Source organism: Tursiops truncatus, chromosome 4, assembly GCF_011762595.2.
Source record: "Tursiops truncatus isolate mTurTru1 chromosome 4, mTurTru1.mat.Y, whole genome shotgun sequence".
NCBI lineage: Eukaryota > Metazoa > Chordata > Mammalia > Artiodactyla > Delphinidae > Tursiops > Tursiops truncatus.
This window is the reverse complement of record NC_047037.1, coordinates 25,927,562-26,029,616: the sequence shown is the minus strand read 5'-3', so window position 1 is coordinate 26,029,616 and position 102,055 is coordinate 25,927,562. Positions and strand designations below refer to the sequence as shown.

At 48.1% G+C, this 102,055-nt stretch overlaps 1 protein-coding gene and 1 long non-coding RNA gene across 14 annotated transcripts; one reads left to right on the top strand and one right to left on the bottom strand.

The window, feature by feature from the left end:
- Positions 1 to 11,101: 11,101 nt before the first annotated feature.
- LOC109549834 (uncharacterized) lies at positions 11,102 to 20,712 on the bottom strand. 2 transcript variants are annotated; one of them, XR_012331327.1, is made up of 3 exons: positions 20,357 to 20,712; positions 14,730 to 19,730; positions 11,102 to 12,056 (listed from the first exon to the last, which is right to left on the bottom strand). It is a non-coding gene; the product is annotated as an uncharacterized lncRNA (long non-coding RNA). The 2 variants fall into 2 exon arrangements; XR_002176193.3 differs by lacking the exon at positions 20,357 to 20,712 and adding an exon at positions 19,904 to 20,057.
- A 73-nt stretch (positions 20,713 to 20,785) lies between these two features.
- On the top strand, positions 20,786 to 88,460 carry PXYLP1 (2-phosphoxylose phosphatase 1). Of its 12 annotated transcripts, none has more exons than XM_073803762.1 (8): positions 20,786 to 20,926; positions 21,499 to 21,749; positions 29,906 to 30,222; positions 56,717 to 56,848; positions 71,933 to 72,091; positions 73,449 to 73,575; positions 81,249 to 81,388; positions 86,082 to 88,460. In XM_073803762.1, exons 4-8 carry the CDS (start codon positions 56,770 to 56,772, stop codon positions 87,017 to 87,019), a joined length of 1,443 nt encoding a protein of 480 aa, XP_073659863.1. In that variant the 5' UTR covers positions 20,786 to 20,926; positions 21,499 to 21,749; positions 29,906 to 30,222; positions 56,717 to 56,769; the 3' UTR covers positions 87,020 to 88,460. The 12 variants fall into 12 exon arrangements, with proteins under 12 accessions (XP_073659863.1, XP_019789825.1, XP_019789824.1 ...); XM_073803767.1 differs by lacking the exons at positions 20,786 to 20,926; positions 21,499 to 21,749; positions 29,906 to 30,222; positions 56,717 to 56,848 and adding exons at positions 59,210 to 67,767; positions 68,476 to 68,575; positions 69,205 to 69,403; positions 71,072 to 71,331; XM_019934266.3 differs by lacking the exon at positions 29,906 to 30,222 and having other exon boundaries at positions 21,499 to 21,647.
- Positions 88,461 to 102,055: the final 13,595 nt, after the last annotated feature.

The window sequence follows — 102,055 nt, the reverse complement described above, 5'->3', positions numbered from 1 at the left end:
TTTGTTTTCCTCTCCCATAAAAGAAGTCCCGGTGGGCATGCAGGGCAGGTGTCGAGGCTCTACCAAGTTATCCAGACTGCTCCCGTCTTTTTAATCTACCACTTGGGGCTGCCATCCTTAAAATCGCCTCATGATCCAAGAAGGCAGTGGAGTCAGGCATGACATCTCCTTCCAGTCTGTGAAAAGGAGGAAGTGGGAAAGGTAGGCGGGGGGTGACCCCGCGTGAAGTGAGCTTTTCTGAAGTAGTCTTCTTAGAAATCCCGCATAACACGTTCGCATCAGCTGGACCGAGTCACATGGCCACAACCTCAGGCAGGGGAGGCTGGGAAATGCCGTCTTTATTGCGGACCACCACGTACCCAGGTAAATATCGGGGATCCGTTACTAGGTAAAAAGGGGAGAATAGATGCAACCCGCAGTCCTGCTATAGTCATCATCCCCAAGATGCCAGCACTTTCCAGGGAGAGGCGTGGTGTGACAAATGATGGTTATGACATCAGCCTTGCTCAGCGAGAGCACCCAGAGTGGGAAGGTGCCTGAAGACGAAGCCGGGCAGAACTACCCTTTCAGGGGCGGGCGGGGGGAGGTGGGGGAAGGACCACGTGGAGGGGCAGCCGGAGCTGAGACGCAGGAGGGAAGCCCCCGGGGCGAGGGTAAGGTCCCAGAGCCCGAGGACCCGGGTCTGGAGCGCAGGGCATGTTCCCAGCATGGAACGCAGCGGAGAGAGAGGAGCGGGGCTGCGGGGTGGGCACTGGATTTCGCAGCAGAGAAGTTGCCCGTGGTGTAAACGGAGCAGGTTTCTGTGGAGTGGAGAGAGCGGCACCCTGATGGGAGACCTGGGACTGGGGATGGCTGGACCGTGAGCAGAGACGACTTTTCCAGATCTTGGCTGAGAACTAGGGCAGCAGCTGGAGATGGAAGACGAGATTTAAAGAGGGTTCGGGTGGGCTTGGGGCTTACCTGGTGGCGCAGTGGTTGAGAGTCCGCCTGCCGATGCAGGGGACACGGGTTCGTGCCCCGGTCCGGGAAGATCCCACATGCCACGGACTGGCTGGGCCCGTGAGCCATGGCTGCTAAGCCTGCGCGTCCGGAGCCTGTGCTCTGCAATGGGAGAGGCCACAACAGTGAGAGGCTCGCGTACCGCAAAAAAAAAAAAAAAAAAAAAAAAAAAGGAGAAAAAGGGTTTGGGTTTTTTCTTTTTTTTTCCTCCCCCAAAGACTGAAAGAGAATTGAGAGTCTTTAAATCCACATGGAAAGAAGCCAATGGAGATAGTAGTTCAAACGCAGACAAAGAGGAGAAAATAGATGAGGGAGGAGGGAGCAGGCAGGAGGGGTGAGAACAGAAGACTCAGGCGGTTTGATTCTAGGGAGATGAGCATCTCTTCCATTAAGGGGGACTGACTGGGGGAAGGGGCGGGCGTGTTGGGGGAGTGGGACATGGGAGACCTGTGTCCCAGGGAAAAGAGTGGTTTTCTAAAATCAAAACTGGAGACTGCCACACTGCCAGATGGAGAACCCCCACACTTAGTCTTGGAGGATGGTTGAACTAGTATAGAATTCCTTCAGCTCTTTGAAGATGTCATGTCAGTTTTTCCTAGCACTTATTTTTTGCTAATGAAAATTCTTCTGCAAGTGCAAGTCTCTGACTATCTCCAGGTGGTGTCAGTGGCTCCTGGAAGCTGTAGAATAAGCTGGTCTTCAAATAATATGATCTCACAGAAAGAGAGAAAAACATCTCTTCTTCAGCAGCCTTATCCATCCCTGAGAAAGATTCAAATTGGCTTTGTCGAGCCATGTGGCTGACAGGGTCTTGGTGCTCCCGCCTGGTGACAGGCCTGAGCCTCTGAGGTGGGAGAGCCAAGTTCAGGACATTGGACCACCAGAGACCTCTCGGCCCCATGTAACATCAATCAGCGAGAGCTCTCCCAGAGATCGCTGTCTCAACGCTAAGTCCCAGCTCCACCCAATGGCTGGCAAGCTCCAGTGCTGGATGCCCCATGCCAGTCAACTAGCAAGACAGGAACACAACCCCACCCGTTAGCAGAGAGGCTGCCTAAAATCATATTAAGTTCACAGACACCCCCAAACAAACCACCGGACGTGGTCCTGCTCACCAGAAAGACAAGATCCAGCCTCATCCACCAGAACACAGGCACTAGTCCCCTCCACCAGGAAGCCTATACAACCCACTGAACCAACCTCACCCACTGGGGGCAGATACCAAAAACAACGGGAACTACGAACCTGCAGCCTGCAAAAGGAGACCCCAAACACAGTAAGTTAAGCAAAATGAGAAGACAGAGAAATAAACAGCAGATGAAGGAGCAAGGTAAAAACACACCAGACCAAACAAGTGAAGAGGAAATAGGCAGTCTACCTGAAAAAGAATTCAGAGTAATGATAGTAAATATTTTGATCCAAAATCTTGGAAATAGAATGGAGAAAATACAAGAAACATTTAATAAGGACCTAGAAGAACTAAAGAGCAAACAAACAATGATAAACAACACAATAAATGGAATTTAAAATTCTCTAGAAGGAATCAATAGCAGAATAACTGAGGCAGAATAACGGATAAGTGACCTGGAAGATAAAATAGTGGAAATAACTACCACAGAGCAGAATAAAGAAAAAAGAATGAAAAGAATTAAGGACAGTCTCAGAGACCTCTGGGACAACATTAAACGCACCAACATTCAAATTATAGGAGTACCAGAAGAAGAAGAGAAAAAGAAAGGGTCTGAGAAAATATTTGAAGAGATTATAGTTGAAAACTTCCCTAACATGGGAAAGGAAATAGCAATCAATTCCAAGAAGCACAGAGAGTCCCATACAGGATAAACCCAAGGAGAAACACTCCAAGACACATATTAATCAAACTATCAAAAATTAAATACAAAGAAAAAATATTAAAAGCAGCAAGGGAAAAACAACAAATAACATACAAGGGAATCCCCATAAGGTTAACAGCTGATCTTTCAGTAGAAACTCTGCAAGCCAGAAGGGAGTGGCAGGACATATTTAAAGTGATGAAATGGAAAAACCTACAAACAAGATTACTCTACCTAGCAAGGATCTCATTCAGATTTGATGGAGAAATTAAAACCTTTACAGACAAGCAAAAGTTAAGAGAATTCAGCACCACCAAACCAGCTTTACAACAAATGCTAAAGGTATTTCTCTAGGCAGGAAACACAAGCGAAGGATAAGACCTGCAATAACAAACCCAAAACAATTAAGAAAATGGTAAGAGGAACATACATATCGATAACTACCTTAAATGTAAATGGAGTAAATGCTCCAACCAAAAGACATAGACTGGCTGAATGGTTACAAAAACAAGACCCGAATATTTGCTGTCTACAAGAGACCCACTTCAGACGTAGGGACACATACAGACTGAAAGTGAGGGGATGGAAAAAGATATTCCATGCAAATGGAAATCAAAAGAAAGTTGTCATATCAGACAAAATAGACTTTAAAATAGACTATTTCAAGAGACAAAGAAGGACACTACATAATGATCAAGGGATCGATCCAAGAAGAAGCTATAACAATTGTAAATATTTATGCACCCAACATAGGAACACCTCGATACATAAGGCAAATGCTAACAGCCATAAAAGGGGAAGTTGACAGTAACACAATAATATTAGGGGACTTCAACACCCCACTTTCACCAATGGACAGATCATCCAGAATGAAAATAAATAAGGAAACACAAGCTTTAAATGACACATTAAACAAGATGGACTTAATTGATATTTATATGACATTCCAACCAAAACCAACAAAATACACTTTCTTCTCAAGCTCTCATGGAACATTCTCCAGGATAGATCATATCTTGGGTCAAAAATCAAGCCTTGGTAAATTTAAGAAAATTGAAATCATATCAAGTATCTTTCCTGACAACAACACTAGGAGACTTAAAAAAAAAACCTGTAAAAAATACAAACACATTAAGGTTAAACAATACACTACTAAATAACCAAGAGATTACTGAAGAAATCAAAGAGGAAATCAAAAAATACTTAGAAACAAATGACAATGAAAACATGACGACCCAAAACCTATGGGATGCAGCAAAAGTAGTTCTAAGAGGGAAGTTTATAGCAATACAATCCTACCTCAAGAAACAAGAAAAATCTCAAATAAACAACCTAACCTTACACCTAAAGCAATTAGAAAAAGAGAACAAAAAACCCCTAAAAGTTAGCAGAAGGAAAGAAATCATAAAGATCAGATCAGAAATCAGTGAAAAAGAAATGAAGGAAACAATAGCAAAGATCAATAAAAGTAAAAGCTGGTTCTTTGAGAAGATAAACAAAATTGATAAACCATTAGCCAGATTCATCAAGAAAAAAAGGAGAAGATTCAAATCAACAGAATTAGAAATGAAAATGGAGAAGGAACAAGTGACACTGCAGAAATACAAAGGATCATGAGGGATTACTACAGACAGCTATATGCCAATAAAATGGACAACCTGGAAGAAATGGACAAATTCTTAGAAAAGCACAACTTTCCGAGAGTGAACCAGGAAGAAATAGAAAATAAAAACAGACTAATCACAAGCACTGAAATTGAAACTGTGATGAAAAATCTTCCATGAAACTAGGCTTCCCTGGTGGTGTAGTGGTTGAGAGTCCGCCTGCCAATGCAGGGGACACGGGTTCATGCCCCAGTCCAGGAACATCCCACATGCCGCAGAGCGGCTGGGCCCGTGAGCTGTGGCCACTGAGCCTGTGAGTCCGGAGCCTGTGCTCCACAATGGGAAAGGCCACAACAGTGAGAGGCCCGTGTACCGCAAAAAAAAAAAAAAAAAAAAAAAAAAAATATTCCAAGAAACAAAAGCTCAGGACCAGATGGCTTCACGGGTGAATTCTATCAAACATTTAGAGAAGAGCTAACACCTATCCTTCTCAAACTCTTGCAAAATATAGCAGAGAGAGGAAAACTCCTAAACTCATTCTACGAGGCCACCATCACCCTGATACCAAAACCAGACAAAGATGTCACAAAAAAAGAAAACTACAGGCCAATATCACTGATGAACATAGATGCAAAAATCCTCAACAAAATACTAGCAAACAGAATCCAACAGCCCATTAAAAGGATCAAACATCATGTTCAAGTGGCATTTATCCCAGGAATGTAAGGATTCTTCAATATATGCTAATCAATCAATGTGATACACCATATTAACAAATTGAAGGATAAAAACCATATGATAATCTCCATAGATGCAGAAAAAGCTTTTGACAAAATTCAACACCCATTTATGATAAAAACTCTCCAGAAGGTTGGTATAGAAGGAACTTACCTCAACATAATAAAGGTCATATATGACAAACCCACAGCCAGCATCATTCTCAATGGTGAAAAACTGAAACCATTTCCTCTAAGATCAGGAACAAGACACGGTTGCCTATTCTCACCGCTATTATTCAACATAGTTTTGGAAGCTTTAGCCATGGCAATCAGAGAAGAAAAAGAAATAAAGGGAATCTAAATAGGAAAAGAAGAAGTAAAACTGTCACTGTTTGCAGATGACAGACTATACATAAAGAATCCTAAAGATGCTACCAGAAAACTACTAGGGCTAATCAATGAATTTGGTAAAGTAGCAGGATACAAAATTAATGCACAGAAATCTCTTGCACTCCTATACACTAATGATGAAAAAGCTGAAAGAGAAATAAAGGAAACACTCACATTTACCACTGCAACATAAAGAATAAAATACCTAGGAATAAACCTACTTAAGGGGACAAAAGACCTGTATGCAGAAACCTAAAAGACACTGATGAAAGAAATTAAAAACAATACAAACAGATGGAGAGATATACCATGTTCTTGGATTGGAAGAGTCAACATTGTGAAAATGACTATACTACCCAAACCAATCTACAGATTCAATGCAATCCCTATCAAACTACCAGTGGCATTTTTCACAGAACTAGAACAAAAAATTTCACAATCTGTATGGAAACACAAAAGACCCCGAATAGCCAAAGCAATCTTGAGAAAGAAAAACGGAGCTGGAGGAATCAGGCTCCCTAACTTCAGACTATACTACAAAGCTACAGTAATCAAGACAGTATGGTACTGGCATAAAAACAGAAATATAGCTCAATGCAACAGGATAAAAATCCCAGATATAAACCCACACACATATGGTCACCTTATCTTTGGTAAAGGAGGCAAGAATATACAATGAAGAAACGACAGCCTCTTCGGTAAGTTGTGCTGGGAAAACTCGACAACTACATGTAAAAGGATGAAACTAGAATACTCCCTAACACCATACACAAAAATAAACTCAAAATGGATTAAAGACCTAAATGTAAGCCCAGACACTATAAAACTCTTAGAGGAAAACATAGGCAGAACACTCTATGACATACATCACAGCAAGATCCTTTTTGACCCACCTCCTAGAGAAATGGAAATAAAAACAAAAATAAACAAATGGGACCTAATGAAACTTAAAAGCTTTTGCACAGCAAAGGAAATCATAAACAGATGAAGAAACAGCCCACAGAATGAGAGAAAATATTTGTAAACAAAGCAACTGGTAAGGGATTAATCTCCAAAATATACAAGCAGCTCATGCAGCTCAATATCAAAAAAACAAACAACCCAATCCAAAAATAAGCAGAAGACCTAAATAGACATTTCTTCAAAGAAGATATACAGATTGCTAACAAACTAATGAAAGGATGCACAACATCACTAATCATCAGAGAAATGCAAATCAAAACTACAATAAGGTATCACCTCATACTGGTCAGAATGGCCACCATCAAAAAATCTAGAAACAATAAATGCTGGAGAGGGTGGGGAGAAAAGGGAACCCTCTTGCACTGTTGGCGGGAATGTAAATTGATACAGCCACTATGGAGAACACTATGGAGGTTCCTTAAAAAACTAAAAATAGAACTACCATATGACCCAGCGATCCCACTACTGGGCATATACCCTGAGAAAACCATAATTCAAAAAGAGACATGTACCACAATGTTCACTGCAACACTATTTACAATAGCCAGGACATGGAAGCAACCTAAGTGTCCATCAACAGACTAATGGATAAAGAAGATATAGTACATATATACAATGGAATATTACTCAGCCATAAAAAGAAATGAAATTGAGTTGTTTGTAGTGAGGTGGATGGACCTAGAGTCTGTCATACAGAGTGAAGTGAGTCAGAAAGAGAAAACCAAATACTGTATGCTAACACATATACAAATAAAAAAAAGAAATGGTCCTGATGAACCTAGGAGCAGGACAGGAATAAAAACGCAGTTGTAGAGAGTGGACCTGAGGACGCAGAGAGGGGGAAGGGTAAGCTGGGACGAAGTGAGAGAGTGGCACTGACATATATACACCACCAAATGTAAAATAGATAGCTAGTGGGAAGCAGCTGCATAGCACAGGGAGATCAGCTCGGTGCTTTGTGACCACCTAGAGGGGTGGAATAGGGAGAGTGGGAGGGAGATGCAAGAGGGAGGGGAAATGGGGATATATGTTTATGTATAGCTGATTCACTTCGTTATACAGCAGCAACTAACACACCATTGTAAAGCAATTATACTCCAATAAAGATGTTAACAAATAAATAAATAAATAATAAATAAAGTCAAAACTGGCTGTGGCTTCTTCCCCACCACCACTCTCTTATACCAGAGGGTCAGAGGGGGAAGGAATTTCTCTCCTTCTCCTGAGCCTGGCAGAGACTGGGGTACTGCAGAGACTCACAGGAGGTGCCCATTGCTTGGCTGAATATGTGGTCTTTGGCCACGTAAAAGGAGGTCTGGGGTGATTTAAGTGTAGAGGCTGGGGAGGGCGACAGTGCTCTGAAAAAGAAGTGGGGGAGGAGTGTTGCCATTGCTGGGCTGTGAACAAAAGCGAAGCAGAGGGCAAGGGAGAGTGGCGCCCCGAAGACGTACTCGAATTGGCACAAGTCAGTTAGACTGAGGGAATTTTACAAACAGGAAATTCTAACGTTCAATTTTAGGTTGTTCGTACTTCTATGATCTAAACTCCATTGGTGGCCAAAATGATCAGTAAAATCTACCATACCCATGATGCTTTGTATGAGCGGTATGACTTCCCTCTCAGATCCCCAGAGTTGGTATAAAGATTATTTTAAATTGAAAGCATTTGAGCAACAGAAGATGTGGAAGGAAACCTTATCTGACTAAAGTAGAGCCTCCCCAAAACACAGCTGCTGAATCCCCTCCCAGGGAGTTTCTTGCGAATATACAGCTGCCTAGAAGACCAACTGCCCATTCCCCATAGCATCAAAAAGCCCGGTAGAAGGACTTCCATGGAGGTCCAATGGTTAAGATGCTGTGCTTCCACTGCAAGGGGCACAGTTTCGATCCCTGGTCAGGGAATTAAGATCCTGCATGCTGCCTGGCACGGCAAAAAAAAAAAAAAAAAGCCCAGTAGAATTTCCCACCATACTTTCCCACTGAAGCACTAACTCCCACTTTTGTTAAGTATATATATATTTTAGTTTGAACTATTTTGTGAGTTTTTCCTTTACTAGGATCTCCTGCTTTCACGTGTGAAAATAAACCTTGTCTTTTCTCCTGTTGGTCTGGCTTTTCTCAGTTAATTTGCAGGCCCCCAATCATAGGACACAAGTTGGAAGAGGAAAAGTCTTCTTCCCAACAGCGGTTTTATGTGGGCATTAAAAAAGGGGAGGTATGGAGTAGGGAGGAGGGGGCAGTCAGCCGGAGGGATGGGAGTAAGGCTGAGGGGTCCACTGAGGCAGGCACTCAGGACCAGAAGGGATGGGGGGATATGAGCCCCCAGGTATATGCAGACAATTTTTGGGTGAATGTGGGAAGGGGGTTAACATTTGATGGTGTGCCGGCAGGATGCTGAAAGACCACCCCTCCTTAGAAGTGGGGGCAAAGTCACCTGCTGAGAGTGTGAGGGGAGGGGCGGGGCTGGAGCTTGGAGAGGTTTACAAAGACCTGCTGTGGCACTTTGGGGGCAGAATTCCTGCGGCATTGAGGACCCAGCTGAGTTGCATCCATGGGGTTATATGCTGCCAGCCAGAGATTGTGGGACGTTCCCCCAGAAACTCTCAGCCACGGGGAGGTGGGCACAGTGGAGCAGACACTTGGATTCCTTCAGAACTGGGGATTTGGGGGGTTGAATAAGATTACAGAGGGGCAAGGAGGTGGAGGATACCGTGAGAGGGAGGAAAGCTTGCGTGAAGAGCTGTGAAGCCTGGCGGGAGTCTACTAAATGCTTGCAGATCTCACGGAGATGAGGGGCAGGTAGGGGGGAGGAGGGAGGGAGAGCTGAAGATGGGCTGGGTTTAGAACGTGTAACGGGGATTCAGGGTGCTCATCGTGGAGAGCAGCTAAGGCTACGTGACGGGAGGTCTGCAGTGTGGCTATGGGAATGGGTGGCTCAGGTAGGAGAAGGTGAAGGTCCTGGGAAACATAGCCGTCTAGGACCTGAGAGGCTAAGATATTGGGAGGGTCAGCCCTGTAGGCACTGGAGCCCCCGGGCTAGTGACAGTACCTGAAAGAAGGCATCCCGGAGGGTAACACAAGTCAGCCCTAAGCAGGGGTAGAGGGCGATGTGGTTGTACGGCAGAACCCCAAGGAGAGAGGATTTCATGCCAGCTGGTTTGGGAGTGCCAGGAGGAGTAGGAAGACTGGGATTATGAGGCACGAAGGAGGCAAGTTACCTGCAGCGAGGAAACCTGCAGGGGAGCAGTGGCCCAGGGGCTAGACAGTGAAGGGAGATGCTGGAGGAGGACTTGGGTTAGAGGGAAAGGACGAAGAGGGGTTGTTTTCTGTGAAGCAAGGGTTCCCGGGGGCTCAGTTTGAGGAACTGGCTGGTCCCCACTGCCACGTGATTGCCTGACTGCTCTGTCGTTTTGGGGTTTTTTTAACTTATTTATTTATTTATTTTCGGTACACGGGCCTCTCACTACTGTGGCCTCTCCCGTCGCGGAGCACAGGCTCCGGACGCGCAGGCTCAGCGGCCATGGCTCACAGGCCCAGCCGCTCCGCGGCATGTGGGATCTTCCCGGACCGGGGCACGAACCCGTGTCCCCTGCATCGGCAGGCGGACCCTCAACCACTGCGCCACCAGGGAAGCCCTTTAATTTATTTTTTAAATTTTAATTTTGTTGGAGTATAGTTGATTTACAATGTTTGTTAAGTTTCAGGCATACAGCAAAGTGATTCAGTTATACATACATATATATATATATTCATTCTTTTGACAGACATGACTAATGGATCATTGCACTCTTCTCTGGTGAATCCTGAAGGGGTCTCAACCTAGTTTTCCCAGAAAGTCACCACCAATGGACTGGATCAAGGGTCAGCAAACTACAGTCTGCAGACAAACCTGACCCACTGCCTGTTTCTGTAAATAAAGTTTTATTGGCACACAACCACACCAGCTCATTTATTTATTGTCTGTGACTGCTTTCCTGGGGCAAGGGCAAGGGTGAGTCATTGTGACAGAGCTGGTATAGCCCAGAAAGCCGAAAATATTTACTATTTGCCTCTTAAGAAAAATGTAGCTTGATTACAGCCTGAATGAGAGATTAAATACACTTGTTCTTCCTGGATTCGAGGAATACCCTGCTCAGGACTAACTGCATTCTTTAACATTTTCCCTATTTTTCCCTATCTTGTTTTCTTTTGTGACGTTGAAAAAGGGTGACTTGAAGTAAATTGCCAAGAGTGCACTATTTTTCAATGTACGGCCAATGAATTTTCACATATGAATACATTCATGTCGCCACCAGCCAGATCATGATAAAGTATATGTCCAGCCCCCAGAAGGTTTTTCTGTGCCCTTTCTCAGTCAGTATCTGCCACCCTGAGGTCACCTCTACTCGGACCTTTCCTTTTCTTCATGGCAATAATTTCCTAATTTACTTATTAATAACTTATTAATTTACTTTACTTATTTACAACTGGAAGGGAATGTCCATGAAGACAGCAAACTCTCTGCCTTGTCTACCAGTGTGTCCATGTCACTTAGAACATCGGTAGGGGCTTGTATGAGTTATCTACTACTGTGCAACAACTCGTCACAAAGCTAGTGGCTTAAAACAACACGTATTTATTGTCTCTGTGTTTGTGTGGGTCGAGAATCCAGGCATGGCTTAGCTGAGTCTTCTGCTCCAGGATATCTCATGAGGCTGCAGTCAAGGGGTTGGCCAGGGCTGGAGTCTCATTTGAAGGCATGATTGGGAAAGGATCTACTTCCAAGCTCACGTGGTTGTTGGCTGGATTCAGTTCCTTCCGGGTTGTTGGAATGAGGGCCTCAGTTCCTTTCTGGATGTTGGTCAGAGTCTGCCCTCAGTTGCTTGCCAGAGGGGGGTCTCTCCATAGTGTAGTTCACTATATGGCATCTTGCTTCATCAAAGCCAGTGAGGGAGAGAGTCAGCTAACAAGACAGAAGTTACATCTTAGGTAACATAATTGCAGAAGTGTCATCTCATCCCCTTTGCCCTATTCTATTGTTTAGAAGCAAGTCACAGGTCCTGCCATCACTCAAGGTGAGGGGGTGACACAAGGGTGTGAATCTCAGGAGGTGGGCATCACTGGGGGACATTTTAGGGTCTGTCTGCCACATTACTTGCTCAATAAATGCCAAATATTACTAAATCCAATGTTAAACGATGGCACTGGGCAGGAGAGCTGTAAGAGTCAATATTCTTGCAGTTCCTCTCTTGCACAATGTAGAACTTCTGTGAAATGTACTTGTTTTTCTCCCCCCAACTTCCTTCTGATACTTTGTCACCGGCCTGGTCTGCTAGCCTGTGTGGGCTGCCCCAGGTTTTGAGGATTCACTCAAGGGAAGTGACCGACACACAACCCAGGCCCTTCAAGAATCTACAACCCGAAGATCACCATTCACAGAGCTTATTCTTTATACGCCAGGATCTCTGGAATTAATGAGTTGTATCTTATTTATTCTGTGCTGGAAGCGGCGTTCTTGAATGGGCACTTTGCATTTATGAGGTCTTGTTGCTAGCCAAGTTAATAATGCATCTAATAAAAAAAAGAAAGAAAGAAACATCGTTCAGTTGGGTAGATCTTATTAATATGATTCAATTTTAAAAGGGCCATTGCTTCAGAGTCTTGATGTCTGGGATGCCGTTAAAGAAAAAAAAATTTTCAGAGTCACCATGACAACAGAGAGACCCCCCCCCTCCACATCCCTTTGAATCAATTACAGATTTGTCCATGTAAGAGACTGGAACACATCCAGCTTATTGGAAATTCTTTTCTGCCTCCTTTGGCCAAAGCCCTGGCTTGTTGTCCAGAGTGAGCAGGAGCCTCAAATCCATCAATATTTACTGATGAAGTGGTTGCCATTCATGAACAGGAACAGGAACATGAACAGGAACTTGATCAGCAGACGTTTATTGATCACGAGAAACTCTGGGGGATTCAGCACCATGACCATCTGAGAAGCTTACAGGCCTACTGCAGTGACGAGGCACAGCCACGCGAGGCATCAGGAGCTGCATGGGGCCCGCCTCTGGGTTGTACAGACCCTGCTGAAGGACCTGGGACCTGCACAAAGGACCCTGGTGAAGAACCATGATGTCATGACATGCGTGCTGGACAGTTCTGCCCTGCGAGGCGCATCTTGATCTGTGGGGGAGGGCTGCAGTGATGCGAGGGTTGGGGAAACCTACCCTGGGCCTTGATGTTATACAAACTCAACCACCAGATTGCTGGGTCACCCAGGCATGCCCTTTAACCTCTCTAGCCATTACTTTTATCCCTTACATAAAACGGGATTACATTTTTTCCTGCTGAACCCACAGTGATCACATGGCGATCTGTTGCTTGTTTGGCCAGGTGTCTCCCCAGACAAGCCTTGGAGGCTGTCCTGGCAGTGACGATTCACTGTTGTCTTCGAGGCCCCCAGCACAGTACTGGGCATGTCCTAGGCACTCAATAAATGAATGAATGGGGAGTGAAGGCTTCTTGTAACCTCTCCATTCTTTGCCCACCCCTCCACACTGCCCTTATGCTGGCCTCTCACTCTTCCAAAGGGACTTGGGTCCATCCCCCCTTTGGTTCCCCAGAACAGCAGGGAGCACCCCAGTTGTCCCAGGCCTGCTTTCCACTCCACCCCAGATATGGTTCAACTCAGCTTCTCTGCTTTGGACCATTTTGCAACCCAGGGAGGCTCCAGGGGCGTGGGATAGGGTGTTGGAGGCAGGTAGGATGGATAGAGAGAAGGGGCAGAGGAGGGAGGGTGAGGGCTGTGTAGCTCCTTGCTCCCTGTAAGATGTATGAGAATATACTGGGTGCTCTGGTATTGAGGGAGCAGCTAGATCTAATAAGTGCTTTAGTTTCTTGGGAAACTAAAGAGTGGAAGGACTCTTTTGAGCCCTCATCAAAGTCAGGTGGAGAGGTTTTTCACTAAGCCCCAAGCAGGAGAAATGAAAGGAAAACTACATCAAAGCAAATCATCATCTAATTGCTTAAAAGCAGTGATAGAATGAAAATTATAAAAGCAAGCAGGAGCAAAAAAGACACATTACATAAAGAGGAGGAGAGAGAAGAATGACAGTAGATTCTTGTCGGAAACAATACAGATCAGAAGACAGTGGTGCAACATCTTTAAAGGACTGAAAGAAACAGACGGTCAACCTAGGATTCTATACCCAGAGAAAATATCTTTCAGAAACAAAGGTGAAGTCAAGATATTATTCAAACATAGAAAAGCTGGAAGAATTTATCACCATAAGACGTATAGTACAAGAAATGTTAAAGAGAGTCCTTTAGGCAAAAGGAAAATGATATTAGATGGAAATGTGGGTGTACACAAAGAAATGGAGAGCGCCGGAAACGGTGAATACGTATGTAAGCATAAAATGCCTCTTTCTTATTTTAAAAACCACCTTAAAAGATTGTTGATGTTTTAAAGCAAGAATGATAACAATGTATTATGGAGTTTGTAACAAATGTAGATGTAAAATGTATGAAAACAGTATTGCAAAGAGCAGGAGGGGGAAACCGAAGCATATTTTAATAGGTTTCTGATACTGACCATCAAGTGGTACAACGAAACTAGCATGACTGTGATAAGCTAAAAATGTATAGTATAACCCTAATACAACCATTGGAAATAAAAAAACAAAGAGATATAACAAATAAGCAGAGAAGGTAAAAAGAAATAATAAAAAATACTCAACAAAAAAGAAGCAAAAAAATATAGAATGGGACAAACAGAAAACAAATAGTAAAGTGATACCATTAAACCCAACCAAATTATTAATCTCATTAAATAAAAATAGTTTAAACACCTCAAATAAAAGGCAGAGATTGTCGGATTGAATAAGAAAGCAATGTACAACTTTTTGATGCTTACCAAAAAACTACTTTAAATATAAAGACACAAATAGATCAAAGGGAAGAGGGAAGGAAAAGGATGTACCATACTAACTAAAACAAAATTAGAGTGGCTATGTTAACATCAGATGAAGATTTCACATCAAAGAATATTAAAAGGGATAAAGAGATAAAGGGGCAATTCATCAAGTGTACATAAAAATCCAAAACATTTCTGCACCTAATAAAAGCTTAAAAACACATGAAGCAAAACTTAATAGGTCTGAAAGGAGAAATAAATCAGTTATAGTAATTATAGTAGACATCAACTACTCACTCAATAATTTTTAAAAATTAATTAATTAATTTTACTTTTGGCTGCATTGGATCTTCGTTGCTGCATGTGGGCTTCCTCTAGTTGCAGAGAGCGGGGGCTACTCTTCGTTGCAGTGCACAGGCTTCTCATTGCGGTGGCTTCTCTTGTTGCGGAGCACGGGCTCTAGGCACGTGGGCTTCAGTAGTTGTGGCTCGCGGGCTCTAGAACGCAGGCTCAGTAGTTGTGGTGCACGGGCTCAGTTGCTCCGCGGTGTGTGGGATCTTCCCGGACCAGAGCTCGAACCCGTGTCCCCTGCATTGGCAGGGGGATTGTTAACCACTGTACCACCAGGGAAGTCTCTCACTCAATAACTGATAGAAAAAAAAATTAGTGAGGATCTGGAAGAGTTGAAAAACACTACTGAATTAATTTGCCTTTGTATGACATTCCACCCAATAATAGCAGAATGTACATCCTTTTCCATTACTGTGATTGATTTGGGGCAAATCGATTACCCTCTGTCTCTCGTTTTCTCTGAACATAGAATTCGACATTGGCAATGACTTCCTTTCAGCATTCTAAGGCTGTTTCCTAGCTTCCATCTTTTCTGTTTTGGGTCCTAACAGGAAGTCTGGGGTGTCAGCTGGCCCTCACTTCTCTCATGGACACTGACCTCCCGTTTTTGGTCTCCCAAGCGGCCATGAGATCGCAGAAGGCTCCACCAGATTCCCACTCTCCTCCTGTCTCCTTTCTGCTTGGCTTCTAATTGTAAAATGAGAGGGATGGGCTCCTGGCCCATTCATCCATGCATCCAATTTTTATACGTCAGTTTTTGGCACTTTGGGCACTGTTGTAGATGAAATAGACAGTCGAAATCCTTGTTGTCCTTTTATGATTCCTAAATAAGATCTGTGTGAGTTCATCTAGTGCTTGTTTGTTTCTTTTTTCCTTAGAAACATCTTTTGGTTGGGCTCAGAGGTGAGAGGACAAAAATGAATATTTAGACCTATTAATCAGCAGATGACTTCAGTTCTTTGTGATTTTTAAATTTTATTTTTTTTTTTATTTTTGCTGTGTTCGGTCTCCGTTTCTGTGCGAGGGCTTTCTCTAGTTGTGGCAAGCGGGGGCCACTCTTCAACGCAGTGCGCGGGCCTCTCACTATCGCGGCCTCTCCTGTTGCGGAGCACAGGCTCCAGACGCGCAGGCTCAGTAGTTGTGGCTCACGGGTCTAGTTGCTCCGCGGCACGTGGGATCCTCCCAGACCAGGGCTCGAACCTGTGTCCCCTGCATTAGCAGGCAGATTCTCAACCACTGCGCCACCAGGGAAGCCCCTCTTTGTGAATTTTTTGGCTCAAGGTCAGGTTTGAAGCCATCTCTTATTTTTATTTAATGTGGTTATTTTGTGTTCTGTTCTTCCAGATTTGCCTTTCTAATTAGATTTCACCCAGATAGATGGTAAAAGGAGTTTGCGCTCCCTGGCTGCTCTTAGGAGGGGCAGGGGCTTGTATAATAAGCCTGCTGGGGTGGGGGAAAGAGGTTGCAGCTGGTAGCAAGTACAATGAATCATGCACACATAAATAATAGAGCACAGACCACCCTGGAGCTGGGAGGCCAGGACTGCAGTTTTGAAAAGTGTACGTGTGGTAGGGAGAGTGCAGGATTTTTGAAAGAACCTAAGAAATGACCCCTAACCTTTTGCAGGATATTTATATCCCTGAGGCCCTGGGGTCGCCAGTGGTGAAATGGAAACATGTATGGATTAGTCTTCTCACTTTAAATCTTAGTTTGATGTTTACTATATTATTTGACATCAATTTATTGCAGATAATTAAAATTTTCATCTTTATGTGTACTTAGTCTTTTCCCAAGTTTTCACAATGAATGCGAACTTTTATAATCAGAGAAACAAAACCCATGGTACCTGGAACTTAAGAATAACATTTGTCATCTAGATATTGCGGTGGTCACAAAAGAAATGCTTTGTACAGATGTATAACTCTGTCGGAAGGCAGGGCTGTGGGCAGCACAGACCTTTGGAACTTAGAACCTGGTGCTAATAAACCAGTTCACCTGGGCCCCTAGGGGCCTCCCTGGTATTGTTAAGTGACCTCAGACTCTGTCAGAGACTAACTGTCTTCCCCCAGTCAACCCTTTCAGGGTGGGAGCAGTAGCCCATTGTTCCTCTAAGTCTACAGTGCAGGACAAAGGAGGCTGTACAAATATTTGTTCAGCTCTTTTTTGCTCAACGGGTTGAAACTGAATTGAAGATGGCATCTGCTCCCAGCAGCTCAGGCAGGGACTGCTTGCATCAAATGACAGCAAGTGCTGCCTGCCAGAATATTCATGACTTGGCTGAGTCTGGGACTTTTTTTTTTTTTTTTTTTTGCGGTACGCGGGCCTCTCACTGTTGTGGCCTCTCCCGTTGCGGAGCACAGGCTCCGGACGCGCAGGCTCAGCGGCCATGGCTCACGGGCCCAGCCGCTCCGCGGCATGTGGGATCTTCCCGGACTGGGGCACGAACCCGCGTCCCCTGCATCGGCAGGCGGACCCTCAACCACTGCGCCACCAGGGAAGCCCCTGGGACTATTTTTATAAGATGGGAGGGTTCGACTTTGAACAAATTTTGAGTTTCCCTGGGGGGCCAAGATGTGTGTGTGGCAAGGACAAATGCTGGGAATAGAAGGGGAGACTAAGGTTTGGAACCAACGGCACTGCGCCTTTTCCTTTCTACTCTGTTTTATCGTCATCGATGGGCATAGCTTGCTCCTGTATCCGATGAACAAAGATGCTGATGGTTACTCTTTGGCAGGGACCAACGTGCCAGGAGCTGTGCTATGGGTTTGTGCTACTCAGGACTCTTGGGTGCAAGTGATAGTAGAACCAATTCCAGTTTGCTTGGGGAGAAGCAGGGATACATGTACTTGAAAAATCCACGTCCTGGTTTTAGGAGCAACAGAAAGCTGCCTGTCTCTGGACTCTGTTTTCCTGTGTCGGCTCTGGCATGGCATCCCCTGGTGCTGGTCAGAAGGCCACCAGCTGCTTCAGGCCCCATCTTACCTCAACAACAACAGAGGAAAGAGGTTTAATGGGGGGAACGGTTTTGAGATGCTGCCCAATATATATTTTCCCTGTGGAAATCTTTTTCTTTCCTGTAGCCCCTTCCTCCTTTAAGTTTCACCCAAGAAGTGTTACTGCCCCAGGGGCAGGGAAGGGTGGGTACCGCTCCGAACCCAAAATCCACAGGGAGGAGGGGGAGGACACCTCCTTCAGAACGGAAGGGGGGATTAAGCCATCAGAGAATAGGGAAAGTGAGGAAAGAGATTGAGAGGGTGAGTCTAGGAAGAATATGACGTCTGGTTCCCCGAGGGGCCTGAGGCCATCTCCGTACCAAGTCTTGGCTTACGGAGGGGGTATGATACAAAGACAGAAATCCCAGATAGGCTGAGGAGGAAGTTGTAAAGAGAGAGGGCCTGTGCCCCACTTCTTGTTTGGAACAAAACACCCCGTGCCAACACAGGAGGGCTGCAGCTAGGTGAAGCGTATTGTGGTATACTTTGTGGGGAAATGGTTAGCAATGGTGTCCCGTGTCACCTTCAGTCCCACTGTGACAGAGAAGGGATCCAGGAGCAGGCACTGGTTCCCTGTGGAGGATGAGAAGGTAGCAGAGAGGGGGCGCTCACAGTGGCTGGGAGAACAGGATGGACAGGTGACCCAGTCGTGCCAAGCAGAGTCGGGACACAGGCCTGCGGGAAGGGTGGGCAAAGAGAAGCCGTTTTTCTGCTGGCCTTGCTGCTGCGAGGTTGTGAGCCTGGATCTGCTGGGGTCTCGCATGGAGCCCGAGAGTATAGCTCACATGGAAGGAAGCAAAGCTGGGAGATGGAGAGTCCTTGAAGGCTTTGGTTTCCAGGGCCTGAAGCAGACAGTGCCCTGAGCTTTTAATTTACGTAAGTCAATCAATTCCTTTCTGTTTAAGCGAGTGTGAATTGGGTTGCCTGTCATTTAGAGCAGGAAGTGCCCTAACTCATGTAGGGAAGAGGGAGGCAGCACCGGGGAAGGGGTAGAGCCTGGAATTAGTGAGAGGACAGCCAGCGGGATCGTGGAGGGAAGGAGGAGAGGTGTTGGGTGGGGGTGGGGTGCGGTGGACTGAGAAACAGGTGGGAGAGTCTGGGGCAATGCTGAGGTGGACAGTGAAAAGATTTTGTGCTGGGAGGTGCGGTTCATGACTGGGAAGGGGTTGTGTCAGTGGTCAGGGCAGGAAGGAGCTGAGCACAGTGTGGCATCCCAGAAATGGGGAGAGAAAAGCAGGTTATCAGGATTTAGAAGCAAAGCCTCCCTGGACATTGAGCCTTCAGCTGAGGAAGGCAAACCAGGGGGCTGCATAAACGGTGAGACCATAGAGCAGATGCAATTGGGAGCTGGCAAGAGATAGAATTTGGTGCTGGGAGTGCTGAACTGAGATGGAAAGTTCTAAGCAGAAAACCAGAGAGTAGGTAGAAATATGGGTAAAGCATCTCCGTGTCGAGTGTCGATTAGGGAGCCATCAATACAGGAGTGAAAGCAGAGGGCAAGTGAGAAACTCCTCCAGAAAGTGCGCCCGGGAGGTCAATAGTAAATATACTTAGGAGCCTGTTTTCCGCAAGACCAGTTGCTCTAGGGCACGTAGGGGTCACTGCAGTTCCTGAACTGACACCAAAGTCCCGTCTGACAGTCGCAGTTGGTCAGATCATCTCACGCAGAGAAATCAGGTAGGAATCACCACCAGCTGGGACCCAACATTTGAAAGAAATGACCCCCAATACGGTATCATATCAAGTTCAACTGCACGTCTCTCGGGTGTCTTAACAGGGAGTTACAGAAATCAGTCAAGTGCTCTGTGGCTCTCCAGTAGCTCCGAGAACGCTGAGAACCACGGGACGGGGAAGGGGTGGGGAGAGACGTTGCCCGGGCCGCGACCTCGCCAGGGCGCCTGCAGGCCATCCAGAGACAGCAGGGTGACGGTCTAGAGTTGACACACAGGGCCGGATGTGGTGGGAGCCGGAAGGGAAACGTGGAGTAGCCTGCGGGGGGGGGGGGGGGCAAGGTGGCGAGAATCGTGACAGTTTGGATCAGTCACCGGCAATGGTGGACCCCAAACACTCGCGTCCAGCTCAGCACCGGCCCCCGGGTGGCGCCGGGTCAGGCACACGGTCCACAGGCACCCACACTAGGGCCCCGGGCCGTTACTGTGTACCCGGCCTAGGCGTGCGTCCATGCATCCCTGATCCCGAGTCCCGCGTTGTTACGCGCGCAGAGGCCCTGCGCTCAGGTGGCCGCGGTCCCCGCGCACTCAGGGTGCCCGTGACCGTGACTTTCGCACGCTGGGATCTCTGAAGACTGGCCCGTCTCTGGGGCCTGTGTTTGACCTCCTCCCATCAAGTGTCCTCTCCGCAGTCCCTCTGCTCCCTTCCGGCCGGCCGGGCCGCACCGCATCGCCGCCTCCGGGGCGGAGCTCGAGGGCGGCGAGGCCACTAGGGGACGCTGCGCACCGTCGCGCTGCCCCGAAGTCGTTGCGCGCCGCCCTCGCCTCCCCCTGCGCCGGGCGGAGCGGGCGGCGAGCGCGGAGCCGGGCGCGCTGTGGCGGAGCCGGGGCCGGGCCGGGACCATGGGCGGTGAGCGCGGCGCGGGCCGCGGTCGGGGTGGTTACCTTTGAGGCTGAGCGGAGCCTCCCGCGGAGGCTCGAGGCGGGCGGGTGTCCCGGGGTGCCGGTCTCGGAGGCCGAAGGGGTCCTCTGGACGCGCCAAGGCCGGGAAGACCGGGCGGTGACTCCGGTGGGAGAGGGGTGGGGGGTCGGGGGCGCGCTTGTGAGCTCCGGGTCTGAACCCCCGTTACTGAGCTCCCTCCTCCATCCCCGCCCCTTCTCCAAACCCCAGCCCCCGACTCGCTTCCACTCCCCCACGCCCACGCGCCCGGATCCCAGTCCCCGCCTTCTCATCCACCGCCCCCTCTCCTAGCCCCAGCGCCCCCTAACCCGGCCTACGATTCCGCCGCCCTTTCCCCAGGCCTTTGCCCCGCAGCCTCCGGTGGGTGCCTCCCTTCACCCGCGCTGCGTCCTGCTTCTCCACCTCCAGCCCCGCACCTCGCCTGCCTCCATCCGCGGTCCCGCCCCTCCAACCCGCTCCTGCCCGGCCCCCGCACGCCTGCCGCCTGATTCCTGCCGGAACTGGAGCTCGCAGGATCCCCCTTCCACGGCCGTGGCGAGCCAGCTGGTCTCCAGGTAAGGAGGCTGCGGTGACGGCAAGTTCTCTGCCGTCTTCCTCGGGGGTGGGGCCGGCTCCTGCCGGCAGCTACCTGCGCCCGGTAGTCCCGGGGCCCAGCGGAGGGGGCCGCTGCGTGCGCAGGTTAACATTCCAGGATGCTCAGGTTAGGACTGCGTGGTTTACACCCCCGGCGTTGTTTTTGCTCGTGAAATTGCTTAGGTCGCAGTCTTTTAAAGAAGCCGGCTTTGTTACACACACGAAATTGGTTGTGCTTCGAGCTGGTGGCCTTCTTGGCGGCTGCAGCCGTCTTTCAAGGTGTTAAGTGTGGGTGGTTTAAAGGATTAGCAGTGCCGGAGGATGTGGAGCCATATATTCCCGCTTCGGCGGGGCGTTTCGAGGGGAGGGAGGACATCCCCGCCTGGGTGGCCAGTGCCTTCGTGGGAACACAAGGATGCTTTGTAAGCATTCGAAAAGTAAAATCAGGAGAGATGTGGAATCAGATCGCGTGCGAATGGGCAAGTGTGGGGTGGACGGCCAAGGGAGCCTCAAGAAGGCTCCACAACTTGGGAACATCTGTTGCTGTTTGCAGAAGGCCCGCGGGTGAACCCGAGTGTGGAGCAGGCAGTGCCCAGCCAGCCTCACAGACGTGACGTGACTGCGGACGGAGCTTGGCAACAACTCCTCCTCGGAGGTGTTGGTGCCCCGTCAGGACATCTGTGCGAAGAGGATCTAAAGCAGGTGGTTTGAAAAGCCTCGTGTTCCCTGGAGAGAGGTGGAGATGCAGGGTGACAGCCAGAAAGCCAGTGCATGAACCTGCCCCATCCCTTCTCCTGGCTTTCAGTAAGTCTTGGATTAAGTTAATTGCCTATTTTAGAGAAAGGGCTTGTAGGAGTTGTGTCTCTTCTACAGATTAGCTCCTGGCCAGCCCACCCTCACTGATGATGCTTGGGATGCTACTTTTGGGCACCAGGGCCTAGATGGGCCACCTGACCTTTGGAGCACTGCATTTGGAGCATTTGCGGAACTGCGATATCTGCAACTCTTCCTTTTTAGTGATTGGCTCGAAGAGTAATTAGCTCAATATTCGTTCACTGTTGAGTAGTGAATTAGTAAGTAATTAGCCCAAGGTCACACTGGGGCTGGGTAGGCTCCCTCTGAGTGCCTACACACTCCTGTGGGTATCCCCTCAACCCCCGCCAGGTTGCTGTGTGATGAGTTGTTGAATGTCAGATGCCCCACTGCCCAGGATGACCTTCAGCTGTGGGGTGGAACCATCTTTGTGGCCCCAGACCCAGCCTGGCACCCTCTAAGTGACAGGTACTCAGTGTTTGTCTAGTAAAGAAGTGGGTGTCTTTCCTGAATCCGGGCTGAGTCCATTACCCATGGTTCTGCATTGTGCTGCACTGTTTCCAAAACATCATCCTTTGATTTATCAGATTTTAAAGAAATACCTTATCTCAACAGAGACATTCATTTCTGTGTATATTGGGGGCAGAGAGCTCAATTTATGGGTCAGGCTTTGACAGCTGGGTCTCTGACCTCAGAGGGCACTCCAGAATTTCCGTGAAGCAAAGCAGTTGTCCTCATGCCACAGCTAGGGTGAGGTGAGGGGCACTGTGGGCAGCTAAGGCTTCCTGCTGAGGGGTGCGTCCTCCACAGCTTAGCCTCTAGGGCCCTGAGCTGTGGCCGCGGCCCCCTTCAGCGTCCCTCATCCCTGCGCATGGTGGGGGAAGCCACGTGCGGAGCCCTGCTGGCTGCTTCAGACCACAGCATCTTCACTCCAGTGGCTGCTGCCCACACCAGGGAGAGCTGGGAGCGCCTCTTCTTGCACTTTTTGGGCAATCTGATTTGCTGCTGTTGCGGGGGAGGGAGGCTGGTGTTTGGGCAAGATGTTTCTGTCCGTGGGAAGTGGCCGTGACCCACTGGCAGGTAGATCAAAGTCTAGCTCTTCGGCCTCTGTCAAAGGCCAGCTCTGGAGAGAACGGCCAGAGGCTAAAGGGGTGGGAGCAACCTGTGTCCCCTTTTCTCAGGAGTATGGAAAGGGCTGGAATTCAGAATGTCCCTTTGATGTGGGAACCTGCACTGCCCACAGGTTCACAGCTGTCATGGGCTTATCTTCCTCACCTGGACTGTCTGTGTCTCCAGGTCTGGCTCATACCCAGGATAACTGCAGCTGGTGAAAATCTGTTTTCTAGAAGACATTTCATTAATGCCTGCAGTTTGTGAGTGAGAAAGAAAGGGGGGGAGCGAGAGAGGAAGAGAGAGAGAGAACTTCCTCTGTGGAGGGGGGTAGGAAAAAGGGTAGCAGAATAGCCAAGGTCCTGAAAACTCACGGAGGTAGACTTCAGCCCCGGGACGAGGCTCTGGGCTGGTGGATGAGGACATGGGCCCACATTCAGGTGGAGGGGTTGCCATTCTGAGCAAAGTCACTGTGATTGGAAAAACGGCCCCACAGTTACCTGGAATAAGGTGTGCTGGGCCCACTGTTCTGCTTCCTAGAAAGCCTTGAAAGCCAGGTGAGGGCTGGGAGAGCACTGAGCCATTTGAAGGTTTGGATGAGGGTTGTGCCCCTTTGGAAAAGGTGGCTTGAGTGATGCCATTGGTCTGGGATCTGGTCTGGGGGAGGCAGCTCACACCTGAGATGCTGAGGGGAGCGTTCAGGCCGGTGGCCAAAAGAGATGCGGCTGGGAGGGTCTGTGCCCCTGCACTTAGGGGGTGGAGAAGAGGTAACAGCTGCCTTCTGGTAGGATGGTGGGCCTGTTGGCAGAAGCAGCCTCCCGCACACTCTTCTTGAGCCTGCTGGGCAGCCTTGCGCATGGTGTAGGGCCTGCTAAGGCCCCTCAACCTGGAGATCCTGCAAGGCAGCCACGAGGAGGCACCCGTGAACCGGGAATGACCTGTAGGTCTGCTCTGAGTCCAAAAGGCAGGAGGGCCAGGGTGGCCTGAGCCGCAGACTCCAGGATAGTAAGTAGCCTTCATCCCTAGAACCAGGAGGCTGCTCTGAATCTTCTTGGGCCTTGGTTAGGGAGGCCACTGGCTTTGGAAAAGAAACAGGGCTATCAGTAACGAAGAGAGGAGACATTGCAGGAGCATGGAGGATGTTAATGATTAAAAAGGCATTGAGGGCTTCCCTGCTGGCGCAGTAGTTAAGAATCCTCCTGCCAATGCAGGGGACACGAGTTCGAGCGCTGTTCCGGGAAGATCCCACATGCCGCGGAGCAACTGATCCTGTGCACCACAACTACTGAGCCTGTGCTCTAGAGCTTGCGAGCCACAACTACTGAGCCCGTGCGCCACAACTACTGAGCCTGCGCTCTAGAGCCCACAAGCTACAACTACTGAGCCCTCGTGCCACAACTACTGAAGCCCACGTGCCCTAGAGCCTGTGCTCCACAAGAGAAGCCACCGCAATGAGAAGCCCACGCACTGCAATGAAGAGTAGTCCCCGCTCACCGCAACTAGAGAAAGCCCGCGCGCAGCAGTGAAGACCTGACACAGCCAAAAATAAATAAGTAAATAAATAAAATTTATTAAGGAAAAAATAAAGGCATTGAGAAAGGACTTGGAGGAGCCTAGTTATGTGGTTCCTGCAGCCAGGAGGCAGCCTTCACCCATATCCTCTACTCCGCAAGGAGTATCTGGGATTCATCCCTGCATTCCGGGCCCGCCCTCCCTCCCTCCTGGTCCCTCTGCCCCACCCTCCTGCACTGCATACATTGATCGAGCCACCTCTGTACTGGTACTAGGGTGGAGGAGAGGTTGGGCAACTCAAATATCTAGTGGTAGCAACTTAGGAACTTGTAAATTCTGTGTGTATTTGCGTAGTCACTTCCCCAACGTATGTGTTCATGTTTCTGTATTATGAGGCATCCTTTTGTCATCTGCTTACCACTCTCTCTGTCTCTGTGTATAACCAACTTCCTCAGAGCCACAATCAACAGCATAGAAACCAGAGCTTTAAAGAACAGACTAAGATGAAAATTATTGCACCGGGTCCTGATACCGCCTGCCCCCTCCTGTCCTCTCCTCTCCTGTTTGTGGTCAGACTCCTCATTTACACCCAATTTACAAATAGTTGGAATACTATTTGAGCTACCCCTCAATTACATGGAGACATGTGTCTTGCCAGCTAACAGAAACCACAGCTTACTTTCCTAGACCCACCTCATTCTTGGACCTAACACCAAACTTCAGGCCTTCAGAGATAGAGCAGTATCATGTTGAGCTTTTTAGCTATAAAGCTCAGATGAAGCTCTGTTTGCTAGTTGTGTCGGCTGCTAATATAGGAGAATTTGAAGTTAGAATAAGACATTTACTGCCTTGTTAACTATGCTTCTAAAATGAAAGGAGCAGTTGGATTAAGGTAGGGGATGTAGAAATGTCTGGAAACTCAGAAGTGATAACAGAGGGACACAGTCTTACAGAAATAAATTAAGCTGTAAACGTTGTTACTGAAATGTGGAGAGATAGAAATAGGAACTACGGTAGAAGTATATGCAAATACAGAACTCTGACAAGTATAGATTGATAGGTAATAGAAATTCTGGTCTGTCATTTTATTGAAATATATTAATTTTATGGTCATATATTATGCTTATGTAGTAGCTTACCATTTAAATAGGCAACTATGTCCATGATCTTGTTCAGTCCTTCTAGCAAGTCTGGGATCTTCTTAGAGATGGGGACATTGGACCACAGAGTCTTTATAAGAGCTCCCCTAGAATTCAGGTCTCTTGAGTGGAGAAATACTATGTACGTGGATTTCCTGCTACAGTTGCTTGATAACTCAATGTGGTTACATAGTTATTTGAAAATTACAGAACATCTTTACAATGTTCTGTAAGCCGAACAAACACAAACAGTGTATGCTTAGCGCCATCAGAAACTGTCTGGAAGGATTTTTCAGGGTTTGTGGATGTCAGAGTTTCTCTTTTTTGATTTTAATTTAATTTTTTTTAATGGAAGTATAATTGATTTACAATGTTGTATAGAGGTTCTCTTTTGATGACTTCCTAATACAAAAGTTCCTGTGATTGTGTCCTCATCACAGTGTAGTGGTTCAGCGGGTAGGCTCTGAAGCCAGATTGGCTTTAAATCCTGGATTTATCATGATTAAACTTGTACCCTTGGATAAGTTACTTAACCTCTCTATGCCTTGGCTTCTTCTCTTTTGTGAAATGGAGGTGATGATAAAACTTACTTCATGGTATTGTTGTGAAGCTGAAATGAGATAGTGCATGACAAGGACTTAGAACACAGAGTGCATGCTTAAATGTTAGCTGTTTTTTGTTTGTTTGTTTTTGTTTTTGTTTTTTACTATTCATTCATTCCTTAACATATTCATCCAAAAAACATTTTTGGTACCAACCAACTGCACTGAGATGGTGGGTGTAGGATGACGGGTAAGATACACATAGCCTCTGTCCTCATGGAACGGAGGATATCACACTTAAGTTCACAGCGAAGGACAGGAATAATAGCGCAGGCATTTCCCAGGCACTCACCTGGCTCCAGGCAACCTTTTATGGCCATGAGAGGCTAGGGTGTAGCCTATGAAGGGTTCACCGTGACTGGGGGTGGTGGCAGGGGGCTGGCAGATGGTCTTCAGCGGGTACACAGTGGTGACGTGGCCTTGCCAACTGTTGAAGACAGGCACTCATTTGACTGGTCTGTGTCTGACACACGCTGGTTGTTCACGTTTTAACTATCACTCTTGGCCTCAGGTTGTTAGTGGGAAGCGTGATACGAGACTGTAAACCCCGTGTTTACTCACCTGGTTTGCCAGCGCTGTTCTTGGTCCTGGTCGACAGCACCAGATGCCCTGACCACTGTTCTGGGCTGGCTCTCTAGCAGCCCTGGAAGCCCACGATTCTATCAGAGACCCAGTTCTCTGAGTGAGGAATGGCACAGCTGCTCCCGAGGGCGGGTAGGGGACTAACCTGAGGCAGAGGCCAGACTACCGCTCGCACACAAAATCCAACCGAGTAAATGTGAAGATCTAATTGGCTTTATTCAACGAGTCGTGAATTGGGCAGCATCCCATCTTGTAAACAGAAGCCCCCTCTGAGGGGCTGCACTAAATAGAAGGGAGGGAGGGGCAAGGAGGCTATTAGTAAAAGAAAGTCAAGGGTTGCTTCAGGCCAGGTCACCTTCTGGGTGAGGGGCAAGGGTCTATCATGTCGTTTACCTCTACTTCCTTTGGGGGATGCGGGGGGATAGAGAGGACCCATGTGACAGATTATTTCATTGGTGCTGGCCAGAAAATTCCAGACTGGCCAATTAAGATTACATTTCTGGGGAAGGCTGAAGCTGCAATTAGGTTAGGTAATAAAACTAGGTTTGGTATCATGGGTTTTAACACAAGTGATGCCACTTGGGGCCTGTGGTTTTCTCTTTAACACTATCATGTGTCCTGTGTCTGCCATAGCTGGAATCTTCTTCATCTGAAGGTCTCTGGGAAACTGTTGATAGGCTTGGGTTTAATAACAGGTCCTGGAAAGGGAGGTCCTTCCACCTCAGACCTCACCCTTCCTTGCTCCACGTGTCCTACAAAGAAACTCCAGTGTGGCAGCCTGCCCAGCCAAGCCCTTGCCATCCTGCGGTGGCCCCCAGCGGCGGGCTGAGGACTAGAGAAACCTGTGACTGCTGCCTCAGAACTCGAGCGCTCCTCTGCCTTGCGTGATTAGCACACCCGCTGCTCTGCACTGGAGTTCTTTGTACTCATGAAACAGCAGTCAGACTGGAAGCCTGATAATAAGTTCTCTTATTGGAGAGCCTGCTTATTTTATTCATTTTTAAACTTCTGGAGTCTGAAGTCAATGAGGCTTTGTCTTTTTTTCTTAAAACGCTTTCCCCATTCTTGGAAAGTAAAGAAATGGCAAGTAATGCCATTCATTAAAAAAAAAAAAAAACATTTGTGCGTAGGCAGCATTGAGTTAAAAGGAGGAAAACCTTTTCTCTAGTTTCCGGTTTGTTCCCTAGCTGCTCTGACTTCTCTGGTTTGGTTGCCTCTTGATTTCCCAGATGGGGTTGACTTCTGTCACCAGTTTGTCTCCATCACGGTTCTTAATGGAAGCACAGACCTGAGAGTCGGAGCTTGGACATTTATGGTTGAAGGTCATGGCTTAGACGTTTGATTCTTTGGGCTCTGTCTTCAAGGTGAAACATGACTCTGTCTTTGAGAAAGAGAGTATATTTTAGGAGATCCGAATATCAATAGGCAGGACGATCTAGGCCAGCCTGCCTCATCCTCGGTTCACGTAATTTCCAGCGTTTCTGAGTCAGCGGCGTATGTGTTTTTATGTTCTCCTCTTGTGCATCTTGCTCTAATGACTGCTGACTATCTTGAAACAGTTGCGTCAATTGATGGTGTTTAGGGACTCAACATGCGGCAAGTATTTGCAGTTGCCTGGCTCGGCCGAGCATAGCACGTTCTCGCTACTCGCTTTTTTATAGCTTGAGGGGTGTTTGCTGTGTGTGCCCAGTGCCAGAAAGGGAGTGGGGAACTCCTTGCCTCAGTGCACACCCACCCACCTCGCCCCCCTGCCCCCACCCCCAGGACATAGTGTGTCACTGCAGCATCCGTTCCCCCTGCACGCAGATTGTCTGCTCAGAGGCCTTCTCCCCAGCTTGACTGGGAGCTTCTGGAGGGCAGGGGCTACACCCAGCTCAACCCTGAATCTTCATCCTTAGCCCAAGAACTGGCATGAAATAGGCCTCAATAAAGGTTGGGTGAATGAATGGTTGCAAAGCGGTTAGGATTGTGTTTGGCTGCAAAGCAACAGAAAACCCTACCTTAGTGGCTTAAGTTGACAGTGGTTTATTTTTCTCATGTAACAAGATGTTTGAAGGTAGTGGTTGCTGGCATTGGTCTCAACAGCTGATGTCTGTCTGGACTGACACTCTGTTATTTTCTTGGCCTTTTCTTCATGATGGCAAAATGGCTGCTGCAGGAAGGAGACACCAGCCACATGGGTACCTTTTATTAGGAAAGCAGACATCTTCCCCCAAACATCCAGCAGACCTCCTCTGACGTGCCATGGCCAGAACTGTGTCACACGGTCACTCCCAGTTAAAATGGCCATGTGAGCATTTAGCAGGGCACATTGCTGCTTAGAACAGTTAGGGAGGCTCCCCGCTGAAACAAACAAACCGAATACAGCTGACCCTTCAACAACGCGTGGGTTTGGGGCACTGACCTCCCCCAACCCCCAAGTAAAAAATCTGCCTGTAACTTTATAGGTGGCCCTCCATAGCCACAGTTCCGCATCTGTGAGTTCAGCCAGCCTCAGATCACGTAGTACTGTATTTACTATTGAAAAAGATTTGCCTATAAGTGGACCCATGTTGTTCAAGGGTCAGCGGTGCATTTAATGACTCCAATATGGTGGACACTTACATTTTGCTCACACAAAGTCCAAAATGGCTGTTCCTGATTAGGGAGGTAGGGCCTCTTTTCCAAAAGGCCATTCAGGGACCCAGGCTCTTAAGGCTGCCATGCTCATTTGCATCAATCAGTGGAAGAGGAAGGGACATGGAGGATGGAGTATGGGAAGATTTTATGGGCCAGACTTGAAGATGGAGAATTACTTCCACTGACATTCCATTGGCCAGGGCTCAGTCAGATGACCACACTTCCTGCAAGGGAGGCTGGGAAATGTGGTCCAGCCCTGTGCCTAGGAGGAAGAGGAGATGGGTCTCATGGTGAGCTGGCCATCTCTGCCACACTTTCCCTCCCCCGCCCCCCACCAAATCAAGATTCTGTTGGCAAGGAAGGAATGAATATTGAGGGGCAACTGGAGGTGTCTGTCCTGGAAAGAAATGCTGTGCTAAGAAAGCTCCAGCCAAAAATAGTCTCTATTCCCAGATCATGTGTCTTAAATCCTGGCCTCTGTTCCCGTCTTTGGGACCCGGACTAACAGGACAATGGAAAGTCCTCATTATCCCTCTTTCTTGACTCAGGCCATGTTCTTTTTTTTTTTTTTTTTTTTTTGCAGTACGCGGGCCTCTCACTGTTGTGGCCTCTCCTGTTGCGGAGTACAGGCTCCGGACGCGCAGGCTCAGCGGCCATGGCTCACGGGCCCAGCCGCTCTGCGGCATGTGGGATCTTCCCGGACCGGGGCACGAACCCGTGTCCCCTGCATCGGCAGGCGGACTCTCAACCACTGCGCCACCCGGGAAGCCCTCAGGCCATGTTCTTAACGGCTTTGAGGGAGTGAGTCCTAGTGGATTCCCTTCAGCAGTTGGAGGTTACCTCGGAAGAAATGGCCTTCAGCCTCCTCGAGACCAGAGGAGCCTCCGAGAACTCGAGCCCGTGAGAACTGCTTGCTCGTGAGCCTTCCAAGTGCCCCCACTCACCCATCCTCCCAACGTTTCTCCTGCTCTCCATCCACCACCCAGCCCCCCTCCAGAGAGGAGGAGAGGCCACAGCAGAGTGACCTCAGCTTCCCACTTAAACTCACTGAGAAGTATTTCGCTACCACTTCCTGCTGTCTTTTCCCGGTTACCTTGTTGGTCAATGGTTCATTGATCTATTGGGTTTCAGTGCTTTGTTCTTGTTCAGTTTGCCGTAGGTTTCAGTGACAGGTGCTTCTCCATCCACAGCATCCTTCTTGGTGTCCTTTCTTCCCCCCGTCCCTTCCTTCTTCCCACACACATCTAATGACTACCTGTTGCTTTCTCAGCTCCGCATACACCGAGCCCTGGGGGGAGGTAGGCGAGGAAGCTGACACAAGCCTGTGGCGTTGGGGAGTATTGTGGGAGGGCTGTGGTTGCCCCGTGTGGGAGGACCTCACCCAGCCTTGGGTTCAGAGGAGCCTTCTGGGGGGAGGTGGGATTTGAGCCGAGTTTAAGGATGAGCGAGTTAACAAGGTCAAGAAGGCGTCTGGGCCGAGAGAGTGAGATGGCACAGACGCTGAGTCAGCGGAAGGGGCTCTTGGGGTTGGGGGGACCGGTGAGTGCAGTGCGCTGGAGTGGATGCACCGGGACGTGCACCGTTCACTCGTCACACACTCCTGTGCTCCAGGCCCTGGGGTTAGAGCAGTGGACGAGGCAGATAAAGTCCCAGCCCCAAGGGAGCTCGAGGTCTGGGCTGTAATGGGGGATGAAGCTGCAGAGGAGGGTGGGCTTGGCTGCTGTCCTAGACTCTGCTCAGAAGGGTTTGTTGTTGGAGTCCGAGTAGGATGTGGGCCCCGTTGCCTGTGCCCTCGCCTCTTGTGCCCTGTCCCTCTGTCTCCAACTCCCGTCTGGTCCTTTGCATGACACAGGCTATAAAAATAGACGCTGGCATCAGAACACCAGCATGTAGTTGGTGAGGAAAGCTGGAAACTGTCGCTACGTATCAAGATACGCGCCAGCTAGATTTTTGGTGGAGCTCGTTCTTGGAGCCCCAAGGATAACGTCCTAAAGTTTGCTTACAATTTTTGTTTTCTCCTTTCAACTCATACCAACACTTCTGGCCACTTGGCTGAGAATGAATATGTACTGGTTGTGCCGATTCCCCACCTATGCGCTCGTTGAAATGAACGTTTAATGCTGAAATCCACCAAGTGAGGACTGGCCTTGCCCTGGGCCAGCCTGATCGGAGGGGCTGAGTCATCTCCACAGGGCAGTCCATCCAGGGTTCGCATCCAGGTGAAGACTCTGGTCAGCACTACCTGAGAAGGGACCAGCTCTCACCAGCCTGAAAGGTTTTGCTCATCTCCCCAAGGAAATGAGGGCTGAGCCAGGGTTTGGAAGAGCTGTCAGCTGCCTTTTCTGTGACGCATGGGGGCAAGCGTGGTTTCTTTCTTTCTCCCTTCCCAGCCCTGTTTATTAAGGTGGAATTGACAGTGCTGGAGGCCGGGGGCGGCGTGCAGAGAGAGGAAGCTTCATGCTAGTCTGAGCTCAGGGCTGAATGAAGGACACTTTGTTTCCAGATAGAGGGATCTCAATCCGTAGGCCAGTCCTATGGTGTTTATTGGGTACCTTTTTGGAGCCAAGTGCTATAGGGAACGTGCATAATAATAAAATGAGGAGAAGGACATCACATTACAACCTGGGATGTTGTGATTTATAAAAAGAAGTATATATTTGTTCTTCGTCACTGTTTGTGGCACGGAGCTCCTACAAATCTTGATGTTTCCTAGAGGAGACTGGAAAGGTGTCTTTTATTATGTTAATGAGGTGACTTTTGGAAAGACCCTAGGGAACCTAAGGATGGGGGCTGGTTGCCAGGAGAACCAACCTTGTGATTAGAGGATTGGAACTTTCAGTCCCACTCCTGACCTCTGGGCAGGGGTGGGGGGCTGGAAGTTGAATCCGTTGCCATTGGTCAATGATTTAATCAGTTATGCCTATGTAACGATGACCTTGGTTCTTGTCTTCTTTGAAAAAAAAATTTGGAAAGAGATGTAGGTTGTAAAGCAGGTAAAGTGTTTATTAGAAGCAGAGTACGTGTGAAAAGGACACACGGGTGGACTCGGAGGGAGAGTTGCCCTTTTCGGGTGACTTCAATTGCTCATATGGGGCATTGTTCCAGGTTTCCCCGGGCCAATCATCTTGCTAGTTGTCCGTATCTGATCTGATTTTAGGGCCCTGCCCAATGTGTGTGCGCATCTTTTAGCCAAGATGGATTCCAGTGTGAGGGTTTCTGGGAGGCTGGCAGGACATATTATGGGCTGGCACTTCCTCCCTTCCCTGACCCCTGGGCAACCTTTCAGTGCACATGTAGTTTGGGAGGTCTCCTTGACCCCAGGAATGAGAAATACGTGGCTTCCTTTTTCACCCAAGCAGGGATCAGCTCCTGCAGAGAATTATCTTTATCTTGAAGTATCTGTCCTCAAGAGACAAATTCCAGCTGCTCAGCTGGAGCCCATCTATCTCCTCCCTCAATGATGCCTCCATAAAAACCCAAAGGACACAGATTGGAGAGCCTCCAGGTTGGTGAACGCGTGGAGTTGTAGGGAGAGTGGGAGAGAGTGGGAAAGCTGTAACACCTTTCCCACATACCTTGCCATGTGCATCTCTTCCATCTGGCCGCTCCTGAGTCAGATCCTTTTGTAATACACTGGTAATCTAGTAAGTAAATTGTTTCTCTGAGTTCTGTGAGCCCCTCTAGCAAATTAATTGAACCCAAAGGGAGGGGGGTCGTTGGAACCTTCAGTCTGTAGCCAGTTAGAAGCACAGGTGACAACCTGGATTTGCGGTTGGCATCTGAAGTGGTAAGGGGACAGTCTTGTGGGATTAAGCCCATAACTTGCGAGATCTGAGGCTATTTCCAGGTAGACGGTGTCAGAGTTGAGTTTCTCGACTGAAAAAAATGCATAACCTAAAATTTGAGAATTATGTTTTATTTGGCAGACGAAGCTGAGGACTTAAGTCCAGGACACAGCATCTCAGATGCTCTGAGAGACTGCTTCTGCAGAGGTAAGGGAGGAGCTGGGATATGTAGGAAGTTTTGCTACAAAGATCATGCAGTCAGAACATCAAAAGATTACTGTTAATTAAAGAAAACCAGACATCACAAGTTAAAGAATTTAGCGCTTTTCTACGTGTGGGAAGATGCAAAGGTCAGGGCTCGTTGAAATCATTCCTTTGAAACGCACCTCAGCTCTCTAGGGCCAGTATCTTGTGCTCTCTCATCCTAGTCTCCTCAGGGTGCACCTTGGGGGGTGGGGCGAACAGCCAGCTGGTGTTGGAGAAACGCTTGGTGCTGTGGGGAAGAAAACCCCACACACACTGGAATTAGATGAAGAATCATTAATACCCTAAGTGCTTTCCAGGAAATATCTAATCCCTTCGACAAACCCAGGAATGGGGAATTTTACATTCCCCTAGAATGTAAGCTCTGCGCGGGTAGGAGTTTGGACTGATCTGGTCACTACTCATCCCCAGTTTCTATGACTGTACTTGGCATACAGCAGATGCTCAGTAGCTATTTGTTGGATAAATAATTGAATCACCATTTACAGGTGAGGAATCTGCAGCTCAGAGAGGTAAGGCAACTTGCCTGAGGTGCCACAGCCTGGATCTCAACCCCAGGGGAGGTATCATGAGCTGCGGCTTGGGGTTCCCAGCCCTGTTGCCCTTGGAATACGGATTACTTCTAGGATAGCGCTGCCCAAGTGCAGCACAACCGTGACAAAACCTTGAGCTGAGTGGCCCAGAAGGTGGTCTGTCTTCCTTCTGCCAGTGCCTTGTAACTCGAGGGTAGGCTGAATATGCAGGAGTGTACCCATCAGCAGATGGATGCGTTCGGGAACCTCCCGTGGCTCTCTTCTCCTACGGGAACCTAGTCTGGTCCCAACCGTTCTCCACCTGTTCACCGATGAGTCGCTGCGTAAAGCCTGTCATCAGTCGACGGTTCAGGGAGGACTTGGCTGCCCTGCCGCCGGCTCTGTACCACCGCCCACAACCTTCGCCCTCCTCCAAATGCCTGCTCACATCAGGAGCGCCCGCTGATGTCCTCCTTGCCCTTTTAGTTTTGACACAGTTTCTGCCGCCTTCCTGAGGCCTTCTCTGGCCATTCTAGCACAAGCCACCACCATCCCCCTGCAGCCCCAGTCTGTTTGTACAGTGCATTTCCTAATGGTGTTCCTGGAACCCTGAATTCTGCAGTGTGATGGGGCTTCTGCTGAGTGGGGCATGAGGCCCCTCCTAGCATACTCTGCCTTTATCTTTCTAACACATCAAGTTCCATGTTGCATTGTGTTTTCAAAGGGGGTACTCTTTCAAAACCACTGGTCTCTTTATGATTTATCCTGTACCCACCTTGTGACTTCTTGCTTAACTGCATGGTAAATAAATTTTACAGCTTGCTTTCTTTTCTGATTTTAAAAGTAAGACATGTCTACTTAAGAAAATTTGGAAAATGCAGAAAATTACCAAGGAGGAAAGAAATCTTCTAAGATCCCACCACCTGCTTAAAGAAATGTAAGCCAGTCTTCTGTCTTGACATTTGTTTGTTTTAATTAATTAATTTATTTATTTTGGCTGCATCAGGTCTTAGTTGCAGGATGTGGGATCTTTCACTGGGGCGCGGGCTCTTCATTGTGGTGCGCCGGCTTCTCTCTAGTTGTGACCTGTGGGTTTTCTCTCTCTAGTTGTGGCACACGGGCTCCAGAGCGTGTGGGCTCTGTAGTTTGTGGCATGCGGGTTCTCTCGTTGAGGCGCGTGAGCTCAGTAGTTGCGGCGCACGGGCTTAGTTGCCCCGCGGTGCGTGGGATCTTAGTTCCCCAACCAGGGATCAAACCCGGATCCCCTGCAATGGAAGGTGGATTCTTTACCACTGGACCACCAGGGAAATCCCAAGATTTGTTTGTTTTAAAGAAAATTAAGATTACTTGTAATCCCAGCTATAAGCACTCGTAACATTAAGGGCATTTTTTTCCTCTTTCCATTTTTTTTTTTTAATTGTTACTTGTGTTATTTTTTAAAAATAGTAATAGGTTCAAAGTTCTGAAGAGGAAACAATAAAAAGTCCCACTCCCGTCCCTGCTTCAAACCACTCAGTCCAGTTTGGTAACATATCTTCTTTATAACATAATTGAGTTCAAACATAATTGTATTAGAGCTTGCTTTTTTCATTTAGCAGTATAACATTTTCTTCTATCATTACTAATCTTATAAAATTTGTACACAACATGTTGTAAAAAGAAAGCATTAAATATGTAAGTAGGTATCGAAAAGTACAAAATAGAGGTTAAAAGTCCACCCCTGTTAATTTAGGGGGCTGTCTCCTTCCAAACCTTTTTCTAGAAGTTTACATGTTGTCTTAAAATTTCCATATGTCTGTTGAGATATGCAAATGTACATTCTACCTACATGAGATGCTCCTGTATCTGTTATGCTGCTGCCAGCACCGGCTCATCTGTCTTTCTCTGGGCAGTGTCTCCTGGAGGTTTGTCCACCTCCACACATAAATCTACCTCTTCCTTTTAAGGCTGAATCATGTTCCACTGTATGGACAAACTAATTTTCCAGCCATTTCTGTACACGTGAACATTTCAGTTGTTTTCAGATTTTCGTAGTTATTCCTATTGCTGCTTTGTACACACAAGTGAGCAATTTTGGGAACTAGATACCCAGAATACGAATTCTTAGGGCAAAGGGCATGTGTGTTTATTGTTTTAATAAGACCACTGGTTCTCTACAGATTCCAGTCCAGTTAACCCTCTCACCAACAGTATGTGAAAGAACTCATCCCTTTCGAGACTAGCATTCACTGGAGATGAACAATCTTTTATTTTTTTGCCTATCCGAAGGGTGAGAAATGCCATGTCATTTTTTAAAAAATATTATTTATTTATTTATTTTTGGCTGTGTTGGGTCTTCGTTTCTGTGCGAGGGCTTTTCTCTAGTTGCAGCGAGCGGGGGCCACTCTTCATCGCGGTGCACGGGCCTCTCACTGTCGTGGCCTCTCTTGTTGTGGAGCACAGGCTCTGGACGCGCAGGCTCAGCGGCCGTGGCTCATGGGCCTAGCCGCTTCGCGGCATGTGGGATCTTCCCAGACCAGGGCTCAAACCTGTGTCCCCTGCATCGGCAGGCAGATTCTCAACCGCTGCGCCACCAGGGAAGCCCGCCATGTCATTTTAAAGTTTGTATATCTTTCCATCCTAGTTTTCCAAGCATATACATATATATTAGCGTCATGCAGTACATGGTTCTGTGTGCTTTTTTTCTTTTTCACATTAAGTCACATTAGAATTTTCATATTTTCTTTTCCCAGTCATTGCGTTGTCCTCAAAAGCTCAGTTGTTCGGGGGTGGTGTCTTAACTGAACTATTGCAGATCACCTGGAGTTTATTTCTGTCCTCGATCTCCAAAGACCCTGGGAATGACAAGGAAGAGAAAAGAAACCCTCTGTAGAGAACTGACACAGGTCTGTCCAGTAAACTGGAGCCAAATTGAAATCTGAATTCGATGTTTGCTCAGGGGCTCACCCTGTAGGCGTTTGGCAGGGAGGTGCCTAAGGAATCAACATGAGCTCTTGTTTCATGTAGGTATCGAATACCATGTGTCCAGTGGTAAGACGCCTCACCGGTTTCATGTGTTCCATTATAAAAAGCGCCCAGCTTTGTTTGTTGTTACAGCGCGTTTAACATCCGTGAAAATATCCAGGAGGCAGTGTAGTGTAATGGGAATAGCATTGAACTGGTGAGGCAGAGAGCTGGTTCCAGGTTCCAGCTCTTCCCCTGACTGCTGTGTAGACCTGGAGAAGACACTCAACCTCTTGGGTCTCCCGGGATCTGTGTGGTGAGGATGACCAGGGTGTGAGTAGATTTGGAAAGCCTGGTGGCGGATAGGCTAGTAGTTATAGGCCAATTCTAACTCAGTATTAATGAGAATTCTAAGAATTCTCAGCTTCTAGTAATGGGATTGGCTGTTGTGGTATCATAAAAAACTTAATAGTTGGTCTTCGTCCCAGGTTCCTGGCACACAGCTCCTAAAACCCTTGGAATCTGGAGTGCCAAGAGTGTCTCTATGCTAATGAGATGACAGGTTGTGGTGGGGAGGCTACATAGCTTCAGGCTGAGGGCCTGTGTCTAAAAGACCAAGAAATGACTAAAGGGTTGTAATGATTAGCCCCACCCCGGATTTCCCGGTCGGTCGGGAAGAGAAGAGAGCTGGAGGTTGAATTCAGTCCTTCAGGGGCCAGTGATTTAATCACTCTCGCCTACATGAAGCCTCGATAGAAAACTCTAAACAGCGGGGTTCAGAGAACTTCCAGGTTGACAAACAGAAAGGTGCGGGGAGGGTGGCAAGCCTGGAGAGAGCGTGGAGGTCCTGTGCCCTTGCCCCATACCTTGCCCTTTGCAGTTCTTCTCTTTGGCCGCTCCTGAGTTGTATCCTCCATAATAAATCAATAGTAAGTAACAGAGTTACTTATTCTGTTTCCAGATTTGTGAGCTGTCCTAACAAATGATCAAACCCGAAGTAGGGGGTTGTAGGAACCCCCCTGGCTTTGGAGCCATAGCAGGACAGAAGCGGGCAGCCTGGGGACCACGACTTGTGACTGGCCTCTGAAGTGGGGCAGTCTTTGGGACTGAGCCCTTCAACCTGTGGAGTCTGAAGCTAACTCTGGGCGGTCAGTGTCAGAAGCGAATTGAATTGTGGGACAGCCAGAGCTGGTGTCCGGAGAACTGGAAAATTGGTTGGTGTGAGAAAAAAGCCCCACATGTTTGGTGTCGCAACTATTGTGAGTAAAAACAGCTGAGCTGAATATCGTCCTTCTCCAGAAATGTTCTGACGTGCCGTCAGCCGGCTCTGTGCCAGGCTTTGTCCAGTTCCGGAGACACACTTGTGAACAGACAGACCCCGTCCCTGCTGTCGGGTGGCTTACGGTCAATCGCAGGTGACAGCGGGCCAGCCAGGGATTTCAGCGTGCTTGGTTATGTAATGACAGTGCTGAGAAGTGTCATGAAGGAGAAGCACAGGGTGACTTGACAGTGTCAGACAGGATGCTGATCTAGATAGGGGAGTTCAAGGACAGCTGCCCTGAGAAAGTGATCCAAGGGCTGACTGGGAGTCAGCAAGGTAGGAAAGAGGGAGGGACAGGAGAGGCAGCGTGCCGGCCGGAGGAAGGCAGGGAGGATAGATTGCTGGTGGCTGGAGTGAGCCTATTCTCTGTTCATTCATTCGTTCATGAATCTGACAGATATTGACTGAGGACCTGCTCTGGACCAGGCATCGTTCCTAGCACTGGGGATACAAGAGCAGGGAGCAGGGCTAAAGTTCCTAGCCTCATGCCGCTCACTGTTGCTGCAAAGCAAATCATCCTCAAACTGGATGCTTAAAACAACCCTCCTTTTACTCTCATTCTCATGGTTTGGAGGTGAACCAGGCCCAGACAGTGATTCTCACTCAGATCTCTCACACAGTCCTTCAGGCAATGGCTGGTCTGGAATCATCTGAATGTTCCCCCACTCACATGTCTGCTGTTAGGCATCCCCACCCCCGGGTGCCCTCTCATGTGGTCTCTCCTGCGTCGTGGCCTCAGAGCTCTGAAGCAAGTGACCCAGGAGAGAGAGAGCTAGGTAGGATCTGCATAGACTTTTCTGACCTGGTGTTGGAGCTCACACAGCTCACATCATTTCTATGCCTTTCTACTCCTCAAGGCAGTCCAACGCCTGTTGCCAAGACCTAGAACCTCCTCCTGGTGGGAGATGTAACGGAGAATTTGTGGACGTGCATTAAAACCACCACGCTCTCGTGCTCTGCTCTCCCAAGCGTTTCAGCCTTGGCTTCAAGCTTACCTCCCTGCCATGGCTCACTCACCAGAGTCTTCCCGAAAGAAGGCAGCCTAATGGCCCCTGGGGGTTCCACCTCCCTCCTCTGCCCGAGCAGCTTCAGAACGGTACAGTTTTCTCCACCTCAGGTTCTTTCCTGTGAGGGGTTGTGCCCCTTCTGGGACTAGCACCCCAGGCAGGCATCTGCCCAGCTGCCCCACCTCCTAATGGGTTGTCAGAGGACAGGCATGGACACAGGTCCCAAGTCTCCAAGGAGCAGGGCTCTTCTGTGGGGCTGAGACATGGCCAGGATGGCTGGAGGGCTCTCGTGTATGGGCTTGAGGTGAGGCTTGGCCTGCAGACCACGGGCAGGGTTTGGTCATCATCCCAAGAGCATTATGGGAAACCACTAAAGCGCCAGTGTTCTAATGACCACCTGCTGGGAAAATGAGAGAAGACTGTCCTTCTGGGGACAACAGGAGTTTGGTTGAACATGGTTTTAAATGAATCTGTTAGAATGGTTCGTTTTTCTTACAAAGGAAGATATCAGGTATGTTCCTAACTTGAGGAAAAGGAACAGATCTCCATCCTGATTGGATCAGTCATAACAAGACTAGTGATAGGGCAGTCTGCAGTTAGTTATCACAAGGTTGGTGGGCAAAGCCAGTCTTCCATAACCAACAGTTCACAGCACTGTTACTGAACACGATCCGCAGCAAACACTCCCACCACCGTGATGTCCTGTGATACACACAATAGTGCCCCACGAATAACGCCACAGATTTTGGAAGATGACTGTTAAGGCTCTAAATATTACAGGATAGCTCTTTGCCCTGTTTAGGAGACATACTTAGAAACTCAATTTAGAAACTCAATTTTATGGTGAGAATACAGAATAGGTATTTGCTCATGTAGCCTGAGTTTGTGGAAACTGGTGAGTAAACAGGGTTCATGACTGTCCCTGTGCTCGGCATTCTCAAAAGCTCTTGCATCGACAGCTTCTCCCTTCATGTTTCTCATTAAGCATCGCTGACTTTTCTTTTTAGAACCCCTAGTAAAGTACAAGTAAGTATGACTTACTTTGGAAAACTTGAAAGGACCTGCCATCCACTGAGTGAGACGGCTGTCTTTGTTCCAAGGTCTCTCCCTCTCTCAGCTCCAAGTTAGGGTTCAAGGCAAATGTCATATTCCAGATGACAGAGTGATTTAAAGATGTAAATAGTCAGAACTCTCCAGAAAATGTTGCCTGATAATAAGCTTAGGGGGTTAGCCCTAATCTGTACATTTAAATATTCCTAGAAAATGCTTGCTCCAAAGCAAAAAAAAAAAAAAAAAAAAAATTTATTGGTATATTTTCCAGTGGGTAGCAGACCCATGAGCAGAAAGGAACTAACCGTTACTGAGTTACTGTGACTCAGGTGTTTTGTGAATATTTTGCTTAATCTTTATCAAAAGCCTACGTGTATGGGAGTTCCCTGGTGGCACAGTGGATAAGACTACAAACTCCCAATGCGGGGGGCCTGGGTTCAATCCCTGGTCAGGGAACTAGGTCCCACGTGCGTGCTGCAACTAAGAGTTCGCATGCCACAAGTAAGGAGCCCGCATGTCGCAACTAAGACCCGGCAACTAAGACCAAATAATAAATAAATATTTTTTTAAAAAGCCTATGTATGTGGACAAGTAACTGTTAGGGTTAGTGTTAAGCTGCTATAACAAATAAACCCCTGAATTTCTGTGGCTTAACACAATAGATTATTTTTCCCTTACAAAAATGGTCCAGTTTGGTTCCAGGACAATGGTATCAAGGTTGGTGGTGTGTGAAAGTGGTGGGAGCTCTGTTGCACACAGATTTGGGGCCCCAAGCTTGTGGAAGCTCTGCTTCTGTAGCATGTGACTTTCAAGTTTGCCTTTTTCTCTTTTCTTTTGGTTATTTTATTTTATTATTTTTTAACACTGTCCATTCATATTTACTGAACATCAATTTATATTCTATCTTCTTTTTTCCTCCAGTTTTATTGATATAATTGACCTACAACATTGTGTTAGTTTAAGGTGTACAACATAATGGTTTGATACATGTGTATATTGCTAAATAGTCACCACAGTAAGTCTAGTTAATATCCATCACCTCACAGAGTTATAAAAAATGTTTTTCTTGTGATGAAAGCTCTGAAGATCTACTCTCTTAGAAACTTTGAAATATACAGTAGAGTATTGCTAGCCATAGTCACCATGCTGTACATAACATCCCTATAACTTATTTATCTTATAGCTGGAAGTGTGTACCTTTTTACCACCTTCACCCATTTCGTCTAATGCCCACCCTCCACCTCTGGCAACCACCAATCTGTTCTCTGTTTCTGTGAGTTCAGTTTTTTGTTTTTTTTTAAGATTTCACATATAAGTGAGATCATACAATATTTGTCTTTTTCTGTCTGACTTATTTCACTAAGCTTAATGCCCCCAAGATCCATGCATGTTGTCACAAATGGTAGAATTTCCTTCCTTTTCATGGCTGAATAACATCCCATTGTGTATGTGTGTGTGTATGTATAAAGAACCTAAGTGTCCATCAACAGATGAATGGATAAAGAAAATGTAATATATGTATATAGATATAGATATATATCTTGGTTATTATAAGTAATGCCGCAGTGAACATGAGATGTAGATATCTCTTTGAGGTAGTGATTTTGTTTCCTTCAGACATACACCCAGAAGTGGAATTACTGGATCATATAGTTATAGTAGTTCTATTTTTAATTTTTTGCAGATCCTCCATGCTATTTTCTATAGTGGCTGCACCAATTTACATTCCTACCAGTAGTGCATATGGGTTCCCTTTTCTCCACACCCTTGCCAACACTTGTCATCTCTTGTCTTTTTGATAATAGCCATTCTAATAGGTGTGAGGTGATGTCTCATTATGGTTTTGATTTGCATTTCCCTGATTATTGGTGGTATTGAACATCTTTTCAGGTACCTGTATGTCTTCTTTGGAAAAATGTCTATTCAGTTCCTCTCCCTTTTTTAAATCAGATTTTTTTTTTTTGCAGCTGAGTTGTATGAGTTCTTTATATATAGTTTAGATATGAATCCCTTATTTGATATGTGATTTGCAAATATTTTATCTCATCACATAGGTTGCCTTTTCATTTTGTTGATGATTTCCTTTGCTGTACAGAAGATTTTTAGTTTGATATAGTCCCACTTGTTTATTTTTGCTTTTGTTACCTTTGCTTATGGTGTCCACAGGAGCCAAAGGAGTTTACCCTCTATGTTTTCTTCTGGGAGTTTTATGGTTTCAGGTCTTATGTTCAAGTCTGATCCATTTTGAGTCAATTTTTGTGTATGGTATGAGACAGGGATTCAGTTTCATTCTTTCACATGTGGCTGTACAGTTTTCCAATACCATTTATCGAAGAGGCTATCCTTTACCCGTTGTATGTTCTTGGCTCCTTTGTTGTAAATTAATTAATCATATATGCATGGGTTTATTTCTGGGCTCTCTGTTCTATTGATCTATGTATCTTTTTATGCCAGTAGTATACTGTTTTGATTACTACAGTTTTATAATACAGCTTGAAATCAGGAAGTGTGATGCCTCCAGCTTTGTTCTTTCTCAAGATTGCTTTGGCTAATTGGGGTCTTTTGTGGTTCCTTACAAATTTTAGGGTTGTTTTTCTATTTCTGTGAAAAATGCCATTGGAATTTGGATAGAATGTGTAGATTGCTTTGGTTAGGGTGGACATTTTAAGTTCTTCTAATCCATGAACATGGAATATCTTTCCATTTATTTTCCCTTCCGTTTCTTTCATCAATGTCTTATAGTTTTCAGTGTACAGATCTTTCACCTCCTTAGCTAAATTTATTCCTGGTATTTTATTCTTTTTGATGCAATTGTAAATGGGATTATTTTCCTAATTTCTTTTTCTGGTAGTTCATTTTTAGTGTATAGAAAGGCAACTGATTTTTGCATATTGATTTTGTAGCCTGTAACTTTACTGAAATTGTTTATTAGTTCCAAGTTTTTGGGTGGAGTCTTTAGGGTTTTTTTGTATATAATATTACATCATCTGCAAATAGAGACAGTTTTACTTCTTCCATTCTGATTTGGATGCCTTTTAATTCTTTTTCTTGCCTAATTGCTCTGGCTAGGACTTCTAGTACTGTGTCGAATAAAAGTGGCAAGAATGGACATCCTCATCTTGTTTCTGATCTTAGAGGAAAAGTTTTTAGCTTTTCACCATTATATATATGAGTATCATTGACCTTGAGGCTTGTGTTTCATTACAACTTTAAGCTGAATCAGTCTAAATGGAGCTTATTACAGTGTTATTCCCTACTTTATGGGAAGGGAGCTGGGACTAATAACAGTTCAAATTCCTTCCAAGATAAGTGTCTGTGGTTCTATGTGACCGTGTTCTTAGCTCTGTTTTTGCTCTACCTGTCTCTGTATACATGCAAAGAAACCAAAAAAACCAAAAAAAGGAAACAAAAAAAAACAGTTTTGAGAGTTTCTCAAAACATCTGAATCAGAGAATCCTTGGATCTCAGCACATGGCTGCTCCTACAGGTCACCCATGCCAGTCCCTCCACAGCACCTCCAGCAGGTAACTGCCCATTTGACCACCTCCTTGGGCAGGAGGGCTCATTCTGTATTGACACTGATGCTGCCAGCCTCCCACTGACTCGCCCAGCAGTTTTCCGAAAGTTTTTTTAGAGGCATGGAGTTCCTGCCCACCAGCACTGGCAGTGATGTTGACACACAGAGGACCTGGGGCCCCACGCCTCATCGTGACCGAGTCACGGGATGGGCCGGCAGTGAGCACAGGTTTTGTCAAAGCTCTGTAGGTGAGTGTGCTCCCAGCCTGAACAAGGCCTCCCTGGGAGAAAAGCCTTGATCCGTTGCGTGGATGAGCGCCCCATTCATGTATCCACCCAGAGAAAAATTCTATTTCCACGTAGTACTGTTAACATAGAAAAAAGGCAGCTTTCAGAAAGCATAAGTGGCCTTGGCAACCTGCACTTTCAGGCGTGCCTGGTTCACTTTGGACAGCTGAGATTCTCAGGACAGTGTGAGCTTTTTGGTTTTTTTTTCCTTGAAAATTTTGACTTTCTCACTGAAATCTTCAATTGTACATCACTTATAGTTCCAGTTTTACAGCCCTGCCTATTTAATCCTTTTGTGCTTTCCTTGACATTTTAAGAAACTTTTAATTGACACAGTTTGCTTGCAAAATAAAAAGAATCAGTTTTTAAGTGGCTTTGTGGTGCGTAAGGCATGCCAGCTGCGTGTTCTCCCTTTTTTGTTGAGGTACTTATCGTTGCTCTTGACATTCTAAAATAAGAATGCCAGTTTCAGATGTGACGCTTCTAAAACTTAAGAAAGAGCAAAGCAGCCAAGTTGGCTGGCACCCAGACTTCTCGCCAAATGTCAAGAAAAAAATCACTGAAGAGTACATAAAAGTGCAAATCCTGGCTTGCTGAATTATTTATTTCAGTCTCTTCTGGTCCTGAGAAACGATCAGTAGCCCTGACAAGTTTATCCTTTGTCGAGCTGGAAAAAACCTCAAAGGGAAGAGTGGTGGGCATGTGTAGCTCACAAATGCAGGGCAAAAAAAACCCTTCATTATTTCAGGGATTTAAAAATACTAAGTCTGCAGATTTATCTGCCTCAAAATCCTTTTTGGAAAGAAACGATAGTTAAATATTTCATGCTGCATATTTCAGCACGTGTGAAATACGGAAAAAAAGTCTTGTCAGTAGAACATGTAGTCAGTAGTCTGAGGGATGCTGCTGTGCTGGTTGTACCCAAGCAAACTGATGCTCGTTAAACATATAATTATAACGACATGTGCTTTGATTGCTAGATCTGAAAAGGGCTGGTACTGTCATCAGATGACTGGGTTTGAGAATAATTTTTTAGAGTCATTGTGTGTGTGTGTGTGTGTGTGTGTGTGTGTGTGTGTGTGTGTTGTCAAATCTTCTCCAGCTGTGGGTTGTTACAGGCATCCCCTCCCTCCCTCAGTCCTAATAGAACTCCGATTCTGTTCACCATCTCCCTCCCTGCATGGGCCTCCACCAGGAGGTGAATCCTGATTGGTTTCACCCAGTCTCAGCGGTCCATTCGTGGTGCTGGTGATCAGTTTGGGGCATGGGCATGTGACACAGTTCTGGCTGTTAGACGTTTGGGGAAGTCCGCTGGAGGGTTTCTGGGAAAGGCATCCTGGCGTCCAGTAGAAATGTGCAGGATCATCCCTTCTGCCTCTGCCTGTTGCCAAGGGTGATGCCTAGAGAGTGGTCACCATCTGTGATCCTTGGGTGGAGCCATCCTAGGGACACGACAAACACAGAGGATGGCAGAGAGCCCGGAGATGGAAAGATCCTGACTTCCTGATGATGCCTTTGAGTTGCTGAATTAAGCAACCCTGCTGCAGCAGTTCCTAGCACTGTGACTCATGTGAGAATGTCGATGGGTCCCTTTGCGTTAGCAGGGTTTTCTGTTACCTGCAGCCAAGCCATCTTCATAGATATATGAATTGTTTGGGATAAAACAAAAAACATAACTCAAAAAGAACAAAGGGGGGCTTCCCTGGTGGCGCAGTGGTTGAGAGTCCGCCTGCCGATGCAGGGGACACGGGTTCGTGCCCCGGTCCGGGAAGATCCCACATGCCACGGAGCGGCTGAGCCCGTGAGCCATGGCCGCTGAGCCTGCGCGTCCGGAGCCTGTGCTCCGCAACGGGAGAGGCCACAACAGTGAGAGGCCCTCGTACCGCAAAAAAAAAAAAAAAAAGAACAAAGGTTACCCCGGCCACGTCTCATTTATATCACATCTAAGAGTGATGTTCATCCTGGTCAGTGATGAGCCTAATGCCATTAATCAGGAGTGTGTGTGCTTGTTCATCACAGCCCCCAGAGGGAGCCCGCATGGAGAGGACCCATGTTCTTTAGAGCTAGTGGTGAGTTCTAGTTAGGGGATTGCTCTGGCTGCTTTAGCAGAAATGACAATGACTTTTTTTTTTCTTTTTAATTTTTATTTTATATTGGAGTATAGTTGATTTACAATGTTGTGTTTGTCTTGGGTGGACAGCAGCCTGGTTCAGTTATACATATCCACGTATCCATTCTTTTTCACATTCTTTCCCATATAGGTTATTACAGAAATAACAATGACTTTAAAAGATTGTGAGATTGATTTTTCTTTCCCAAAACAGTTTGACCTGGTAGGCAGTTAAGGAGATGGATGACCCATGGGGTCATCCAGGGTTCTTCTCTGTCATCTACAAGGATGTTGTCTCCATGGGCATCGAGAAAGCTGGCTCACCACCATGCCAGGGTGGGGGGTGGGGGGAGGGAGGAAGGGCAGAGCCGGGTAGTGTAGGCAGCCTCCTTTTGACCCAGCCTTGCACATATTACCTCCAGTCACAACTCATTGACCAGAACCTGGTCACATGATGACAGCTAATTGCAAGGGAGTCTGGGAAATAGCTATCTCTAGCTGGGTGGCCACATGTCCAGCTAAAACCTAGAGGATTCTGCCAGTAAGAAGGCGAGAATAGACACTGGGCGACAGTTAGGAGTGTCTGCCACATACGTGCCCTCTACGGTGAAGAGGAAGGAAGTGACCGAGGCAGAGTGCTGGCGGCCACTCTCTGGTTGTGAAGCAGGGGTGCGTGCCGGGAGGGCCAGGCTCCCTGAGCAGCCTGGAGCCTTGTGCTGGTCGTGACCTGCCCTTGGCCTGTCTTCCGGTCAGACAGGGGACTTGAACCAGGTGGTGTTTAAAACCTCTTCAAACTGACTTGGTCTGTTTGCCGCAGTGCAGGCATTTATCTCTAGGGTGGGCACGGAGACAAGGCGGCAGCGGGGTGAGGACCCCACGTGTGGGTGGTGGGTATTAAAGCCATGAGAGAAGTCACTGCTGACACTTACTGAGAGCTTATTAGGAGCCCGAAACTGGGCTGTGTCCCTTACAAGGATTAACCCCGTGAGCCTTACACACCCTGTGAGATGGATCGTTCCCATTTCATAGATGGGGCAGCTGTGGCTCAGGAAGTGTCAGAGCAGGGCTCTAGACCTGGCCAGCTGACCCCGGAGCCCACATACTTAACTCCACGTCGTGGGAAGGAGGACTGGGGCCTGCAGTGGGATTTGTGGGGTGTGGCCAGGTCATAGTGAGCCCGGAAAGCAGGGCCAGAGAGCGCTGGGCCTGATGCTGCCCTTATCCAGGGCCAGCTTCGGGCGTGATCTGCAGCGTTGATTGCTCCCCGCCCCCGACTGGTGACCCCGTAGCCAAGGAGGTGGGTGTTGCCACTCCGTGTCGCATCTGGGCATGATGCTGTCTTCGGTTACACCATCCCTCCCCAGCCCAAGGTAGAAGACAGGCTGTCCTTCAGGAGGAGAGCAAGGTGGGTGAGAGAGGCGTCCGGGAGGGTTGGTGTGAGGCACAGCGCAGAATGTTCCAGGGGCGGCACGTTGCGTGGCTCTCAGGCATCCTTTCAAGTGTCACCCCTGCTGAGAGGGGCAGGGAGGCCTCAGGGCCTGCTCCTGTCCTGTATTCCCAGCAGAGGCTGGTGCTGGGAAGAGAGAGAGAATCCCAGCCCTAGAAAATGAGGGTCAGTCCACGAAGTAGGCCTGTCCCTCAAGCTGGCACTGATTGGTGGCCTGGCTCCTGAGATCAGACCCCTCCCCTTGCTCCAACCTGGAGGTCAGTGGCTTTGGGCCCTGAGGGGACTCCGGGAAGGGAGTGGGCATCAGTGGGTGAGCAGTCCAGTCCCTTGGTGGTGGGATTCCTTGGGGTCCATTGATAGGTTGGCCTAGGTGGGGGGAGTGAAGCCCTTGTAGCCACCTGCCTGTTGGCGCTGGGTCACAGGCAAGCTCCCCGTGGAGGAGCAGACCCAGGTGAGGTGAGGGCTCCCTAACCCAGCCCTGGTGGGGCCTCTGGGCAGCCGGCTGTCCCCGGGTGCGGCAGACTCACTGCAGGTGCAGCTGTGGGGTGGTGCCCGGACTAATCCGCCTCCCCGCTCTGGCTCCTCTCACACACAGAGATACAAACCCTCCTAGAGTCAGGACAGTCTTCCATAGTGCAGTTTCTTTGGTTCGTTCCTAAAACGCACATGTTTTCCTAAAATGCAGTTGTGAACCCGTCAGCTCCAATCCGCTCTTGAAGATTGAGCTCAGCTCGGGCCCAGCTTTCTCCACAGGAAACAGTACCACCACCCGCTCTGGGTCTAGGTGGGTCCCCTCCCCTCCCCCGCTCTGCTCCCCCATCATGGTACTGGTTTCACAGGCCAGATGTTCTATTTACTCATTTCTCCACTGACCAGACCGTGAGCTTCCTTTTTTTTTTTTTAACACTTAAATTTTTTTTTAACCTCAAACATACACAAAAGCACGGAGGATCATATGATGTGCCCTTAGGATTCATCACCCAGCTTCAGCAATTGTCAGCAGTTTGCCAATCTTGTTTGAGTAATTCCTCCTTGACTTTCCCCCGCCGCTCCCCCTTCCAGAATATTTTAAAGCAATTCCTAGATCTCATATCCTTTCTCTCATAAGTACATTTCAGCTGTGAGCTTCAAGATGGCAGAAACTGTGTCCTGTATCCTGTGTCCTCAGCACTTTCGATGGTGCTCAACACATATTGGCTTTGGGGAAATATGTTGTTTTGAATCAACGGATTGACTGGATGGGTGAATCGGTTTCGGCCTTCAGAACCCAGCCTGCAGGTTAGCTGGAATTTGAATAACTGGAATGTGAATGACTGCCGGGAGCTCACAGCCCCCTTGGTGCTGTCCAGGAGGTCTGGAATCTATCAGGCTCTCACTCATCAGACTTTAAGGTTGGTTTATTCTTAGCCGAGCGTCTTTGATTTTGCAATTCGACTCCACTTTGAGGGGACCTTGGAGAGGGAGGATTATGAAGATGTAGCTTTTACCTTTGCTTGGTTCATATTTCGTTCACAATTATAGACTCGAGGGCTTTTCTGTTCATTATAATGCTGGATTTACTTAGGCCAAAATGATTAAGACCGAAAAAAAATATACCAAAGTATAGAATACATCTAAAGCATTTTCTTTCATACCGTCTTTCTATTCCTGGTAATGGTATTTTAACTACACATATGAGATAATTGAATGCATATTTTTCTTTCAAATGGTCATGCTCACGTTTCAAACCCCAAATTCTGTACACTTTGAAGGGGACTCTGAGACCAGAGTCACCAGACGTGGCATTTCCAGCTTTTACAAGGTGAAAATCAGGCCAGGGCTTGGGCTTTGGCAGTCTCTGGTGGTAGAATGGTAGCTTGTAAAAATGCCTTTGATATATTCCTTTTTCCTCTTAATTCAGAAATGGTATTTCCCATAATACAATAATGGGAACTGCCTATTTACTGGTGCTTTTTTTTCAGAATTACATTCTAAAATATCTTCTTTAACTATTCAAATCTGTTGTAAAGTTGAATTAAGTTAACTGAGTTTTCTGTTTGCATATTTGTTTTCTTTCTCACTGCTTCATCAGGGATTCAGAGTAATAATTCTATTTCTGGATATCAGAGATTTTCACCATGTGGGTTTAGCAGTGGGAACTAAGGCTGGGCCCAGTAGACATTTGATGAATGGTAACTGTTAATGTGTTCAGCCTGCAACATGAAACAGTGGTTTCCACGGAAGTATTTACAGGGATTGGATTTGCTCATGATGTCATATTGAGTCAAGAGCATCTTGCATGGAAGGTGATGGGACCTGAGAGATGTTTGACAGTTAGGAGAGGTGGGAGCTGTACTGAAGTAGGTCGCCATCCCGCAGCATCTCACCCTGCCGATGTGGCAGTGACTCTTCCTGTGGACTTTGCTTTCTGGGCTGTGAGCAGGCTGTGGGGTTTCTGCTGTGGGCCCGGTCCTGGCTGTCTCTTGGCATGACTTGGACAAGTTCAATGGGTTATCTGGGGGAGCTGCAGTAGATCCCAGGGGTGTGCGTGCTCCGAACTCCTGTGGAGGGAAAATGCAGGAATATGACCGGAAGGAGACCCAAGGAATGCTTGATGTCTTGAGTGGCTGAGAGCCTCCTCGCTAGGGATGGGAAAGGAGAAAGGGTCTCTGGAGAATGGGGCTGGAGCTTGGGCCAGAGAGACGGAGAGAGCCCGTTGGCTGGTAATCCTGTCTTCTTAGGATGTGGCCCAACAGAAGCTGAGACAGATGTTCCAGGCTGGAAAACCTGTGGCAGGGCGGGACACCACAGCTGAGTCAGCCCCAAGGAAGACGGGCATGGTGGGGCGGGCCAGGAACGGGCTGCAAACGTGGCCGCCCGCCCTGACGGATGGGGCTGGGCTCGTGAATAAGGCAGTGGCCCGTGGCCAGGGTTTGGAAGGGGAGCCGCAGCATGGGGCAGAACAGCAGCTCCGGGAAAGGTTGACTGTTTGTGTTTAGTTGGTGGGCAGAGGTCTGTGTGACTCCTCCAGAGCTGGGGGTCACACACAGCACATCCCTGCTGTGTGCCAGGTGCTCTGCGTATTATATTTACTCCTGCTCTTTATTTTATTTTATTTTTTTAATAAATTTATTTGTTTATTTATTTTTGGCTGCATTGGGTCTTCGTTGCTGCGCGTGGGCTTTCTCTAGTTGCGGCGAGTGGGAGCTACTCTTCGTTGCGGTGCGCGGGCTTCTCATTGCGGTGGCTTCTCTTATTGTGGAGCACGGGCTCTAGGCGCACGGGCTTCAGTAGTTGTGGCTCACGGGCTCAGTAGTTGTGGCTCACGGGCTCAGTAGTTGTGGCTCATGGGCTTAGTTGCTCCACGGCATGTGGGATCTTCCCAGACCAGGGCCCGAACCCGTATCCCCTGCTTTGGCAGGTGGATTCTTAACCACTGCGCCACCAGGGAAGTCCTACTCCTGCTCTTTTACGCTCTTATCCCTAATCTTATTTAAAGATCAGGATCCTGAAACTCGGCAAAGTGAAGTTGTCAGGAGGACACAGAAGAAAATAGCGGCAGAGCAGGGAATTGACACAGATATGCTGGTCTCTGAAGCCTCATGTTTTCCACTATATCAGGGCTCCCCGGATCTCTTCCACTGAAGAAGTGAAGAAACACCCCAGGGCGGAGCCATGCACCGGGTTCTCACATTGGGGTCCTAGCTCCAGCTGCAAATGCAAACTTCAAAGCCATGTAATTATATCGTTATTCTTTAGCCGTTTAAAAAAAAAAAGAACAGAGCGTGACCTTCCTTTCCAAGTATTCTAGGAAAATTAGCTCCAGGAGAAGGCATGTATGTGTTTATCCCAGGTTCGGTGTTAATGTGCTGCCCCCTTCCCCCTCCCCCCGGCCCCTAGGCTTTGTGCCACCAGGCTGGTCCTAGCACAGTGGCAGTAATGAGATTCTGACCATTATTTGCCATTTGCAGTCTGCCAAGGGAGAGTCAGAAGGTAGGGGCACCAGAAACCCAGAACATATCAAGGGGAAACGGTGCGTGTCCTTTGATGGAGGCCTGTGTCATCAAATGAAAAGCCACAGATAACGTGGAGACGTCAGTAGCCCAAAAACTAAAAGCACTACGGCAGTCATGTGATCCCAGCCATCTGGTTAACCCAACATATCCTCGGTATTTTAAATCTGGAACTAAATATAGCTCCTTTCGCCAAAAGCCCTCAGCATGTTGAAGAATGTAGATGAGATGAAGCTTTTGTCTAAGATGAGGATATAGGGATCTGGCCCCTGGCTTAGAGTTTCCTGGTAGAAACCCAAGGTATTTTCTCTTTATTGGATCAGTTAGCTTTTGCTTTACAGGTCTCCAGCTCCCCAAACTTAGTGGCTTAAAACCTTTACATATTTGCTGTGATCTGGGGGTTGGCTGTGCAGTTCTTTTAGTCTGGGCTGACTCTCCCGATCTGCATCTACAGGGGGTAAGGCTGGGCTGGAGGGTCTCGGATGGCCTTGCTCACGTGTGTGGTGATTGGCAGAGAGCCTCAGCCAGGACTGCTTGCCTTGGCCCCATGTGGTCTCACATCGTCCAACAGTTCGCGTCTTCACACGGTGGTCTTGGTGTTCTAAAAGCAGCCAAGGAGGACAAGCCCTAATGCATAAGTACTTTGCATGCCTCTGTCTGCAGCTCATTTGCTGTCGTCCCATTGGCCGAAGCATATATACCTTGTCCAAGCTTAGAGTCGGTTTGGGAGGCATCTACACAAGGCCGTGGGCACAGAAAGGCATGAACAGACTGGGGGCCGTCACCGCAACAAATCAAACCTGTCTATGAGCCTGAGATTTAACTTAGCAAAAACAGTTGTTTCCACCTGATGCCCACCTGAAGACGACTCTGAACCAGGCTGTGACTCACCCTCCTGTAAAGAGGCAGTTCTAGTGGCCTCATCTGTCAGTAAGTGTGGTGGAAAATCTCTCGAGAGCCTGGAGGCAGGAAGTGCTTAAAGGTCAGACCCAGCCCAGCACCAGAAGAAAGTTCTCACCACCCACACCCAAATGCAGGGCAACCAAGAGGCAAGTCTGGTTCCCCAGCTGCTAAAGCAAGAGACACCACCAGGCTCAGAAATCAGTGGTGGGTGGTTTCCCCCGGGCAGCAAGGCTGCATCCCAGGCCCACAGTGAGAGGCTGAAGATGGCATCTGAGCCAGAGTGACAGAGGGACGGGTGGGGATGAGAACAGGTGACCATTTTAGCACTCACATAGCTGGAGGAACCAGCAAACAGGTTGAGAAACTCTTCCTCTTTCCCAGGAGGAGGGAGGAAGCAGCAGAGTGAACTGACAGAAAATGAGTAGGTAATGAAGCCATTTTCATTTTTTTAAAAATTTATTTATTTTATTTATTTATTTTTGGCTGCTTTGTTGCTGTGTGCGGGCTTTCTCTAGTTGTGGCGAGCGGGGGCTACTCTTCCTTGCGGTGCGCAGGCTTCTCATTGCGGTGGCTTCTCTTGTTGCAGAGCACAGGCTCTAGGCGCGCGGGCTTCAGTAGTTGTGGCTTGCAGGCTCAGTAGTTGTGGTGCATGGGCTTAGTTGCTCCGTGGCATGTGGGATCTTCCCAGACCAGGGCTCGAACCCATGTCCCCTGCATTGGCAGGCAGATTCTTAACCACTGTGCCACCAAGGAAGCCCACATTTTCTTTTAATATTTATTTTATTTATTTATTTATTTTCCTTATGTTTTTTGGCTGCGTTGGGTCTTAGTTGTGGCACACGGGATCTTTGTTGAGGCAGGAGGGATCTTTTCGTTACGGTGCGCGGTCTGCTCAGGTTTCTCTCTAGCTGTGTCGTGCGTGTTTTTCTCTCTCTAGTCATGGCCACGGGCTCCAGAGCGCGTGGGCTCTGTAGTTGGTGGCACGCGGGCTCTTTCGTTGAGGTGCGCGAGCTCAGTAGTTGCGGCGCACAGGCTTAGTTGCCCTGCGGCATGTGGGATCCTAGTTCCCCAACCAGGGATCGAACCCGCAACCCCTGCATTGCAAGGAGGATTCTCTACCACTGGACCACCAGGGAAGTTCCTGACAATCATTTTCTTTTGAGCGTCTACCATACGCTGAGGATTGTACTTAGCCTCACAACATCCCCAGGTAAATTAGTCCCAGTTTACAGATGAGGAAACTGAGTCTCAGAGAGATTAAGTAACTTGGCCCATGGTCGCCGAGCTCGAGGTTCTGACCCGGCTCTGTCTGCCTCCAGAGTGCCGTGTGCCCTTTCTCTGCACGTGCTGCCAATGTGGTCCCACAGAGAAGCATCTTCAGGCAGCAAGAAAAGCAGAACCCTCCTCACAGAACTCTGAAAGGCCCCAAAGGCCACCTGGCGGGCAGGAGCACTTGAAGATGTTCGTGTAAAGGCAATGGAGCCCTTCCAAAGGTGGTATTAGCCTCAAAAGAAGGTGGTAGCATAACAGAAGGGACAGGAAGGCATGAAGGAAAGCCCCAGGATATTTATTTTGGGGGGAACAGGGACACCCAAAAGGAGACATTGCTCTGAACCTTCTCCACATTCTGTGATCTCATCTCCATCCACACACCCCACTCACCTTCCCCAAATTAAAAGGATCCCCTCATAAGAAGGTCATTGTAAAGTAGAATAAATCCAATCGGGAACGACTGCGTTAGTGAGAGGGTTCTGAAATCCACAGGCTGGTGAGCCAGAAGCAGCCAGCCGTCCTCAGGTAGCAAAGAAGCTGGCACACGCCAAGAGTTAACTTGTTCTGCGTAGATACACGGGTTGCAACTAGAATCAGTATGTGGACACGTGGGGATGACACTGTAAGGCATAAGAAAGAGCTTTAGAGGCACAGATCTCATTTCGTATCTTGTCATCACCACTTAATAACCTCGTGCCCTTGAGCTTCGATTTTCTGCTTGCATGTTAGAAATTACCAAGCCTGTCCTCAGGGCATGTCACGGGAATCCTAAGGGAATGGATGGTTTTGAGAAGTTAGAAGTTCCTGGTTCCCAGAGGAGTGGAGCAAAGGTTGGAAGCTGCCCAGGGGAGGCTGCTCCGGGGGAACACTGACATTCCACCCGGGTGGGGTATATTTTGGAAATACTGGCCAGTGTTTGCAGCTGAATGTCGGTGCCTTCCATGCTCATCCCTGCGGAGCTTGGCCAGGCAGCAGAACCTGTCCAGGGTGAGGGGTAGAGAGACTGTGACTTGGATTTGACTTAGGTTGTTTTCCTTTGGTCGGGGAGGGGGACGGTTGCTGTTGAACCATCAGATGAGCATTGCCAAGGACACCCCCAAGGTCAAGGATGTGAGAGAGTAGACTGTGACGCCTCCCAGACACCCCAGGCAAGGAACTCGCCAGCCTGGATCAGCGGCCCAGAGCCACCCAGCCTTGATGCTTTACATCTGGGATTGGGGTTTGTCGACATGAAGGCTTCACCGTCTTTGTTGCCTCAAGAGGGAACAGCTACAGAGCCACAGTCAGATGGACCCACATCCTGTCTCTCACTGTGACCTCAGCCACCTTGGGGGTTCAGTGCAGAAGTCCTAGCCTTGGCCTCTCACCAAGTGTAGATTCTGGTGAGCTGCTTTCAGGGTCTGTGGGTGTCCTTGCAAACACCCCCAGGGGGAGGCCATGGGGAGTTTGAGTTTTGGAAACAGAAAACATTTATTTGGGGTCCTAACTATATTAAATCCTGGGTGGGATCAACCAGGGTTGTGTGTTGTTTTAGCCAGAAACACCAGAGAGCTTGTGGGGCTGGTGAGTCCCCACCAGGGCAGGGAGGTGAGTGTCCCCAGGAGGATAGATCACCTTGGGACATGAAGTACTGGCCCCTGGATAGGAGCGGTGACTAAAGGGACAGAAGCAGTGCTCATTTGAAGGTATAAATTGGGATCCATTTGTTAACAGAGTTGCCGGACGCTGGACGTACAGGCTCAACTGTGAGGTGCAAGTGTATTTTCGTCAGTCTTTTAGCCGCTGTTCTCTTGTGATAGAAAGTCTGACAGGTCTTTTAAAGGAGTGGTTTCTCAGACTCCCTTGTAGGGCTCTGGGTGTGGAGGTGGGTGAGTTGGGGGAGGGCAGCTGGGAAGCAAGAGACCCCAGGGCTCTGGCTCCTGCGTCGTTCCCTGCACATGTGCTCTCTTTTTTTTTTTTTTTAACAGCTTTGTTGAGGTATAATTCACATACCAAACAACTCACCTGAAGGGTATAATTCAGTAGCTTTTAATATATTCATAGAGTTGTGCAGCCCTCACCGCATTAGCAGGTGAGCTTTTATCTGATTGCTTTTCTATTGTATTTGAAGGAGAAAAAGATTCTGCCACTAAAATCAGGTTTGAAGTAACTGTTATAATCTTGCTGTGGTTAAGAACCTTTTGTGAAGAGGCTGTGCTTTTCAAGTTCTATTTTAAACCCCAATGAGAATCAGGAAATAAATTTGGTATCTAAGACTGATGGGGTGAAACCCATAGCAACCATTCACGTTTTTCACAGGAGGGACATTTAGAGCCTCGTTCAGCGTTTTTTTAAAGTCCTTTTGCACAGTTCTAACATGGTCAGAGAAAATTAGAATGGTGAGTGGGGCTGCAGGAAGACCCATGGGTGCAGCTGAAATAGGCCCAGTGGTCCAGGATCGGGGGAGGTCTCTAATTAGCAGATGTTCCTACTTGGCGAAGGAACAGATCATCGACACAGCCCAGCTGTCCCTAAAGGCATTAAAGTGGGGCATGAGGTAGTGATTGACATTCAGGGTAACGATCGAAGTTAAAGAAGCAGGGTCATTGTAGCGAAGTGTTCATCAGAAACGGTTGAAGATTTAGAAGTCGGGGGTCAGAATGGGGTGAGCATTTGCTGGTCCTTGTAAAGACTTCCTGAGTCTGGCGCACTGTAAGTGCTCAATAAACATCCTGTCCGTTTTTCTTTGGAAAGGCCATGCTGTAAAATCTCCTTCTCTCTTGAGGTCAGATAAACGAAGCATTCACAGACTGTTCCCACTTGTTAATTTGAAGGGCACCTTCTCAGCTGGGCTAGTTTGGGGGCGAAGACAACGGCGCAGGAATGTTCTCCGAAGGGGATTCACGCTTCCCTGCCGGAGGATGGGGCTAATTAGATTATTTCCGGTTGACAAACTTGGTTTTCCACCTTGGAACACATGTTTCTTGCCTCTCCTCTCTTCACAGGATGTGTTCCTGATTCGAGGTGAAACCATGAAGAGAAGATAAAACGAATAATAATGCTTTTCCGCAATCGCTTCGTGCTGCTGCTGGCCCTGGCTGCGCTGCTGGCCTTCGTGAGCCTCAGCCTTCAGTTCTGTGAGTGTGGCTGGGCTGGCGGGCCCGGCTGGGGGAGTGCTTCTCTCTGAAATAGAAGGCCCCATGGGGAGGAAGCACGTAGGTCCCAAAGCCTTTGTTCTTTCAGTGAACAGTGAGGTTTCAAACAACCCAGTCTTTTTATCGTTGGCCCTAGTGGTGGGAGGCTGTGATTCTGTGCCTGTGAGGAACAAGAGCAATCACTAAGCCTCGTGACGCGTTTTTGGCTTCTCCCTGGATTCCTAAACTTCCTGGTTATTCCTGGATCTTTAGTTCAGGTTCCCAAGGCGAAGACAGTGAGTGGTCAGCTCGTGTCCTCGTGCCAGGTCGCGCAGCAGAGGTGCCTGGCCCACCAGTTGGTTCTTTGGGGGTTGGGTGTCCGTTACTAGGGAGGGTAGGGGGATTAGGTCCCAGTACCAAATGCAGCCCCTGGGCAGCAGGGACCGTGCATGGGAAACCCCACATGGCAAGCACAGCTGAGGAAGCCAGTCCATGGGCCTCACCGCCTGCACTCTGCCCTTCACTGGGAGCCTGTGCTCAGGCTGGGCCCCAAATCTATGTGCCCCACTGCTCCCTGAGGGAGTTTGTCCTCAAATAACAGATCTGGTCTGGTACCTTGTTGGTTGTAACCCTTCAGTGGTGGGTCCCCGGGAGGCCGCTTGCCTTCCTGGGGCCCCTCTCTCACCTTGAACTTTACGCCATAGGCTTGTCGAGTGGCTTGGCGTTCTCTGCACATCCAGGTTGTGCTCTGTGCCCAGATCCTGCCGGCCCCTCCGCCTGGACTGTCCTCCTCACCTCCCTTCCATCTTCTCCTCCACATGGTTCACTCAGCCCTTTCTTTTTCAGGAACGTTCCGTGACTCCCTAACTGGGTCTGGGCTTCTTGGCTCTACTTCTGGGGTGCCCCGAACCTGCTCCCCTCCTGCACTAGCCTTGCGGCATCATACTTTTCAGTTCTTGTGTCTTTTCCATCTACAAGACTGTCTGCTCTTTGAGAGCAGGACCCACATCTGTTTCCCTCTTTATCACGGGAACCAGCATTGCCAACCACACAGGAGGTGTCTCAGGAATGTTTACGTGAATGAATGAACCTACACCTGCTCTGGAAAGCAGGCTGACCCTAATTCCCTGTCCTTCTGGTGCTGTGTACTTGAAGCCGAGAAAATATCTGGGCAATGCCGGCAATTGTGTTTTTGCTGCCACCTACCTGCCCTCCACTTCCCCCCTCACCCCGATGGGTGGGAAACAAGGGCTTGGCCTCCATCACCGCCTGGGGCATCTCTGTGAGGAGGTGGCGTTGCCGTCACTGTCTGCCTGATGGAAGGAAGGGCAGGTGGCTGCGAGAGCAGGATGTTCTGAGTGTGCTGGGGTACGTGGGAAAGACTTGGCATTTGGAATAAGTGGTTTGAAGGCAAGAGGCTTTGAGCAAGTTTCTCCGTTTCACCTCCAATCTGTGACATATTCCATGCACACATCTAGTGCATATGATAGGCACTTCTAACAGTAAAGAGAATTAAAAATACTCACTTTGTCCTTCCAGAATAGGGAAAGAGGTCAAGAGAAGATACTTGTGTAAAGTTTAAAGGTTCTCCAGATGGTTAATAAACTGTTTTTAAAAAAAAAAAAAGAATCTTTTCCAGAAAGTTAGGACTGTCATTCATTTAGTTGTTTATAACTTTTCATTAAAAACTTTCCATCCTGTCACTGGAGAGGTAGGATGTCACCATCAACCTTGATTGTTATTCTGAGACCCTGACAGGTTCTGAGACGTGAACGTGGGTTACTTGTGTTTGCTGGCTTTCTCTTGCATGAGGTGGTTTCCGCATCACTCAATTGGCCTGTGTGTTTCGCTTATATAACTCTTCTGAAAGTACCTTCTGTTTTAGGAGAGCCGCTTTTCAGCCGTACTGTTTTTCGGGAAAATTTTGCAGGGTAAATTGGCCTGCCTGGGTCTGAGGTCTTTATTCTTGAATACATTGGAGTTCGGGAAGACGTTAAGATATGAACATTCTTTCTGCTCTTCTGCTTCTAGGTAAACTGTAACTTTGGAATTTATTTCCGTGTGAAAATTGAGTTACATTGCTTTATTTTTTAGTTGCTTTATTGGTTGCTAATTATTATGGTGTAAGAAACTGGACTAATTCGTAATACAAAGGTGTCTGCTTAAGTAACGCTTATATTTTCATCCTTACCCTGAAATATATGGACTTCTTTCTTTACCGTTTCTTTTGACTTATTTTTGAATACCGGATTAGCTCATATAATTGTCTTAGGTGATATATTTGAGACAATCAAATAGAACTTGGTTTTCTCATGTTTTAAATGAACAATATTGTTTTATTTGTTTTCTGAAATGATTGTATATTTTATTTTGTCTTGTTGATAGTTTTCTTTTTCTGATGTTTTGAATATGAGAAAGTTATGACCCAGGTTACAATGAAAAAAATCAGGTTGTTTAAAAAAAAGCATTTCTTCCTCTCGGTACAGAAAGTGTGTATGTGAACCCACATATATTTATTAAGTGCTTATGTGTGTTAGATATTTTTCTACACTGTCGGGGTAGAGGTGGTAGGGAAAGGATACAAAAGAGATTAAAATACAGTTCATAGTTTCTCAAACTACATTTATTTTAAATGGTAGTGATGACTCCTTGTATGGTAGTAGACACTGATGAAAATCATTCATTTTGTGTTTTCAAGTCCTTGATGTTTTTGACTTTGGAAATAGAGGGATTCTGAAATTCCTGATATTCAAATCAAAGACGGGAACAAGTAAGGTATATACATCATTAGTTATTCTAGTTAAAATGTGTGCAAGTGGAAAAATATCTTCTCAAATTGAGGGACTCCTTCAGTGCGACAGGAAAAGACCACTGGGTTATGAAAACCTGTGGATGATTCGTTATTTTGCTGCTTTTTCTGCTCGTCTGTAATCGTCCATTTTCCTGCCGCGACCCACCCTTTCCTTCATGCTTATCCTGTGCTCATTTCACCACGTTCCAACCACCATTCCCCAAATGGCAGCGTGGCAGGAGCTCAGCTCGCAGACCCTGGAACCACAGCCTTGGGTTTGAATGCTGCTCTGCCACTTAGCAGCTGTGTGCCCTCGGCAGGTGTGGCCTCCTGGAGCCTCTGTTCCTTCTTCTGTAAAATGGAGTTCATTGTTGCTACTTTGAAACCTTGGCGTGAGAACGGAGATTTTGTGGGAAAACCCTTGGCTCGGGGAAGCACAGTCAGTGTAAACAGTAGAGTCCTGTCATGATATATCATCACCAGAATCCAGGGCTCTTGGTGTCCCAAAGGCTGCTTCAGCCACTTGTGGAGAGAGCTTTTGAAACAGTATCATGCATTTCTTTCTTTTTGATCAGAGTTCATTGGCCGTGATAGGAGTCAGTCTACACTGGGCACGTGTATCTTGGGCAGGGCCCTGGTTGACCAGAGCACGTTTCTAAGGGAGATGTCCAAGGTGGACTGGAAACGCAGATCCCCAGGTAGAAGAGGGGAGGGTTCACCTGCCAAAGTGAAAGCCAGAGTGAAGGCTGTCTTCAGTCTCTGAAGAGCCCCGTCTCTATCTAGTATCTGCAAGAGGAGTGAGACCAGCTCTGTGTGGCCTGGTGGCCAGGGAGACACATTTTAGTTAAGCATCAAGCGAAGCTTCCTGAATGTCATCGTCCGGGGGAGGTGGAGCGGGCTGTGTGCATACCCTGGAGCATCGCTCTATGAAGAATAGGACAGTAGCCAGGTCACTGGACCTGATCCCACTGAAAACCTCTTCAGACTCCGAGGTTTTGGGAATTTTATCTTTCCTTGTTGATCCAGTGCCATGAGTTTGCATAGCTTTGTCCTTCAGCAAACATTCCACTGTGTGCTGGGCCAGGGCTGGGCGTTTCATCTCCTAGGAGCCACAGGAGCTCTCTGTCTGGTGGAGGAGAATCCTGAGCAGATACTTGGAACACAGTGTACAATATGCTAGGACAGGAAAGAGGCAGCCCCACGAGGAAGTGGGAAAGAACGTGGACTCCAGAGCCAGACTGCCTGGGTCGAGTCCCTGTCCTGCCACCTACCAGCTATGTGAGGTCAGGCACATTACCTACCCTCTCCGTGCCTCGGTTTCCTCATCTGTAAAATGGGGATAATGAGAGTTCCTATTTCATTGGGTTGGTAAAGGATATTTATAACACACCTAGAACAGTTCCTGGCACGTAATAATCCCTCTATGCACGTTTGTTAAATAACATGAAGGAGAGATGACTCGTGACAGGGTGACACGGGCGGAGGAGGGACAAGAAGCCGATCCAGCGTAGGAGGGCAGGGAAGACTCATTCCCGGAGGAGGTGACATCCGAGCTTCAGCCTTGAGGGATGAGTTGGAGTCGTCCAAAAAGGAAGCTGGGAAGGGCATTCCTGGCAGATGGAGGTGGGTGTGCAAAGGCAGGGCAGGAGAGAGCAGGACCAGGTTAGTCACCGGTGGGTAGCTGTGAAGGTGGACAAAGGCCTAGGCCGCCTCCATCACCGTGTTATATCCTGAAAGTATGGGGAGCCACTGAAGCAGGGGAGACAGCGTATCATTAGATCTGTCTGGGAAAGACCACAGTCTGGTACAGTGTTTGCAGAAGGGCTGTCTCCTGAGCCCCTTGATTACAGTAGCCCCGGGCGTCTGTTAAAACGCGTGTTCCAACACCAGAAAGAGAGCACATCTGTGCCCCTCCCCAGAGAATCAGAACTGTGGGAAGAGAACTCCCTGGGGCTTCTAATGTACACAGAATTTGGGTGCTGCCCGTTCAGAGGCCGGTGGGAGGCTGATACTGAGATCCAACTCGGGGCCACTTTCCTCCTCCAGTTAAAGGCGGGGAGTGGCTCCGATGAAGGTGTTGGCCCCGAAAGGAAGGAGCAAAGCTGAGAGCATCAGGTGATTCTGTGGACTTGGAGCTAAACGGTCGGGCGGTGCAGCGGGCCCAGGGTGAAGAAAGAGAAGGGAGGGCCCTGCCACGCTGTGTAGGGCTCAGGTGGTGCAGCGGGCGCTGCCTTCATTCGCGCATCCACGCAGCCGCTCACACAGACGGCCCCTCCACCTGGCTTAAGTGTGCCGAAGGCCGAAGGCGGTACCCAGCGCACATTCTGGGAGGTCGCCCGTGGGGAGCTGTTGGCGGTGGGTGAGGAGGCCCGGGGAGAGCAGTCTGAGCAAGCGGAGAAGCAGGGCAAGCCCAGGCAGCCGGGTGGGAGCGGAGCAGGGCGAAGAGCTGGGGCCTCCGCCTGCTGCCCTTCGAGCTCGGCTGCTGGCATTTGCGGCTCCAGCTCTTCGTGGGCCCCCCCGAAGGTCCGTGGCGTGTGGTGGCGGGGATCTTGCTGAGGCACAAATGCACATAATCACAGCTGTGAGTGGGCACCTTGGGCTGTGTCCCACCCTGCAGAGCTGCGGGGCCTTGTCATTCTCTCTTCTCTGTCCCGTGTACATTTTATGGAGGAAAGCATGTGTCCGGGTGACGTGTGTAAATTTGGGGATCCGTGAAGATCTTGATATGTTTTGGTGGCAAAGGTTTGGGGATGCAACCCTTAGGATGCCAAGGCTCTAATGTACTGTGTATTTAAAAAACACAATAAGGTTCCTGCTGGGTTTTTATTTTGGTGAGTCGAAGTCCAAAAAACGAGAAATTTAAAATGAGGGCTTGCATTTTTAACCTAAGGGTTCATAGGATCTAAATAAATTCTTTATTTAGTATTTTTTTAATTAATCTTGATCCTTTTCTTGGAGATTTATTTTCTTTGATTTCTGAGAGTTTTAATGTTGCTTTTTCTTTGAATGTTTCATGGCCAGCTACCACATAGAGTTAAATATCTTTGGGTAGGAAGAATTCTGTAGGTAAATGACAAAATTAAGTCTGACAAATCAGCTTTTATCATAACATCTTAAGCTCATGTCATGGTTATTACTGGAGGAGGTGAGAGTATCGTGTACCACGCAGGCCCTTCCACGAACTAAAAATGGGACACGTTTATGTCCGTGGGTTCTTTCTAGTTTTCTTCCGGGGTGGGAACATTGTTTCTGTCTCTGTCTCTCTCTCTCTCTTTTTCTTTCTCCCCCACTGCTTCCCCCTCTCTCCCTCCCTTCCTTTCTTCCTTCTTTCCTTCCCTCCTTCCTTGTTTCTCATCTTAGAGAATTTCTCCTAAGAATAGACAGAGGACAGAGATGTATGCTCAAAGATGTTTATTGCATCACTGCTTATAATAGGAAAAAGGGGTAGACAACCAAAGTGTCCAACAGGAAATACTGCTGCATCCATTATACCATGTTTACATAGACCTGTCTATATTGACTTGGAAGGTTGTCCATAATATATCTACTAAAAGGACATGTGGTATTTGTGTGTGTGTGTGTGTAGTCAGCAATATTGATAAGAAGGGGAATCTCCCATTTTAGAGGAGAGGAAACTATCCAGGCTAGTTAGTAAAACTAGGAAGTGTTAGTAAAATGAGTCAGTGAATTCAGGAGAACATGTGCCAATCGCCAAGACTGTATGAGGAGAGAGACAAAGTAGGAAAGGAAGCTGCAGGATGTTGACACTGGAGTACCCACTGAGTGGAGCTGAGCCGGGGATGCAGTGGGAGTCTGCCCAGGTAGCGTTTGCACTGATCAGCTTGGGCCCCACTCCTCTTGTCTTGGCAACAGGGCTCCAAGCTGATGACATTAAACAAAAAGAAACTTGAAGTGAGGTAAGTGGTCATCAGAGGCAGAGCCGTGTGATCTTGGTAGCATCCCACCAGGGGGAAGGGGTTGGAGGGGGAGGTTTTTGAGACTGAACAGCAGTGAGGTCTTGGGGGACAGAATCTGAACCCCAAATAAGAAGGTGACATCAGGAATGCACACAGAGAGAGCTCTGGAACAGTCTCACCATCCTTCCTGCCAGCGTGGCCCCGGCACACGACGCCTCACTGGGGCCCGGCAGAGCCAGGCCGCCCAGAGTGGGAGGGACAGGGAGTTCGCCACAATGCAGGGCCCTCTCTGAATTAACTGTTTTGGGCTCCGGCATCACCTCTTGCCCTCCCTGTCTCCCTCCCTCTTTTTTCTGTATCATCTGAGGGGCTGGACCCCACTGGCCAGGGGTTTTGCCTCTTGGGGAACCTGGAACCCCGCTCTGCTTCTCCCCGGTCTCAGGTATCTAGCAGAGAGTGAGATGGCCAGTCTCCACAGCGTCCAGGTACCTGAGGCCCCCTTGCCCCCCGCAGTGCGTGATCTCTCACTGAGGTGGCCTCCCCAAGGCTCTCCCACCCACCTGATGGCTCTTCCCTTTGACCCTTTTCACAGAAGCAAATGACCAGCCTTGACCCACCTTTCTGAGCAGGTGGTTTGGTGGCCTCAGTGGGGTGCAGACCTTTGAGACACAGAAAACTTTCTGCTCTTGGGGAAGGGGGAACATTGTCCTTGGGCCATAGTGACCCTGTCACCATTCCCACCGGAGCAGGGACAGGAGCACAGTTTCACCTCTGGCAGGACATCCAGCCACACGCACACTGCACCGTTCACTTTGGGTTCTCTGGGTGGGAAGAATATATGTGACTCACTTCTTTTTATACCTTAGTATCGATGGCTATTTTAGGATGAACACGGGTTTATATGAATTGTAAAGATCCCTTTTCATTTTGTAAAAAGAGAAAAATCTCTTCTCGAGGGCGTTGACGTTGGAAACCTACTTCCAGGTACACTGAGTTCTTAGCCTGAGTTCATGGATATCTGCATTGTCTCACATGGCTTCAGGGGTGCTGTGAACCCCCAGAAATCAAATTTAAAAGTAAGTGTATGCAGTCCTTTTTCAAGGGTGAAGATCATCGGTAGCTCTTATCAGATTCTCAAAGGTAAGGTAGAGGGGATCCAGGCCCTGAGTTGGGTAAGGATGTCTGAGGTTCTTTTCGTAGCTCTGTTTGGGGACCAGTCTTGAACAATCTCTCTGATTTCTAGTCTCTGTCATGATTTGTCCTTGGTGCTCGCAGCATCTACCCCAGGGGACCCGGTTAGGTCAAGGCCAGTTACCAGTGGTCCCATAGGAGTGTGAGGTTTCCTGGCTCCTCCAGGAGTCCGCAGCTGGGCTCAGGCTCAGGTCGCAGTGGGTCTCCTGCCCCTGCAGTCTGGCCGTCCTGTGGACTTGGGTCTCAGTTGTCAGAAGGAGGTCAGGCAGGGAGGAGATGAGAGCTTGCAAACAGCCTAGGACAGAAACTGAGTCCTCAGCCGCATGAGGCCCCACCCTGTTGTGGGCTCTGGTGGTGTAGTTCTGGTTTTTATTTGAGAATTACACACATTTTTATATTCAGTGCAGGCTGGAGACAGAAAGGGCATTAAAGACGCCTTAGTGGATTGAGGAACACAAAGGGAATTGTGGGAATTACCTGTCAGAGCAAATCATTCTTCTTTGGCAGGCCAGTGAAGGAGAGAATTCAAGAGCCTTTTGGACTATTGGGAGGAAGAAATCAGAGACATCAGGTGACAGGACTAGGGGTGTTTAACTTATGAGAAGGCACCATCTTGGATAAGCAGAATTATTTAAGGGAGTTGTGGCCCCAGGGCTGACTGAGGACAGACTTGAATGGCACAAGGAAGAGGTGACTCTAGTCACCTAGGCAGGTGACCAGCCCGGGGCTGAGGTCCCAGCAGGCATGAGGCAAGCTGTGGAGCTAGGAAGGTGAAAAGCAGGTGCTGGGGCCACACGTCGGCCCCACAAGGTTCTTTGCCGGCGCAGTCAGTGGTGAGACCTCTGGGGCAGCTGAGCGCACAGCCGTGGAGACAGAAGTCAGCCAACACTTGCCCACCTGCCCTGGGACACCTGTGGATCCCTGACACCTGTCTGCAACCTGCCAGGGTGTCTGTGTAATCAGAGGAAGAGCTGACAGCTAAACAACAGCAGGATAACTAAACAACTAAGGCAGGGATGGCAGGAGGTGCGGGTTCCGAGGTCACCTGACTCCCTGTAAAACTGACTCTTCCACATGGGGAAGTTCTCTCTCCTGGAAAGGGCCTTTATTGACACAGTGGTCTAGTTGCCAGGTCCCATCCCTGGGGCCATCAGGATAGCAAGGGGAGGGTCCTGGAGGAGGGGCATGACCACGCCCACCACAGCACAGGATTGGCATGGGAGAGGAGCCACCCACTGAAGGGAAGGAGGGGTGGTGCCCTGATCCAGGCGTGGGCCCACGGTGCTCCGTCAAAATCTTCCTGTAAAGGCCTGCATACAGCGGGTTCTTCAGGCTAGAGCTGCTGGGAGAAGGCCAGGAAGCAGGTGGGTTCTTGTCCTCTGCCCTGGGCCAGAGCCCCCAAATGGAGTGAAGAGCTGGAGGCCGTGGGCACCGGCTTAGTGCCCTGGAGGAGAGGCACTGGCCTGTCTTCATGCAAGTCAGAGTGACTCCCAGGGAATGAGCTGGCTGCACACGCCTGGCTGTAACATGACCCGCTGACTGTGTGCATCGCTGGGCATCTGGAAGTAACTAAGGGGGCCCGAGGCCCGAGGCCAGACAGGAAGGAGCCCTCTGCCTAGCGGCCTGTGCTAATTAAGTCCTGATCTGACCCTGACCCTGGACTCTTTGTTTCTCTCCTTTCCTCTCTTCCGTGGGGCCGTCAATAGAATAAATAAAAATTAAAAGAAGCAAATCATCATTGGATGAAACATCTCTCTCCAGACACGTTCATAGCATTGGCTGCTGGGCAGAGACTTGCTGGTAGGCCGTATTTCACCTGAGGCTCTTCTCGAGCACTCTTAACACCCTCCCCAGCTGGACTGTAGGCTCCTGCAGAAGCGCAGAGACCGTAGCCTTTTATTCTCTGAAGACTTCCCAGCAGGTGCTCCATAAATGCTGAATGGCTGGATGGGACATGCATAAACGCCCGGCCTGGCAGGTCAGCAGGCCTGGCTTACAGGCTGTGGAACCCCAGGCCAGTCCCTTGACCTGCCTCTGCCTGAGGTCCATTGCCTGGTGGATGGTTGCTCTTCCTTGATGAAGTCCAAGGCTGGAAAAAGCAGCGTGGGCCAGTTGGCTCGAATTCTAGTCACAGCTACAGGGATGTCTGCTAATGAGGCACATGGACCCATCCTCTGCACGTTGGGGAGGGTGTGGGTGAGACGGGGAGGGCCTGCGTGAAACAGCACCTGATGGTTTTACTCTGTGCTTCTAAGAAGTTTGCTGGTTGCCTTTACGAGTGAGGGGGCCCAGGGAACCGCTTTAGAGGTCTTGTTCTCGGCCATTATTTGACATTGAGACCTCGCTGGCATCTTCGTATACAAGAAGGTTTATGGATGTGAGGACAGGATGAAAATGACAGTAGGTGAGATGAGCAGGTAAAGCAGACGTAAATGGGAGAGACTCGTATCCACGGGGTAGCTTATGAAGTGTTCTCTTCTGCTGGGAAATCGCACCACAAAGCAATTGCGTGCCCATTGGTGCTGAGTTAATTATGAATTAAAGGCGTCTCCTATTCTGTAATTCATGTTGGCCACAGTGATACTGGGGTCCCAGGGCACTCATCTAGGTTCATGGGGTTTTTTACACCTACATGATGAAACTTGTTATCCTTCCGTCTGTTTGCCTGCCCGCTGTTCTTCTGACGCTCCCACAGTCCTTTTTTCTTCTGAGCTGCTGTCATCTGCGCGGGATCAGCAGAGCTCCTAATTGTCCCGAGGGCATCGGAGGAGCTGGGGAGGCCTGCCAGGAGAAGCAGTATCCTGCAGCGCCAGGCCCCAGGCGTGGAATCTGCTCCCCAGCCCCCGAGTCTGCCCCACAGCCCGCTCTGAGATGAACAAGGCAAGCCCAGGACTCCTAATGGGCAAGTCAGGCAGCAGCCGGGGCAGAGGTGCCTCCAGCCCAGGTCTGCTCCTTTGCAGCTGACCTCTCCCCGGATCCCTGCGCGTCAGCCCCGGTGGGACCAACTGGACCGGGCTTCAGAGGTATCTCGATCCTGCCTGCTGCCTCTTATCTGCTGTGTTTGTCCTCCCTCCTCCTCCTCTCCTCTTCCCCGTGTTGCCAGCTTCATTTCGGCCTTTCAGTCCCAGCTTGGGTGTCTTCTCGAGGAAACCTGCTTGGACGATCCCCAGCCCCCGGGCTGGTCAGGTGACTGCTTTCCCTTAGTGTTCCCACATGAGGATTCAAGAAGGTATTTCACCAGAAGCATGGAGCACAGTGCCTGGCTCAGGGCAGACCTTTAATTCAACAAGTATTTATGGAGGGCCTTCCCTGTGCTGGTTGCTGGGGGAGTATAAACTTGAAAGAGGCGCAGTTCTGGCCCTCTGGACATTTGGGTTGGTGAGTTGATAAACTGTGGACACCTCTGCTTACATGTACTATAGTGTGAGCTAGGAGGGCAGCAAGAACCAGGTGGGCTCATAGAAGGGGGATGTCCAAACTACTTGGGGATTCGGGGTGGGCTTCCTGGAGGAGGTGACCCCTGGGATGCGTTATGGAGTTGGCCAGATCTGGGAAACAGAGGTTGGGGTGAGGTTAGAGGCATAAGCAAGAGGAGGGAAACATCCTGAAAAGCATCCTGTGGGAATGGGGGCAGCTCTGAGCAGTTCAGGACAATGAGAACCAAGGTAGGGGAGGGGACGTAGGGAGATGGAACTGGGGAGACGTCTCACCCCATGGCCTCTATGCATCAGAACTTCCCCTGATTGTCTGGCATCTCGAGGACCCTTCAGAGGACCCCACATGGACTGACGCTGTGTCCTGGTGACTCAGGAAGGTGCGAAACAGTGGAAGGTAATTTCAACAGCTAGTGGGCGAGGTTGACAGGCCCAGATGCCAGAGGAAGCAGCAGATAAAAACTTTCTGGATGGAAGGTTTCTTTACCTGTGGCTTTCAAACCATTGCTTCCTTGAGTTGCGGGTGGTTCCTATCTTAGTCTGTTGGGCTGCTAAATAAAAATACCGTAAACTGGCTGGCTTATAAACAACAGAAGTTTATTTCTCACAGTTCTCGATGCTGGGTAGTCTAAGATCAAAGCACTGGCAGATTTGGTGTCTAGTGAGAGCCCACTTCCTAGAAGGCATCTTTTTGCTGTAACCTCACATGGCAGAAATGGGGGTGGGGGAGATCTTTGGGGTCTCTTTTATAAGGGCACTAATCCCATTCATGAGGGCTCCACCCTCTTGACCATATCACTCCCAAAGGCCTCACCTCCAAATACCATCACCTTGGTAGTTAGGATTCAACATGTGAATCTGGGGGGACATAAACATTCAGCTTATAGCAGTTCCCAGGCGGCAGCCCCAACAAGCCTAACCCCATGTGCTCTCAGATAAGCCAGCAAACTGTGGGGACTCTGGGATGTGCAGGGACCCATGCCCCTCTGTCCCTGTGTCACTCATATTATTATCATGTCTCCTTAGCTTCGCTTTTCCCTGGCCCAGGCTCAAAGGGAGTCTGCCCACAGGCATGGCCAAGGGGTCAGAACCTGGTACCACTTTATAACAGAGCAGAGTAAAGGATTGAGGGGTGCCGCACAGCCGGAAGGGCTGGGTCATTGACATACTGCCTTAGGACATCTACTTCTCATCATTCTCTTGATCTGGCACAAATCCTCGCATGGTAAGTGACCTCTGGACACCAGAGCTAGTATTAGCAGTTCTGGGGCCTTCTAGCTGTTAGGAAGAAAGTGCCTCTAGGACCAGTCAACGGGCTAATCTGAGTTGTTGAAGGGCCAGCTCTAGCTCTGTGGTTGTTGTTTTATCATAAGTAATGAACGAAAATATGCTTATTGAAAAAAAAAGTATATCGAGACATTATAGAAATATGCATATATTTCTATACCTATAGAATATATGTAACATATGCTTATTGTTAACCCATATCTGCACATGTACGTGTGTGGATTTGTAAAACAATATAGACAGTTATAGAAAAACAAGTGAAAATACTTCTTCACACCCCATTCTACCCATTCCCCAAAGGCATTGTGATAGATGTCCTTGTAGACATTTTTCTGTTCATTTACATAATAAGAGTGCCTGTATATTCACACGTTTATGGTTAATTTTTTCTTTCCACAAAAAGGCTTGTATAGATATCCAGTGACTTGGCTTATTCACTGCATTTATCTTTGATGCTTTTCCATTCTTTTTAACTGTGGCAGAATATTCCACTGTGGATGTAACATTCTGTTCTGCTGATGAAAGATATTTAGTTCATTTCCCTTTTTTTGTTGCTGTTATAAACAGCGCTGCAGTGAATCTCTCTGGCCATACGTCTTGGTGATGGGAATTGACATCTTTGTCGAATAGATTCCAAGAGGTAGAATAATGGGGTCATGGCTAAAGCACATGTAACGTTTTAGTGGCGACTGCCAAATACTTCTTCCGAAGAGTCCTTCCAGTTTCCTCTCACTTGCAGTATATGGAAATGTAGGTTTCACGCCCTTGCCAGTACTGATATTATTGTTAAAATGTGAATTTTTAGTCTGGTGAGGTGGGGGTGAATCATATCCTATTGTTTTATTTTGTATTTCTTTAAGTAGGTATAATGTTGAACATTTTTTCATGTGTTTATTGCCATTGGTATTTATTTTTCTTTAATTAGCCTGCTTATATCCTTTATTGATTTTTCAGTTGTAGATCTGTGCACTTTGGATATTAATAACTTGTAATATATGTTGCAAATATTTCCCTCTCAGTGGATTGCTTATCTTTTACTTTTGTTTATGACATCTGTTTGCCAAAGGGAAGTTTTAAATATTTACAGAAGAATTCGTAGGAGTAGCTAGGGAATTTAAGTGGACTTAGACGGGGGATTGGGCCCTGTTTTAGCTGTCGTTCAAATGTATGCATATATATTATATGATGATTAATAAGCCTTTTAGAAGTTAAATGATTCATGGGCACACCTATTTCTGTGTATTTCCTCAGTTGGCGATGCTAAAAGTCCAACTGTTATTTTGTAGGGAGCTCCAAATTGGGAACTCTTAGAAAGACTGGGGACCACTGACCCAGAAGATAGACTTACATCTGCTTATAAATAATTGATAAAGTGTATGAACCAGGACTCATTTCGTTGAAAGTAACAGAAACCCAACTCAAACTAGCTGAAATAAGACGACTTTCTCAACTTACAGAACTGGAACGTCTGATGGACACTTTGACCACCTCTGGACCCAGGGGCTCGAAGGGTGGATGTCCTCAGGTCTTCCTTCCTCTTTCTGATAACTCTCTTCATTTGTTGGTCTGGCTTATCTCTACTTAGCCTCATTTTCTTCCACTGCAGAGGCTGCCCATGAGCGACAGATGGCTGGGGCAGCCCCAGGTTTCCATTCTTAGAGATCAGCGTCCGGGAGAAAAGGAGCCCCTTTCCCCGTGTGTGTAGTGTACCTCTCTCAAGGAGGCAGGACGATGTGATTGACAGTTCACCCGAACCACATGCGAGGGAAGGAGTGGTTCACCAACAGAAAGAGCAGTAGATGGACAAACAGAACAGACTGCAGGTCCAGCAGACGGTGGGGGAGAACCTGGTCTGGAGGCAGAGAGGTGAGCTTGAGATGGCTTTCCATCCACCGTGTACACCTTGGGCAGCTGTCTCAGCCTCCCCTTGGACCCCTGGCTCTCTGCTCTGTAAAGTGGTCTCTTGAGGATTAATGAGCGAATGCCTGTGCTTGGGCTCAGGGGCCCACAAAGTGCAAAGCAGATGATATTAAATGAGATACGTCAGACACCTGTCCAGCACTTTATAGGCACTCAATAGGTGATGGTTTTCCTCCTTAGTATTTACCAGAATTCAGAGGCTGTTCAGAATGAAGTAATCGGGTTGCATGAAGTTAGTGTGTAAGTTCTTCCTTTACCACCATGGGTAAGGCCCCCTCTCTCTGGGGGGCCCACCTGGTGTTGCGTAGATAATTACTGATAAGGAAAGGATAATGGCATTGAGAGAAAGAGGCAGGGCTTGGAGGGGGCTCAAGAAACAGTTGAAGCTGACTTTTTGCTACATTGAAGTCCAGCCTAATTCTGAGGGAGTCTATAGTTACGGTGAAAATCCAGCTGCCCTCTGGGCCTGTCTAGCTGGCCTGTGCACCCTATCGCCGCCCCCCGCCCAGGACCATGTGTGTCGTGACCTGCTTTGCTTTCTCTGCAGTCCACCTGATCCCAGTGTCGGCAGCTAAGAATGGAGTCACTGGCAAGAATCGAAAGAGGATCATGCCTGACCCGGTGACGGAGCCCCCCGTGACGGACCCCGTTTACGAAGCCCTTTTGTACTGCAACATTCCACGTGTGGCCGAGCGCAGCATGGAAGGTAGGCCTGGCTGCGCTGCCCAGCGTGGTACCATCTTCAACCAGCATCTAAGGAGCTAGACGGCTAGGGCCCAAAGCTTGCAGTTGCCACCAGGCTGTGTCCTTGAATGAGTTTCCAGGTCTTAGTTTCCTTGTCTGTAAAATGGGCATAACTTGCCGTCCCTCCTCACAGCGCTGCTGGGAGGATTAAGTGACCTCTTTGAGCAGCACGAGGCTCATGATGAGCCCTCCACAAATGTTTGCCATCATCCTGATTATCAGTGAGACAGCAGTGAGATGGAAAGGTGGCCTTGGCTGGCCCTAGGGTGTCATCCTCAGCTAACTCCTTTCCCGGGCGGGCTCTCTCTAGGCTTAGGACCTCCACAGCATGCCCTGCTGGTGTCTTGAAGTGAAGGTGTAGGAAAATATGATTTCTATGTTGAGTTTTGCTTTGTTGAAAGTGTATCAAAGAACGATGTTGAATATTTATCTGTTTGTGGCCTGCTGTGTTTTACGAGAGTGAGATTTAAAGCAGAAGTCATTGTTTCCAGTACTTCTGTGGGCCTCCCCTAGTCTGTGGATGTGTGTGAGGCTACATGAATAGTCTTTTTTTTGCTTTACAATGTTGTGTTAGTTTCTGCTGCATAACAAAGTGAATCAGCTATATGTATACATATATCCCCATATCCCCTCCCTCTTGCGTCTCCCTCCCACCCTCCCTATCCCACCCCTCTAGGTGGACACAAAGCACCGAGCTGACCTCCCTGTGCTATGCAGCTGCTTCCCACTAGCTATCTATTTTACATTTAGTAGTGTATATATGTCCATGCCACTCTCTCACTTCGTCCCAGCTTACCCTTCCTCCCCCTCCGTGTCCTCAAGTCCATTCTCTACGTCTGCATCTTTATTCCTGTCCTGCCTCTACGTTCTTCATGACCTTTTTTTTTTCTTAGATTCCATATATATGTGTTAGCATACGGTATTTGTCTTTCGCTTTCTGACTTACTTCACTCTGTATGACAGACTCCAGGTCCATCCACCTCACTACAAATAGCTCAATTTCGTTCCTTTTTATGGCTGAGTAGTATTCCATTGTATATATGTGCCACATCTTCTTTATCCATTACATGAATAGTCTTGCCCACGTTTCACTGGAGGTCAGGTGACCCCCACCACACCCCAGAGCCTCCCCATGACTTCCAGGGGGCTGGGGCATAAGCAGCCCTCTCACGTTCCTGTGCCCTGCCCGGTGAGGCTGGTCAGAGGCCTCCCACCCAGCTCAGCACCCTTCCACCACGGTCACCCCTCCCCTCCTCTGCGAGGTCAAAGGGATGGACATCTCCTGGGTGATAACCAGACAGTGTGCTTCTCTCTCGCAGGTCACGCTCCGCATCATTTTAAGCTGGTCTCAGTGCATGTGTTCATTCGACACGGGGACAGGTACCCCCTGTATGTCATTCCCAAAACGAAGCGCCCAGAAATTGACTGCACTCTGGTGGCTAACAGGTAAGTTGCAGTTTTCCTAAAAGCCATTTTCAAGAATCTGTTGCCTCTGTTGAAATTAAAAGGCTGACCGGAGAATTACAGAATCGGGGAGTGGCCTACACTTGTCCAGTGAGTACGGCTTGCCAGGAGTCTGATCGTCAGAACACTCCTGCAGGGGAATCCCATTTCACAGTTGAGAGGATAGAGGCCCAGAGACGTGAGAACACCTGCCTAAGGCCACACAGCAGATAAACTGAGATTTCAGCCCAGGCCAGCCTGCTATCTGCAGTCTCCCACCCTGCTATTCTTCAGTTTGAGAAACAACTGGGACGGGGTGCAGTGAGCACTGGGTTAGGAGTCCTCGGACCCTGGCGTGGCCGTTCCATTGAGGGGAGCAGGTATGTCCCTTAGGCTCTCTGAGCCTCAGCCTTCTGTGTCTAAAATGGGGATAACGCTGCTGACCGGACAGGGATGGGGTGAGGAATAAGTGGGTTGATAAGGAGATGCACATTACCAGTTGCAAAGCCACAACCGGAAGACCTTTATTTCAACCTTTTCATTCTTCACAGGAGTAGGGACAGCCTGCCCTTGGTTGAGAGCCCTTACGATGAAAAATACTTGAAAAGAGAGTAGAAATTGTGCATGTGGACATGGCATGGCTCTACAATGAGAGGCACAGTTAGCAATAAAGTGATGGGCCAGGCCTCAGCAAATGTGTCAGGGGACGCATAACCTCCCAAGCAGAGTTTACTGAATGAGGAGCGGAGGCGGGGGAAGTGCTCTGTGGGGATGACGTTCTTTTGATGGAATGCCTTGGGTGCCAGCCCGCCCCAGCAGCGCCAGCCTGGTGGAGCCATGGATTGCAGCCCTGCAGCCAGGCTGTCCCTTCACAGTGGACTGCAGTGTGGACCCGGGAATTCCAGGTTAACCCTTTGCATCTCAGCCTTCTTGCTGTCTAATATCAAGGGGAAGATGAAGTGAACCATTTTATGTAAAAACATCACGAAATACCATGTGACTCTAGGCTTTCATTTCCTGCTGGAGGCCACGAGCCTCGCAGCCTGGGGATTTACGTCTTCTTTTCTGTGTTCAGCAGGCCTTTTCTGTGTTCAGCAGGCCTTTGCACCTGCCGTTTGGCTTGCTGGCCCCCTTCCAGAGCTCCTTCGAGGCCCCCTGAGATGGTACGCCTTCTAGGAGACCTCTCCCAGTGCGTCAGCAGGGATTCTCTGCTTGTATCAGGCACCACCACTGCCTCAGTCAACCTGAGAAAGGGGGACGTAGGGAAGAATCTCAGAACAGAATACTTAACGACCAGACCTTAACTGGCTTAGGACTAGGCAAGGGTGGAGGCCACTTGCTGTGCTGGGTATTAGCCCTTTAGTTTCTGGGCTGGAGCATCCAGGGTGGCGGGAGGACACAGGGAGGGCAGCTGGGGGGAGTGGCTTTGCTCCTTCGGGCGCAGCAGAGTGTCAGCATGTTAACAACTGGCACAGTCCTGCCGTTGTACAGGACTTTGAACAGCCCAGGGACAGGCGGGCCACTAGGCCGCTGAGCTGGCCGGACCCAGAGCAGCCTCAAGGGCTTTGTGGGAGGTACCACGCTTCAGCCGGCAGCTCGCAGCTTCTACTCCCCTTTCTCTGGCTGGGCTTCGGGTACCCAGGCGTGAGAATGGGTCTGCCCCCCGAGGCCAGTCTGCTGTTGCTGGAGAGGTCCCTGAGCCCCGCGAGGCCTCGAGGGCCACCTGGCTCTTCCCAGGGAAGGGCCCAGTGGGCAGGGCCGCCGGGCGGCGTGCAGGCCTCCAGTGGGCCTGCTGGTGCTCTATGACTTGTCCTCTCAGCATCGTTGTCTGTGCTCTGCCTGCACCACCGGCCCCTCAGGGCACTGAGTCTTATACCTTCCATATCACTGGTGCCCAGCCCGAGCCTGGCATGTAATAGTTGTTGGACTGGGTTGGTTGCAGAATGAATTCAGGAGCCCAGTGAGAATCACAGGTCATCATTGCCTATCGTGTATCTATCATAGGAGATTTGAGTCTTGACCATGAAATCCTCTGAGGCCGTTGTCACCGGTTTGATGTAGGGCAAATCCCTTTACCTCTCTGAGCCTCAGTATTCTGTCTGAGAGCATGTGGATAGTAATACGGTAAGTCCCCTGCATACAAACAAGTTCCATTCTGAGAACGCGTCTGTAAGTCCAGTTTGTTCGTAAGTCCAACAGAGTTAGCCGAGGTACCCAAGTTTTACAGATGACACCAGACACGTGAACTAACTTACGTGATCGGACATGCGAACGTACGTTCGCGTCTTTGAAAACTTCGGAGGTTCGTATGTAGGGGACTTACCGTACCTCCCCTAAAACATCCTCGTGAAGTCTACTAAGGTGATGGAGTAAAGCGCTGAGAGCCTGGTTCCCACTGAGAGCTTGAGAAATGGTGTTTCATTTACCAAAGCAGCCTGGAATCTCCCAGGCCCGGCCTCTTTTCCTCTCTGAGTGGTCGTGGTCACAGGGCCAGGTCGGGTCCCGGGGTCCCTCGTTCTGCCACAGCCCTGACGGGGCCACTTCTGGAGCTCCCAGCTGAGATGTGCAGTTCCTGGGGACCAGCTGCCCCCGCTGCCTCTGCCTCATTTCCCCCTGGCCTTGGTCTTTTGGTCTAGTTCTATTTCATACAAATACATTCTGTGTTTTTAGGAGCTACTTTGAATCGTTTATAGAAAGTGGGTGGAGTATGCATGTTTAATTAATTAATGGCATTTAATGAATTCCATCTTTTATAACAATAGAAGTTGACTTGTCATTATAAACGCACATTTAGTGTAAGAGTGAGCAGGACCCCCAGCTAAGGGGACCCACTCTGGGCCTCTGAACCCCCTGGGACTGTGGGATCTGGGTCACCAGCTGTGCCTGCTGCCTTCCCAGGTGCCAGTTCGGCTTCACGAATTACTAATTTTTATGGCCTCCTCAAAGGCGGAGCGTCCTGAATTGTGCCCATTACTCCCGTCTGGTGAAGGACACTGTCTGGGCTGGCGGCGGGCGTGCAGTGAGCTGAACCAGCAGGAGCCGGACACCCCAGTGTTTCCCTTCCTAAGGACACCTTCCACGACTCTCAGAGTCTTTGTAGTGGAAGCTGCCTCCTCGTGAGTAGTCGTGGGGCTCAGGAACGTTGTCTGGCCGGGAGGTAGAGGTTGACTTGAGAGTTTAGCATGTAGACGGCAGCCGAAGCTGTGGACTTGAACGGCATCACATACAGAGCCTGTGGAGTGAGGTAAGGGCCAAAAACAGAGCCCTATACGAGCACCAGCCAATTACAGCACGGAGAGAAAGGCGGGTCCCAGGAGGAGATGGAGAAGTTGCAACAGGAAGGAGGCAGGAGAGTGATGTTATGAGAGCTGAGGAAGCAGAGTTTCAGGAAGGGGGAGGGGGTGGGTAATCACCTCAAACAGAACGAAAAGGTCCAGAAAGCTAAAGACTGAGAAAGGTATACTAAGTTTATCTTTTTAGAATTTTGTTTTATTAATAATATAAAATAATAAATTCTTTAATTAGCATAAATTGTAAAAATCCATGCTATGAACTTGTTATGGTTTCTAGCCATATAAGCTTTTTTGAATTGTGTTTCCTGGTAACAGTGTCACTGGTCTTATACCTCTTCTCTGCTCGTCTTAATGATCTGTACAGAACTCAGTAGTTGCTCAGATTATGGCTAAAGCACAATAAGTTTTCTTACAGGTGTGTAGATGAGCCTTGGGGTTCCACGTATGCTTTGTGGCATAAATAGGTGTGAAAAATGCATATAAAAATGTAAACAAGACCTCTGAAGTGAATGGTTTGAAGGCTTAAGATGGTAGCACTGCTGGTTCTCTCCATTTTCAATATGAAAATAGATTTCCAATGAGAATACAGTAACGTGGGTTTTTCCTGAAGAAAAATTCATCATCACAGATATAATCATTTCTGTGTTGGTCAGGGTAAGGCTAGGCTGCATGCTGTTATAATAAAGACAACCAAGGAGGAATTCCCTGGTGGTCTAGTGGTTAGGACTTGGCATTTTCACTGCTGTGGGCCTGGATTCAATCCCTGGTCCGTGAACCACAAGCTGCGTGGTGCGCCCAAAAAATAAAAAAGAGAACCAAGAATGCATTGCCTTAGATAATAGAAGTTTATCTCTTGCAGGAAGGTCTGAGATGAGTGTTCCAGGTTGTATAACTTGGCTTTGCCTGGTCATTCAGGGCCCCAGGTTCCTTCCAGGTTGTTGCTTCCACCATGCCCTAGGCATGTCTAAGTGACTGAACCTGGGTTGCTGCAGTGCCTGAATAGCGGCCAGAAGGAAGGGAGAGAGTGTGAAGGGGGCACGCCCGTGATCTGAAAGCCTAAACACAGACTGGCATACATCCTTCCATTCCACTGGAGAATACTTAGTCACGTGGCTCTGCCTGACCACTAGGACTTCAGAAATGGGCTCTAACCAAGTTGCCAAGAAGAGGAGGATAGATTTTAGTATATAGCTGTTAAAGAAAAAACAGAGCCAGAGAACAGATAAAGTGGTAAAAACAGATCTCATTCAGGAGTTAATGCAGAAGGGTAGAACTGGACTCAGTTCCAAAATACAGCATGGACAAGTGGGGTTTTATAGCCCAGGAGCAGGGTGTGGGTCAGTGGATGGGGAATTACTATGAGGAGACATCAGGGGTCAGGGGGTTCTGGCTAAACTCACTCCACGGGACTCTTGCTGAAGGCAGACCAGGGTGATCAGATACCACCGGGGGTGAGGAGTTTGATCACGTATCAAGGGTGATCAGATATCAAAAGTGGGAGAGTCTGGCTAAACAGACTTAGCAGGATTTTTGCTGAAAACGGGCAATGCAAAGACAGATATAAATCGAAAGAAAATGAAAGTCCAGAGGTCAAGGCTTGGATGGGAAGAGGGTTCAGAGGAGATGAAAATCTGGTCAAAGAGAGTCTGTTACAAGTAACAGTCTCACTCACAACAGCCTTTATTTTTAATATTTCCATCAAAATCTGGATACTTTAATAAACACTGTGGGAACTTGCCATATTCGTTGCTACAGATTAAAAAGGCTTGGACTTCTCTTGAAGCATCGAAGGTTGGGGCACTTCCCAGTTGAAATCATTTCCGTGTGCTTCTGAGGTATTTACCATGCGCTGGGTACCCTCTCCACTGCAGGGATGGAGCAGTAGATGCAGTAGGCGGGACTAATCTCGGGTGGCTTTGACTGTGTCAGCTTGAAGTGGGAATCTCAGTTGCCTGACCGGGGATCGAACCCAGGCCACAGTGCTGCCCTGGCCTGCTTTGAAGAAAGAATTCAGCAAAGAGACAAAAAGTAGTGAGGCAAGTAAAGTGTTTATCAGGAGAGAAGATATGCGCGGAGAAAGCACGGGCGGGCTCAGAGAGAGAGAAAGAGAGCTGTGGGCTTTTGGGGTGGGTTAAATCACTTATATGGAGGCAGTTCTGCGTTTCCAATCATCTTGCTTTGTCTGGCTTTGAGTCCATATCTCGTCTGGCTCAGGGCCCTACCCTGGGTGCACTTGCATCTTTTAGCCAAGATGGACTCGGGCGCTAGGTTCCCTGAGAAGTTGACAGAACATATTATGGTCTAGCACCCCCTCCCCTGAGGATCCTTTCTGCACAAGCGTAGCTTGGGGGTCTCCTTGACCTCCAGAATGAGAAATATGTGGTCTCTTTATCTTTGATCTCGGCAGGACTCATCTCCTCCTGGCTCCCACCATTGTCTTTATCTTGGAGTATCTGTCCACAGGGGACAGACTTCAGCTGCTCAGCCTGGGGCCCGTCTGTCTCCTGCCTCAGGGTCTGGTCATTCAGATCCAGGACAGGCCCAGGGACTCAGGTTACCTGGTCCTCTTCCTGATTAAAAGTCTTTTGTTATTCTCTTCCGTAAGTGAAGTTTTTCTTCCACGAATCGTCATCTTTCCATATCAAAAACGAGTTTCCATGAATACAGTTAGATATTAATGCACCATTAAGGAGTCAGATTCCCTGAAAACTTCCAGGAGTGAAATTTCATTTCTAAAACTGGTAGCAAAGCTTTTCTTAGCTCCTCAAACATCACCAACCTGAAATAATGGCCCGGAGCAGAACATTTGACTCCTGTTGGTGGATAGCCTTTGTTTATGTGGATTTGTTTTGGCGGCCTCATCATCAGTCTGGACATTCTATTTCACAGTTTGCAGATATTTATGTGTTTTAGCCTCAGGGAGAATAACACATTCTCTGTTTTTATGGAAAGCCATAATGCCCTATAGCAATCCAGGGTGATTTATTAGACTATATACTGTATGTCAGGATTAGCATCCTCTAATTTTAAAACATATTTCTGGAATGGATTATTTTTTTAGCTTTATGTTTTTGAAAGATAAACCCATTTTGGCAGCCATTGTAAAACACTGCCAGAGCTAATTAGGCTCTCAGACAGCGGGGGTCTGCCGTTAAACCATTTATCTTTGCTTCTTTTCGTGCTGATTTAGTTTAGTCGGGAACTACTCTATCTGTCCACCTCTGTTCAGCTGGAAATGTATAAACGTTCATAGGCCATTTCATTATTTAAAGAAAAGGTGTGTATACTCATAGGTCATCTCATTATTCAGAGAAAATGTGTATATATTAATGGGTCATTTCATTATTCAGGGAAATTGTGTCTTAGTGACTAGAACAATAAATCTTGATTTACCGTGTGTACTTCATGGCAGAAATGTAAGTAATGTCAGATCTCATGAATAACCTGGTGTGTTGTTTTGTTTTTTCACTATTCGTCCCCACCCCACATGCAGTGAGATACCATATGTGCAAATTGCGTAGTGAGCTGTGGAGATCTGGGTTATCTTAATCAGTTAATTTTCTTCACAGGAGATTTTCCAGAGGTCACATAAGTTAAGGATTAAGGGTTACCCCAGTGAAGGTCGGGATGCATTTTCTAGGAGGAAGAGGCAGCATGTGGAAAGTCTTGGAAGCATGAAAGAACAGGTGTGCAGGGCCCACAGAAGGCAGATGCTGTGCGTGGCCAGAGCACAGCATTAGGGAACCCTGGGCCTCAACGTGAGGCAGGGCCAGAGTAGACTGACGGCTGTGCGTGGCTTCTTGGGAAGCTGGCACCGTGGAAGAGCAGTGACAGTCGGGGTTGCCTTCTACGTCGACCTCACTGGCTGTGGAGGAGGCAAGAGGTGACTGCAGGCAGGCCAAGGAGGGGCCCATGCCATCCAGACAGAGGCTGACTGAGGCAGACCCTGCTCAGGGATGCAGGGATACAGGGGGGGGGGCAGAGAAGCCCAGGAGGACACATGTGCAGGGCGCAGGGGAGGGAGAAATTGAGGAGGACCCGCAGCCTCGGCTTGGCTGCCTCGGGTCCGGGGGTTGGTGGCCTCCTGGAGGGGGAGACAGCAGTGGGGTGGCCTGGGGAACCGGGTGGATGAGGTCAATGCTGACTCCCACGGTGCTGAGGATGATGGGCACTTTGCTGGAGGGCGGGGTCTCGGGCTGGCCTTTCGGAGTGGGGATTTTATGTGTAGGTGGCAGCGGGCAGGTAACCTTGAAACTGGACTGTACTATTATTGTGGGTGAAAAAGGTCTTGGCTCACTTGGGATCCTGCTTGCTGAGGCTGAAATCGTCACGGACGGTTTTGGAGCACGCTAACCACTAACTCTCTCTGTGTTGCCTCTTTAGGAAACCGTATCACCCTAAACTGGAGGCTTTCGTGAGTCACATGTCCAAAGGATCTGGAGCCTCTTTCGAAAGTCCCCTGCACTCCCTGCCTCTTTATCCCAGCCACCAGCTGTGTGAGATGGGAGAGCTCACACAGACAGGTATGTGGGGCTGCCCCTCCCCGACTCAGTCTCCCACCCGCTCTTGTATTTGGCGGACGCGTGTATCGGGGCCTCCTGGGAAAGACGCTGCGGGCGCAGGGGTGAGTAGGGCCAGCACCTCAAGCAGCTGTGTGCCCACCAAGGTATCTGATTCAACATGTGATTTCTAAATATTAAAAACAACCTTTTGGGCTTCCCTGGTGGCACAGTGGTTAAGAGTCCGCCTGCCGATGCAGGGGACACGGGTTCGTGCCCCGGTCCAGGAAGATCCCACATGCCGCGGAGCGCTGGTCCCGTGATCCATGGCCGCTGAGCATGCGCGTCCGGAGTCTGTGCTCCGCAACGCGAGAGGCCACAACAGTGAGAGGCCCACGTACCGCAAAAAAAAAACCTTTTTTCTTATTACAAAAACTATATATGTTCATGGAAGAGAAAGCAGGAAAGACAATTAAGCAAAAGGAAGAAAATTTAAAGCACTCATAATCCCACCAAAGAAATGAATAATCTTTCTTCCTGTGTTTATATCTGCATGCACTCGTGGGCGTGCACGTGCACACACACACACACACACACACACACTCATTCTCACAGGTGGTATCTTCCTAAACACTGTTGTGTAACCTACTTTTTCACTTAACAATATGTTGAGATCATCTTTCCCTATCAATAAATGTTCATCAACAACGTCATTTCTGACAGCTTCATATTATTCCACTGTGAATGGGCCATGACTCATGTAACCAGTCCCATGTTCTTAGCTACTTCAGACAAAACAGCTGAAAGGTTTCAATGCAGCAGATCTCAGGGAGACACGCAAATGGCAGAGCCCCACTGAGCATGGCGTTTGTCTGGCTTGTGTGTTCCTCACAGAAACCCATCTCTCCCTCCGCAGCCCTGTTCATACTGTTGTGCTGCCAGTTCACTGTCAGCGTAGGTTGGTGATTTAACAGTGGGGTCCCCTTTGTCGGTACGAGAAGGAACTGGTGGTCCCCTAAGAGGTTCCAGCTTCCTACTTCCTCAGTCTGGGACCTTAAAGGACTTTTGTGTGGCCACCAGCCTTTCTGGAGGAATCAAGGCGACCGATTGGCCACGTTGTGTTTCTTGATCCACCAGCATCTTAGGACCTCAGCTTTGATGGAAGGAAGGTCTCTGTCCTGTACTTGGCCCTGTTGGTTTTGCCATGTTTTGAAAGCCATTATTATTGGGGATACAGAATGACAGAGTGGGGCGAGCTTAAGTCTCTGGAGGACTAGCCTTGAATAAGGAGTTTTGTCAAAAGCTTTTGCTAATTAGTTCACGTGCACAAGCTCTGCATTAGTTTAAAACAGGAGTTCTCCTCCTACCAGATCCAGCACCCCCTTTTATTAACAAGTGTTTTGTGGTGCTCCCTGAACTATCCTGAAGTGAAATTCGAGTATAACTTTTCTGTATACATAATTTTAAAAAACAGTTATGTCAGGCACCCTAATTGTAATATGAAGTAGAAACAACAGGAAGCTAATTTATTACATAATTTTGTATACCTCAGCATAAATGCCTGAGCGCATCTTTGTTAGAAAATAGGATGAAATGATCAATTGCTTGCACTTCAGTGTAGACTGATGTGTGTCACAGCTACAAATGCAGACTGATCAAGGGATGTGTATTGGTGACTACTACTCCGTGTCAGGACATGATTTTTTTGGCAAGTTGTGATCAAAACAAAAGACACGTGTCCCTTAATTTATATTGCATTTCTGGAAAATTCAGTGGATGTTAATGTTATGCAAAAATGGTTTTGTGTTTATAGACACAAACGACCAGATTTGAGATTGAAGTATTTAAACAGGGTTTTCACATGAGGGAATGTCTTATACATTCAAAAGTTACGTGGAACAGAAAACAGTTCCTTGTGAAGACTGTCTGGCCCTTGGACCCCACCCACGAGGGATGGGGGAACGTACTTCCGCATATTATTGTGATAACCCAAACCCTCCCTGAGGGCAGAACCGTGCTTGTCTAGAACCACTGATTGCAAGTAATAGAAACCAACTCAAGCGGAAAAAGGACATTTATTATAAAGATTCAGGGTGACTCACAGACTCTTAAGGGCAAGAATATGACCAGACCTCAGAGACTGGTACCAGCAATAAAGAAGCTGTCTGTCCCTACCTCTGTGGTTTTGCTGTGTGTCTGTCAACAGAGACAGTCCTAGCCACGTGTAGATGAATTTACACGTTCAAGTTCCTGAGGGAACCTGACGGGGTCCTTGAGGCTCAGTGTCCGTCAGCTGGCTAGGAAGTCAGGGTAACTGCATCGAGCAGCTATTCATTCTAACCTTTCTTCCCCATTGGCCTGTGATCATCATCATTTTCTAAATTAGTGTTACCCTAGAAATCATTTTTGCGGTTGTTTGCTCCTATTCCCGCGTTCTCTTTGAGTGGTCACGTTTATCTTCTATTTGAAATTTCACATCGCTGTTAGAATCATCACTTGTAAGTGGCACACTTTGGGCACCGCACAGGAGCTGCGTAAGATGCGACTGACCATAAGTGCCTACTCTGTCCCAGATACTTTGGCAGCTGCCGCAGGTAGGGGAGGGGCGGTGGCTGGATGACTGAGGTGCTGTCCTAAAGGAACCTGCAGCTGCAGTGGTACAGCGCATGGAGACCCCTGAGGGTGTTGCTGCGAGTCGCAGGCTCTTACAGAGTAAACACGGGTTTTGGAGTAGACAGACCTGTGAAACGGGGCTCGTAACATCTTCCCGACAGCGCTGGTGGCAAGCTGCAGTAGACAGCATGTGTAAAGCGCCCAGCACGGTGCTAGCATATGCTAGGCTCAATGTATGCAGCTGTTGCCTTAGCGGTCCAGCGGCCTGTGCAAACAGGAGGGAATGATTAATTGGACCTCTGGGGAGCGGGGGAGGAGGAGGGAGACAGAGAAGGTAGTATTGGAGCCAGGATGAGGATTTCACTGGGAAGAGAAAGGGAAGGGCGTGAACAGAGGCATGAAGATGCAGGCCGTGTTTGGAGAGAAGGAGAAGCCCCGAATGGGTAGTGTTTCTGCAGGAACATGTAGGGAGGAGGTGACGTGAGCACAAGGTTGGGCTGGGGCAGGGGCTGGAGTTCTGCTCGGCCACGTCTTAACTGTGAATGGCTTGGGCCTCAGTTTCCTCATCTGTAAAATAAGGAAAAGGGGGATAATGATAATATACCTTCTTTGCTGGGTTTTCGTGAGGATTAAAGGAGAAAGGTTGGCACACAGTAAGCGCGCCAGCCTTAACGTACATAGCCTCAGAATACAGGGTAGGCCCAGAGGGGAACGGGGGCAGACACACATTCTGGATGTTTGTCACTCATGGCTGGTCCCTTTATGCGGGTCATTTGGAAATGCGAAGACCTACCCCAGCCCAGATCTCTCAGGGAATTCTGCTGTCAATACTCTTCATTCAAAGTAGGACCTACACATCCTTCTTTTTTTTTTTTCCTGAGCTATTCCCCTTCCTGGGCCAACACTGTTCCCTCTGTCTCACGCATTTCAGCCTGAAGTCTTCTCATCTTTGTGGTGGGGCTTTTCAAACCATTCGGGCATCTGAATAAGTGGCATTACTGGTCATAGGGCCTGCTTGTGATTGACACTCTCGGAGAATGCAGACCTTGCACTGAAATTCCATCCCAACATCCTGTTGGCTGCAGGGTGAGCTTGCTTTCATCTTGGACCACCTTCTCCTGCTCGAAGATAAGACTTTTGCAGTTTTTTCCTTTTTTTTTTCAAGATACTATACTGTGGTATAGTTCCTGTGTGTAGTTCGAAACTATGACAACTAAAGGGTAAACTTAAAATTCACGCTCCTACCCATGTTCCACCTCCCCCCCCATGTCTGTGCCCCTATCATCTCCAGGTAACCATTGTGCATCCTCGCAAAATTTTCTGTGCAAAACACAGACAGCTGCCAATACACGTTCTTATTTCCCCCTCATTTTTATTTAAAAGCAGCATAATAAACATACTGTTCTGCAGTTTGCTTTTTTTTTTTTCCCCAAATATTCTGAGTATCTGGGTGATCATTCCAGATCCATACAGAGATAGTATCCTTGCTGATGAGCAGGTAAAGCCCTAGCAGGATTGGGCAGAATGTACCCAGAAGGTGAGCAGAGAGCCTTCAGCTGGGACAGTAGGGAGGATGGTGTGAAGGAGGGGACGTCCCCAGGGTGAGGGGACTAGGCAGCCAGCAAGTGACTTGTTCTCCTTGCCTGACAGATTTCCATGAACTCCCCGGGCACACCGAGGAATGATTTGTCCCAGCACAGGAGGGAGAAAGCTCTCCTTAGGCCCCTGCCAGTTACCTCCTAGACGTCCACCAGTACGATCGTTCCTACCCTCTGAGCCCCGCCAGTCACATCCCTCCTCCAGGGGAGGGACCAGTCAGAAGGGAGGAATCAAGGCAGATAAAGGGTCCTTGTGCTTCCCAGAAAGGCGTGGGTCCAGAGGACCGGGCCCCGCTCTGCTCGTCCCTTTGTGGATAACCTTGAGGGGCTCCTTTGGCACGCTGACGTGAGCCCGTTCTCGGGGCTTCCACGCACTGGGGGCCAGGCTCGAGGACGTAATCGTTCGCCGTCTAAAGCATTCCAGAGTTGGACGGGCCTCGACTCCCCATGCTGTTCCTTCTGCTAAGCTGGTAGCAAGGCAAGCGTGTGGCACTCTTGTGTTTCAGGGGTTGTGCAGCATCTGCAGAATGGCCAGCTGCTGAGGGACGTCTACCTGAAGAAACACAGACTCCTGCCCAGTGACTGGTCCACAGAGCAGCTTCGCTTAGAGACCACTGGCAAAAGCCGGACGCTGCAGAGTGGGCTGGCTCTGCTTTATGGCTTTCTCCCAGATTTTGACTGGAAGAAGATTTATTTCCGGCACCAGCCCAGCGCTCTGTTCTGCTCCGGGAACTGCTACTGCCCGCTGAGGAACCAGTACCTAGAAAAGGAGCAGCGTCGGCAGTACCTGTTGCGTTTGAAGAACAGGCAGCTGGAGAGGACCTACGAGGAGATGGCCAGGATCGTGGACACCTCCACCAAGCAGCTCCGGGCCGCCAACCCCATAGACGCCATGCTCTGCCTCTTCTGCCACAACGTCAGCTTCCCCTGCACCAGGAATGGCTGTGTTAACATGGAGCACTTCAAGGTGATCAAGAGGCATCAGATAGAGGACGAGAGCGAGAGGCGGGAGAAGAAACTGTATCTGGGGTACGCGCTCCTGGGCGCCCACCCCATCCTGAACCAGACCGTGGGCCGCATGCGGCGCGCGGCAGAGGGCCGGAAGGAAGAGCTCTTTGCTCTCTCCTCTGCTCACGACGTCACTCTGGCCCCGATTCTCAGTGCCTTGGGCCTTACAGAAGCCAGGTTCCCGAGGTTCGCGGCCAGGTTGATCTTTGAGCTCTGGCAAGACAGAGAGAAGCCCGGCGAGCACTCCGTCCGGATTCTCTACGACGGTGTCGATGTCACGTTCCACACCTCGTTCTGCCAGGATCACCACAAGCGGTCTCCCAAGCCCATGTGCCCCCTCGAAAACTTCGTCCGCTTTGTCAAAAGGGACATGTTCGTGGCCCTGGGTAGTGGTAGCACTAATTATTTTGATGCGTGTCACAGGGAAGGATCCTAAAAGGTATGTGGTGCGGCGCTAACAGAATCTATGCCAATACAGAGGGATGGGAAAGGTCCACTTCTAGTTCTTTTGGTTGCTAAGGGTACAAGGTGATTTTTAAAGGCCGGAAATCATGCTTGGGGGCCACATAGATTTAGGGTTGAACAGTGACTATGTTGCTGTAATTGGGTACTTGAGTTACTTGGTACACAATGGCCAGTTCGCAGAGAAAGGAAGGTACTTTATCATAGCCAGACTTTGCTTAGGATGCCAGAACAATGCATCAGTACCCAAAGCTGCCAGTCCACATATGTGTTCTTCTGATCTGCCTTGGTACTGTATGATGGAACCAGCAAACCTCAGCCAGAAGCTTCTTCATCTGGGACAGTCTTACCTTGTCCTTATTCAGTGAACAATTTCCTGGAGTGATTTATCTAAAATAGGGGTAGGCAAACTTTTTCTGTAAAGGGCCAAATAGTAAATATTGTAGACCTTGTGGACCCAAAGGCCACATATAGCATCTGTCACAGCTACTCGATTCTGCTCTTGTAACTTGAAGGCAGCGACAGACAGCATGTGAGTGAATAAGCATGGCTGTGTTCCTAGGCCGCACAGAACAGGCACTGGGCCAGGTGTGGCCCGAGGGCTGTAGTTTGCTGATCCCTGTTCTGAAAGCTAGGCTCTACTACAATTGCACTTTCAGCACTTTGCGAGAGAACCAGTTGCATACCCAGAATTATTCAGTGGTGCCTCCAGTAACTTCTGCTAGAAACACAGAATCTGGTCTGTATCCGACACTATAACACAACTTGAGGGGAAATAAACATTGAGTCAAAATGAATCATAGAAAAATTATTAGAATATTCCTTGATGTTCATGATGATGATGGTATAAGATAGTTCTGAGTATGTCTTAAATATTTGTCTGCTGTAGTCTATTTGCTGTACATGCTGAAATTTTTGTATTCCATTTAGTATTTTTATAGTCTAGGGAAATATTTTCTAAGACGAGTTTTAGATGTGCTCTGATTCCTCTGAAATATTCAGTTTACTGTATCTGCTTGGGGGTTAGAAGGGAGCCAGAAGCTGAATTCAGGCACTTTCTTCCAGTAAAACTAATTATGGCTCATTGCCTTCGACGAGCAGTAGAATTGGATCGATTTTTAAACCATTTTCGTGTTTCAAATGGTACATTGAATTGAGTTTTAAATAAGTTTTTGGAAGAAGTTTGTTACTAGATAGTTAAATAATCTTTATAAGGTATTTTATATATTAGAAGCAATTATAATTAAATCTGTGATTTCTGACTAAAACGGTGCTAGTTCTGTGCGAAGAAATATAAAGTGAGATTCCCCGATGTCGCTGGTATTCCAGCCTTTTCTGTTTGTTTTTTGTCCAGTGTTGCATTTGAATACATCCGTTTCTATTAATAAATTTTTGAAGATTACTCGTACACACAACTCATGGTTTGTACCTGTAAGTCACTCTATTTCCTTTCAAGTGAGTTCATATGTTTTTTTAATTTATCTTTTTTTTAATAAACAAAAGCATTTTAAATTAGAAAGCTCTACAGCAGGGGTCCCCAACCCCCAGGCCACGGACCACAGCCTGTTAGGAACTGGCCGCACAGCAGGAGGTGAGCTGCGGGAAGGCGAGGGAAGCTTCGCCTGCCGCTCCCCATGGCTCCCCATCGCTCACATGACCGCCTGCACCATCCCCCATCCCCCCACCCTGTCCGTGGAAAAACTGTCTTCCACGAAACCAGTCCCTGGTGCTAAAAAGGTTGGGGACCGCTGCTCTACAGTACATGTGGGTAGGGAGTGCCAGGCCTCAGCCTAGTGTGGCCAGCCACAGGCCAAGCTGGGCCCTCAGGGGTGATGGGAAGGGACAGCAGTCCTGCACTGGGCCACAGAGGGGCTGCAGCTTCCTTCTCTGACAGCAGCATCAGGGCTCGGTGGCCAAGAGGATGTGTCACAGCTGGTGGCCTTGGACTGGGTGAAAATTTATTCCCAGAGCTGCAGGCCTAGCCGCTCCTTGGCATGTGGGATCTTCCCGGACCGGGGCACGAACCCGTGTCCCCTGCATCGGCAGGCGGACTCCCAACCACTGCGCCACCAGGGAAGCCCCCCAGAGCTGCTTTTATTGCTGAAAATTGTGTGTTATCTCTCGAGTATTTAAAGCCTAAGCAGGTTTTTTTTTGTTCCCACTCACAATCTATCTGAATCAGAACTGCTACACACAGCTTGAAGATTTAAAAATAAAGGTGAATCAGAAGATGTTTTAAAAGTCAGTTCGCAACATCTGTTGGTAAAGGTGGATATTTTGCATAAGAGCCAACATTAAAAGTGTAGATAGAGGTTTTGCCTCCCAAGACATTGGGTATGCATGGCATTAAAGTATCCTCCTCAATATCAACTTCTGAGACATTTCATTTCCATAAACAAACACTGAGCACCCAGCTGAGGTTTCCTTTAACAATATGTCTTTTAGATATATTTCTCATTAAGCTGCTTCCCATAACAGTATATCTTGGAGAGTTCCACATTGAGAGAGGGTGGTGGGGCAGGGGAGAGAGAGAGAGAGAGAGAGAAAGGGAAAGGGAGAGAGAGAGACGGTGGGGGGGAGGGGGGAAGAGAGAGAAAGGGGGGGAGAGGGGGGAGAGAGGGGGAGGGGGAGAGGGGGAGAGAGAGAGAGAGGGAGAGAGGGAGAGAGAGAGAGAAAGAGCGAGAGGGAGAGAGAGGGAGAAAGGGAAAGGGAGAGAGAGAGACGGTGGGGGGGAGGGGGGAAGAGAGAGAAAGGGGGGGAGAGGGGGGAGAGAGGGGGAGGGGGAGAGAGAGGGAGGGAGAGAGAGGGAGAGAGAGAAAGAGCGAGAGGGAGAGAGAGGGAGAAAGAGAGAGGAGGGGGGAGAGAGAAAGAGAGGAGAGAGAGAAGGAAGGAAGAAAAAGGAAAAGAAAGAAAAAGAAAGAAGGAAAGGAAGGAAGAAAGGGAAGCAAGGAGAAAGAAAGGTGGGCAGCTCTGGGCAGCTCTTTTATAGCTATAGGCATAATTCATGATTTCATGATATAGATGAGACATATTTTTTAATTTTCATTAAAAATGCATGAAATTAAAATGTAACACCAAGGTACTAACATAGGACTACAAGGCTTTTGAGGTACATGGAACAAAGTAGAGAGACCAGCAATTGTATGTGTTGATTAATATGAGTAGAGTACATATTCTTTCTCTAAATTCACTTAGAAATAGAAATGAAGAACTGAAATGAAGAACTGAAGAACAGCAATCCTTAATTGCTGTTAAGCCTATTTGAGGGTCTTTGTAGCTATAGCAGAATTAGATGTTTGAAAGATTTGAGTGATTCCTTTTTTCTAGAACTCACAGAGACTGACACGGGATAGGCAGGGATGCTTCCGTTTCTCTGAATCTTTAGAAAGCCTTCTGGACAGGTGGAGCAGTCTAAGCGTGTTTAAACACAACATAAGTAGAAAGCGGAAGACAGCTGGGGTTCACGCTGCAGGTCGCGTTGATCGGGGCTCGCTCAGAGCTCTGGCCCGGGCACCAGTTAGCTCCCATTGCTCGAGGCCCCTGAACTGAGCGCTGGGTTGCACCCTGGAGACCAGTGCCTGCCCAGTAGCCAGCTCAGGCTTGACACTTCATCAGAGCGTCCGGTCAGGCCTTCCGGGCCTGTGAAGCCCTACAGCCAGCTGAGAGTGGCGTTGATGAGAAGGTATCCCCGGGACAGCTCCTCCCAGGGCTGCAGAGCCCCTCACGGAGGGGTGGCCTGAGGCCTGGCTTCTGGAGAACTCAGTAGTAAAGGCAATATTTTGGGGGTCCTGCTTCCCTCGGGGAGGGCCACCCCACAAGCATCTATCAATCTAACCCTCCGAGGGAGGTCCTATTACTCCTAATTCAATGAGGAAACAGTCTCGTCAGGGTGAAGTCACTTTTCAAAGGAAGAGTCAAAGTGCAGATTCTAACCCAAGTTTACATGACATCAGTGAAACTTACAGCACATGGACTGTGACACACCGTGTCAGAGGCTTTCCTGCACTCATTTAATCCTCCCAATAACCCTACAATATACCATATTTGCTGGCGAGTATCAGTGAGTACTAAAATATAGTGGGATTACAACAGCTATAAATTTAAATCTAAATGGTTAGGAGAATATTCCAACTCTGCTTCTGACCAAAAACTGGTTACAGTTTTTGTTAAGAAAAAACTACTTACATGAATAATTTTACAAACGCATTTTTGCAGTGATGTTATATTATACTCAGCCACTAGGGGGCAGCATCAAATATAATTGTTAGACTTCGTGACCCAGTCTTCCATTTGTAAAGGAGGTAGGTATTTCGGGAAATGTTTTAATAGGGTGACCAGCTGTCCTGGTTTGCCTGGGACTGAGGAGTTTCCCAGGATGTGGGAGTTTCAGTGCTAAAAGTGGGCAAGTTCCAGGCAAACAGGGACAAGTTGGTTACCCTAGTGTTACATGAGACACGCATTAGGTGGTACTGTCATTTCCACTTTTATAGAAAAAGGGAGGTGTGATGGAGTGAATTCTCTGAAGTTTCACACAGCTAGCTGTATGCAGCAGAGCTGAGGCTCAAAGCTGTCGTCCATTAACCCAAAGGCCCATGTTCTTAAGCAGAATATGATTACGCATCTCTGAACCATCCAGGACTGTTTGGTCACATGCAACAGAAAACTGTCTACAGTGATTAAGCAAATAAAGGCTTCAGTGGCTTTATTTCTCCAGTGGCTCCACCATGTCATCAGGAACCCAGGCTGCTATCTACATCTTACTGGCCAGAATGGGGTCCCGTAAGCCACTGCCACTGCAGAAAAGTCTAGGAAAGGGAGTATTTTTATTGGGCACATTGCTGTCTCAAGCAAATCAGGCCTTCTTAATAAGGAAGAAGGGGGAAAGTGGATACTGGTTAGAGAACCAGCAGTGACTGTCACATTCTCCAAAGCCACCCCTTAGAACTGAAGTGTGGCGGATGCTATACCCTACCCAGATTCCCCACTTCAGGACTTCTTTCCCCAGTGGCTGGGGGTGTGCAGGCTGGCAGTGCCTCTTTCCCAGGCAGCCACACCCACTGGCTGGGCAGGACAGGGATTGAAAGACCTGGGGACAACCCTGAAGGGCTATCCCAGCTTTGGTGCTCCCCACGGGGTTTGTTGAGGCCTTGGGACTGCACTGCAGCCCATTTCTTCTGCCCCGTCCTGCTTCCTTGCCCTCCTTCACAGTGTCGACCCCAAGAACACTCCCCAGTAAACTTCCTACATCTGCATCTGTCTCAGAGTCTGCTTCCTGGGAACTGAGCTGCAGTGGAAGGTAAGCAAATCCTAGGGACTAAGGCCTCTGCTAGTCTGGGCAGTAAAGCTGGAGTCATTTATCTGAAAGAGACAATGTAGCTATTGATCACAAATTTCTTCTATCGCTGCCTATGAGAGGCTTATCCTGTCATTGCGGAAGCTAAGTAAGCACACGTGAAGCGACAGGAGACACAGAGGGCTGTTACAGTAAAACTCACCATTTATTGAGCACATATTAGGGGCTGGACACTGGGCCAAGCACTCAACTGACAGAGTCTCTGTCTCAGAGTATGAGTAGGCATCTATGATCTCCGTTTTACAGGAAAGGAACAGAGGCTCAGAGGCAGACACCTGCCTAGGATGGCGTAGCCACTAGTGAGTAGCGGACTCAGGACTGGGCTGGACTACAGAGCTCTCCCAGCTTCCTTAGCTCACCCCTTCCTCTACCCTCACACAAGTGAATAAGTAAAACTGGGAACTTGGGGTGTAGGCAAGAGTTTACCCAACCCCAGGGAATGATCGCTGTTCCAGATGTTCATGTTTCTAGTAGTTTCTAATGCAGCATTTCAAAGAAATTAGGATCATCTTATAATGGTTATCTTAGCCTGGGTTCCTTTGAAAAGCAGAGTCTGAGAAAAAAAACCTTAAGTGTAGGTATTCAATAGGAAATGTGGTCCCCAGGAGCAAAGGTGAAGGACAGAGGGGGGGAAAAGGGAGGGGAAAGCCAGCGCGAGGATGCACACTGAGCTGACCATGGTGATAGGCCATCCAGCCGAGGGACCTCCCAGAAGCCCTGTGAAATGCACCTCCTCACTGGTCACCTGGGGGAAGGGGGGGGTACGTTTATCCCTCAGCTGTGTCCGCAGCTGTCTCCCCCTCGCTTCTGGGTGGAACATGCATGAGTCGGGCCACCTGAGCATCTGAGAAGCCCTCGGGCAGGAAGCAAGAGAAGGAGATGCTGCAGATCAAAGCCTGCAGGGCCCGGTGGTCACACAGTGGCTGGGAAAAGACACGAGGCCGAGAGGACTGGAACTGGAGCAGGTGCCGCACAGGGTGAGACAAGCCAACGTTCGTTGAGCGCTTTAACGTGCGAGGCGCTGTGCTGTGTTTCACAAGCATAACCTTGTTTCATCCTCACAGCAACCCTGTGGCTTAGAAATCATCGTGCTCATCTCTCATTTGTAAGAGGAGGAAAGAAACAGAGAAGAGGTCATTTGCCAAAGCCTCATAGGCAGGAAGTGACAGAACCGGGAGTCAAACCAGCCTGACCCCTGAGCCCTCGCTCAGGATCACTGTACCATTATATTAAACATGCCTCCTGGAGCCCCACGGGAAGTATGTGTGAGCGCTTACTAATATGAACTAAATACCTGCTCAGTATTTCTGCCATATATGGATTGTACCTTTGTGTCAGTGCAAATCAAATCATGCCACTCCTTGTTAAAAACCCTCCACTGCCTTGTAGAGAAAATCCAAGCTCCCTACGGTGACTCACCAGGCCCTTCATGGTCTGCCTCCCACTTAGCACTTCAGCTTTATTACTTGCAATAGTACGTGACTGAAGGGCTTGTCCACAGAGGGTAGTTGTGATGTGTTTCTTTGCACACCTGGAAGAGAGAAAAAGGGTCTTTGTACCACCATGTGGGATGTCAGGTTTGCAGAGTCTCTGAAAGGCACAGTCCTGTCCAGAGCCACCCCCAGCAACTCTCCCTCAGGACCTAGCAACCCCCAGTCCTTCACCGTCCTCCCCTTCCCCGCCTGTGTCCCCTTCCCCAGATCCCAGAAAAGGAAAGCACTTTGGAACCACACAGACCGAGTTCAAACCCAGTTCTGTATCACTTCCCAGCTACGAGGGCTCAGGCAAGGTATCTAGTCTCTCTAGGCCTCAGGTGCCTCACCTGTAAACCAGGATGGCATCTCCCACGAGAGAGTGCAGGTAAAGCCCCGCACACGTGGGTCACCTCCACAATGGAGCCTCCATTACTGCCCCCACTTACGCTTCCTTTTAACTGTGCAGAGTCACCGAAACCAGCTAGAACCAGAATATTGTCCCTGCCCATTTTTTAAAGCCAGGAAGCCCACCTGGAGGCACAGCATCACGCTCTACGCATAACTGGGAGATAACAACTCCCTGAGCTCATGCACTTCTCTTTGGGAGAGGAAAGAACTTGAATCTTCTGAGTCCTGCCTTTGTGACAGTGTCGTACTTGGCACCTTATATAAACATCTCCATTATTTCTCAAGGGAAAGGAAGCTCACTGCTCGTCCTTTCCTCATGTTTCTGTCATCATCTATGTCTAACCTCCAGCCTCCTGCTTTAGTTAGAGTGGCTGTCCGTTGCAGAAGCAGCAGCTGAGCACAGCGTTCAGCAAAGGAATGGCAGTCTGGAGGCTTTAGGCCATTGGTCTGGCCCCTCCATGGCCCCTCGAGGCACTGAAGGAGAAGCAGCCCGGGAAGTGACGTGCACCTCGACAGAAGACAGATCCTGCCCTGGGTGGCTCCGCTGTAGGAAGCTGCAACCGTCCCTGCTCCTGGGGCCCACCAGTGAGGCACTCCTTCTCCATCCTCCCTCCTCCCCAGTGCTCAGGAACGGCAAGTCCTTTTCCTGGTGGGCAGCTGGCTGCTTCCTCCCAGCATAGAGCCAAGTGTGTCTTGGCTAGGCACTCCTCACATGTTCAGGAGCCTTTTTTCAGAAGCTGGCCAGAGACGGGGGCTTCCACAAATGGTCAGGGGCACCCTGTGCCCGTGAAGGGGCGCCACAACGCCCTCTAGTGGCAACTCCGTCTGGCCCTGTTCTGCAGTTTTCCCTCTTTCCCAGCAAACTGAAGCTCCCTCTGGTGGCCTAGGAGTCAACTCTTCTCTCCACCTGTGTCCACAGTCTTCAAGATGTAAGTAGAGACACGCTGTCTCCATATGGTCTCACCCCAACTGCCCTTTTGTCTAACTGATGAACCAGCTGTTTAGCAGTCTCATAACTGGCTCCCTGATGGACAACTGTCCATCTGAAAAATTAATCCTGACTGGCTGGTTGGCTGATTAAGTTTCTAAATCACAAATCATTTGATTGACCTACAGTCTAACTGACCTACTAAGCCTAAATAACTCAACACCACCTGATAAGCTTTTTTTTTTTTTTTTTTTTTTTTTAGGTCACACAGCTTGTGGGATCTTAGTTCCCAGACCAGGGATCAAACCCGGGCCCCCTGCAGTGGAAGCACAGAGTCCTAACCACTGGACCACCAGAGAATTCCCTACACCTGATAAGCTTGAACTGCCTGCCTGGATGACTCACCCACTAACCAGCAGAGGACTGGCAAGACTGACAGCCTGGCTCTAACTAGGGCTAACACTTGGTTGGGAGGAGAGGCTGCCCCTTCCTCATACCTTGATTCCTCTTCGGGCTTGCGGGCCTACTCTTCTCCCTTCCAGAGCCACCTGAAGACTGCAGAGGGAGCAACCAGGAAACTGACCTTCTGATCTACCTCTAGTGAGGTTCTTAACCAGGGCTCCACAGACGGGTTTCAATTCTGTTTTCCAAATAGCATGGCTATAAAGATGTGTGCTATCTTGGAAGAGGGTTCACAGCTTTCACAGGATTCTCTAAAGAATCCAGCATACACAGATATCTTCAGAACTACTGCTCGGGGAAGGTCCTCAGCAAACACATTCAGATAGGCAAAGCCCTTACCTAAATTAAAGCCCCATTTCTCTCTCACATTGGGTCAGGGTGGCAAGAAGGTAACTAGGAAGACTGGGAGAGTCATAGTGGACATGGATGTAGTAGGGTGGAAGAATAAAGGCTGAGCTGTGATGCTGGGCACCCTTCGCTCTGGGCAGAGACTCTTTGAGCTGAGACAAAAGATACATTTACTAGGGCCTTTGTCTGGGGTAGGGAGTATGTGGGACCGTGTGATTACGAGCTATGTGGCTGTGTGTATTTACACACCAGTGTGCTCACAAGGGTGGACCTAACAGAGCCGTGTTGCTATGTGCGTGAATATCCTTTGGGTCAGTGTACATCTGAATAGTTTTGTGACTATCTACACATGTGTGCTCACTTGTGGACCCCCTCAAGTCTTTAAGGGAGGTTGAAACATTCTGGTAAGAATTTCACTAAGTGAGAATATCTACAGACACGCCAGCAGCCCACACCAGAAATCTGGGAATCCTCTACTCCTCCCCATCCTTGAACCCCCGTCATCCCCTCAGTCCACTGTCACCATTGGCTCCCATCACCTCTCCCTGGACTACTATTCGGTCTTCAATGCCCTCCCCTCGCCACTCCTTCGAACCGCAGCCACAGTGACCTTAAAAAATGAAGTTAGGATGGCAGTGCGCCCCACCCGAAACCGACAACAGATTTACACTGTCGGGGGATAACGCTCATCTCCTCCGTGTGACTCGAGGGTCCCTGCATGGCCGTAGCCCTGCTCACTGGGAACTCTGCGCTCTCAGGCCCCGGGCTTTAGATGCGTCGCCCCTGGGCCTGGTCCTATGCCACACCCCGAGCTTTGGCCCTTAGGCCCTGCTCCTAACCCTCACATCGCGGAGATTATCACTTGCTGCTGCAACTGCCCACTTACAATTGGCAACTGTAATTGACAGAGAACCCAAGTCTGTCTGTCACGTCCCACCTCGGGACCCCTACCCACAGGACAAAGCCTAAGGCGCCGTAGGTCAGAAGCCCACCACGCACAAGCGCACACGTCTCTCTCCTGCGCCGCGAAGCATTGGAAGCCGGGACGTGCAGACGGAAATGCGCGTGCGCATAAGGACCAACAGGAACTACGACCCCCAGAATCCTCCTGACAAACACTCCATTTCCCACAAAGCCTCGCGGGGCCCACCCCGGAACTGCGCTCTTTTCCTGAAAGCGCAAGTTAGGGTGAGTCCGGCAGTGGAGTGGGTTTCGGAGGGAGTAGAACGGTGCGAGGTTTTGAGTATTGTCTACCTCCAGGGGTCGTTCGTGAGTCAGAGAAACCGGGACTTCAGAAGGAAAGGACCTGGCGAGATCTCTCAGTGCATTGTTCCGTTCCCTCTGGCGCGCATGGTTAGGCCCGCTGCAGCCTTGCGCTCTGCCCGCTGCGGCTTTGTCGCCCTCCCGCCGCTGCGTGCTCTCTTCCCACCTCTGGACGTCTCTGGGGATAGAGGCCGAAGGCTAGATGGTCTCAGGTACCCCTTATTCCCAATCCTGCATTGCCTGTCTTCCACTGGGAAGAAGTGAAGACCTTGGCTGTAAGGGCATAACTCACGGGGCTCCCCCTGTGGGTTCCACAGCTCTTTTGCTTCTTCCAGCAGTAGCTGCAGGAGTCGAAGCTGTGGGCAGTGGGGACAGGTGTGGACAGTAGCGGGGGTGGAGGGGTGGAAATTTGTGGTTCCTGACCTGCTGTCCCAGTTCCAAAGAGGATAACTTTCCTGTGGCCCCAGCCTTATGGCTATATAGGGTCCGTCCAGCACATGTCCTTAATTGCTTGGATTCTGGAGAAAATCAGCCTCCTTCTTCAGACCCTCCAGTCCCAGCCTCATCCCTCAGACCCCAGCAACGCCTGTCTGGGCCCCACTGCCGATTTCACCTTTTCGCATTTTCGAAAGTGTGACTGGAGCTAGACTGTCTGCTGCCAGGGTGGCACACTCACATGGCTGTTGGCAGGAGACTCAGTTTGTCACCATGTGGACCTTTCCATAGGGCTTTGAGTATCCTCGCAACATGGCAGCTAGCTTCCCCCAGAGCAAGTGATCCAAGAGAGAGGGAGCAAGACAGACGCACTGATGTCTTTTATGATCTACCCTTGTAAGTCACACTCTGTAATTTCTGCCACATTCTATTCATTAGGAGTGAGTCATGTGTAAAGCCCATACTCAAGAAGAGGGAAATTAATCTCCACCTCCTAAAGGGAGGAGGACCAAAGAATACGTGGACATATTTTAATAGCACTACATTTAGTGAACCAATATTTTCCAAATGTCCAATGCATGATGTTACAAAACCATGATGCATGGGTAAAAAAAATCTATTTCAATTGCAAGATAGCCCAGCTGGTTTTTAATGTAACAGAGTATGAAAAGTTCATTGATGTAACAGAGTATGAAAAGTTCATTGATGTAGCTACTAAGCTTTAAGAAGCTATCATTTGTTGAGTTTTGGTATAGTATCAAATAAGAATATCCAAAATTATCTGAAAAGGTTATTAAAATACTACCTTCATTTCCAACTACTTATCTCTGTGAGGCCAAATTTTCTTCATATACTTCACCCAAAACAATATTAGAACAGACTGGAATGCAGAAGCAAGTATGAGAATCCAGCTGTCTTCTATTAGGCCAGACAGATTTGCAAAAATGTAAAACAGTGCAGCCCTTCTCAGTAATTAATTTTTGTTTTTTTCTTAAAAAGTGAGTGTGTGTTTGCATTAACAAGTACTGGATTTATTATTGTAATTTTTAAATGACTTAAATATTTTAAAATCTTCTCAGTTTCAATTTCTAATACGGTCATTACTGATAGATGTAATCCATATAAACAGGGGACTTCCCTGGTGGTCCAGTGGTTAAGACTTGCCTTCCAATGCAGAGGGTGCGGGTTTGATCCCTGGTCAGGGATCTAAGATACCACATGCCTTGCAGCCAAAAAACAAAACATAAAACAGAAGCAGTATTGTAACAAATGCAATAAAGACTTTAAAAATGGTCCACATCAAAAAAATCTTTTACAAAAATCCTTATAAACCAAAGCCTTTTGGCATCCTCAATAATTTTTAGAGTGTAAAGGGGCTCTGAGACCAAAAAGTTGAAAACGACTGTCTAAGCAATCACAATGGTCCTGGTCACCCTTGAAATGACATGTTTAAGTATGGGCATGCGGTGCAGTTCTGGCCGATGACACATGAAGTGAGGTGTAGGCATTGTGTTCAGTTTTCAGTTCAGGGTATTAAATGGAAACATACATAGGGTCTTCAAAGGGATTGGTAATATTCTGTTTCTTATGCTAGATGATTGATATGTGACATTTATTCACCTTCTTTATCTCTTACATATTAAATTATTTTGTATGTGAAATATTTTATAACCAAAAAATTAAAAGAACACATGTAAGAGAAGATTCCTCTTCCTCTATGTAAGCATTGTGTCTGTTTTGCAGCATATTCAATTGGTATATTGGGCTCAAGTATGCACTGTTGGGCTCTGAAGAATTTTGTGTGTGTTTCATGGCTCTCTGAGCCTGTATCAACAACATATTTGATATTTGACTTGTAACCTGAGAGTCCCCAGACCTCTCGCCACATACGCAATCTCACCACATTCACAAGGCTGTCAGTTCAAGATGTACAAAGTCCCTCATAAAAAGACCTTCCCTGCTCTGGTTTAGTCTCTTCTCCCTTACGGTCAAGCAGGATACCAAGGTCTGTCATGCATCACATTTTTGCCAAGTTCTCTCACCTAAGGCCCTTACAAGAGTAGATATCAACTGGGCTTGCCAGCTCACCAGTTCTGCAAACTACCACACACTGAATCCACTTTAGACCCCTTTTAGAATTTGTATGAGCACCTTCTAAATGGAACCCACAACAGGTACAAAGGCAGGCTCACTACACCGCTGTTGAGTGAGTGGACCCTCTCCCGGTGTGGTCACCCATGTGGTTCCAGCAACCCGCAGTCACACTGAAGGACCTAGAGCTATGAAACCATGGTTTCTGGGTTTCTCCTACCCCTCCTCTTAATGTAACTTTCTCAGAAATTCATGAATCAAGTAGTAAATTAGAGAATTAAACAATCCAATTAGGTTTGAGTGGATACCTGAACGAAATCTGGGCTTGGCTATCATGGGTGAAGGGGGAATGCCTATTGGCCAGGTACAAAACATGTCTGCTACAATTGTCTACATATATATGTATATTTTAAATCTTTCTACAATAAAGTGTATTGCTGTGTGACTAAAAAAGAAAATGAATAAAGGTAATGAATATGAAGGGGAAATAGACAAAGAAAACAAAGAAATGCAGCCACATTTTGAGGTATTGAGACAGATATGCTTAGAGGAAGCAGACCCATTTGCTGAAACCCAATTTACTGATCAATGCACCATATTTACTTGCTGCTTTTGCCTGTTTATACAATTTACAGCAATTCATACTGGATGGAATTTTTTTGTTTGTTTTTTTGTGTGTGTGGTACGCGGACCTCTCACTGCTGTGGCCTCTCCCGTTGCGGAGCACAGGCTCCGGACGCGCAGGCTCAGCGGCCATGGCTCCCGGGCCCAGCTGCTCCGCGGCATGTGGGATCTTCCCGGACCGGGGCACGAGCCCGCGTCCCCTGCATCGGCAGGCGGACTCTCAGCCAGTGCGCCACCAGGGAAGCCCTGGATGGAATTTTTAAAACAACCTTTGAACATTTCTAAGGTTTTGGAATACTGGCCAAAATCTAAGTAGGCCAGTATTCCATTATATCTGCATAACAGCACTTTAAGGGCTCTTCAGTCTGTCACAGCCCGGTTAGAAGAGAAGAGATGTCTAGGAGAAAATATTCATCAGACATATAAAAGATAAAAGCCATAGCCCACATATGTAAATCAGTAAGAAAAAGGCAACCTAGTTAAAAAATGGACAAAGAATATAAACAGGCAATTCACAGATTCAGAAATACAGTTGACTGAAATACATTTGACAAGGTTTTCAACATTAGTAGTAGAAAATACAAGATAAATACAAGCTATGACAGCAGGAATATGCTTAATTTTACAACATATTATCAGTTAAAAAGAGTAATAGGGTTGGTGAAGGTGTTTCTGACATCAAGAATTTTCATAGAGTTCAATGTTGATGTGAGTGAAAATTGGTACAGAATTTTTGGTAGGCAATTTGGCTGTCATCAAAACAGTATGGTACTGGCACAAAAACAGAAATATAGATCAATGGAACAGGATTGAAAGCCCAGAAATAAACTCACGCAGCTATGGTCAATTAATATACATCAAAGGAGGCAAGACTATACAGTGGAGGAAAGACAATCTCTTCAATAAATGGTGCTGGGAAAACTGGACAGCTGCATGTAAAAAAGATGAAATTAGAACATTCTTTAACACCATACACAAACTCAAAATTGATTAAAGACCCTAATGTAAGACTGGATACTATAAAACTCTTAGAGAAAACATAGGCAGAACACTCTGATATAAATTGTAGCAATAACTTTTTTGAGCCCTCTCCTAGAGTAATGGAAATAAAAACAAAAATAAACAAGTGGGACCTGATTAAACTCAAAATCTTTTGCACAGCAAAGGAAACCATAAACAAAATGAAAAGACAACCCACAGAATGGGAGAAAATATTTTCAAATGATGCGACCGACAAGGGATTAGTCTCCAAAATTTACAAACAGCTCATGTGGCTCAATATCAAAAAAAAACAAACAAACAACCCAATCAAAAAATGGACAGAAGACCTAAATAGACATTTCTCCAAAGAAGACATACAGATGGCAAAGAGGCACATGAAAAGATGCTCAATATTGCTAATCATTAGAGATATGCAAATCAAAACTACAGTGGGATATCACCTCACACCAGTCAGAATGGACATCATCAAAAAATCTATGAACAATAAAGGCTGGAGAGAGTGTGGAGAAAAGGGAACCCTCTTGCATTGTTGGTGGGATTGTAAATTGGTACAACCACTGTGGAGAACAGTATGGAGGTTCCTTAAAAAACTAAAAATAGAGCTACCATATGATGCAACAA

Bases quoted from the DNA above. Each gene is read 5' to 3' on its own strand.
- PXYLP1 (XM_019934266.3), top strand. From the start codon at position 56,770: ATGCTTTTCCGCAATCGCTTCGTGCTGCTGCTGGCCCTGGCTGCGCTG. The intron at 56,849-71,932 runs GTGAGTGTGGCT...CTTTCTCTGCAG, and splicing joins GAGCCTCAGCCTTCAGTTCT to TCCACCTGATCCCAGTGTCG. The intron at 73,576-81,248 runs GTAAGTTGCAGT...TTGCCTCTTTAG, and splicing joins TGCACTCTGGTGGCTAACAG to GAAACCGTATCACCCTAAAC.